This window comes from Achroia grisella, unplaced genomic scaffold, assembly GCF_030625045.1.
Source record: "Achroia grisella isolate CSIRO2021 unplaced genomic scaffold, CSIRO_AGI_Agris_v1 utg461, whole genome shotgun sequence".
Lineage (NCBI taxonomy): Eukaryota > Metazoa > Arthropoda > Insecta > Lepidoptera > Pyralidae > Achroia > Achroia grisella.
In genome coordinates this window covers 1,318,352-1,461,065 of record NW_026712871.1, presented here as the reverse complement: position 1 = coordinate 1,461,065, position 142,714 = coordinate 1,318,352, and the positions used below count along the sequence as shown (strand labels likewise).

Genomic DNA, 142,714 nt, shown 5'->3' with positions numbered 1-142,714 from the left:
CAATGGGCTCCCTGAAATATGGTCGAGCGCAGTGATGGCTGGAACTCATCCGTCATACTCGTGAACGAGTGCTGTTTGTATCCCTGTTTTATCATAGGACTGATTTAATCTTATTGATATTTATATTTGACAAAAAATCCTTGTTGGTAGTTTGTATTCACACGTGACCTTGTAAAGTCACAAGGATTATTTAAAAGAGCAACACACAAGTTTCTTGCTCGTTCTTCTTGTGATGAGACAAACGAGTGGTCATAAAAAACAAATTGTTATGACTATTCAAAAGTAAAATTGACAAATGATTTCATTCTATTCTATTTTTACAGCTTCACAGGACCGTAGAGGACGAGTGCAGATGGCAGTCCAAATCTAAAGGACTTATGGAGCGGCTGAAGACTAACTCCTGCTTGACGGATATGACTTGTATGACAAATTTCAGCCCGAACTCCGTCCAGTGTCGTTTGCGATATGTGTTGATAGGGGACTTGGAATGTTATCAAAATCCTTTCTTAGTTATATATATATATATAGAGTCTCAGATATATTAATACAAAGTAATAATAATAATAATAATATATTTTAACGGATGCCTTCATACAATGATTATTTGTCGAGGGTCTATTTTATTTATAAAACAATTATTCACCGACCCTCTACTATATATATATATATAGATAGATATATTAATACAATGATTATTTGTTGACTATTCCATCAATTCAAATATTTTGCACACCGTTTTACCTAATTATCGTCGGTTTGATTCCTCGTACGTGCAAACATTTGTATTCATGACTATGATTGTTTGTATCGGTCTGGGTGTGTTCTATGTATATTATGTATGTATTTCCAAAATAAAAGTATATTAGTTGTCTAGTACCCATAACAGAATTTCTGCTTACCGTAGATCTAGATGGCGCTGTGTTACTTGTCCATTAATTATTCTTGTTTATTAATTATTTATATTACTGTAAAGCTTTATTAAAATTGGTTCAGTAGTTATTGTTTGAAAGAATAACACATATCCATCCATACTCACAAACTTTCGCAAGTATAATTTGAATAAGGTATTGGTTGGACTTTTTACGCAGTTAACTGTATTTTCTTGGATGCACTTGTATATATATTATTGTTACTTACTTTGTTGATTTATTAAGTTATATTGTAAATGACATGCAATATTAATTGTATAGTATTTTGTTTGTATATTATGTATATATACTTATATATATAGGTAATATAATGTTTTTGAATTATTTTCACTCTTTCTCGACAACTACATACATGTTGTATTGTAGAAATATATATTTTTACTTATTTTTTTACAATAAACCTATAAATTTAGTTGACGATACTGTATTTCTAAGTATAACATTAGATTCCAAGTTGCAATGGGGTATATTACTATGATCGAGTCGACTTAGTTCTGCCGCTTATGCGGTAAGAAGAATTAGACAATTAACAGACGTGGCAACTCCTAAATTTGTCTAATTTAACTATTTCCATACCATTATGTTGTATGGTATTTTGTTATGGGGCAAAGCAGCTGATATGAATACAATATTTATTTTACAAAAGAAGTCCATTCGCTCCATTTAAGGTATGTGATCATTGTGATCATTACTTGATATAAAAGAATTACAAGTTTTTAAATCGTTTATTGTTCAGTAGTACAGAGAGCGCTCACAACAAATGCAGAAAAAAAGGCAACACTCGTACAGTGTTGCCAACCTTATCTCCATTTTAGGCGTGGACAGTATGGGTTCCAGGGAGTCTATACGAGAGTGCTTTAAAGAATCAAATATCTATATATATTCTACGCCCAAGGAGATAAAATAGGGGATGTAAGTTTGTATGAAACTTTGTCAATTTTAAACCGATCGGGCTGGGACTTTGCATTCATAAAGCTACTATGACATAAGCATCCCCTAAGAAAGGATTTTGATAAATTCCACCCCTAAGAGGATAAATTAACGCGAGCGAAGCCGCGGGCAAAAGCTAGTACATAGATATATTTTTTTTTTCGTAAATAAATACATATTATACATAGAAAACACCTAGACTGATACAAATAATCATACTCATGAATACAAATGTTTGTGAGATGCGAGGAATCGAACCCGCGACCGTCGAAAGTAAGCTGAACGCTAGACCACCGAAGCTAACATTATACGAATTAAAGATATGTTTTTTATAAGAGATAGCTACTTCTAGCAGTTCATTCTTCGGAGAAATTCTTGAAATGTGGTTTCGTTTATAAGATTAAGTCTTTTTGATGGTACTACATTTAGCTATCTTATATTTCTGTTATCTGCCAATTAAAAATGATTAAATTGTTTGTGATTGATTCTATAGTCTCTGGTTTAAAATGGGTATAAGGAATGCTGTTTTTTCGGACTAATCTAATGCTGTTGGCCGTTGGCCTACAGCTTCACCGGACGATAGGGGCCGAGTGCAGATGGTACTCCAAACCCACGGAAGGACTTATAGAGCGGCTGAAGGCCAACTCCCGCCTGACGGATACGACTTTAGTCTGAGGGCACCGCTAGGGGTTCGAACCTCGGCTCAGGCCGTCGTAATATCGATCCCCGTTTGAATTGGACGGGGGATCGATCGGAGGGGATATGTATATAAGGAATGCATGTATAAAAAAGATGAAAATGAAAAATCAATACAAAAACAAATAGTATATTTTATGAACGTAAATATTGTCAAATCAAATCAAATAAAAAAACATTTATTTTATGTAGGATATTTTAGCCGCTTATAAAAGTAAATTTTTTTTATTTATATTTTTTCCCTACCTATAAGAGGCGTGATATTCGTGAGTACTATCACGAGTATCACATGATAACGTGATGTTAATGTATATAGGCGACGGTTACCACTTAACATCAGGCGGGCCGTCAGCTTGTTTGTCATTCCAATAACGCACAAAGCTGTAACGTAGTTGGTAAACACAGATGTTCTGTGTTCGATATCGGTAAGAGAGAGGTAACTAGGTAAGTAACAGATAAACAGTGGTGTTTCTCCCATAACAATGCACTCCACTACACTGCACAACACTACACTGAGTTGCTACATTTTTCCATCACTGTGGTACATTTTTTTTCGGACTACTCTTATTGGTTAATATATAATATTTTGATTTGATTTGTTATGTATTTAATTGTTTTTTAATTTCCACTCTACTTCAATATTTATGTTTGTTAGGAGAATGTAAATATGGAATAGAAATGGAAATAGAAATAGAAATAATATTTATTCAAATAAACTTAATATAAGCACTTTTGAATAGTCAAGTTCTTTTATTCTACCGCTTATTCGGAATGCAGATTCATTACAAGAAGAATAAGCAAGAAACTCGTGTGTTGCTGTTGAATAAAATAATAATAATAATCTAAGGACAATTCACACAGCGCCATCTAGACCCAAGTTAAGCTAACTAAAGCTTGTATTATGGGCACTAGATAACCGATACAAATACATAGATATTTTTTTCGTAAATACATACATATAGAAAACACCCAGACCGATACAAACAATCATACTTATGAATACAAATGTTTGTACCGTGCGAGGAATCGAACCCGCGACCATCGGGCGCAAAGCGGTATGCTTAACCGCTAGACCACCGAGGTCGTCAAATATAATTTATAACTCTATATTCTTTAAAACTCGAATTTTGTATTAGATTTTTAAAGAAACTTAACCAAAATTCAAATTTCGCGTAAATATTATTAAGATAGTAAATCTTTAAGTAAATTAAGATGGCAACCCGAGTTGGGTCTTCAATGGCCACAATATTTGTTAACGTATTTAGTTATTATAATCTTATATATAAAATTCTCGTGTCACAGTTTTCGTTCCCATACTCCTCCGAAACGGCTTGACCGATTCTCATCAAATTTTATGAGCGTATTGAGTAGGTCTGAGAATCGGCCAACATCTATTTTTCATCCCCCTAAATGTTAGGGGTAGTCCACCCATATTTTTTTTTATTTTAAGGCAAAACAACCTTTGCCGGGACAGCTAGTATGTTTATAAAAACACCTACGATGTCATCCAGGAGACTGCGATTATATCGACTTGCATGGTACATTAATAGCAAGGGGCCGACAAGTCTTTACTAACCAATTCCCTTCATTCTATTCAGAAGCATTTTTATCAATGGATGACAATGGAATGGTGCACCCGCCTGCGCTAACAGTACGCTGGGAAGTGGTGTTAGTAATGACTAGTATCCTATTGCTAGCAATGTACCATATCAGGTCGACCACACGATTTCACCACCGTACCACCCGCCAGAAACTGAAATACCATCCTGATCATCTGGATGAATGGCGGTCTTCCACGGTACGGTTTTCTAGAAACTTTTTGCCTCGCACAACCACATTGTGGAATCATTCCAGCAATGGTATTTCCGAACCGATACGATATTGAAACCTTCAAGAAAAGTGTTTTTCCTTTTTAAAAGGCGACAGCGTATATTTTGAGCGCAGCTCGTTTGTCCCCTGTGTTATAAAAAAAAAGGTCGACCACACAATCCCCCTAGGGCTACCTGCCCTGACCTCATTCTCATCTTATCATCCTCTATTGTATAATTAACAACTGTATATGCTGGCGAGGCACCAGTGGAGGATGATAAGATGAAGACGAGGCAGGGCAGTTAGCACATCGTGACAAACACACAGGTTTTTATCACGATGGTTTCCTGGGGGAACTGCGTGGAAGTCTTCGCTGGCGAAGCGGGGCAGCAAGTTCCCAATACTAACAATCCTCTCTGCTCCCAGTCCTACAGGTATAAAGTACCAATATAATCTGTAATTCTATTCTAGTAAAGTCAAGACCTACTACTATTACGTCGGTTTCCGGTTTTGACATCGCGCAATTAACGAAAAAGTAACACGTGATATCTTATTACACCCCTCTACCCCCTTGTGATATTTCGTGAATTTTACCGAACCCGCGAGGGGTTCGGTAAATATCACGAATTTACTTGATTAATGGACGGCCCCTTACGACTGTAAACCGGGGTAGTACCCCCTCCCCCCTGTGATATTTCGTGATTTTTGCACGTCAAAAAAATCACGAGATCACGTGATTAATAGCCGCCCATTACGGCTGTAAAACCAGACGCGAATATACTCAGACGAATTATGTAGCCAAAATGCTTGTTAAATTCCTTACAACATGCTTATAAAGTCCCAAAAATTTGGCAAACAATTGCTTTGTCATCTTCCACGTCACTGAAAATTAAACTAAATTGTATGATAATGGACTTTTTTCATTAAAAAATAATGATCTAATTATTGAAATTAATAAAAAAACAATTTACAAGCTGTACAAATATCACGGTACGTTAATTTACCGACGTTTGCGACAGTAACCATATATTTGACGTCATGTGTGCTGAAATTGTGGGTCATAACAATTTTTAAACGCACTTATACACTGATCTGTTGATATTGTATACAATTAATCAACAGAACTGGCTTGTGTCAGTGATCGGCTTTATGGCCGTACCTCTCTTTGTTGATAATGGATGCCTTAACGTCGGAGATACCCCATCCGATCGATCCCTCGTCAAATTTAAATGGGGATCGAATTTATAACGGCCTGAGCCGAGGTTCGAACCGTTAGCGGTGCCCTCAGACTAAAGTTGTATCCGTCAGGCGGGTGTCCTTCAGCCACTCCATAAGTCCTTCCTTTGGTTTGGAGTGTCACGCACTCGCCCGTTTCGTCCGGTGAAGAATAGAAAATCATCATTTATTCAAATAAACTTAATTTAAGCACTTTTGAATAGTCAACATTTTTTTAAATCTACCGCTTATTCGGAAAGCTGTCTCATCACAAGAAGAATAAGCAAGAAACTTGTGTGTTGCTCTTTTAAACAATCCTTGTAAGTTCACATTTTACAAGTCGAAACGTGTGAATACAAACTACCAACCAGCACTAATTTATTTAGGCTCAAATATAAAAACACAATAAGATTAAATCAGTCGTAGTGATAAGAGCAGACCAGTCCGTACAAGCAGCACTCGTTCACGAGTATGACGGATAAGCCAACCATCACTGAGCTCGATATATTAGGGAGAAAGGGCCCACCACGCTGCCACATATCTGGACATTTTAGTTCACAGCTACAAAAATTACTATATGGTAGTTACAGACTGAGACGCTATCATATATAGAGAAGCTTGTACAAGAAGAGGCAGTGCATGCTATTTGCAGATGAGATTGAGCTTGTTAGTGAGGAGGGAGCTGGGATACAGAGTAGGTTGGTGATGAGACAGCAAGAGCTGCAAAGTGATGGCTTAAAGATTAGTAATTCCAAAATGGAATACATGTTTTGCGATTTTGGCGGTCTTTCGCGCTCTGTAGCATATCACTAAATGGAGCTCCTATACCGAATTTGCTCCGATTTAGATTCACTCCTCCAAAGCAAAGGCGAATTAGACCGAACCATAAAGCATAGAATTAAATTTGGATGTATGAAGTGGCGGCAAGTTGTGGCGACGAGGCCTGTTATCTTGTATGGATCAGAATGCTGGCCCATAAAGGCGACAAATCAAAGACGACTGCATGCAACTGAAATGCGAAGGTTGAGATGAATGTGTGTGTGACAAGAATGGGTAAGATAAGGAATAAATACATTTGAGGAAGTATGAAAGTGGAGCTGGTGGGCGAGAGGTTGAAGAATAATCGTCTGTCGTGGTATGGACATGTAATGCGTAGGAATGAAGATAATATTATAAGGAAAGTATATGAATGAGGATGTGGGCCGAAAAAGAGATGGATGGACTGTGTGAAAGATGATATGGCAAGAAAGGGAGTAAATAACGAGATGACTACGAACAGGGATGCGAGAAACAAATTACGCCGACCACAAATAAATGGGATAATAGAGAAGCAGATGATGATATAATTTAGCATTGAAAATTTCAAATATTCACCCTTCTAACACTAATCCCTATTTTTTATTGGATAATTTATATGTCAAAACAAAGTTTGCTGGATCTCTAGTTATAATATATTATTTCAACGGTTAATGTAAAATATTCTCAATAACATAACATTGTAATGCCGAATAAACCAATTGTACAAACACCTATATCATATAATTCATAACTTTTTTTATATGTAAATTAACCGTGTCCCTTAAAAATTTAAGGCGTGATGGTCAACTGAAGCTAGTACAGGAGACGGTGGTAAATAATCATCAGCAATAAAATGGTGGTGTTTGGTGGTGGTTCAGGCATCCATAGACTATGGCTGTATACTTGTTTGTTATCATCGTAGCATAAAAATATATATAAAATTTTACCAGAGGTAGATTTATAAACAAATTCCTTCGTTTAGATACCTCTGTGTCAACTATTATTAATAGATGATAATGGAATGGTACACCCGCATGCGCTAATGGTTTACGCTGGCGGGGCACCAGTGGAGGATGATAAGATGAGCATGAGGCCACATCTGTTAGCCCATGTGATAAATTCACCATAAATTTACGATGATTTCTGGGGAGAAACGCGTGTAGGTCAACTTGATCTGGTACATTGCTCAATGGAATTATCATTTCACATTACTAACGATCCCCTTAAGTTGTGTCAGTACATTTATATTCATGAATATGATTGTCTCTATGTATATTATGTATGTATTTACAAAAAAAAGTATCCATGCATTCAATTCAATTCAATTCAATTCAAAATATCTTTATTCATGTAGGTCTATTACAGATTCTTATGATATGTCAAATCTACCGTCAGTTCGGAATGATTTCGAGATGAGAAGAACTGACAAGAAACTCAGCTCGTATTTTTTTTTAATGATTTACAATAATACTATTTTATTTAAATTCAAATTTGAGAGAATAGAGTGACCACCAGCATATGCTATATAAAAAAAAATCGAAAAATCTAATCAGTGTTCGCAACCTGAACAGACCAGTCCTCACAAGCAGCACCCGTTCACGAGTATGACCATTATGAGCCAGCCATCATTGCACTCAACCATATTAGAGGGAGCACATCGATCCGGCCCACCACGCCGCCACAAGTTTGAACTTTATAGCGAGCATGACTGTTTCAAGTTACTCCACTACGTCATTTATATTATTTACAGCATAAACTGTACCAATCACCGTTTTCACCCATTACAATATTTAATTGTATCACATTATTTAATTATTGTCATTATCAATATTTAATTATTACAATATTTAATAATTATTTGTATCAGTTGTCTAGTACGAGACCATAAGCTCAGCTTAGCTTGGGACTAGGTGGCACTGTGTGAATGGTCTTAAATATCTATGTAATGCTATTAAATATGAACAGCTATTTTTATCGTTATCGTGACCGTCCAGTTCAGCTAGCTGTTTCAGGTGAGAAGAACTGACAAACTCAACTGGTACAGTAGTAAGTAACATTTTTTTCCAAACTATTCCAAATTAACACTGTATTTCTTTAGTAAATGTATTTTATGAATATTATCATTGCTATTCAACTTGGGAACTTTTACCGATGATCGTCAGCCATCACCGCCTTGGTCATGGTTCTTATGGATGATAATGGAATGGTGCACCCGTCTGCGCTAATGGTTTACGCTAGCGGGGCACCAGTGGAGGATGATTGAACAAATCAGGTCAGTTAGCAACATCGTGGTAAATTCACTAGGAATTTATCATGATGTTTTCTATGGGGAAATGCTAGAGGTCTACCTGATATGGTTCATTGTTAGCAATGGGGATTATTAATCCACATTATTAACAATCCCCTTCCCCCCTTGGTCATGGTCAGAGACCTGCGCCAGCCCTCTATCTTGAAGTGAAGCTGTAAAGCTTCTCTCACTAACTTTAGTATCGAGCCTCCCTCGGGGCAAGCGTGACTTCAAAAGTAGGGTCGAGTAGAATAGAGATAAAATGTTAAACTAACTAAAATCGTTTCAGTCTCTTTGTCTATAATGATTACATGAATTTTATGTGTTTGGCTTTAATATTTGTACAAGGTGCAAAATTTTGTCTGCTATTGTTCAAGTTTCGTATATATTCACTTGGATTTTTCATTGGATCATGGTACACAATTGGAACTGCAAAATGAAGCTTACGCTAGCTCTTCTGGTGATATCGGTAAGATTGTCATCAACTATCTCTTCTATTCTCTCTTCTTTATCTATCATCTTTATCTCTTCTCGCTCTTCTCTATCTTCTTGATACATAAGAAACTTAGTATTCTCACGTTACCATTTACTTTAACATTTGCACATTTGTGAAACAACATTCAAATGTGTTTACTACGCATTATCTGTTCTATCATCTTTATCTCTTCTTCTCTCTCTTCTCTATCTTCTTGATACATAAGAAACTTAGTATTCTTCCGTTACCATTTACATTAACATTTGCACATTTGTGAAACAACATTCAAATGTGTTTACTACGCATTATCTGTTCTATCATCTTTATCTCTTCTTCTCTCTCTTCTCTATCTTCTTGGTACATAAGAAACTTAATATTTTTCCGTTACATTCACGATATTTGCACATGTGTGAAATAACATCAAAATGATTCCTATGCGTTATCAGACGCATTTTAAAAGACTATCCCTGATCACAATGAAAGAATATAATATTGCTACCATAGAGCAATTCAATTATTTACCAAAAGAATGACTATGGCACTATTTTTTTTAATATAATGTATTCCTCTCCCTCTTATTTAAAATATAAACCTTTGAATAAACTGAAAATACACTATCTAACTGGTTCTTAGATAATAACAAGTTTTATAATATTGGAGAGTACTATGTTTGATGATAAATTTTGATATCATTATTTTATTGTAAATACTAATATTAATAACATTATTTTATTTATTTATTTTATTTTATTTATAAAAACTTCATGCACAAATATAAAACAAAATAAAGGTGCATATGGCGGACTTAACACCATTATTATTAATGATAATCATTTTCATTAGGATATGTAAATGATATTACAATTATTACTTAATATTTAATGAGTGTCTGGTGTAAGTTTTTCTATACCTACTATTTGAGGGAATTTGGGGCAAAATCAACAGTGAGAATTTGTCAAGGGTTGGGTGTACCACAATATCTACAGTTGATATCATCTTTCTGTATCCGTTGCTTTTTTTATTGGGGTTTTTAGGCTATTCTCAGGTGCTACGACCTGTAACACTGCGACCTACATAGATCTATTGTGCTCGCCCTTTTAGGACGTTCGCAATCTAAGACTAGTCAGATACAAGCTTTGCTTTATCCCATCATTTGTGGTCGGTAGTGTCCTTTTCTTCTGATCCCTATCCGCTATCAAATTCAAATTCAAATTCATGTAAGACATTTTAGCCGCTTATGAACGTCAAGTTTTTACATTATAATTTTTTTCCTACCATCCAGTTTATATCAGATCTTGCTCTCCTTTTATATAGATCATCTTTCACACGATCCATCCATCTTATTTCGGTTATCCTCTCCTTTTCCATCCATTCTATGTAACTATACCTCTGTTTATATTTTTTAAACCGTATTTACATTTTCTTATATATGCTTATATATGCATTGTTTTTTTACAGGCCTTCGTGGCTGTTCAGGCTGCTCCTAGGCCAGGTAAGGACATTTTTATTACTTAATTACTAGAGGATTTTTGACCTCCTTTTTAGAAGGCAAAATGTTTTAAGGTTTAATACTCAATCATTAGCATATAGTTGAAATTACGTCATCACGTCTCGAAATCGATATTAGAACAGCCTCAGCTGAGATTCGAACCCCTAAAGGTGCCGCCAGACTAAAGTCGTATCTGTCAAACGTGAGTTGGCCTTTAGCCGCTCCATAAGTCCTACCGCGGGTTTGGAGTGCCATTTGCACTCGCTCCCTATCATGAAGTGTAAAGGCCAGCTGCGGCCAAGAGCATTAGAATACAAAAATGCAGCGATGGAACTACAATACACTGTAATAATTATACAATTTAGTTAATTAATAGAACATTCTACAGTGTAGTTCAGAGTTTTAAGTTTATTTTGAGTTTTAAGTAATTAAGTTTTTATTGAGATTTTTTAAGAAAAAATAGCATTAAAAATATTCATTTATTCCATATTTACTGCGTATAATTAACAAACATAAATCTTGAAGATGAAAGATGAAAGAAGATATAAAAAAACAAATGAACACAACAAATCATACCAAATTATTATTTATTAACTGGTAACATCTTAATTTAAATAATGTCTTTTTATGAGTGTTGCGGGGTATTGATACAATGTTGTCTGTTGAGACTAAGTGTACTCGCGACTTCGTCCGCGTGGAATTTATGTTATTTTTTTAAAATAAAAGTAGACTTTTTTGGCAGGTAGCTGATATAATAAGGAGTAACTTCTCTTTATTACATCAGCTACCTGCCAAAAAAGTTCCGTCCAAAATCGTCCGGCCATTTCAAAGATTAGCCGGAACAAACAGATAGACAGACAGACAAAAATTGTAAAAAATGTTACCAAAACAAAAATTCACTTCTAGTCCCAATTCAATTCCGCATAATTTGGAATCGTTCAAATTAATTTTGAACTTTCATGAGAATAATAATAATAATAATAATACCCCTGACCAATTACAACGTCATCTAGTTCCAAGACAAGCATAGCGTATGTTATGGATACTAGACAACTATGAAAAGAACCATCATATTCATGAATACCAAAGTTTGTACGGTGCGAAGAATCCAACCCGTGACTATTGGAAGTAAACCGGTGTGTTAAACCGCTAGACTAGCGACACCGTCAATCTTTTGCTCACGAATTGAATCTGATAGATGCTGATCAACCTTTAAGCTATAAGTTAATGTTCTTTCTAGCAAATAAGTTCTTGTTCTTTTGCCGTACTAAACAAAATAATTTTTGTTCCTTCGTGAGAAACCGTCTTCAGAATTAATTAATTCTTTCCTAATACTGTGAATATTTATTTTATATCCAGAGCCCAACGTCATCTCTATTAGCAGTCAATCCAGCGAGCAATCCAGCAGTAGCAGTAGCTTCCAAAGTTCGAGCAGTAGCAGTAGTAACGGCAAAAGCAGTAGTTCATCGAAAAGCTCATCAAGCTCGTCTGAACAGGAAAAATCCAGCTCGAAAAGTATCAGCATCGGAGGTGGCAGCAGTTCTTCTCGAAGCAGCAGCAGCTCCTCTAGCTCATCAAAACAAGAAAGCGAATCCAGTTCTAAAAGCAGTAGCGGAGGAATAAGCGTCAGTAAGAGTAGCTCCTCAAGCGCTTCCAAAGAAGAAAGCGAATCTAGGTCTAGAAGCAGCAGTAATGGAAGCAGCTCCAGCAAGAGTAGTTCCGCTAGTGCATCCAGATCAGAAAGTGAATCCAGGTCTAGAAACAGCAGTAATGGAAGCAGCAGCAGCAAGAGTAGTTCCGCTAGTGCATCCAGATCAGAAAGTGAATCCAGGTCTAGAAACAGCAGTAATGGAAGCAGCAGCAGCAAGAGTAGTTCCGCTAGTGCATCCAGATCAGAAAGTGAATCCAGGTCTAGAAACAGCAGCAATGGAAGCAGCAGCAGCAAGAGTAGTTCCGCTAGTGCATCCAGATCAGAAAGTGAATCCAGGTCTAGAAACAGCAGTAATGGAAGCAACAGCAGCAAGAGTAGTTCCGCTAGCGCATCCAGATCAGAAAGTGAATCCAGGTCTAGAAACAGCAGCAATGGAAGCAGCAGTAGCAAGAGTAGTTCTGCTAGTGCATCCAGATCAGAAAGTGAATCCAGGTCTAGAAACAGCAGTAATGGAAGCAGCAGCAGCAAGAGTAGTTCTTCCAGTGCATCCAAAGAAGAAAGTGAATCTAGATCTAGAAGCAGCGGGTGTGGTAAGAGCAGCAGTAAAAGCAGTTCCTCTAGTGCATCCAGAGAAGAAAGTGAATCTAGGTCTAGAAGCAGTAGTCACGGAAGCAGCAGCAGTAAGAGCAGTTCTTCAAGTGCGTCCAGACAAGAAAGTGAATCAAAGTCTAGAAGCAGCAGTAAAGGAAGCAGTAGTAGTAAGAGTAGTTCTTCCAGCGCATCTAAAGAAGAAAGTGAATCCAGATCTAGAAATAGTAGTAATGGAAGCAGTAGCAGTAGCAGCAAGAGTAGTTCCTCCAGTGCATCCAGATCAGAAAGCGAATCCAGGTCCAGAGGTAGCAGTAGGGGAAGCAGCCACAGCAAGAGTAGTTCCTCAAGTGCATCCAGATCAGAAAGTGAATCCAGATCTAGAAGCAGCAGTAAGGGTAGCAGTAACAGCGAGAGGAGATCCTCTAGCGAATCCCGAGAAGAAAGTGAATCTAGGTCCAGAAGCAGCAGCAGAGGAAGAAGCAGCAGTAGAAGCAGATCTTCTTCTTGGAGAAAATCTGAAGAAGAAGAATCACGACGACGCTCCCACAGGGATTGGAACAAAAAATCCGGCTGCGGATCTCATAAGGGTAGCAGTTCAAACAGCAGTGGCTCAAGTAGTAGCAACTCGAACAGCAGCAGTTCCAACAACAGTAGCTCAAACAGTTCTGGATCAAGTAACAGCAGCTCAAATAGCAGCAGTTCTAATAACAACAGCTCAAACAACAGTAGCTCCAATAGCTCCGGATCAAGCAACAGCAGTTCAAACAGCAGCAGTTCCAACAACAGTAGCTCAAACAGCTCTGGATCAAGCAACAGCAGTTCAAACAGCAGCAGTTCGAACAACAGCAGCTCAAACAGCTCCGGCTCAAGCAGCAATAACTCAAGCAGCAGTAGCTCCAACAACAGCAGCTCAAATAGCTCTGGATCAAGCAACAGTAGCAGTTCCAACAACAGTAGCTCAAATAGCTCTGGATCAAGTAACAGTAGCTCAAACAGCTCTGGATCAAGTAACAGTAGCAGCTCCAACAACAGTAGCTCAAACAGCTCAGGCTCAAGTAGTAACAACTCCAGCAGCAGCAGCTCCAACAACAGTAGCTCAAACAGTTCTGGATCAAGTAACAGTAGCAGTTCCAACAACAGTAGCTCAAACAGCTCAGGCTCAAGTAGTAACAACTCCAGTAGCAGCAGCTCCAACAACAGTAGCTCAAACAGTTCTGGATCAAGTAACAGTAGCAGCTCCAACAACAGTAGCTCAAACAGCTCTGGATCAAGCAACAGTAGCTCAAACAGCAGCAGTTCCAACAACAGTAGCTCAAACAGCTCTGGATCAAGCAACAGCAGCTCAAATAGCAGCAGCTCCAACAACAGTAGCTCAAACAGCTCTGGATCAAGCAACAGCGGCAGTTCCAACAACAGTAGCTCAAATAGCTCTGGATCAAGTAACAGTAGCTCAAACAGCTCTGGATCAAGTAACAGCAGCAGCTCCAACAACAGTAGCTCAAACAGCTCTGGATCAAGTAACAGTAGCAGCTCCAACAACAGTAGCTCAAACAGCTCTGGATCAAGCAACAGTAGCTCAAACAGCAGCAGTTCTAACAACAGTAGCTCAAACAGCTCTGGGTCAAGCAACAGCAGCTCAAACAGCAGCAGCTCCAACAACAGTAGCTCAAACAGCTCTGGATCAAGTAACAGTAGCAGTTCCAACAACAGTAGCTCAAATAGCTCTGGATCAAGTAACAGTAGCTCAAACAGCTCTGGATCAAGTAACAGTAGCAGCTCCAACAACAGTAGCTCAAACAGCTCTGGATCAAGCAACAGCAGCTCAAACAGCAGCAGCTCCAACAACAGTAGCTCAAACAGCTCAGGCTCAAGTAGTAACAACTCCAGCAGCAGCAGCTCCAACAACAGTAGCTCGAACAGTTCTGGATCAAGTAACAGTAGCAGTTCCAACAACAGTAGCTCAAACAGCTCTGGATCAAGCAACAGTAGCAGTTCCAACAACAGTAGCTCAAATAGCTCTGGATCAAGTAACAGTAGCTCAAACAGCTCTGGATCAAGTAACAGTAGCAGCTCCAACAACAGTAGCTCAAACAGCTCTGGATCAAGCAACAGCAGCTCAAACAGCAGCAGCTCCAACAACAGTAGCTCAAACAGCTCAGGCTCAAGTAGTAACAACTCCAGCAGCAGCAGCTCCAACAACAGTAGCTCAAACAGTTCTGGATCAAGTAACAGTAGCAGTTCCAACAACAGTAGCTCAAACAGCTCTGGATCAAGCAACAGTAGCAGTTCCAACAACAGTAGCTCAAATAGCTCTGGATCAAGTAACAGTAGCTCAAACAGCTCTGGATCAAGTAACAGTAGCAGCTCCAACAACAGTAGCTCAAACAGCTCTGGATCAAGCAACAGCAGCTCAAACAGCAGCAGCTCCAACAACAGTAGCTCAAACAGCTCAGGCTCAAGTAGTAACAACTCCAGCAGCAGCAGCTCCAACAACAGTAGCTCAAACAGTTCTGGATCAAGTAACAGTAGCAGTTCCAACAACAGTAGCTCAAACAGCTCTGGATCAAGCAACAGTAGCAGTTCCAACAACAGTAGCTCAAATAGCTCTGGATCAAGTAACAGTAGCTCAAACAGCTCTGGATCAAGTAACAGTAGCAGCTCCAACAACAGTAGCTCAAACAGCTCTGGATCAAGCAACAGCAGCTCAAACAGCAGCAGCTCCAACAACAGTAGCTCAAACAGCTCAGGCTCAAGTAGTAACAACTCCAGTAGCTCCAACAACAGTAGCTCAAACAGTTCTGGATCAAGTAACAGTAGCAGTTCCAACAACAGTAGCTCAAACAGCTCTGGATCAAGCAACAGTAGCAGTTCCAACAACAGTAGCTCAAATAGCTCTGGATCAAGTAACAGTAGCTCAAACAGCTCTGGATCAAGTAACAGTAGCAGCTCCAACAACAGTAGCTCAAACAGCTCTGGATCAAGCAACAGCAGCTCAAACAGCAGCAGCTCCAACAACAGTAGCTCAAACAGCTCAGGCTCAAGTAGTAACAACTCCAGCAGCAGCAGCTCCAACAACAGTAGCTCAAACAGTTCTGGATCAAGTAACAGTAGCAGTTCCAACAACAGTAGCTCAAACAGCTCAGGCTCAAGTAGTAACAACTCCAGCAGCAGCAGCTCCAACAACAGTAGCTCAAACAGTTCTGGATCAAGTAACAGTAGCAGCTCCAACAACAGTAGCTCAAACAGCTCTGGATCAAGCAACAGTAGCTCAAACAGCAGCAGTTCCAACAACAGTAGCTCAAACAGCTCTGGATCAAGCAACAGCAGCTCAAATAGCAGCAGTTCCAACAACAGTAGCTCAAACAGTTCTGGATCAAGCAGCAACAACTCAAGCAGCAGCAGTTCCAACAACAGCAGCTCAAACAGTTCTGGATCAAGCAACAGTAGCTCAAACAGCTCTGGATCAAGTAACAGCAGCAGCTCCAACAACAGTAGCTCAAACAGCTCTGGATCAAGCAACAGCAGCAGTTCCAACAACAGTAGCTCAAATAGCTCTGGATCAAGTAACAGTAGCTCAAACAGCTCTGGATCAAGTAACAGTAGCTCAAACAGCTCTGGATCAAGTAACAGTAGCAGCTCCAACAACAGTAGCTCAAACAGCTCTGGATCAAGCAACAGTAGCTCAAACAGCTCTGGATCAAGCAACAGTAGCTCAAACAGCTCTGGATCAAGCAACAGTAGCTCAAACAGCTCTGGATCAAGCAACAGTAGCTCAAACAGCAGCAGTTCCAACAACAGCAGCTCAAACAGTTCAGGCTCAAGCAGCAACAACTCAAGCAGCAGCAGTTCCAACAACAGCAGCTCAAACAGTTCTGGATCAAGCAACAGTAGCTCAAATAGCAGCAGTTCTAATAATAGCAGTTCAAACAGTTCTGGATCAAGCAACAGCAGCAGTTCCAACAACAGCAGTTCTAACAGCTCTGGATCAAACAGCAGCGGCTCAAGCAGCAGTGGCTCAAACAGCAGTGGATCAAGCAGCAGTGGATCAAGCAGCAGTGGATCAAGTAGCAGTGGATCAAGCAGCAGTGGCAAGAGGTAAAAATATTATATTTCATTAATTACTGAATGAGAATATGGGGAGTCATTTGTCAAATGTTGATGATGTAATAGTGATCGTATTAGACGCTTTTATAGTATGTTATTTAAATTAACAGCAGAAAACTGATCAAGAGTATTACAAGTTTTAACATAAAAATGTTGTTGTTTACAGTGTTTCACGTGGTTCATCATCAAGTAGCGCTGGTTACCAATCTAGTAGCAGCAGTAGCCAATCGTCTAGCAAAGGTAGCTCAACTAGCTCGCAGTCAAGCCAAGAATCAGGATTCCAGTCCAGCTCAAGCAGCGTTGAGAGGCGTAATGCCGATGGTAGCCAAAGCAGCAGCAGCAGTTCCAGCAGCAACGCCGCTCAGAGTAGCAGCAGTAGTAGTCAGACCAAGAACGCCGACGGTAGCCAGAGCCGCTCAAGCGCAAGCAACAGTGCTGTTTCACAATCCAGCTCAAGTAGCAGTCAACAACGAAACGCTGATGGTAGCCAAAGTAGCAGCAGTAGCTCCAATAACAGCGCTGCCCAGAATAGCAGCAGTAGTAGCCAGACTAAGAACGCTGATGGTAGCAAGAGCAGCTCAACCTCCAGCAACAGCGCTGCATCTCAATCCAGCTCTAGCAGTAGTCAGCAACGTAGCGCTGACGGCAGCAGCAGCCAAAGCAGCAGCAGTTCTTCCAGCTACTCCAGCTCATCATCATCTTCATCAAGCTGGTCCAGCGATTAAACTACACGATCCAATTGTACTAGATATTGTGCCGATCCGTTCAAACGCTGTGTGAACTAACCAAATTGGTTTTGAGTCTTGGAAAATAATTATCATGTGGAATGAAACTACATATTTGACGAAGAAATCTGGCGATGAATTTGATCGGCGATTGACTTGGCTTTGTAAAATGGCTTTATCAACTGAGTTTAATTTTAATTTTTCATTGAAGAGTACGGAAAACGAAAATTGTTGTACATAGAAATCCATCAGAACTATGAAATGATAGGAAACATAAACAACAAGATGTGATATTGTATACTCTTTGATAAAATTTGAAGCATTATAAAAAAGTTATAAAAAAAGGTAAATGAAGTTTAAATAAAGAATAACATGCAATTAACTGGTCCTTTTTATTTGATTAAATTAATTATTACCTATGGAAGTATTGTTCATATCACATACATAGTATAATATCACTTTCGCAGTCTGTCCGCTTAGATTTTTTAAATTACAAACGAATTTTAATGCAGTTTTAGCAATAGATAGAGTGATTCAAGAGAATATTTTATATATAATACATGTATAAAGCTTGGTGTACTCAGTAGAGTGAGACGGTATTTCACGGCGGCCCATCGCTTGCAATTATACAAGGCGCAGATCCGGCCGCATATGGAATACTGTTCTCATCTCTGGGCGGGAGCACCATAATACCAGCTACTTCCATTTGACCGCATTCAGAACCGAGCAGCCAGAATCATTGGTAATCAACGTCTATGTGACAGACTCGACCCTTTGGCTTTGCGGCGAGATATTGCATCTCTGTGCATTTTCTACCGCATATATCACGGGGAGTGTTCTGAGGAATTGTTCGGATTAATACCAGCTGCTGAGTTTCATCACCGTATCACCCGCCAGAAACAAAAATACCATCCTGATCATCTGGATGAATGGCGGTCTTCCACAGTGCTGTTTTCTAGAAACTTTTTGCTCGCACAACCACATTGTGGAATCACCTTCCAGCAATGGTATTTCCGAACCTACATATACGATATTGAAACCTTCAAGAAAAGAGCTTATTCCTTTTTAAAAGGCCGACAACGTACTTGCAATTCCCCTGGTGTTGCGGGTGCTCATGGGCGGCGGTAATCACTTACCATCAGGTGAGCCACATGCTCGTTTGTCCCCTGTGTTATAAAAAAAAAACAAATGTACACCGATGCAAAGCCAGGACGGGCAGCAAGTCATCATCATCACCATCAGTACACAGTATAAACAAAGTCGCTGTCGCTATATATGACTATATATGCTTAAATCTTTAAAACTACGCAACGATTTTGAAACGGTTTTTCTTAATAGATAGAGTGATTGAAGAGGAAGGTTTATATATATAATACATGTACACTGATGCAAAGCCCGCCCTGGGTAGCAATTTATATATAAATCTTATTTATCTTTATACTACCTCTATTTGACAGCCTCGGTGGTCTAGTGGTTTAGCACACCTTTACTATCCGATGGTCGTGGGTTCGATTCCTTGCAGGGTACAAACATTTGTATTCATGAGTATGATTGTTTGTATCGGTCTGGGTGTTTTCTACGTATAATATGTATTCATTTACAAAACAAATGTATCCATGTATTTATATCAGTTGTCTAGTACCCATAACACAAGCTCTGCTTAGCTTGGGACTAGATGGCGCTTCCTTACTCTTTCTTATACAATTGCTTAGATGGCACTATAATTTTATGGAGTAGCTGAAGGCCAACCTCTCATATTACTTTGGTCAGATTAAAGTAACGCTAGGGGTTCGATCATCGGCTCAGGCCGTCGTAATTTAGATCCCCGTTTGTTGGATGGTTGGGGGGTCGATCGGAGGGGGTGTGAGATGTATTACGGGCATCACGTGGTTTATGTAGTGTATTTATATATTACTTTTATACTTTGTAGGTAATAAGATATTTGTATATATAAAGTGGCGTGTAGAATTTAAGACAACCAGAGTTTGTTGAAGGCATTCCCATATATAACAGCTAAGTGAACGGGTGCGATATTATCTATCTCCATATCTTACAGTTTGTAATCTCAATAGACAATAATTTTTACATCTTTACACCGACTAACTGAAAATAGTATGTTCCATGCTAAGTCCTAGCAGGTACTCGCAGGTACTACTGCATACATACTAGTAGTTCTTAATTTCGTCCGGGAGGCGGTAGGGAATGGTCATATAAAAATTTATTTCTTACCAGCGAACCAAATGATTGCAGATCTTTTAAGCCTCTTTGTCATGTTAATAATATTAATATTAATTTTAAAAAATAAAGCTGAGTTTCTTGTTAGTTCTTCTCATCTCGTAATCATTCCGAACTGACGGTAGATTTGACATATCATAAGAGTCTGTAATAGAGCTACACGAATAAAGATATTTTGATTTGATTTGTATATTTAAACAGAAATTTGTTAAGGACTTAGTGTTGTCCAAATAACTGTATTAAAAAAAAAATTCAAAACATCTTTATTCATGTAGGTCTATTATAGATACTCTTATGATATGTCAAATCTACCGTCAGTTCGGAATGACTTCGAGATGAGAAGAACTGACAAGAAACTCAGCTCGTACTTTTTTTTAATGTTGTACATATTTACAATAATACTATTTCATTTAAATTCAAATTTGGGAGAATAGAGTGACCACCAGCATATGCTATATAAAAAAAAATCAAAAAATCTAATCAGTGTTCGCAACCTGAACAGACCAGTCCCCACAATGGTATATGTTTTGTATATAAGATTAAAGGGTGGTATTGAGGTTTATTACTTCTATTAAATAATACCGATAATTTAAGTACAGCCGTCGTTTGTTTAAGCAACCACGTTTTAAACAAGGGTTTAAAACGTGGTTTAAAACTAAATGGCTGACCAAGGGGTCAGCCATTTAGTATTTACTGGTTTATTATAGTTTTTATTGTTATTTGAGGAAAACAAAGATTATAGCACAGGATGGTTAACTCATGGACTTTATTGAACGTGGTGTTTGTGTCATTTTCATCAAAAACTTCCGCGAAAGTCAGCGGCGACATAGAGTATTTGAATTTATTAATGTTTTCCTGACTTATAATTTTATTACAAAAAAATATCAGTTGTCTAGTACACATAACAGAAGATCTTGGGACTAGATGGCGCTGTGTTAATTGTCCAGGGTTATTATTATTATTACATGCCATGAATTTAATGGTGGTGAAACCGCAGGCACAACTAGATTTAAATATTTATCACGAACGGTGGGCCCGCATGTTCTGAGCTGTAAGCCTTCAGGAAATGACAAATCATTTCCTGAACTTTTCAAAGGGTAACTAATTCTTTACGGTACTTTTCGGTACTTTTCAAAGGGTAAACGTGGTCGTGTGGAATGAGTAGTCATGCTCACTAAAATGTCCAGACATGTGGCGGCGTGGTGGGCCTGGTCAATGGACTCCCTAAAATATGGTCGAGCGCAGTGATGGCTGGCTCATCCGTCATACTCGTGAACGAGTGCTGCTTGTAGGGACTGGTCTGCTCTTATCACTACGACTGATTTAATCTTATTGCATATTTATATTTGACCCAAAAAATTAGTGCTTGTTGGTAGTTTGTATTCACACGTTTCGACTTGTAAATGTAAACTTACAAGGAGTATTTAAAAGAGCAACACACAAGTTTCTTGCTCGTTCTTCTTGTGATGAGACAGCTTTCCAAACGAGTGGTAGATAAAAAACAAATTGTTATGACTATTCAAAAGTGCTTAAATTAAGTTTATTTGAATAAATGATTTTCTATTCTATTTCTATTCTATTCTAATTATTGTATATTTACATACTAATTTTGATCCCAATTGTATTAAAAAAAAAATGTTTTAAGGGAAATTAGTAGAACAAAAGTTGTTCGTTAAAATAGTAACGTCTTCCAGGACCTAATTAAGGCTTAGCAATATATATAAAATTGGAGTGTCTGTTTGTAATATTGAAATAACCGTTTTTTACTACATGCATATGAATATAAATACGGTACATACACCAAAATAACATTTTATACAATTTTTGTCTGTCTGTCTGTCGGTTAGTTTGTTCCGGCTAATCTCTGAAATGGCAGTACCGATTTTGACGGGACTTTTTTGGCAGGTAGCTGATGTAGTAAGGAGTAACTTAGGCTACTCATATTTTATAAAAATAAGTTAAGTTTCACGCGGACAAAGTCGCGGGATCAGTTAGTTTATGTCTAACATATGTTTTTCTTCATCAATAATAACCGTAATAATTCAACCACTTGTTAAAACGAGCGAAAGTTTATGAATTAACCATGGATGGATGTTTGTTACTTCTCTCACCCTAGCTTTTAAAATATGTTATCTTTCATTCATTCATAAACGGATTTCCATCATGCTAAAACTTGATACGACAATGACTCCCATTTTGTCCTCAGTTTGTTTGATGTAGCTAGATTTTCCCCTCAATATTAATTTTCATGAAATCATCGTGCCGTATCAAATGTCTTTATATAGTATAAAAAGAAGTCGCTCTCACTGTCTATTCGCTTAGATCTTTTAAACGTATTTTAAAACAGTTTTTAGCAATAGATAGAGTGATTCAAGAAGAAGGTTTATATCTTATTAATATTATAAACGCGAAAGTTTATGAGCATGGATGGATGTTTGATACTCTTTCACGCAAAAACTACTAAACGGAAGTCGCTTATACGTCAGAATAACATATAGCGCGGTAATTGCCAGTTTTACAATTAACATCCGTGCGAAGTCGGGGCGGGTAGTTAGCTTACGCCTAATTTCAATGAACATAACATTTTTAGGTAGCTAATGCTATACTTGATCGTCTACCAAGAAATCGTTTACAGCGCAGTTAATAAACTTTACTCAAGAAGTATTTGATAATAAAAATTTGGATTTTTTAAAAAGTAGATGCAATATATCTTTCAATGACAATTTCAACAAATGAACATAGCTATACATTAACAGTAAGATACCGAACCTCGTAGGTATAGTTCAAGTTAAACCAGTGTTTTTCAATCCTGATTTCGCGACCCCTTTATAGTTTGAAATATCCTGGCGACCCCCTTGTGTCATAGAAAGCCAAAGAAATAATTTAATTAAGTCTACATACGTTAGTTAGGTTTTTTTTTGTATTTTGGTACATTTATCTATTAATCACGCGGACTACACTGCGTCGGCGTCGATGACGTTGATATATGAACCTAGACTTTTTCTTTTAGCTGACGACACTTCAAGTAAGGCGACCCACAGATTAAAAAATACTGAGTTAAACCATTATAATAATAATATGAGAAGAGCTACGACATCAAACGAAACTATATCAATTCCAATCTTTGCAGTTATTTCTGTTGAAGGGAGATTTAATGACGATGTTGAATTTGTTAAAAAGAAAACATCTGTAATTGATGCTCACAAAATTTTTATTATATGCAACTTTTTTTTTACATTTTCAACTAAATGCTTCTTGAGTCAATATTTATACGATTACATTCCATCAAGTATTCAGAAATACTTGCTATAAGTCTATCCATAAGTTTATATCTCACTGCTATTCAATCAAATAATAAAATTAATGAAAGATATTTAGATTATCCTTCATATTCTAAATCAGATCCGTTTAAGAACGCCAAGTAGACCAAATGACATCGACAATCTTATACCAAAAGATCTAAAAATTTAAAACAATTATTAAGAAATTTCATAGAGTATTATAAATTGTCGAATCAGTTGGTTAGAAGAAGGCTTCATCGAACTTAATCGCTTGACCAACTTGATGATGAAGAGGACGAGCTTGATGAACTTGAAGAACTCGAGCTGCTTTCGCTGGAGCTTCCATCAGCGCTCACTGTTCTTGAGGAGCTTGAACTAGCCTGGCGCGATGCGTTGTTACTAGATGACGAACTGCTTTGGCTACCGTCAGCGTTGATGACTTGACTGCTTTGGCTGCTTTGTTGAGCGGCCCTCTGGCTGGATTGGCTGCTCTCACTTTCGCTACCGTCAGCGTTTTGAGACTGGCTGCTGCTCGAGGAGGATTGGGCGATGGCAGCATTGGACGAACTCGACCGGGAGCTGCTTCCGTTGGCGCCAGATGATTCGCTGCTACTGCTGTTAGCTATCGCACTGTTTGATGAGGAGCTGCTGGAACGACTAGAAACAAAAATAATATCATTATTACAACTACAATAGAAATGGGTATAGTATACCAGTGTATGTACACCCATTTGCTATAACGGTAGTCGCATGTGGAAAGTGATAATATGAGCAAAAAGTCAAGTCAGTTAGCCTATGATGATGAATTTTTGAGTAACCAAAATGGTTTCCATAGGATACCTGAGGAAATTAAGCTGACATACAGTTCTTGCAATAAAGGAGAAGTTCCGTCACACCGTGAAGATGTTAAGCTGAAAGGAAGTCCCTAGTTGTTAGGACATGTGGCATCATTGCTAGCTGACAGGGTGTTTCAAAGCCCGTGATTCGGTCATAGTAAAAACGCGGATATGAGCTTACTAACTGATCTTCAATCTCATCGTACTAATTTCCACTGATGCCACAGGACAAACGAGCATGCGGCTCACCTGATGGTAAGTGATTACCGCCGCCCATGAGCACCCGCACCACCCATGAACACCAGAGGAGTTGCAAATACGTTGTCGGCCTTTTAAAAAGGAATAAGCTCTTTTCTTGAAGGTTTCAATATCGTATCGGTTCGGAAATACCATCGCTGGAAGGTGATTCCACAATGTGGTTGTGCGAGGCAAAAAGTTTCTAGAAAACTGCACTGTGGAAGACCGCCATTCGTCCAGATGATCAGGATGGTATTTTAGTTTCTGGCGGGTGGTACGGAGTATACCGGTAACGGAAGCAGGGATCTTGTCATTATCATCTATTACAACGTAATTATAATAATTCTTCAATAAAATAACTGTTCTTAGATTGTATTTATCTTTCCTCATTAGTAAAATACTGTATCGTAATAACTAGTTATTGGTCAGGCAGTGGATATGTCAATTGCCAACGTTATGCTGAAAATAATATTTGACAAATGGTATTACGGTGGATACATTTAAATCCAACGATTGTAACTAGGGACGGGCCTAATGCAGTCACTCGGAATAATTTTTGGTGGTACTTCTTGACCAAATAGTGACGTGATCCACAAAGTTTATTAAGAATTTGTGACGCTCATGAACTCATAAAGTTGTCTATTCTGTGGACTAAGTTCTCAGGCCTACAGTGATATGTGAATATGTAGTGTAATTACTAAAATTACCTGCGGACGACATTGGATCCACTGGAGTTGCTGCTACTGCTACCAGAGCTATTACTAGAACTGCCACTGCTGGAATTGTTCGAACTACTTCCGCTATTGCTGGAGCCGCTTGAATTACTGCTACTACTGCCAGAGCTGTTACTAGAGCTCCCACTGCTATTGTTTGAGCTACTGCTAGAGTTATTTGAACTACTGTCGCTGCTGCTGGAATCGCTGGAGTTACTGCTGCTGTTACTAGCGCTGTTGCTAGCACTATTGCTGGCACTGTTACTAGCGCTGTTGCTGGCGCTGTTGCTAGCACTGTTGCTGGCGCTGTTGCTGGCACTGTTGCTGGCACTGTTACTGGCACTATTGCTAGCACTGTTACTAGCGCTATTGCTAGCACTGTTGCTAGCGCTGTTACTGGCGCTGTTACTGGCGCTGTTACTAGCGCTGTTACTAGCGCTATTACTGGCACTGTTACTGGCACTGTTACTGGCGCTGTTACTGGCGCTGTTGCTGGCGCTGTTACTGGCGCTGTTGCTGGCGCTGTTGCTGGCGCTGTTGCTGGCGCTGTTGCTGGCGCTGTTGCTGGCGCTGTTGCTGGCGCTGTTGCTGGCGCTGTTGCTGGCGCTGTTGCTGGCGCTGTTGCTGGCGCTGTTGCTGGCGCTGTTGCTGGCGCTGTTGCTAGCACTATTGCTGGCACTGTTGCTGGCACTGTTGCTGGCACTGTTGCTGGAACTGTTGCTGGCGCTGTTACTGCTGGAGTTGTTAGAGCTACTTCCGCTGCTGCTGGAGTTCTGTGAGCTACTTCCGCTGCTGCTGGAGTTCTGTGAGCTACTTCCACTGCTGCTGGAGTTCTGTGAGCTACTTCCGCTGCTGCTGGAGTTCTGTGAGCTACTTCCGCTGCTGCTGGAGTTCTGTGAGCTACTTCCGCTGCTGCTGGAGTTCTGTGAGCTACTTCCGCTGCTGCTGGAGTTCTGTGAGCTACTTCCGCTGCTGCTGGAGTTCTGTGAGCTACTTCCGCTGCTGCTGGAGTTCTGTGAGCTACTTCCGCTGCTGCTGGAGTTCTGTGAGCTACTTCCGCTGCTGCTGGAGTTCTGTGAGCTACTTCCGCTGCTGCTGGAGTTCTGTGAGCTATTTCCGCTGCTGCTGGAGTTCTGTGAGCTACTTCCGCTACTGCTGGAGTTCTGTGAGCTACTTCCGCTGCTGCTGGAGTTCTGTGAGCTACTTCCGCTGCTGCTAGAGTTCTGTGAGCTACTTCCGCTACTGCTGGAGTTTTGTGAGCTACTTCCGCTGCTGCTGGAGTTCTCTGAGCTACTTTCGCTACTGCTGGAATCACTCGAGTTACTGCTGCTATTGCTGGCGCTGTTACTTGAACTGTTGCTAGCACTGTTGCTGGAACTGTTACTGGCGTTGTTGCTGGAACTGTTACTGGCGCTGTTACTTGAACTGTTACTAGCGCTGTTACTGGCACTGTTGCTGGCACTGTTACTTGCGCTGTTGCTGGCACTGTTACTGGCACTGTTACTGGCGCTGTTGCTAGCGCTGTTGCTGGCGCTATTACTGGCACTGTTGCTGGCACTGTTACTGGCACTGTTGCTGGCACTGTTACTGGCGCTGTTGCTGGCACTGTTACTAGCGCTGTTGCTAGCACTGTTACTAGCGCTGTTGCTTGCGCTGTTGTTGGCGCTGTTGCTGGCGCTGTTGCTGGCGCTGTTGCTGGCACTGTTGCTGGCGCTGTTGCTAGCACTGTTACTGGCACTGTTGCTGGCGCTGTTGCTGGCACTGTTACTGGCACTGTTGCTGGCACTGTTGCTGGCGCTGTTGCTTGCACTGTTGCTGGCACTGTTGCTGGCACTGTTGCTGGCACTGTTGCTGGCACTGTTGCTGGCACTGTTGCTGGCGCTGTTGCTTGCACTGTTGCTGGCGCTGTTGCTTGCACTGTTGCTGGCGCTGTTGCTGGCACTGTTGCTGGCGCTGTTGCTGGCGCTGTTGCTGGCGCTATTGCTGGCACTGTTGCTGGCGCTGTTGCTTGCACTGTTGCTGGCGCTGTTACTGGCACTGTTGCTGGCGCTGTTACTACTTGAGTTGGATCCACTGCTGCTAGAACTCTGAGCTGACTGGCTGCTCTGAGATGAAGAGCTGGAGCCACTGTTGCTGGATGACTGTTGCTCTGGCATGAAGAGCTGGCCACTGTTGCCAGAACTCTGAGATGACTGGCTGCTGTTACCAGAACTCTGAGCTGACTGGCTGCTCTGAGATGAAGAGCTGGAGCCACTGTTACCAGAACTCTGAGATGACTGGCTGCTCTGAGATGAAGAGCTAGAGCCACTGTTACCAGAACTCTGAGATGACTGGCTGCTCTGAGATGAAGAGCTAGAGCCACTGTTACCAGAACTCTGAGATGATTGGATGATTTCAGAAGATGAACTGGACTGTTGAGACGAGCTCTGAGATGATTGACTACTCTGTGAACTGCTGGATTCACTGCTAGAAGACTCAGAACTGCTGCTACTGCTGCTACTGCTTCTCTGAGAACTGCTACTCGATACCTGGGAGATGACGACGTTTGGGTCTGGAAAAGAAATTTTATGTCATTACTTCTGGAGTGCATTTTGTCTACTTCACCTATTTCAGCTGCTAAGCAGTTTACTTTGTAAGCTATGTTTCGGGTGTAGGGTGAAGGCATTTATTAGGCAATTAATTTATATACGAAAAATATTAATTTAAAAGTTACAAAAATTTGTCTAGTATCTATTATCCAAGCTAAGCATAGTTTGGGGCTAGATGACGCTATGTGAATTGTCCTAGACAATTATTATTGTAGATATGATACAGTTTCCCGTTATTACGAGCACAAATATTATTAAATGTAACTTTAAACTTATGAAAGTAAAAGCTATGTTTGTATGTATGGATGAGTGTTTATTACTTTCACGCAAAAAAATCGAAATATTATATAAGCTGTAATTTAAAAATATATTGTCTAAATTGAACATAATATAATGATAGTTAAGTATCAAATTAATAATCTTCAACCAAAATTTTAAAAATAATGATCCATTTCAAATTTCCTAGATTATTTTCTCATTGACCACTTTCAAAATTTTGCTGAGAGAAAACTTATTTAAGCGTTGCGAAAAACGAATTAGTTTTCGTAAAAAGAAGAAAAACTTCGATTTAATGATATCACTCTATATGTGATAATTTATGTTCTATGGTCTGATAATAATATCTCAGGACAATTCACACACCGCCATCTAGTCCCAAGCTAAGCAGAGCTTATGTTATGGGTACTAGATTACTGATAGAAATACTTAGAAAACACCCAGATCGATACAAAAAATTATACTCATATATAAATACAAATTGTACCGTGCGAGGAATCGAATCCGCGACTACCGGAAATGAAGCGGTATGCCAAACCATAAGATAGAGAAGTACTTACTGGCTCTAGGAGCGGCCTGGGCAGCCACGAAGGCCTGAAAACAAAAACAAAAGTAATTATTTCAAAAATAAAATAAATATTCATGGCATGTTCCTTATAAGAGGACATCTTTTATAGATACGTCACACTACTCACAGTAATTTTTACTCCCACCCCCTCTGTCACATTTGGTGAAAGTATAATAGTGTCGTGTTTTATTTATTTATTTATTTATTTATATAACTTTAATGCACAAAATACCAAGGTAAAAGCACATATGGCGGCCAACGCCTTAAGGCATTTTCTACCAGTCAACCATAGGCTGTGCAGAGAAAAACTGTTTTAACAATAAAATGGAAATGTGACGTTTCCAAATTTAAGACCTCCTCCCTTCTTAACGTGTGAAAAAACTTTGATCATTTTTCCGCCGGAGAGAAAGCGATGTGGTGAGTGGGATTTTTGACAACTTAAACTGTACACGGTGGACCTGCAAGCGCATTGCTAAAGTTGAGGCTTCGGAGTCGGGGTAAAATGCATATGCGCATTCTACTTCGACTCCGACGACAAAACATGGTAAGATCCTAGAAATCTGCTATGTGTGATATTTTACTTAACCTATGGCTACGGCTCCCCGTCCAATTTCACGATTTTTTACACTAAGTTTGTTACTTAAACCCTTTTTTCATTATATCATACTTAAGTTCCTAATATCCTTCAATTCTTGTCCCTCACGGGTCAAGTAGCGAACTTTGAATATTGGCGAGTATAATAGATCTATACAGGTCGCAGTGTTACAGTTCTTAGCACCTGACAATAGCCCAAACCCCCAATTAAAAAGGGTCACATTTTATGAAACACTTCCCTCTTCCCCTTTCCACATTTATAGTTTGTAACTTGACACCCCTGGTGGTTCAGGCGTCTGAGCGGCGTATACTTGTTTACCATTGTAGTATAAAAATGTATACAGGAGATGATTACCACTTACCACCAGATGGGTCGTTAGCTTATACGGATATCACGTTATCATGTGACATCCGCTACTAGGGCATTCCCATTCTAGAGGACTAATATATCACGCCTCTTATGCTGTATACCGAAGTGGACAGTAGGGAAGAAAATATATAATGTAAAAACTTGACGTTCATAAGCGGCTGTATAAATATCCTATCCTATCCATAAATGTCCTATATGAATAAATGATTTTTAAATTTGAATTTGTAATTCTGCACCCTACAACCGAAACAGCTTACAAAGCAAACTGCTTGGCTGAAATAGGTGAGACTAAATACACGCAGACAAGTTTTTACAGTTTATATTGAACTGTAGTATCGTTAACAACCCCTCTGTTTACCCCATCAGGTGTAAGGGTATTAATTAAATATACAATATAATATTAGTGTGGCAGATGTATTATTTAAATTTTCTTACCGCTATGACCAGAAGAACTATGCTGAACTTCATTTTCCTTTAGATTTCCAGAAGTAACCTGCCCCGTACAGACTTTCGTGGGCAATTTATACTAAAATTATACAATAACGTCGAAATTTTGCACACTCTGCAAACAATAAAATTAAATACAACTTCAATATGTATTTTGCAGTTTACAGAAATTCGGATTTGTACAATTCTCTTTTGTTCGCTGTGCATTTTTCAGTTTATGAAATGATAAGTCGGTAAGTGAGAATTTTATGTAATACTAACCATATGTCTTGACTTTACTTACTTGGTTGAAGGTACCTGTTGAGTTTTGGGTCTCAAATAAGTCGTTGAATATCAACTAATATTAAATTCTAAATTAATTCAAATAAAAATATCTTTATTCACGTACATCTATTAAAGACTCTTATGATATGTTAAATCTACCGTCAGTTCGGAATGATTTCGAGGTGAGAAGAACTGATAAGAAATTCAGCTCGTATTCTTTTCAAATAAGCTTATACATGATTACAAAAATACAAATTCATTTTCGGCGGGTTATGATTGTAAATTTTTTATCTTTCATTTGATATATTATATACATATATTGTAATTTATGTATTATGTATTGGTTATTGTATTTTGGACATTAATTCTTCAAATATTTATATTTTTACTTATGTCATTATTATTAAATTTATTATTTGCACAATTTGACCCACTCAACACTTCCTATACCACACTGCCTTGGTTTGACTGGAAGAGATAAGTCCTGCTTTAACATCATCATCATTGCCTTGCCTTTATCCCATTATTTGTGGTCGGCGCAGTATGTCATTCTCTTCCACTGCTCTCTATCGGTTAATGTAGTCGTCATATAAACTAAATTTCAAAAGAACTGCATACTTTTTTTATATATTATAATTTTTTAAATCTTTTCAAAATCTTATCAACATTTATTCCTATCATCTTTCACACAGTCCATCCATCTCTTTTTCTTACCATATCATCTTTCACACAGTCCATCCATCTCTTTTTCGGCCTTCCTCTGCCCTTATAACCATCCACATTCATATGTAACACCAGTCTTAAAAAAGTAGAGGAGAAAAGTATTGGAGGAAAATGCCATTAATTTGTTTGCTATATGTATACTATTGAAGGAGATTCAGAAACTCTCAAGTATTGGTTTGTATTTATTAGTTGTAATTTTGTTTTATTTATTATCATTAATATTTTAAATAGTGCCCTCTCTCTCTCCCCCTTTTATATATATATATATATTAACCTCGTTATGGTGCGACTGAAAACCAGCTGTATGTTCACATAGGACATTAAAGCTGAGTAGAGCCATTTCAGTGCATATATGAATGTAAAAAGTGATTATTTTATATTTATCTTTAATTATCTACATGGTAAATTAAGTTTAATTATATGTACATTATATTTGATCTTCTTTTTATATTGTTTAATATGAATATCAAAAACAATATATGCTATATACTATAATCTCAAACGGGGTAATAAGAGTCATTGTCACCTGTGTCCGTGGTGGTGACAACACTTGGCATGTTCACATTTCGCTCCGTATACTTGAATACAACGCGGCAGGGGGCGAGCCTGGGGGCTAGACTGTTTTATGTCCTAGGCCCCAATGTTGGACATTCAGAGAAAGAAAGAAATAAAGAAAGAAAAATATTTTATTCAGTGCAATGTAAAAAATACAATATACATACAATAAAAATACAGAGCGGCGGATGTAGGGGCATCCAAAGCTCTCAGGAGGTGAGTGATCCGTGGAGGGTGGGCGCGGAGTCCCCGTGCCCCATTTGGAGGCCTCCTTCAGTGGAGAACGCAGTAGAGTAATGTACCATGTGCGGAAACCATCGTAATAAATTCTTAGTGAATTTGTCACGACGGGCTGACTTTACTAGCGCTTTGAGGTTAGAATTTATGACATGGTCAGCCATGTCATAAATTCTAACCTCAAATAATTTTGTAATTCTAACCTCAAAATATAAAAATATAAAAATACAATGTTACGACTTTCTTAAATTATAACTAAATAATAATATTATATAAATTAGCTATAATTTGACGGTGGCAATGATGAAATGTTTGTACAACTGATATAATATGCGTCAATACGAATTTAACTTATTTGATTTATTTTTAAATGAAGGTTAGTTAGTTATGTTCCGCTGACTTTAGGGGACGACAGCGGCAGAGAAATACTTGAGAAAAGAAAGAAAAAAAAACGTCTTCTTATTTCTTTTCTCAAGTATTTTATGTTGTTTATTTTACACACAATAAACAACATAAAAAAGGGTTATTAAATACAATTGTGTGTATAAATGTGTATAAAATAAACAACATAAAAAAAGGGTTATTAAATACAATTGGTTAATTAATGTATGGTATCAAGCTCAGGCGTACATAAGCTACGGTAACTATTTACCGTACAGATGGGCCATATGCTTGTTTGCCAGCATCGTAGTATAAAAAAAACGTCTCTGGTGGGGCACCAGTGGAGGATGAACATAAGGTCTGATCAGTTAGCTCATCTTGACAAATTCACCAGGAATTTAGCACGATGGTTTCCAGGGGAAACCTCGTGAAGGTCAACCTGATATGATACGTTACTAGAAATAAGGTCATCAGTCCACATTACGACAATCCTTCTTCCCCCGTTTGGGGTCAGTTCTCCTAGTCCTTCTTCGTCAGGGATTTGTTTTCGGACTACTGTAATACTGTTGGCCGCAGCTGGCCTTTACAGCTTCACCGGACGATAGGGCGCGAGTGCCTTTGGTTCCCAAAGAAAGGAGTCACGGAGCGGCTGAAGGCCAACTTCCGCCAGAAGGATACGACTTTAGTCTAGAGCACCGCTAGGGGTTCGAACTTTGGTTCAGGTCGTCGTAACTTTGATCCCCGTTTGAATTGGACGGTGCGATCGATCGGAAGAGTTTGTCAGACACGTCTGTCCTGGGTCGTCGAGTGGTTTATTTCGATTTCGTATATTTCCGACATGTTTAGCCTGGATAGCATACAAATACTACAAAAAATAAAAAATTTAAATGTTGAATAATCATAAAAAAAGGATGTCGTAATTATATAAAAGTTACAACATCGGTACATCTGTACATATAAATAAAATTGGAGTGTCTGTTTGTAACATTGAAATAACCGTTTTTTACTACATGCATATGAATATAAATACAATTTTTGTCTGTCTGTCTGTTTGCGGCTAATCTCTAAAATCGTTGGACCGATTTTTACGGGACTTTTATTAGCAGGTAGCTGATGTAATATGAAGTAACATAGGCTACTTTTATTTTAGAAAAATAAAGTTAAATTATATATATAAATATATAGAAAACACCCAGACAAACAATCATACTCATGAATACAAATGTTGGTACCGTGCGAGGAATCGAACCCGCGGACATCGGAAGTAAAGCGGTGTCCTAAACCGCTAGACAACCGAGGCCGTAAAAACCAATTATATCGAATAAGGAGGGTTATTAAGAGCTGCACCATTGTGGTTACTTCAACCCCTCCGATCGATCCCCCGTCCAATTCAAACGGGGATCGATGTTACGATGGCCTGAGCCGAGGTTCGAACCCCTAGCGGTGCCCTCAGACTAAAGTCGTATTCGTCAGGCGGGAGTTGGCCTTCAGCCGCTCCATAAGTCCTTCCTTTGGTTTGGAGTGCCATCTGCACTCGCCCACTAACGTCCGGTGAAGCTGTAAAGGCCAGCTGCGGCCAACAGCATTAGAGTAGTACGAAAAAAAAGTGGCTACTTCATCAGTCAATGTTTGCTAGAGTAGTTGAATGTTTTGTGAATAAAATTGGAGTGTCTGTTTGTAATATTGAAATAACCGTTTTTTACTACATGCATACCCATGAATATAAAACGGTATATATACACCAAAATAATATTTTTACAATTTTTGTCTGTCTGTCTGTCTGTCTGTTCCGATCTGATCCGGGTAATCTCTGAAATAGCTGGACCGATTTTAACGGGACTTTTATTGGCAGGCAGCTGATGTAATGAGAAGTAACTTAGGCTACATTTAGTTTAGAAAAATAAAATAAAATTACACGCGGACGAAGTCGCGGGTACAGCTAACCTTACTATATAAACACAAACTAAAAATTATTTATTGATATAGTTTTTCTTTCTTTCTTTCTTCATCCATTATATTTTGGATATCATATTCTAAAATCTGTAAATTAAGTACAAAATAAAAACTAAACTGAAATAAAATCATAGTTTTCAATCAGATTTGAACCCGCGACGTTCAATAACCACTACGCTACAACTCTATTATTTCAATATCATAATTCTTTGTTGTTATTGCATCATTACTATGTAAAATTATGTTATCTGTGGTATTACCATAAATAAGAGAATATTATATAAAAAAAACAATGTCAATTGTTAAATACAAGAAAACCTAACCAGGTTTTCTTAAAATAGTATATGTTGGTATGTCTATTTGATACTAATTTAAAAAACATATAAAAAAAGAATAAGCTATGTTCAAAATGAATACTATTGTGGGGTAAGGCCAGCTGCAGACGTATATTATATAGTATTTTAATCTTAATAATAACATTATTAAGAAGAAAATATAATAAAATAAACGCGATATAAAAAATATCTATATATATATATATATATATAACTCAAAGATGACTGACATAGTGATCTATCAACGCACAGCCCAAACCACTGGACGGATCGGGCTGAAACTTGGCATGCAGGTAGATGTTATGACGTAGGCATCCGCTAAGAAAGGATTTTAATTAATTCTACCCCCAAGGGGATAAAATAGGGGATGAAATTTTGTATGAAACTTTGTCAATTTTAAACTGATCGGGCTGAGACTTTGCATGCATAAAGCTACTATGACGTAGGCATCCCCTAAGAAAGGATTTTGATAAATTGTACACCTAAGGGGTTAAATTAACGCGAGCGAAGCCGCGGGCAAAAGCTAGTACATAGATATATTTTTTTATTTTCGTAAATAAATACATATTATACATAGACAGTACCTAGACCGATACAAATTATCATACTCATGAATACAAATGTTTGTGAGATGCGAGGAATCGAACCCGCGACCGTCGAAAGTAAGCTGAACGCTAGACCACCGAAGCTAACATTATACGAATTAAAGATATGTTTTTTATAAGAGATAGCTACTTCTAGCAGTTCATTCTTCGGAGAAATTCTTGAAATATGGTTTCGTTTATAAGATTAAGTCTTTTTGATGGTACTACATAAATATATTTCTGTTATCTGCCAATTAAAAATGATTAAATTGTTTGTGATTGATTTTATAGTCTCTGGTTTTAATTTTGTGAATATGGATGGATATTTGTTACTCTTTCACGCAAAAACTACCGAACAGATTTTGATGAAACTTTACATTACTGTAATGTTTCAACATAATTTAACTCATAAATAATTTAACATTAAAAAAAAAACGATTACCGAGTCAGACGTCAAATAAAATACATTTAGATTTTTTCAAATTTATTTTTTCTCTGTCTGTTTGTAATATTGAAATAACCTTTTTTACTATATATACACATACACCAACAGGTACATACACAAAAAATAATTTCTTTACAATTTTTGTCAGTTTGTCTGTTTGTTCCGGCTAATCTCTGAAATGGCTGGACTGATTTTGACGGGACTTTTATTGACAGGTAGCTGATATAATAAGGAATAACTTAGGCTACCTTTATTTTAGAAAAACTCTTTTCATTTAGAAAAATAAAGTTAAATTCCACGCATAAAGCTAGTTCATAATAAGATTATATCACTCGTTTGAAGATGCCCTAAAAATTAATTTGATAACAATACTTATTATCAATTATATTTATAATACAACTACATAAATCAACATTCGGCGTGATGTATTGTATTCTCAGAATATTATACTATACACTTAATTATATGTACAAATGTAATTGTAGACTGCTATTGTAAACATATACCATATGTGATGACGTGGATCCAATGTTACAGTTATTTAATTAGCTGTCGATACCAAAATGTAAATAAGTCGTTAATATTCATAAATTACATATAATGAATGGAAAATAGGTATAAAAGATTCTGCTATTAAAATTCTTTTGATATTATTAATAATTCATGAATGATATTCTTGTATTGACGGCCTCGGTGGTGTAGGGGTTAAGATGCCGCTTTACTTCCGATTGTCGCGAGTTTGATTCCTCTCTCTGCGCAAATATTTCTATGAGTATGATTGTTTGTATCGGTCTGGGTGTTTTTTATGTATAATATGTATGTATTAAAAAAATCTATGTATAAACTCATCATCATCTGCTTCTTCCTTATCCCATTTATTTGTGGTCGGCGTAATATGTTTTTCTCTTCCATTCATCCCTGTTCGCAGTCATCTCGTTATTTACTTCCTTTCTTACTATATCATCTTTCACACAGTCCATCCATCTCTTTTTCGGCCCTTATAATCATCCACATTCATATGTAACTCCTCCTTAGGATCAGTTGTCTAGTACCCATAACACAAGCTTTAGCTAGCTTAACTTGGGTCTAGATGGCGCTGTGTGAATTGTCCTGAGATTATTACTGAGGGTCTTGGTAGTCTAGTATTTTAAAATACCGCTTAATGGTGGCGGGTTCGATTCGATTCATGAGTTTGGATGTTTGTATCGATCTGGGTGTTATATTTCATGAGTTTGGATGTTTGTATCGGTCTGGGTGTTATATTTCATGAGTTTGGATGTTTCTATCGGTCTGGGTGTTATATTACATGAGTTTGGATGTTTGTATAGGTCTGGGTGTTATATTTCATGAGTTTGGATGTTTGTATCAGTCTGGGTGTTATATTTCATGAGTTTGGATGTTTGTATCGGTCTGGGTGTTATATTTCATGAGTTTGGATGTTTGTATCGGTCTGGGTGTTATATTTCATGAGTTTGGATGTTTGTATCGGTCTGGGTGTTATATATGTATTTTTTATGGATGATAATGTAATGGCGCACCCGCCTAACGGTATACGCTGGAGGGACACCAGTGGAGGATGATAGGATGAGCATGATGTCAGGTCAGTTAGCACGTGGTAAATTCAACAGAAATTTAACTTGCAACTTTATGTTTAATATACATTATTTATATTATTAACCGGGTCTTAACACGAATAACTTTATGGCAAATAAATGTATAACCTATCGACGTTACGACTAAGTTACACTAGCAGTGGTCACGAGCTGATTGTCTGGAGTTAAGACCCGGTTAATAATATAAATAATGAGGTTATTAATCCACATTACTAACAATCCCATTCCGCCTAGGCGTCACGTTAAACATATCGAGCCAAGAACCAAAAATATCTTCATACTTTATGTTTCCACAGGATCAAGTCTTTGTAACTTCATAACCTGTAATTTCACTGCTAAACCTCCCCTTTCAACCTTTTCGACTTTGACTTAGTACATTCCGGTTTTCTAGAAACTTCTTACCACGCACAACCACATTGTGGAATCACCTTCCAGCAATGGTATTTCCGAACTGATACGATATTGTTCCCTTCAAAGAGCTTATTCCTTTTTAAAAGGCCGTCAATTTGAAATTCCGCTGGAGTTGCGGGTGCTCATGGACGGCGATAATAATCAACCATCAGGTGAGCCGCAAGCACTTTGTCTCCTGTGATATATTAAAAAAGTCCACCAAATGCACTTTACTATATTTTGTATATTGTGTGCATTGAAGTTAAATCTTATATATAAAATTCTCGTGTCACAATATTAGTTACCATACTCCTCTGAAACAGTTTGACCGATTTTTATGAAGTTCTTATATGCATATATAGTAGGTCTGAATCGGCTACTATCTATTTCATACCCCTAAGTGATAAGGGTTGTCCACCCCTAACATTATTTTTTTTATTTCTGACCAAAATTTTTTTATGTGTCTTTAAAAAATACATACAACCCTAAATTTTCACCCTTCTATCACAATCCCCTATTTTTTTATGTATGGCAAATAAATGTTTGCCGGAACAGCTAGTAAATAAATAAATATATTAAAAAAAGCTTAAGTTGACCTTACTTAACCCTTAAGCTACATAGTAGACTTTTTTTATTATCTAATTTCAACTAAATACATAGTACATAAACTACATATTTATCTCCATAAATAAATACTACGAATCAATCGATTAAAGATGAACATCAAAGCTGAGTGTTCCTTTACGTCTGGGCTATAAAACAAATTAGTCTATGGTATTTTTGTGATGTAGGGTGACTATGGTTTTGAAGTGATAGGGACACTCGTATTATTGTAATATTAATTAATTAATTTAGGTTAGATATATAGTTACGACACAGCTAGTATAATGTACAAAGATTTTATGTATGTACCACAGATAATATTACATATATGTTATGTACTATGTATATTATATATGTATCTATAAAAACAAGTACGTAACTATTTATATCAGTTGTCTAGTACCCATAACATAAACTCTAATCACTTTAGGACTAGATGACGCTGTGTGTATTGTGCAGCATTGTTATTATACTGATCAGCTTTCACGTCCCAAAACTTGGAAAGCGTAATCGTAAATACAATTTATTTGCCCTGCCCCTGTGTAGAACCTTAAATGCTGATCATGCACCACTCTCAAGAGCACTCCGTCTGCTTAATGAGTTATATATTTTTTTTCCACTTGACATATTTAATTGTACTGCCACAGAGTTTCACAGAGCTGTAACAAATTTTGTGGAGTCTCAGTATTAGTATATTTCTAGATGATTGATATTATTGTAATTTGTATAGTTGCTGTTTTTATTTTTTATTATTTTTAATTTTTTTCTTTTTTTTTTATGACCTTATTGTTATCACTAGTATTAATATTAATGTATGTATTGCATACGTTTTATTCCTTGGTGAGTGCATTGGTATTGTACTGTAATACTCACTGAGAGCATGTAATTTTATAAATAAATAAATTATTATTATTACTATTGTTGCAAGGGATGATAATGGCATGAGGATGAAGTCGATTCAGTTAGCCCATCGTAGTGAATTCACCAGAAATTACAAAAGATTAATAATAATATTCCTTAATAATTTACATAACTCCATCTAATCCTAAGCCAAGTTGAGCTTGTATCTAAATATATATAACTCAAAGGTGACTGACATAGTGATCTATCAACGCACAGCCCAAACCACTGGACGGATCGGGCTGAAATTTGGCATGCAGGTAGATGTTATGACATAGGCATCCGTTAAAAAAAGATTTTGATTAATTCTACCCCCAAGGCTTATCCTCTAGGGGATGAAAGTTTGTATGAAACTTTGTCAATTTTAAACCGATCGGGCTGAGACTTTGCATACATAAAGCTACTATAACGTAGGCATCCTCTAAGAAAGGATTTTGATAAATTCCACTCCTAAGGGGATAAATTAACGCGAGCGAAGCCGCAGGCAAAAGCTAGTTATGGATAAGGCTACTGATAAAAAGATATAAATATTTTTTTTTAAACACATGACATACATAAGAAACTCCTATGCCAATACGAACAATCATACTCATGAATATAAATGTTGATTGTTGTATGATATATTAGTAAGATAACAATATTTTTTTATTAGACGTGAACATTAACTCAAAAAAAAGGCAGATATTGAATACTCACTCATCATTTTATATATTTAAAATCAATAACATCATCATCAATAGTGCTATTTTTTTTCTAGTGGCTCCACTGAAAATCAGCGCTGCAGTGACACACTGCGGCACCAGCTAAGTGGAGGCCCTTTCAGCTCATAGCGAAATATTATTTTTTAAGTTTTTCATATTTTTACTTTGTACTATGTACTTTGAATATTGTTTTTATTTGTATTGTGTTTAAGGTGCAATAAAGAGTTATAAATAAATAAAAAAAAAGAAAATATGATTCTGAGTAAATGATTATTATTTAAACTTAAGAGAAATTCTCATCTCTCCTCTTATGGAGAGGAGATGACAACTTACCCCCGGCAGAAGCACAGTCGGCCGGGGTTCAGGGCCCCAGGGAGAGAAAACGGCGTACAACGCCGGAAGAATCTTATTATTATTATTATTACAATACAATAGAAAATAGATGAGGGAAAATGTTAGGACACAGAAGAGGGGAAGGGAAAGACCAAAGCACATGCAACAACAAGCACAGCTACATCAAACAAATTAAAGACAAAATTGGTGTCGTGTCGTATCAACATTTACAGAGCATGATGGAAGATCATGGAGAGTGGTAAGAGCTCCATCGAGAAGAACTTTTAAACAATGAATGAATGAATAAGTTAATGAATGATTGAATATATAAATGAATGAAGAAATCCGTAATATTGCCAACTTATGCAGGCCATAGTCAGCGCGCGCTAAACCACATGGCCCCTGGGGGAAGCGCGCAGTAAACTGTAACGAAATTATATATACAACCTGCACGGACGGACAGAAATAACTCTGTTTATATTATATAGGTGTTACAACGGAAATTAAAAGGAAACTCTGTTAATTTCATACAGCAGATGTGTAAAAAATTAACAATAAAACCGACTATATAAACTACCAAAAAAATAAAGAAATTAAAATATACTTTGTAGATAGCTAGCGACCCGATCCTAGAGAATAAACAAAACGCCATCTAGTCCCAAGCTAAGCAGAGCTTGTGTTATGGATATTTAATAACTTCTGGATATAATATTTTTGTCATTATATATGGAAAACCCAGTATGATACAAACAAACATACTCATGAGTACAAATGTTTGTATCATACGAGAATCGAAACCGAATATTACAAGTAAGTTTTCCTACCGCATACCGGTATGAAAACAGAAAATTGACAATGTACGATATTTTTTTTCATCATCTACTTCTTCAAAAAAAATTGCTTGGACTTTAGGTATATTAGCTCTACCAGTTGTTGTGTTGGGGTTCTTTTTTATTGAGATGATATGTTAACTAATAAATAATATGTATGTACGTTTGCAGAATTGTACGGCCTTTTAATATTTTCTTACAGTAGTGCCAATCAATATTTGACAACTAAACTATTATAAAACCGTAATCGGTGAGGAGGCCGTATGTACACCTAACAACCAGTATTACACGTTTAGCTTTTCTCCTACATGTAACATTTATATTCACTACATTTATGTATTTCAAGCTATATAATGATGATGATGATGATGAATCTACTTTAGGATAAAGACCATTTTATTGAAGAAATCCTCCACTGGTACCCCGCCAGCATACTGTTAGCGCAGGTGGATGGATTATTGTAGATATATACAAGAGAACATTCGACTTTTTTATCATTTGTATATGCTATCTCTACCAACTCATTAATAACTTCATACGTCTAAATGAGACAAATGTATAGGGTACTTGCTATTTTAAACAGTACTCTGTTTTAGAAATAAATTAAAAAACAGAGGGTTCGAAATTCAAAATGTATATTTTTTTTAATTCTAATAGTTTTTAATATGAACATCTGTGATAAATTTGCAAATTTTTAATATCATTGTCATCTCTTCTGACTTATTAATAATTTCATGCATCAGACTGAGACAAATGTATAAGTTTAGTTCCTATTTTAATTTGAAACACAGGTCTCCGTTGAAAATAGATACTGTCAATCTATACTTATAATAAATCTGTGGAGAGGTCAATTCTGTACATGAAATATATTTCCAAAATAACTATCAGGAGGTGATTAGTGATCGATACTGATGCCAAAAATGCAATCAGTAAAATTTTTGTCTGTCTGTATGTTCGTTATAGAAACAAAAACTACTCGACGGATTTTAACGAAACTTGGTACAATTATTCTTCATACTCCTGAGCAGGTTATAGTATACTTTTCATCACGCTACGATCAATAGGAGCCGAGCAGTGAAGGGAAATGTTAGGAAAACATCAAAACCACTGAACCGTGAGGAAGGACATGGGCTACTTATTTCACGAAAAACGACGGAAATGCAGACGAAGTCGCAGGCAACGGCTAGTATTTAATAATCTAATAAAAAAACATGTAAAAAGTTTCATCGATCTATTTTCAAAAATGACGAATTTCCATACAAAATTTCAACCCTTATATTATTTAACTCCTTTAAAGGTAATATTTTTAAAAACCTTGAATGTCATATATGTATATGTATATTTAATCAATAATAAAAAAATGGTCGCGGGTCGATTTTTTTTTTTATGAATTTTTTTTCTATGAATGTCATATATGTATATGTATATTTAATCAACATCCTAAAAATTATAAGTTTCAAGCTTCAACCTTTAAAAATGACGACTCAAACAACCTTTCACCTCCCCTTTCAACCCCTTACAAGCCTTTACCCGTAATAAAAAGTTAAAAAGCCTGCGTCCTTTCTCAGGGTCTAGACTATTTGTGTATCAAATTTCATTGAAATCGGCGACGACACGCAGACGACGTCGCAGGCGACAGTTAGTCAAACAATAAACCTTTTGTCGTCATAATAAGTCTTTTGTTCGTCATACTCGTGAACGGGTGCTGCTTGTGGGGACTGGTCTGTTCAGGTTGCGAACACTGATTAGATTTTTTGATTTTTTTATATAGCATATGCTGGTGGTCACTCTATTCTCCCAAATTTGAATTTAAATGAAATAGTATTATTGTAAATATGTACATTAAAAAAAATACGAGCTGAGTTTCTTGTCAGTTGTTCTCATCTCGAAATCATTCCGAACTGACGGTAGATTTGACATATCATAAGAGTCTGTAATAGACCTACATGAATAAAGATATTTTGAATTTGAATTTTGTACATTTTTATAGAAACTGATATAAGCCACAGCTACAAATTACACTGTCTTTCAAACCATATATTGGTAAAATCACCGATCGAAATTGGTGGCGGCCATTAAAAATAAAGGAGAAGATAGAATGTCAGCTTTATATCTCAGTAGTTTCTAGTGTTAATGTATAAACCATAATCATTTTAATATATGGCAGCTACTTCGGACAAAGAGTTAGTACAGCTATTCAAAGGGGCAACGCTGCTAGTATCTTCGGAACCTTGTCTAAAGGGACTTCTTTTAATAATATATTTTAGTTATTATATTTTGTAAGATTTTTAGATGTTGTTTTTAACATAAATATAGATAAGGAGTATAGGAGAATAATGTTTATGATACTACAATTAGTGTTCAAGATTCTTTTTTTTAATATTATATCATTGTATTTATTTGATATAATATTTAAAAAAGGCTCCATAATTCAGAACTATTTTTTCATTCTACTAATAAATCATAGTCTCTGATCAAGTAAAATATTTAATATTATCTAACACATTTCGAGTTCATACGCTATTTTAATCTGCGCTCCATAATGTTAATTATGATTTATGTTATCTCTTCTAACTCATTAATAATTTCATATGTCAGAATGAGACAAATATATAACTTTAGTTGCTATTTTAAACAGGACACTTTAGAAACAGATTAAAAAAACACAGGGTTCGTAATTCAAAATGTATATTTTTTTATTCTAATAGTCTTTGGTATGGATCTTTATAATAAATTCACAAATATTTATTAAATACAACATATATCCGCTTTATTCTTAAATAATATGAGAGAAAAATTTAAATGAATTTTATATTAAACTTAAATTTATATTATACATTATTAAATGCTATTTATACATGAAATTCATTATTTTACAATTAATAAAATAACTAATTTTACAGTAATACTTGAGAAATAATATTATGAAATAGAATTGGCGCCAATTTGATTATTTTTTTCTATAAAATGGCTTCCATTTGGTTGCCAGTATTAAATTTAGAGATTAAAATTCAGAATTTTTTTAATACTTCATTTACTTACTTTATTTATATTCTAAATGTAACAATTACATTGTTACCAGTTTTAATCGTATTCCAATTATTTATTTTTTAAATGTTGCCAGTTTGGTCTGTGCTAATGAATTTTCTCCTATTATTTTTTATTAAATACTGATTGCCTTTAACCTCGAATCTATATATAAAATCTGTAGTATCAATTCCCATACAAAATGTTTCAGGCGTCCATAGGCAACGGTAACCGTTTACCATCAGATGGACCGTATGCTCGTTTGCCACATACGTCCCTACGTGATATAAAAAAATACATTTTTTGTTTCTGCTAACTTTTTTTGGACAAACAAAAAAATACAGAACATTTTTTATATATACAAAATAATAAGTAGATACCTAAAATCTGTAGTATTGGATCGCATACAGAATTAACAATTTTACGCCATTTTGTTTCTTCCTTTTTTGGACAATCAAAAAAATTTGGACAATATTTATATACACAAGATATTTAAATTAAGTCTGTATGTTTTGTTCTGTCTTCAATTCTAGAGCCCAAACGTGTTGCGGCCATCCGGTTCGGCCTTTACTCTTCTTCTCTGCCGCTGCATTCTGTGCCTGTAAAAACCACATCATTATTAGCTCAGCATCTATTTAAAATGTCAACTCTTATAAAACTTTCAATAGTAGAAGTGTAAATTTTACATTTCCTAAACTAACCACAGACATTTTTTTTTACTCTTTTTAGGTGCTCGACCCATTTCAGCGTGCACAGCACGACACGTGCTAATGATCAATGAATCTTTTCGTTGAAAAAAAAAACTATTCCCTCGGTATCTTGTTTATGGTGTAGTTTACATGTTTTTTTTGTTAAACGCCAATTTTATGGTGCGTGTAATTGATACCAAATATTTTAGTTTTTATGTCTATATCTATAAATAGTATAAAGCAAAATCGTATTATTTCGTTTTTGAAACCTCGCAATGGATTTTGATACGGTTTCCATCTTTATTTAGATTTTTCATTTACTTTCGAAAGGTTCATATGTATAATACATAAATATATTTTCTGTATTATAAATATATATATACATATCATCATTGCCTTGCCATTATCCCATTATTTGTAGTCGGCGCAGTATGTCATTCTCTTCCACTGCTCTCTATCGGTCGTCATATCTGAGCATACTCTTCTTTTATTCATATCATCTTTCACACAATAATATATGTATATATATTAGAACCTTCTACCTATTTATATAAAACATACAATCACGACTATAATCCCAGACGGGGTAGTCAGAGTCATTGTCACCTGTGTCCGAGACAACACTTAGCACACATGTCCACATTTCACTCCGTATATACAACGCGGCAGGAGGCTAGCCTTCTCGAAGATTATTTTTTATTTTGATTGTGTTACTATTTCTAACATTAATAATAAATGATAGACCGTGTTGGCAGAAAGAAAAGAAGTTTTTATTTATTTTTAATTACAATTATTTTACGGCTTTTATACAAAAAGAGGTTTCATGTGCTAACATATTGTATAATTGTTCTAAAAGTCACATATTACATATATGATATACATATTTATAAATAACCAGCTATCCCAGCAAACGTTGTTTTGCCATAAAATTTTAAGTACTAAAAAAATATTACGCTATTAAAAATAGAGTTTGGTTATAGAAGGGTAAAAGTTTAGGGTATATATTAAAAATATATACACTATTTTTAATTCAAAAAATAAAAAAAAATGTCCAAAAATTAAATAAAAATGTTAGGGGAGACAACCCTTATCACTTAGGGGTATGAAAAATAGATAGTAGCCGATTCTCAGACCTACTGAATATGCAAATAAAAGTTCAGAAAAATTGGTGAAGCCGTTTTAGAGGAAATTAACTAACATTGTGACTTTATATATAAGATAATAATATATATTACACTAGCTTTCATTTAGTCAAGAAGAACGAGATAGGAACTTGCTTTCTTATACCACAGATAACATAATATACATACTTATACTTTTAAATAAATGCTGTACAACTTTACAATTTTAAGTTAAGATATATGTGAATACAAACTACCAATAGCCGTATATATATAGGTCCTTTGCATTGCAGAAGACGTAGCAAAAAAAATAAACACATTTTTACAAATGCTGTACAACTTTACATTTTTAAGTTAAGATATATGTGAATACAAACTACCAATAACCGTATATATATAGGTCCTTTGCATTGCAGAAGACGTTGCACCGAAAAAAAATAAACACATTTTTAAGTTAAGATATATGTGAATACAAACTACCAATAGCCGTATATATATAGGTCCTTTGCATTGCAGAAGACGTTGCACCGAAAAAAAATAAACACATTTTTACAAATGCTGTACAACTTTACATTTTTAAGTTAAGATATATGTGAATACAAACTACCAATAACCGTATATATATAGGTCCTTTGTATATATATAAGATATATGTGAATACAAACTACCAATAACCGTATATATATAGGTCCTTTGCATTGCAGAAGACGTTGCACCGAAAAAAAATAAACACATTTTTACAAGTATAAACTTCCGTTGCGCAAAAAACTTAACGATATTAAAATCTTGTGTAAACAATTGAAAACAGACACGGGGAAGTTGTAAAACAGATTATAAACAGGAACGCGTGTCTGGCGGGGCTATTTATAGTGAAGGTACGCGGTCAGGTGCTAAACTTTGCTGTGCTGCCATGTATAGCTGTTTCTTTAACAGACAATTCTTTTTATAATAAAAAAAAAGTACAAATAAGATGACTAAGCGAGTAAACAATTTTTTAAAATTCGAATTCAAATTGAAATGTAAAAAAAGTAAAAAAAGTCCATTACGCGCGTAATTTTTTTAAAATATCGAAATCATTCTAAATTCTAAAAAAATACTTAAAAATCGTCTGAGAGGATTCACAGGCAAAACCAAAGTGGACTCAAACAATTTTTTTTAATCTCAGTCCAGTCATATCCGTCAATCGCTCGCCCTGGATAGTCAGATCGTCGTCCATTCCCCATGCATGTAAAAGTTTGTAATGAGTTTATTTGAATAAAGATTATTTTTTTCTATTTTATATATACCTAGATTGTTGTTCAAATTCAAATTCAGAATATCTTTATTCATATAGGTCTATTACAGACTTTTATGATATGTCAAATCTACCGTCAGTTCGGAATGATTTCGAGATGAGAAGAACTGACAAGAAACTCAGCTCGTATTCTTTTCAAATAAATGTTGTACATGTTACAATAATACAGATTCATTTTTAAATTCAAATCTGGGAGAATACAGTGACGAGAGTTACCATGGCGTAACGCCTGGTAAATTGCTGTGTGTGGCACAATAAGCTGACACCGCTACCAGGAACAGCAAATTACCAAGAATATTGCCACCTAACATCAATTATTATTGTGAAGGATGGAGATCAAGATGACGAGCAAAAAGTAAAAAACGGATGTCATATAGAAAAAATATAATATTATAAAAAAACATAGATAATAAAAAAGGTATAAAAATAGTTTCCAACAATTATGTTACATTTTACAGTAGTCTTGATCATTAGACATAATTATACATTTTGTACTTTAATAATTTCATTGTTTTAATTAAATAAAATATATTTTTAAAAGGCAAATATCGCCCGCCGTAACATAAGTCGAGTTATGAAAGGTTTCTTTTCATGTGTTTATAATATTACTAGCTGTGCCCGCGGTTTCACTTGTGTTAAATTTAAATATAAAATATAGCCTATGATTCTGATGCAAAAGCTATATTACTGTAAACTTTCATCAAAATCCGTTCAGTAGTTTTTGCGTGAAAGATTAACATACACTTTTACGTTTATAATATTATTAAGATGTATGCATTTGGAAAAAAAATTAACTTGTATTTATATCAGTTGTCTAGTACCCATAACTTAATTTTGTACTAGATGGCGCTGTGTGAATTGTCCAGAGATATTATCTTTATATTTCCGCTATCGATTTTCACTTGGACCGCGCTGTGTGAATTGTTCAGATACATTATCTTAATGTTTTCGCTATCGCTTTTAACTTGGACCATACTCAAATGTAACGAGATAAAACCACATGGCCCCGTTCATTACTAAATTACTTTCGGTAAAATTCCAGATAGTGAATGATTCGCCGACTTTCATGACGCAGTGGTTAACCTTGCGTTTATTGAATTAGGTCCCAGAGTCTAAGCTTGGTTGGGCCAATTTTATTTTATTTATTAAAATTTCAATGCACCAATCTATACATATAAATAAAATTGGAGTGTCTGTTTGTAATATTGAAATAACCTTTTTTACTACATGCATATGAATAAATAAATACGGTACATACACCAAAATAACATTTTTTATAATTTTTGTCTATCTGTCTGTTTGTTCCGGTTAATCTCTGAAATGGCTGGACCAATTTTGATGGGACTTTTTTTGGCAGGTAGTTGGTTTAATAAGGAGTAACTTAGGCTACTTTCATTTTAGAAAAAATCTTTTATTTTAGAAACAAAGTTAAATTCCACGCGGACGAAGTCGCGGAAACAGCTAGTCCATAAATAAATGTGCACATGGTAGAATTTGAACCTTGAGGCTATCATTTATAATTACAATTTACTATTTATGGATATAACAATTATATATAAATTAATATATACACGATTGTTTTATGATAATACTAACTGTACTCGCGGTTTAACCACTTGAAATTATAGCATATGTGTTATTCTGATGTATAAGCTATATTACTGTAAAGTTTCATTAAAAACAATTCAGTAGTTTTATAGTGAGTTTCTCGTGATATAAATAATAAGTCTACCAAATTACAGCGTGTTTGCCATTCCATATAATACAGAATAAAACTAATTAAAAAAAAAAGCTGCAAATCGCTTGCTCTTCTAAATTGTGCCACAACCTAATCTAATATAATAAAACCACATGGCCCCTCCTAACCTGATATATATTCGCATTTGTAATACTTTCTAGTTGTATATACTTTTGACGGCCTCGGTGGTCTAGCGGTTGAGCACACCGCTTTCGTTCCGATGGTCGCGGGTTCGACTCCTCGCCGGTGCAAGCATTTGTATTCATAAGTATGATAATAATAATAATAATCTCAGGACAATTCACACAGCGTCATCTAGACCCAAGTTAAGCTAGCTAAAGCTTGTGTTATGGGTACTACATAACTGATACAAATACATAGATATTTTTTTTTGTAAATACATATATATTATACATAGAAAACACCCAGACCGATACAAACAATCATACTATAAATACAAATGTTTGTGCCGTGCGAGGACTCGGTTTGTGCTACACCGCTAGACCACCGAGGTCGTCAAAAGTATATACAACTAGAAAGTATGGTATGATTATTTCAGTTTGAGTGTATTCTATGTATATTATTCAAAATTCAAAAATAATTTATTCGTGTAGGACTTTTTAGCCGCTCATTGACGTCAATTTTGTTGTATTATATGGTTTTCTCTACCATCCAGTACAGTATATAGATCCAATTGAGGGAGTCCAGGGGGAACCGCGTGGAGGACAACCTGAGATGGCACATTGCTAGCTTCATTAGTCTACATTACTAACAAACTCATTTCAAAGTTCAAAAATAAATTTCTAAATATCTTTATTCGTGTAGGTCTATTACAGACTCTTACGATTCTACTATATAGGTGCATTGGTCCTTTTAAAAGATGTTTTAAAACAAATTGCTGCAACTATTTTTACTGTTACAAAACACTTGAGTCGATCGATTCTCAAGGGAAAGCGAATTTATCTCATTTAACCGCGCATCTCATCTTATCTCACAACCATATGTGGACTTAACTCTCAACTACCGTGCACTCGTTGGCGCCACACTGCACTCGAGCTTACTGTCTACACTATTACTTGGAGATAGCGTTATAGCCTAGTGGTTGTAAGGCCGTAAGGCTAGGTTCGAATCCGGCTGATACCAAAAAAATGGGTTTTAATGTATAATACAGTTATTTTTTATTACAACCTCGGTTATTTAGCGGTTTAGCACTGCGTTAGTTCTGACGGTCGCGAGTTCAATAATACTATATAAGTACATAATATATTTCATTCATTCATTCATAATTTAAGAGCTACGCTCTTGTCGGTGGAGCTCTTGCCACTTTCCGCGATCTTCCATCATGCTCTTTAATTCTTGATACGACACGACTCCCATTTTGTCCTCAATTATATTATTATAATATATTTAGAAAACTTAAAAGATTACATCTCAATTTATAGTCGTAGTATTATTTCATTCAAGAACCTTAGCCACAGTATGTAATATTATATTATCTTCTATAGTCTTATACATAAAATTCTCGTGTCACAATGTTAGTTACCATATTCCTCCAAAACAGCTTGACCGATAGTTATGACATTTTATATGCATATTCAGTAGGTCTGAGAATTATTTATTTTTATATACATGTACCTGATTGTTGGAGTCTGCAGTCCGTCTTCTGGGTGGAGTGTGATGCAGCTCAGCTCTGAATCCTCCTGCTGGTTCTCCATCAGTCTCTAACACCTTCAGGAGGTATGATATATACGAGGTTGCCAGCCGAAGTGTTTTGATCTGTACACAAAAATATACTTTAAATTTACTAGCTGTGCCCACTGTTCAGCCACGTGAAATTTATAGCCTTTACGTTATTCTGATGTGTAAGCTATATCACTGTAAAGTTTCATCAAAATCCGTTTAGTACTTTTTGCGTGAAAGGGCAACAAACATCCATCCATGCTAACAAACTTTCGCGTTTATAATATTATAATATTAAGATTATATCATTGGTCAAGACATTTTATGACCAAAAAAAAGTCTTTAACCGGCCTAAAAAGACGAGAAAAACTGTAAGTCAGCTATCAATAACTATGTACATATATTATGTATGTATTTACGAAAAAAAAAATATCTATATACTTGTATCAGTTATCTAGTACCCGTAACACAAGCTTTAGCTAGCTTAACTCGGGTCTAGATGGCGCTGTGTGAATTGTCCTGAGATTATTATTATTATTATTATTAATAACAACAAAGTCCCTTGCAATATGAACTCAGTTCCTCTTAGCTCTAAAGAACATGGCAATAGTTTTCATGTTCGGGATTTTCATTTAATGTTAGACATAGACACCTATATAAATACCTATGCATTGTAAAAAACTGGATTTAAAAAAAAAAGTAATTCAATTGAGTTTCTTGCCAGTTCTTCTCAATTGGATCTATATACCGAACTGGACGGTAGGGAAAAAAATTCTAATGTAAAAACTTGACGTTCATAAGCGGCTAAAATGTCCTACATGAATAAATGATTTTTGAATTTGAATTTGAAATTTGAACTCCGAACGGAAGGTAGATTTGATATATCATTAGAGTCTATAATAGAGTCTTCTACATGAATAAAGAGATATTATTATTATTACTATTAATGATAGTGTAAGGCGTGTTGTGCTGGTTAGATGTGGCGGTATTTTAGCGTTTAACATAAATAATTAGTTGTAAACCAGTGAAAGAAACACCGCAAAGCACTATTTACCTCGTCATAATTATTAGTAATTCTATAAACCTTAGAAATCAATGAAGTATCTTCTGCAAACAACACTATGCATCTACATGCATGGCATAAGGGAGATCATTAATGTAAACTACGAATAAAAATGGACCAAGAATTGGACCTTGAGGTACACCCATTTTCGTAAGTGATCCGTTAGACGTAGCGCTGCTAACCTTTACTTTCTGTATTCTATCAGATAAATAAGATTTGTTTAAATTTAATCTTGTAAATTATTTGTGTGTACTCTTACTGAATGTTAAATTAATTATGATCGAGTATAGACCAGTGGGCGATCACTAGCTCTAAAAATAGTTATTCTATATCTGTGCCCTAAACTATAAACTAGAGATACTAGATACTATAATATGTGAAAAAAAAGTTATTTGTATAATTCTATCTATGTCCTAAACCAAAAACTATATAGAGATAGTCCTAAACTAACCTTTGTCATCTTAGTATCTGGCAGGACATTCGGTATTCGCTGCCTGAGGCTGGAGAACGCAGTATTGATGCTCTGCGATCTCTTTCTCGCCATCTACCAATAGACAAATTACTTTACTTCTATCACAGACACTACCATAGACAATTAGATTACATCTAACTCATTTCTGATACAATCTCTAATCTGACTCTAATGATTTAGTGTTAGTTGGTAGTTTGGTAGTCTTTAATTTGACTAATGATTTAGTAAATAGACTACATTTGACTAACACATTTCGGATACAGTCTTTAATTTGACTAATGATTTAGTGAATAGACAAATAGACTACATTTGACTAACTCATTTCTAATATAGTCTCTAATCTAATTAATGATTTAGTGTTAGTTGGTAGCTTGTCTTAGACAAATTACTTCACTTCATCATAAACACTACCATAGACAAATAGAGGTACATATAACTAACTAATTTGTGAAACAGTCTTGTGATAATTTGACTAATTATTTAGTGTTAGTAATTTATATTCACACATTTCAACTTAAGAATGTAAAGTTACAACTACATTATTTAAAAGAGCAACACGCAAGTTTCTTGCTCGTTCTTCTTGTGATGAGACAGCTTTCCGAATGAGCGGTAGATTAAAAAAATGTAATGACTATTAAAAAGTGCTTCAATAAAGTTTACATTTCAACTTAAGAATGTAAAATTACAACAAAATTATTTAAAAGAGCAACACGCAAGTTTCTTGCTCGTTCTTCTTGTGATGAGACAGCTTTCCGAATGAGCGGTAGATTAAAAAAAAGGTGATGACTATTCAAAAGTACTTCAATGTGGAAGTTTATTTGAATAAATGAAATAAATTAATAAGGAGAAACATCACTAGGCTCGCCCCCTGCCGCGTTGTATTCAAATGTACGGAGCAAAATGTGGACATGTCAAGTGTTGCCACCACCACCACGACCACAGTTGACAATGACTCTGACTGGAGGGAAAGAGGAATTTTAGTATTGGGGACTTGCCTCTTTGCTAGCAATGATTTCCACGCGGTTCCCCCTGGAGACCATCGAGAGAAATTCCTGGTGAATTTGTCACAATGTGCTAACTGACCTGACCTTATGTTCATCTTATCATCCTCCACCGGTAATCTCCATCGTAAACCGGTAGCGAAGGCAAGTGCACCATTCCATTATCATCCATTAAAAAAATAAGTCGAAGGAAAGGAATTGGGCTCTTTTTTGAACCATTCTAATACCGCAGTTGACCTTTAGAGCTTCATCGTTAGGTGGCGAGTGCAGATGGCACTCCAAACCAAAGGAAGGACTTATGGTGCGGCTGAAGGACAACTTCCGCCTGACGGATACGAGTTTAGTCTGAGGGCACCGCTAGAGGTTACAACCTCGGCTCAGGCCGTCGTAATTTCGATCCCCGTTTGAATTATGAACCATTTACCATCGGATGGGCCGTATGCCTGTTTGCCACTATAGTAGTATAAAAAAAATTGGACGAGGGATGTCGTGTCCGTAGTGCTGCTCATGTATATCTTTATATATAAAAATTACGTGTCACGTTGTTTGTCCGCGATGGACTCCTAAACTACTGAACCGATTGCAAATTTGATATGCACATTTTGTGCAATTTGATCCAACTTGAAAGATAGGATAGCTTACATCTCAATTTATAGTCGCAATATTATTTTATTCAAGAACCTTAGCCACAGCAACGTGTGGCCGGGTCTGATAGTATTAAATAAAAAGTAATTCAATTGAGTTTCTTGCCAGTTCTTCTCAATTGGATCTATATACTGAACTGAACGGTAGGGAAAAAATTAAATGTAAAAAATTTGTATTTCGTAAGCGGCTAAAATGTCCTATATGTATAAATGATTTTTGAATTTTGATTTTTTTAATAGTTACCACTTACCATTATACTATACCGTCAGCTCGTTTACGCATGAGTGGGCTACAAGTACATAGGATGTGTTTCCTCTTCGCAAAATTGCTAGAAAATTTGACTAACTCTTCCAGTTACATTGTTTTTTAAAATTAAACTTCTATATAGACTAAAGTTGCTGACTAAGTTGTTTAATAGTGTTGCTAATTACATAAAATCTTATTTTTCTGTACCTTGGATAACTTGGTATCTGGCGGCACGTTGGGTATGCAATCTCTCAGGTCAGAGAAGGCCGTGTTGATGCTCTGGGTACGTCTTCTCTCCTTCTTGTTGGCGGTGGTCCTCCGCTTCACGACCCTCACGAAGGAGGGCGGCGCTGGTCGGTCATAGCGGAGGGGGAGTGGTTGCATATCGCAATCTAGACCTTAACAACATGGAATAAAGACTAGGTTAGGTTACGAACGAGTCACACGCGAGTTTCAAGACGTTTGTGGCCCGAGTCACTAATATGCTGCCCACCTTCATGAAGGAGGACTACTGGCCGAAGGTGGTGTATCGGAGCTACCGTGACAGATTGCCGTCGACAGTGCCGTGACCACACAGACAATTTACAGACAATTTATAATTTATATTTACAGGTTTGATTTGAGCAGACATTTGAAGACAAAATTTGAAATTGGCGTTCATTTTTTATTTTCAAGATTAGGCAATATTTTTTTTTAAGATTTAAGAAATAGGTCCCTCATATCTCCACCATTTTTGTTTTTTTTTCTATATTGCAATGAGAGCTTAATTTTTTTAGTGTTTGGAAAATATATATTATATGTAGGTAACAAACAAAATAATCTATACGCATAAATTAGAATAGGATTTTTTTGTATTGTATTCTGATCATCTATATATATAAATAAAATTGGAGTGGCTGTTTGAAATATTGAAATAACCGTTTTATAATACCTGCATATGAATATAAATACGGTACATACACCAAAATAACATTTTGTACAATTTTTGTCTGTCTGTCTGTCGGTCTGTTTATTCCGGCTAATCTCTGAAATGGCTGGACCGATTTTGACGGGACTTTTATTGGCAGGTGACTGATGTAGCAAGGAGTATCTTAGGCTACTTTTATTTTAGAAAAATAAAGTTAAATTCCACGCGGACGACGTCGCGGGAACAGCTAATTTGCAATATAAATTCAGAAGCAAGAAACTTGCATGTTTCCCTACAAACTACCAATTATGTATTTGGTAGTTTATTTACGATTAAAAAAAAAACGAAAAAAGGAGTACATAAAAAAATGTATTAAACAATACATAAACCTTTTTACATCTAACTGTTTTTTTTATGTATGATAATGGAATGGTGCACCCGCCTGCGCTAACGGTTTACGCTGGCGGGGCACCAGTGGAGGATTATAAGATGAGCATGAGGTCAGGTCAGTTAGCCCACCGTGATATATTCACCAAGAATTTATCACGAGTTTCCAGGGGGAACCGCATGGAGGTCATCCTGACATGGTACATTATTAGCAATGAGATCATTAATTCACACTACTAACAACTACAACCCCCGTACCCCCATCTAACTGTTCAGATAGTCATACTACATCTTCTCAATCGCAGTGAAAAAAATTACTTTTTAAAATTTTTTTTAATATCTTTTTTTTTAATACCTGCATTATTTTGTGGATAACTATGATGCATGGGGTGATGATACGCATCATACGGCTCGTTCATCATCTGCATGTCTTCATATCCTGAAATAATACCCACATTATAGGGAAGTTTCAGAAACGATACACAACGGTACTTGGTCTTTATTACGCTTTCAAATCACACTCCATAGATTAGAATAGAATAGAAAATTTACTTATTTTTATTATACACACAACGCACAGATAATATTACTCTTTTTATTTTAATTAGAATAGAATAGAAAATCATTTATTCAAATAAACTTAATTTAAGCACTTTTGAATAGTCATAACAATTTTTTTTATCTACCGCTCGTTCGGAAAGCTCATCACGAGAAGATAGTAATTGCGTAATTGATATTCAAATTCAAATTTAAAAAACATTTATTCATGTAGGACATTTTAGCCGCTTATGAACGTAATTTTTTATATTATATTTTTTCCTCACAAGTATTAATGATAATAATTTGGATTTCACATCTGGTTGTGTTGGTTGCTTTGCACCGAATATCAATATTCTCGTGTTTATACTCTTCCGAAACGGCTTGACCGATTTTGATGAAATTTTATATGTACCTACATTCAGTAGGTCTGAGAATAGGTTTATAACTAACTTTTATACCTCTAAGTGTTAAATAGTACTATCTTAGTTAGTTAGCATACTCCTCTGAAACGTATTGACCGATGTTTATTCAATTTTATATGCATATTTTTTTTAAAGGATGATAATGTAATGATGCACCCGCCTGCGCTAACGGTTTACGCTGGCGGGGCTCCAGTGGAGGATGATAAGATGAACATGAAGTCAGATCAGTTAGCACGTGACAAATTCACCGGAATTTTATCACGATGGTTTCCAGGGGGAACCGCGTGGAGGTCGACCTGACATGGTACATTGCTAGCAATGTGATCATTAGTCCACATTACAACAATCCTCTTCCCCTCTAAATGCATATTCAGTACGTCTGAAGAATCGGCTATTATCTATTTTTCATACCCCTAATAGGGTTGTCCACCTCTAACAGTTTTTTGGGACTATATAATATATAATGGCCTATGCGTCTATAGACGATTTATGGTATAATGGTACGTGAACAGCTGTTTTCGTGGCTGTATAAACCGATACGAGAACGGCATGGCCTACCACCTACAAATGACATATAGTTGGCCTATGGCCTATGCGTCTTTTAGAGACGATTTATGGCGTAATGGTACGTGAACAGCTGTTTTCGTGGCTGTATAAAACGATACGAGAACGGCATGGCCTACCACCTACAAATGACATATAGTTGGCCTATGGCCTATGCGTCTTTTAGAGACGATTTATGGCGTAATGGTACGTGAACAGCTCTTTTAGTAGCTGTATAAACCGATACGAGAACGGCATGGCCTACCACCTACAAATGACATATAGTTGGCCTATGGCCTATGCGTCTTTTAGAGACGATTTATGGTGTAATGGTACGTGAACAGCTCTTTTAGTAGCTGTATAAACCGATACGAGAACGGCATGGCCTACCACCTACAAATGACATATAGTTGGCCTATGGCCTATGCGTCTTTTAGAGACGATTTATGGTGTAATGGTACGTGAACAGCTCTTTTAGTAGCTGTATAAAACGATACGAGAACGGCATGGCCTACCACCTACAAATGACATATAGTTGGCCTATGGCCTATGCGTCTTTTAGAGACGATTTATAGCGTAATGGTCCGTGAACAGCTCTTTTCGTGGCTGTATAAACCGATACGAGAACGGCATGGCCTACCACCTACAAATGACATATAGTTGGCCTATGGCCTATGCGTCTTTTAGAGACGATTTATGGTGTAATGGTACGTGAACAGCTGTTTTCGTGGCTGTATAAACCGATACGAGAACGGCATGGCCTACCACCTACAAATGACATATAGTTGGCCTATGGCCTATGCGTCTTTTAGAGACGATTTATGGTGTAATGGTACGTGAACAGCTCTTTTAGTAGCTGTATAAACCGATACGAGAACGGCATGGCCTACCACCTACAAATGACATATAGTTGGCCTATGGCCTATGCGTCTTTAGACGATTTATAGCGTAATGGTCCGTGAACAGCTCTTTTGTGGCTGTATAAACCGATACGAGAACGGCATGGCCTACCACCTACAAATGACATATAGTTGGCCTATGGCCTATGCGTCTTTTAGAGACGATTTATGGCGTAATGGTACGTGAACAGCTGTTTTCGTGGCTGTATAAACCGATACGAGAACGGCATGGCCTACCACCTACAAATGACATATAGTTGGCCTATGGCCTATGCGTCTTTTAGAGACGATTTATGGTGTAATGGTACGTGAACAGCTCTTTTCGTGGCTGTATAAACCGATACGAGAACGGCATGGCCTACCACCTACAAATGACATATAGTTGGCCTATGGCCTATGCGTCTTTTAGAGACGATTTATGGTGTAATGGTACGTGAACAGCTGTTTTCGTGGCTGTATAAAACGATACGAGAACGGCATGGCCTACCACCTACAAATGACATATAGTTGGCCTATGGCCTATGCGTCTTTTAGAGACGATTTATGGTGTAATGGTACGTGAACAGCTCTTTTGTGGCTGTATAAACCGATACGAGAACGGCATGGCCTACCACAGGGTCGACAAGGGAAACTATTGGCAGTAGTCTGTCCTGAGGCGCCTAGGAGGCGCTTCCGTCTCTTGTCAGCAGACCTTGAAGCCAGGCATCATCGCAAATCCTTCGACCCTCCATTATGCATTTGCGCCAATCTGATCTATTGGTTGCGAGCTTTTTCCAGCCACGGTGGTTGGGACTATATTCTTTTTATAATGCATTAAAAAATACATGCTACCCTAAATATTAGGCCTTCTATATCCAACCCCTATTTTTCAAAACCGACATTACTTTTTTTTTTATACCACAGGGGACAAACGAGCATGTGGCTCACCTGATGGTAAGTGATTACCGCCGCCCATGAGCACCCGCAACACCAGGGGAATTGCAAGTACGTTGTCGGCCTTTTAAAAAGGAATAAGCTCTTTTCTTGAAGGTTTCAATATCGTATCGGTTCGGAAATACCATTGCTGGAAGGTGATTCCACAATGTGGTTGTGCGTGGTAAGAAGTTTCTAGAAAACCGTACTGTGGAAGGCCGCCATTCATCCAGATGATCAGGATGGTATATATGGTATATTTCAAAACAACGTTTGCGGGACTATCTAGTATACATGTAATAATCCCTTTCTACGATCTAAAGGCGCTTCTAGAAACAAATAAACTAAATCGCGTTTCTAGAAACATGAGCCATGACTCTGTGTATAAAAAAAAACAGAACATAAAACAATGTCTCACCATAACTTCTTCCAATGTAATGTGTCTCCTGGTACATCTCCGGGGAATCAAACTCGTGGGTCTCCCCGTTCGAAGCCGGCCAGTATACCGCGCCATCCATGGGACTACCTATATGAACAATGTTACCACTATTAAAAAAATGTTATTCTATATTAAATAAAAGACTATATTCTGCAACATATTGTTCACGTTTTTCAACATTATTAACTGCTCCAATATTCGTAGCATGATGTATAGGCTACAGCCTCTCTGAATAAATGGGCTATTCAACATTAAGAGTATTTTCACAATCGGATCAGTAGTTTCGGAGATTACCCTGGACCAAACTTATAAACTTTACGTCTTTTTAATTAATAAATATATTTACTCCAAATAATATCTCAATATCGCTCTTAATTTTAATCATTACAAAGTATAAAATAAAGTCGCTGTCGCTGTCTGTCGGTCCCTATGTATGCTTAAATCTTTAAAACTACGCAACTGATTTTGAAGCGGCTTTTTTAAATATAATATATTTTAAAATACATGTACACCCGGGTGAAGCCGGGACGACTAGCTAGCAATATTACAAACGCGTTTGTGAGTATGGATGTTTGTGACTCTTTCACGCAAAAACTACTCAACGGATTATGATGAAACTTTACAGTAATATAGCTTAAGCATCAGAATAACATATAGGCTATATCCAGACCGACAAACAATACTTATGAATACAAATGTAGTTATTTATAGTGGAGTTAATGAAATGACTACCTTGTTGATTAGGCTGACAGTAGAACGGAGGCTCGTATCGATCGAAACCTTCATCAGATGGAGACATGCTTCCGTAGCTCGACATCAGAAGACCTGAAGGTATACCAAAGATTAGTAGACTGGTTCCATCTTACTTACTCACTAGTATAGAACGGTCTGGTCTGCTGTTGGTAGTTTATATTCACACGTTTCGACTTGTAAATGTAAACTTACAAGGATTATTTAAAAGAGCAACACACAAGTTTCTTGCTCGTTCTTCTTGTGATGAGACAGCTTTCCGAACGAGTGGTAGATAAAAAACAAATTGTTATGACTATTCAAAAGTGCTTCAATTAAGTGTATTTGAATAAATGATTTTCTATTCTATTCTGCGTGTGTACCTCAGTCTCACCTATTTCGGCCAAGCAGCTTGCTTTGTAATCTGTTTCGGTTATAATGCAGATTAGGAAGTGAAATTACAGGATAGAGGCGTGACATGTTAGTACTCTATATATCATACTCAAATACAAATGTTTGCACGGTAAATGGAATCGAACCAGCGATCTCGGGACTAAACTAATGTGCTATATCGCTAAACCGATACGTTGAAATCTCATTTGTTAGAATCCTCGTATTAGCTCTGTAATACTTGAAACAGGGGTTCGTTCATCTTATTTCTCAAGTGGTTACACTTCACTTACTAAATATAGCATTGTGTGGCGCCGGACAGGTTTTTGTATGAGTCCATACATATTACATACATACATACATACAATCATATTTTAATGAATTATCTTCTCAATGAACAATGTCTGTATAGGAGGTATTACATCATCAAACGCATCTCATTAGGTGTCTTGATAAGCATAGAATAAACTTTCTAAAAATAGAAAAAACTTTCTTTCTTTCTCTTTCTCTTTTTTAAAATTTCGTCTTTGTATAGAAATAGAAATAGAAATAATCTTTATTCAAATAAACTTAATATAAGCACTTTTGAATAGTCAAGTTTTTTTATTCTACCGCTTATTCGGAATGCAGATTCATCACAAGAAGAATAAGCAAGAAACTTGTGTGTATTAGGTAAGTGTCTTGATAAGCATAGAAAGTTTATGTTTTCTAAAATTCCGTCTTTGTTAGTAATAGAAATAGAAATAAACTTAATATAAGCACTTTTGAATAGTCAAGGAAAGCTTATTCGGAATGCAGATTCATCACAAGAAGAATAAGCAAGAAACTTGTGTGTTGCTCTTAAAATATAAATAAATAAATATTGATTTATTTAACCTAATGAAAAAATATCATTCAGAAATAGGATTTTTATAGATGAATGGCTGTGACTTTGACAGCTTCGTAGGGTACGATTCCGCATACAGTACAAACATTTGTTTGTGAACATAAAAAATTAACGAGATATATAATATCTGAATAATATATCTATACATATAAACAAAATTGGAGTGTCTGTTTGTAATATTAAAAAAAAACATTTTTTACTACATGCATATGAATATAAATACGCCAAAATAACATTTTTTAAAATTTTTGTCTTTGTTTGTATCGGTCTGGACGTTTTCTATTTATATTATATATGTATTGTCAATAAAAATATAGCCATATATTTGTATCAGTTATCTAGTACCCATTACACGCTTTAGCATGGCTTCTACACGGCGCTGTGTGAATCGTTCTGAGATTATGTATTTATTTGTATTCATAAGTATGATTGTTTATATCGGTTTGGGTGTTTTCTATTGTAATTACACAAAAAAAATGAAAATATATATTTATATCAGTTGTCTAGTAACCATAACACAAGCTCTGCTTAGCTTAGGATGAGATGGCGCCGTGTTAATAGTCCAGAAATATTATTACTTCTTATTATTGATGCAAAAATACATTTCTTAGGATAAATCTATTTTAATAAGAAACTACTGGACTGATTTGAATTAAATATGGTACACAGATAGACCATATCCTACAAGTAAATTAACACAACGCATTTCTTTTATACTAATATTATAAATATAAAATTTTACATTTGTCTGTTTTATTATATTTTAATAGTAAACGGATGCACAGATCCTAATAAAATTTAATATAAAGACAGTTATGATTCATGAGGATGAAAAAAAACTAGACGTAGTCGCGAGTAAAGATACTGCATATTATAAAACAAAGTCCCCGTTTCATCTGTCTATATGTTCGCTCCAATCTTAAAAACTAATGAACGGATTTTCATGCGGTTTTCATTCATCCATAAACCGACTTCTTAGGAAAGTTTTGGTGTAGTTTTTGTGGATATTAATTAAAATGCCCGTACAAACTCGTGGGTCTTTAGTCATATATAAAAACTGGTCGCCAAATGGTCGAAAACTATGTAATTTAAAATAAAACTGTATGAACAAAGTGTAAACTTTTAATTGTATAATTAATTAAAAGTAAGGAAAATGAAAGTTAGAAAGTAAAATAAGAATAAAGTTATTTTGAGTAAAATTGTAAGTTAAAATAGAAAACTTTATGTTAAGAATTTAAAAATTAAGCAAACGGAGAATATTACATTTAAATAAATAACCTATTGAAGGAAAGAGGTGGAGAGAAAGACCATGACACAGCAATACAACACATCCAGCAAATTAAAGACAGAATTGGAGTCGTGTAGTAGATGTTACAAATGAATGTGGATGGTTATAAGGGCAGAGGAAGGCCAAAAAAGAGATGGATGGACTGTGTGAAAGATGATATGGTAAGAAAGGAAGTAAATAACGAGATGACTGCGAACAGGGATGAATGGAAGCGAAAAACATATTACGCCGACCACAAATAAATGGGATAAGGAAGAAGCAGATAATGATGATGGAGTCGTGTAGTATCAACATTTATAGACCATGATTCAAGATCGTGGAAAGTTGCAAGAGCTCCAACAAGAGTGCCGCTCTTAAATTAAGAATCAACTAGCTTTTGCCCGCGGCTTCGCTCGCGTTAATTTATCCCCTTAGGGGTGGAATTTATCAAAATCCTTTCTTAGGGGATGCCTACGTCATAGTAGCTTTATGCATGCAAAGTCTCAGCCCGATCGGTTTAAAATTGACAAAGTTTCATACAAACTTTCATCACCTATTTTATTCCTTTGGGGGTAGAATTAATCAAAATCCTTTCTTAACGGATGAATACGTCATAACATCTACCTGCATGCCAAATTTCAGCCCGATCCGTCCAGTGAGGGGGAAGGAGATTACTAATAATGAGAACTAGTAATACCTATTGCTAGCAATGTACCATGTTCGGTCGACCTCCACGCGGTTCCCTCTGGAAACTATCGTGATAAATTCTTGGTAAATTTGTCACGATGGGCTAACTGACCTGACCTCACGCTCATCCTATCATCCTCCACTGGTGCCCCGCCAGCGTAAACCATTAGCTCAGGAGGGTGCACCATTCCATTATTATCCAAAAAAAATTATATTACTTATTAGGGGAGGGGGGGGGGGGGGTTGTTTATAATGGGGAACAGTAGGCCTCTTGCTAATAATTTGCCATGGTAACCTTCACCTTTCACCTTCACGCGGTTCCCCCTGGAAACCACCGTAATAAATTCTTGGCAAATTTACCACGTGCTAACTGACCTGACCTCATGCTCATCTTATCCTCCACTGGTGCCCCGCCAGCGTAAACCGTTAGCGCAGGCGGGTGCACCATTCCATTATCATACATAAAAGAACCCCAAAAAAAAATTGAGAACTATCGCGGGTGAAAGCGCGGGCACAGCTTAAATACCACCATCATTATCATCCAGTAAAAAAATCCGTCCAGTGGTTTGCGCTGTGCGTTGATAGATCACAATGTCAGTCACCTTTGATTTATATATATATATATATATATATATATATAGATATAGATAAGAGTGATTCAAAAGGAAGGTTTATATGTATACACTAGCTGTGCCCGCGACTTTGCTCGTGCAGCGCACGCAGCAGAAGCCCTCATATATGAATCATTTTCTTCGTTTTTGCAACATTTCTGTAATGCTTCGCTTCTATTGGTCGTAGCGTAATGTTATATAGCTTAAAGGGATGTTATGGATATGAAATTTCGGATACGAATAGGTTTCGGATGTAGGAATGATTATTATACCGGATACGGATATGAAATAATTTCGGATTATCCGTTAGTTTCGGATAATTTCGGTTACGAATATTAATTTTTTAAAGTATTTCATAAGTAAAATACAAATAGCTAATAAAATTGTTACATAACGTGTCTCAATTAGGCTCCGCCCCTATCCGATATTATCCGAAATTTTATTTCGGATTCGGTTACGGTTACGGATATTTTTTTATATCGGATATCCGATAGTTTCTGTTACGGTTACGGAGCTTCTTAACATCCCTGCTTAAAGCCATCCTCGACAAATAGACTATCCAACACAAAAAAAATTAAATTCGAACCAGTAGTTCCCAAGATTAGCGCGTTCAAACAAACATACACTTCAGCTTTATAATATCAGTATAGATTTATTGATGTATGTATAGATACCCGTGCGAAGCCGCGCCGGGTCGTTAGTCATCTATAAAAATATTTATAACGGACAGACAGCGGTCCACATTTTTATTATATGTAGATAAATATGATGCAACACGTGGGGCCCACGTTTAGTATTATAATCATAGTGTTTACGTTACTATGGGACAATATGTTACACTGTTTGTTGAGCCAACCAGAATCACGTCCGGGATTCAATTCTGGAATAATAATCTTCACGACTACTATACCAGATGGGGTAGACAGGACTTATATTTCATTGAATTATATAGTTAAACAGGTTTTATAAACACGAACAATTTGAGGCAAATAGAATATCTTAATCTTAATAATCGCGAAAGTTTGTAAGTTAATTATTCTTTCACGCAAAAACTACTGAACAGATTTTGATGAATAATATAGCTTGGATACCAGGATTAACACATTCAAAAGACCTAATATCGGGCTTCTCGACCAAATACTCCAATAGATTACTGCTATTGAGTAAAAACAACATATGCATGATGACTAGGGCCCTCACAGGACACTGCAAATTAAACAAGCATATGGCTAAACTAGGCCTATGCACGACAAGTATCTGCAGATTCTGCCAAACTGAAGAGGAAACGCCGCTTCACATCCTATGTGGTTGTAGCCCACTCATGCATAAACGAAATATCTCCTTTGGAAAGTTTACACTCTTTCCCGAGGAGATAAAAACGATCGCTCCTAAGAATATCCTTCAATTCTTGTCCCTGACGGTTCTAGGTAGCGAACTCTGAAAAAGGGCGAGCACAATAGATCTATGCAGGTCGCAGTGCTACAGGTGCTACACATCTGACAATAGCCCAAACACCCCAATAAAAAAAAAATAGCTTAGATACGCATCAGAATAACACATACTCAGGCTATTTTATTATTGAAATTTAAGGCGAGTGAACCCGCGGGCACAGCTTGTTATAAAAATGAGAATAGAAAAATCTTTATTCAAATATATCAACTTATATTGAAGCACTTTTGAATAGTCGTTACTTTTTTTTAATTGTAAGTATATGGATGGTTGTGAGTCTTCTACGTAAAAACTACGAAACAGATTTTGATGAAACTTTACAGTAATATAGCTTATGCATTAGAATAACACAAGATATATTCTATATCAAAATTTAATGCCGGTGAAGGCAGGCAGGGCACAGCTTGTAATAAGAATAAGTATAGAAAATTCAAAAGTCCTTATATTTTTAATAGTCATCTATTTTTTTTAAACTGCTGCTCATTCGGAAATATTGATGGCACCATATATATAGGTACCTATATAAACAGCACTACGGACATCACGTTATCACGTGACGCCCGTGATACCACTCACGCGTTGTCATTCCAGAGTACTAACATGTCACGCCTCTATCCTGTAATTTCACTTCCTAATCTGCACTACAACCGAAACAGCTTACAAAGAAAGATGCTTGGCTGAAATAGGTGAGACTGTAGGTACACACGCAGACGAGTTTTTACAATCAGAACTGTTCTTTAACACTACGATGGGGTCGAGAGACTACAGCATGAGGTTTTTCAAGAAGGGTATATTAAGGTTTCTTAAGGGTCGGCAACGCGCACGTGACACCCCTGGTGTTTCAGGCGTCCATAGGCTACGGTAACCATTTACCATCAGATGGGCCGTATGCTTGTTTGCCACCATCGTAATATATTATATAATCAAATAGTTTAAAAACTACATACCAATATATTAATATTAAATCTATACATAGTATAAAACAAAGTCGCTGTTGCTGTCTGTCCGTCCCTATGTATGTTTAAATCTTTACAACTACGCAATGGATTTTGAAGCGTTTTTTAACAGATAGTGATTCAAGAGGAAGGTTTATATGTATAATACATGTACACCCGGGTGAAGCTGGGGCGAGTAGCTTATAAAGCACGAAGATAAAACTCGTTTGATGTTGTTCTGTTGTTCCATGCAGAACAACAGAGCTGGCCAAACAGGCTCCTATTTCTCTGACATTGCGTCTACTCAACGGTGTAGTTAGTCGCTTTCCAGATCTAGACATATTTACTTGTAATAAATTATTTAAAAGAACAACACACAAGTTTCTTGCTTGTTCTTCTTGTGATGAATTCCGAATAAGCGATAGATTAAAAAAAAAAATGTTATGACTATTCAAAAGGTAAGTTTATTTGAATAAATGATTTTCTATTCTATTCTATTCTATTCTATTACTTGTAATTTGCTGGAGTTTCGTATAATGGTAGTTTTTATTTATGTAGTATGTTAAATGGAGATTAGCCATTATTATTCTTTTGTTTCCTTGTGTAATTATTATTATTGCTTTATTCACAAATGTAATAAATCTCGTTACACAACAGCATGTCAATAGTAATTACATTTTTAAGATAATTATGTCACAATTACAATTTTAAATATTCAAAATGATAAATTAAATAATATATAACATAGTATATATAAGTCACTCAATGGAAAATGTTATAATTGTACATTGGAATTCAGATATTCCTGTAAAAAGGATGTAGCTCAAAATATGATTTTATTTTGTTCTTAAATTCTGTTGATGTTAATTGCATTGTTTTATTTTTTAAATTAGTGTGTATGTTTAATTAGTATTTATAATTGTGTGTATTTGTATACAATCTTCCTAAGCGAGCATATTGGGAGACTGTATCTAATGCTCACTTAGTATGACGTAAATAAATAAATAAATAAAATATTTATAAATAGAAACGTATACATCTAACTTTTCTGTTTAGCGTCTGAAATACGTGAAGCTAAGGAACATACGCAGACGAGTTTTTACACAAAATCCACCTGGCGAAGGTAGATTTGCACCAGTTAAACTTAAAAAATCTCCAAAACTTAATTCTATTGCAAAAACGTAGATGCTTACCTAATAGAAATATAATGAAATAATTTTTATTCGAATAAACTTAATATAAGTAAGTCTTTTTAAATATGTAGTCTTATTTTTTCGTTCTGCCACTTACGTATAAATACACATTAACAAGTAACAGGCACGCGATCAAAATAGAAACTAGCGGTTTCTTACAAATAAACTCAATACAACTTGTGATAGTTAATTTTTTTATTCTACGACTCATACGGAACGCAGACTCGTCGCAAGAAGAATGAGCTAGAAACTCTTTTTTTATTAGATGTTATTAAAATCAATAAATACACATTAACAAGTAAGAGGCATGCGATAATCAACATAGAAACCGCTACGCACTCATTCTTTGTGCAATCAAATAATATTTTCAGCTCTGTTAATTTTAAGTTTCTTTCTACAAAAACATTATTATGTGCTATATACCTATAATTATTTATCTATGTATACTTAGTTACTGATTCGAAGACAGTTTAAAAGTAATTTTAAACCACTTTCAACCTTATGTATGTATGTATAAGATATTAACTCACCTTTAAACTAAATATTGCAACCAATTAAAAATAACACTATAACAATCACAAATCAATAATTATTTCATTTCGTCACATCACTACAACATTTAAATCCTTTTTTACGACCAGAACACGCCATAAAAACCCAACAAACTGTTTTATTTAATACATTATTTTAAATAAGTTTTTTTTATTTTGTTTATTATTATTGTCACAGCAATAAAACATATATTACACTGTTATAAAAGAATAACTCGCCAAACTTTTTAAAATTTAAAGAAAGAACAGTAAAAAATGTAATATTTTGGAGCCAAAAGACGAAAAAAAAATGTAATTACACTATGTAATATAACTACAAACTTCGTTTTTGAAAAAAGAACACAAATTACAAATAAATCAAATATTAACTTTTTTTTATTCGAAAAAAGATTACACTATATAAAACTACAAACATCCTTTTTATTTGAAAAAAGAAGTCGAAATTATTTTTTTAATTATAAACATTGTTTCGTGTTGCCAACTAACAAAATCGAGAGGCGTTTAGAAAACGCGTGAATGACGCGATGACCTTTTGACACTAACGAGTACGTTCGGAGATGAGATGTTCCCTATTCCCTGATCAATGTGGGTGGAGCTTAGATTGGAGGAGGGACTCTGGACCAGAACCGAAAGCAGCATAAGAGCAGTTTTAAACTATATTCAACCTTATTTTATAATGGAGAGAGAGCAATTTTGTTGATTAAAATAAATTGCAGTGCATTGTTTTGGGAAATTCAGCCTGTTATACTATATAAAGAAAGGTAATTGAACGGCCTCGGTAGTCTACGGTCTAGCACACCTCTTTACTTCCCATGGTCACGGGTTCGATTCCTCGCACGTCACAAATATTTGTATTCATGAATATGATTGCTTGTATCAGTCTGAGTGTATTCTATGTATAATATGTATTTATTTACAAAAAACTATTTTTTTTAAATAAATGTAGCTTAAGTTATTCCTTGTTACATTAGCTATTTGCCAATAAAAGTCCCGTCAAAATCGGATTTCAGAGATTAGCCGGAACAAACAGACAGACAGACAAAAATTGTAAATAATGTTATTTTGGTGTACATGTACCGCATTTATATTCATATGTATGTAATAAAAAACGGTTATTTCAGTATTACAAAAAGACACTCAGACAGATTAAATTGGAGAGAAAAACAACTGTCTGTCTCGATTTCACGTCAAGACTACTGAACCGATTTAAATGAAATTTGGTACACAGATACCTAGTCTAGACCCTAAGAAAGACATTATTGTATATTTTTTCTTTATTTGGTCAAGGTTACTATAACACGCGGACGGAGTTGCGGCCTCCACTAGTATTAACGTATTAACAATATAAGGAAAGACAATACTTAATTACTAAATTTCTAACGTCCAATTAAATTAATTTAAGCTGGCATTTTAACTCTATAGAAGTACACCATTGTCATGAATAAAGATTATTAAAAAAAAAAACGTACACCGCCTCCCGCCAAATGTGTAAAGTACAACGTGATTGGTTGGATTTCAGCCAATGACAGCACGCCATTTGCCGCGTAGTAAAGTGTTTCTACTATATTGTACAAATGCATTTTTTTATCATTTGTTACGTGTTGTGGTATTAAGTTTCTGTATGCAGTATGTGCAGCGGTGGTCCAGCGGTTTGCGCACTGGTGGTCGCAGGTTCAATTCCTCGTACGATGCACAGATTTGTATTAATGAGTATGGTTATTTGTATTGGTTTGGGTGTTCTCTTTTTATGTAAATAGACCGGATTTCCTTCAATACAACTATATCAGAGGATAGATAGATAAAAACCTCGAAAGACAGGTTCAAAATTCAAAATTCATTTTAGTTTATACAAAAAATTGAATTATCAGTTTATTCAAAAATGAAAAACTGAAATTTTAAAATTAAAATTTTTTTGAATACACTAAAATGAAAAGAGCTTCCATTTACATCTAGATGCACACTTAATGAGCCGATATATTGACGTAATAGAAAATATAACAGAATTTAGTACTATTTATAAAGTTACACAACGGCAAATACTAACCTTTTTTACGGTTTTTGTGGTTTTTGCGTGTTTCGGAAGTTCGCGGCGAAAATGATTACATGCACAAGTGATATACATCTTCATTGAACAATAAGATGCGGGATGACTTCGGCTCCGACATATCCTATTAATTCTTAGTTACGAATTTCGGAAGCATGTTTTTTCTTAAAATGAGGCACCTATCCCTATGCGGCATCTACCCGGTTATACCCTAAGTATAAGCAATCCCTTCCAGAACCTATCCGGCATCTACCCGGTTTTTTTAAGTATAAGCAATCCCTTCCAGAACCTATCTGGCATCTACCCGGTTTTACCCTAAGTATTAGCAATCCCTTACAGAACCTATCCGGCATCTACCCGGTTTTACCAAAGTATAAGCAATCCCTTCCAGAACCTATCCGGCATCTACCCGGTTTTACCCTAAGTATAAGCAATCCCTTCCAGAACCTATCCGGCATCTACCCGGTTTTACCCTAAGTATAAGCAATCCCTTCCAGAACCTATCCGGCATCTATTCCGGTTTTACCCTAAGTATAAGCAATCCCTTACAGAACCTATCCGGCATCTACCTGGTTTTACCCTAAGTATAAGCAATCCCTTCCAGAACCTATCCGGCATCTACCCGGTTTTACCCTAAGTATAAGCAATCCCTTCCAGATAACTTTTACAGATTTGGGTACCTATATTATATATGCCTACCTACATACGTTTTTGAGTGTAGGCACTTAATTCTATCAGTTGTCTAGTACCTACCCATAACGCAAGATCTGCTTACTTTGGTACTAGATGACGATGTGTTAATTGTACAGAATAGAATAGAATAGAAAATCATTTATTCAAATAAACTTAATTTAAGCACTTTTGAATAGTCATAACAATTTGTTTTTTATCTACCACTCGTTCGGAAAGCTGTCTCATCACAAGAAGAACGAGCAAGAAACTTGTGTGTTGCTCTTTTAAATAATCCTTGTAAGTTTACATTTACAAGTCGAAACGTGTGAATACAAACCACCACCAAGCACTAATTTTTTGGGTCAAATACATATAATCATGCAATAAGATTAAATCAGTCGTAGTGATAAGAGCAGACCAGTCCCTACAAGCAGCACTCGTTCACGAGTATGATGGATGAGCCAGCCATCACTGCGCTCGACCATATTTTAGGGAGCCCATTGACCCGGCCCACCACGCCGCCACATGTCTGGACATTTTAGTGAGCATGACTACTCATTCCACACGACCACGTCACAGCTACAAAAATTACTATATGGTAGTTACAGTATTCGCACTTTACATAAGGATGCATGCGGCAATCAATACAAAATAGAATAGAATACGCTATCATATATCAAGAAAGCAGTATGAAAATTAGAATAGAATAGAATAGAATAGAATAGAAAATCATGTATTCAAATAAACTTAATTTAAGCACTTTTGAATAGTCATAACAATTTGTTTTTTATCTACCAGAGATATTATTATAGGTATCGCATGAGTTTTTTTTTTGGGGATAATAATGAAATGTTGAACCTGCCAGCACTAACGGTTTACGCTGGCGGGGTACCAGTGGAGGATAATAAGATGAGTATGAAGGTCAGGTCAGCACATCGTGACAAATTCACTAGGAATTTATCACGATGGTTTCCAGGGGGAACCGCGTGGAGGTCGACCTAACATGCTACATTGCTAGCAATGGGAATTACTAGTTCCCATTACTAGTAATCTATGTATGAGTTTGCTTCTAGGACTCTAACGGTGCTCTACCATACCGCCTTAGGTAGATACTTCCGATAGTCGCGGGTTCGGGTCCTCGCACGGTACATACAATTGTTTTCATGAATATGATTCTTTGTGTCGATCTGAGTGTTTCCTATGTGTATTAGTTGTCTAATACCTATAACACAAACTATGTTTAGCTTGGGACTAGATGGCGCTGTGTTAATTATCTTGAGATATATATTGATGGGATCTTAACCAGACCTACAAGGGAGAAGGTATCGTTGGTCCCGACCAACCTGTTGACCTGCACGATCTTCCTGGAAACCATCGTGATAAATTCCTAATGCATTTAATATGATAGGCCAACTGACCTGACCTCATGCTCATCTTATCATCCTCCACTGGTGCCCCGCCAGCGTAAACCGTTAGCGCAGACGGGTGCACCATTATATTATCATCCAATAAAAAACAGACAGACAAGAGATATTACTTACCGTCATTTTGTCTGCACAAGCTTTCATTCCTTCCGGATTATTTTTCGACATGATTGGCCGTCCTTGTGATATAATCTAAATTCATAGTTTCATTAAGATCTGTTCAGCAGTTTTAGTTGTGAAATCCTACAAACAACCAGACAGATAGACTTTCATATTTATAACTAGCTGAACCCGCTACTTCGTCCGCGTGGAATTTGACTTTATTTTTCTAAAATAAAAGTATCCTAAGTGACTCCTTATTACATCTACCTGCCAAAAAAAGTTCCGACAAAATCGGTCCAGCCATTTCAAATATTAGCTGGAACAAACAGACAGACAAAAATTGTTAAAAATGTTATTTTGGTGTATGTACCGTATTTATTTCATATGCATGTAGTAAAATACGATTATTTCAGTATTACAAACAGACATTTCATTTATATTTATAAATTATATTAGTCGGTACAGAGAGTCATTCCACAATCTTATAATCCCTGACTTCGCGGCAATAGATACCCATAAAATAACGGTACCCACTGACCTGCAACCCAATCCAGTGCACTGTTAAAGTACACACACACCGGGTCCAGACAGAAGACGACCGGATGACAGGAAAACGGAGACAGCCTCTTATGGAACACAACGAACGACACTCGCGAAATAGTTTGTATTATCAGTGAACACACGCGGTATCTTCGTGTAGGAGTCTACAGAACTGTTCCATAACGCGTCTATGTATAAATAATTAGTTAATGTAGAAAAAGAGGAGCACAATGTCCGATTCTCCTCCTCCATTTTTGGCTTTGCCTTCGCATTTAGCCAATATCAAAGTTAGGGAAATATACACAGAAATATATAGAACGGAATTTTGATTCTTATGACATTTATTTTATCGATAACAAAAAACGAGCGTTTCTTTTTTTTATATTTAAAATTATATTGGCTCTTTTAGCGACCAGTTGCACATTTAGTAGTCATTACATAGTATAAAACAAAGTCGCTGTCGCTGTCTGTCCGTGCCTATGTATGCTTAAATCTTTACAACTACGCAACGGATTTTGAAGCGGGTTTTTTAATAATAATAATAATAATCTCAGGACAATTCACACAGCGCCATCTAGACCCAAGTTAAGCTAGCTAAAGCTTGTGTTATGGGTCCTAGACAACTGATACAAATACATAGATAATTTTTTTTTTCCTAAATACATACATATTATACATAGAAAATACCCAGACCGATACAAACAATCATACTCATGAATACAAATGTTTGTGCCGTGCGAGGAATCGAACCCGCGACCATCGGTCGTAAAGCGGTATGCTAGACCGCTAGACCACCGAGGTCGTCAATAATAGATAGTGTTTCTAGAGGAAGGTTTATATATATAAAACATGTACACCCGGGCGAGTTTGAGAATAGGCTACTATTTTTCATACATCTAAGTGATAAGGGATGTTTACACCTAATATTTTTTTATTTTTTTATAATGTGTCCTTAAATTACGCCACTAAGGGGCAGGACATTGTCGATTATATTCGTACCAAGAGTAACCTGACATTGAGGGTAACGCAGCTAAAGTCGAGTCACAACGCGAGTTTCAAATCGTTTGTGGCCCTGGTCCCCATCGACTTGCTGCTCACCTTCATGAAAGAGGACTACTGGCCGAAAGGTGTGGTGTATCGGCGCTACCGTGGCAGATTGCCGTCTTCAGTGCCGTGATCACACAGACAATATCATTGTATTAGTTTTTAAATATTATATTATATGTATGTTAGTCTATAAGGTATTTATAATATGGGCCTAGTTGCCTGAAATAAATGAATAAATAAAAAATAAAAATACATACAACTTACATTTTCACTCATCTACAATCAACCCCTATTTTTAAAAGCTTATTTAATTTATATGTAAAAAGGTTTACAGGGTGAGCTAGTAGAATAATAAAATCAGGTAGTTTAAGGACAGGTTTACAATAAAACTAATATTAATTATAATAATTAATATTTTATTATCAAATACGGAATTTTATTATATAAAATACCATAATTATATTAAAAGATGAATACATTATTGATTAAAATACACCTTAACACTATTCCCTTGTTGAAAACAGATTGGCTTCACTATCACAAGCTGTGGGTAGTGAGTACAATCCTGGTTGACACATAAATGGCATGCAAATTATTTATTTACTCACTAGTTGACCCGCGCGACTTTGTCTGCTTATTTATTTATCTTCTTATATCTAGACTTCGTCTGCGCCATATTTTCCCCGTTTTTGTGCAACATTTTTTATTGCTGCTCCGCTCCTATTGTTTGTAGCTTGATGTTATATAGCCTATAGGGTTCTACGATAATAGGCTATAGAATGATAAAAGAATTATCAAAATTGGTTCAGTAGGTCCAGAGATTACCCTCTACAAAACTCATAAAATACCTCTTAATAATCTTAGTATAGAGAAGGTGAATTGTTAGTAATGTAGACTAATAACTCCATTGGTAGCAAATGTACCATGTCAGGTTGACCTCCGTGGGGTTCCTCTGGACATCATCGTCATAAATGCCTGTTGAATTTACCACGATGTGCTAACTGACCTAACCTCATGCTCATCTGATCATCCTCCTACTGGTGCCCCGCCAGCGTATACCGTTAGCGCAGGCGGGTGTACCGTTCCATTATTATGTAATAAAAAACACATTATTATAGATTTCATTCAATTTTTACTCTTTCATAACTCTAGCTATTACCGCGATTTTGATTGCACAAACTTTCATCCCCAATTTCATCCCTGATTTCATCCCTTGCTGATTATTTTTCAAGATAAATGATTATGTCTGTCCTTGTCATACCATCTATATTCATAAAAACTTTCATTTAAGATCTGTTCAGCAGTTTTAGTTGTGACAAGCAACAAACAGTCAGACAGATAGACAAACAGACTTTCATATTTATAATAATATTAGTATAGATATTTTTTATGTTTGTAATGACAAACAAGCTGACGGCCCGCCTGATGGTAAGTGGTAACTGTCGCCTATATACATGAACAGTACTATGATCACCACGTTATCATGCCAGTTCATTATCACGTGATATATTTATGCGTTTAGGTAATTCATATCACTATCAGTTAGTACATATTAAACATTAATTATCTTTTTCTTTCTTTTCTGTTCTTTTCTTTTCAATCTTATTTTCATTACTTGTCATTCTGCTTGTCCACTTTCTTCTTTGTTCTTTTCTTTTCAATTGGCTCATTACTTGTCACACTAGACAGACTTTAACAGACAGATTTTAAAATTCTGTTCTTATTCTTCCAACTTCTTTTCTTTCCTTTTGAATGTAGCCCATCCAAGAACCTAGTTAACTGGCTTTAAATCATTTTGGGTCTTCCTTTTCAACTTTTGCCCCACCTTCTCTATCTTCTTGATATATCTTTCTTTTCTACCGTTTCTAAATAATTTTGAATTCCCTTTTTCAACTTTTGTCACATCTTCTCTATACTCCTTTTTTTCTACCGTGTATAAATCATTGTCAATTATCTTTTCAACTCTCGCCTCACCTTTTCTATCTTCTTTACGTATCTTTTTCTACCGTTTTCGCTACTAACACTGCGGTTTACCAGCGGCTGACGAGGCGCGCAGATGTCGCAGAGCACAGCGGGCGGCTGTACCTTTTGCGATGCGGTAGTTGCGACCGACACCTTTGAACACGCCGCGTCCAAACACTTCGACGCAGACGCGAACACGACGACCATCGGCCAGACGCTCCGGTTTGCTGAAAAAAAAAATAGTATGATATAGAATGATAACCCTTCATACAGCGCCATCTAGTCCCAAGCTAAGTAGAGTTTATGTTATGGGTACTAGACAACTGATATAATTATATTTTTTATAATAATAATCTCTGGACAATTCACACAGCGCCATCTAGTCCCAATCTAAGCAGAGCTTGTGTTATGGGTACTAGACAATTGATATAAATATGTTTTTTATAATAATAATCTCAGGACAATTCACACAGCGCCATCTAGTCCCAAGCTAAGCAGAGCTTGTGTTATGGGTACTAGACAACTGATAGAAATATATTTTTTATAATAATAATCTCAGTACAATTCACACAGCGCCATCTAGTCCCAATCTAAGCAGAGCTTGTGTTATGGGTACTAGACACCTGATATAAATATATTTTTTATAATAATAATCTCAGGACAATTCACACAGCGCCATCTAGTCCCAATCTAAGCAGAGCTTATGTTATGGGTACTAGGCAACGTTATATCTCTGCTCTACACGCGCAATGGCCCAAATGAGAGCCTATATGCGGAGAATAGGGTCCATATGATAGATAAATAGATAGACATATCGTTTATTTGTTTGTTACTTATCACACACAATTACATGTTCATAGATATAAACAATACATAGTACGACATAAGATTTACAAGTTTGTGTATTATGTGTGATCTGTAGCAATACAAAAACGCGTATGTGACACCCCTGGTGTTTCAGGCGTCCATAGGCTACGGTAACCGTTTACCATCAGATGGGCCGTATGCTTGTTTGCAATAAAAAGGTCGAAGCTCAGCGCGGAACATTGTTCAGGGAATAAAACACTGATTTTCAGCTTCAACCCATTTGAGAGTACGTGAAAATAATATTTGACCCAAAAATTTCTGCTGGTTGGTAGTTTGTATTCACACGTTTCGACTTGTAAATTAAAAGAGCAACACACAAGTTTCTTGCTCGTTCTTCTTGTGATGAGACAGCTTTCCGAACGAGTGGTAGATAAAAAATAAATTGTTATGACTATTCAAAAGTGCTTAAATTAAGTTTATTTGAATAAATGATTTTCTATTCTATTATATTCTATTTTAATTAAAATAAAAAGAGCAATATTATTGGTGACTGTCTGTGCGCTGTGTGTATAATAAAAATAATGTAAATAGTTCAGAAATAATATTGGTTCGCGTAGAAATTGTAAAGTAAAATATATTTAGTTGTTTTTGTTATAGCGTAGGCCAATAAAATATACTATGTAAATCAGATTGTAACGCTGTTGTTTTCTAATATATAAAATTCTCATGTTTATACTCCTCCGAAACGGCTTGACCAAATTTGATGAAATTTTATATGTATATTCAGTAATTCTGAGAATAGGTTTACAACTAATTTTTATACCCCTAAGTGTTAATGTGTGCTGACCCAAAAAATTTATTTTTATTTTTTCTACACAATATATTATTTTTTTTATTAAGTGGCATTAAAAAATACATCCAACCCTAAGTTTTCACCCTTCTATCACTAACCCTTATTTTTATTTATGGAGTTATTAATTTATTTATATGGCAAAACAACGTTTGCTGGGACGGCTAGTAATTAAAAAAAAATTGAATACATACCCAAACTTGGCAGTATCAGGTTCTGCCTCTAACAATTCTCTGACGGGAGACTTGGGGGCGGCAGCGCTGAAAGCTTCCAATTCTGCGCCCATGAGGTTTACGTAGGACTTCCATACAGCATCCAGAGACATCCCTGTGGAGGGAATTTGTTGAGAAACTCTTTTAATATATTTTTTTTTATACTACTATGGTAGCAATCAAGCATACGGCCCATCTGATGGTAAATGGTTACCGTAGCCTATGAACGCCTGAAATACCAGAGGTATCACGTGCGCGTTGCCGACCCTTAATATATGCTTTTTGAAAAACCCCATGCTGAAGTCTCGTCGGAAAACCTCTGCAGGAAGTTCATTCCACAATCTAAGTGTACGCGGGAGGAAACTCCTCTGAAACCGCACTGTTAATTTTATATTAATATATTTAAAGTTTTCTTGTATTCTTTAATCAAAATTATATATTATGTCACTTCACTCTTTACCATCTTACCATTAAATACATTTTTCCAGTCATAAATAGTTTTACTACATATTTCTACAACAGAATTCCTAGGTTAGTACATCTCTGTGTGGGGAATTTCTGGGTTGGTAACTTATACTCATGAACTGGTGCTGCTGTTGGGGCTCTCTCTTTCTGATAACTATTACTGAATTATTTTGTTTATTGAAGTTATGATTTACTTACTTTTATCAATTTAAAATCTTTCAATCTATCACTTACTTAATCAATCAATCAAGTTCTTTATATGCTACTATCACTCAATCAAGAATATATATATATATATATGATTAGACTTTTTGCTTTTGCAATAGCATATGCTGGTGGTCACTCTATTCTCCCAAATTTGAATTTAAATGAATCTGTATGATTGTAAACATGTACAACAATTATTTGAAAAGAATACGAGCTGAGTTTCTTGTCAGTTCTTCTCATCTCGAAATCATTCCGAACTGACGGTAGGTTTGACATATCATAAGAATCTGTAATATACCTCCATGAATAAAGATATTCTGAATTTTGAATATGGCAATCAATCGATCAAGTTATTTATTTTGCTATTTGGCAGTTTGTATTCTTACAAAATCTTAAAAATGTAACAGTGAACAACTTTTATATAAAAGAGCATCACGCAAGTGTCTTGCCGTATATATGCAGATGGCCCATGAATGTGATGAAAAAAACGTAAATAATTATAATAATATATAAAAAAAATAGACATATATTATCTTATGTGTAATTTTAGATTCATATAAAGATTTTTATGAAATTTTATTTGCATATTCAGCAGGTACAAGAATCGGCTACTATTTTTCATAGCCCTAAGTGATAAGGGTTGTCTATCTCTAAACATTTATTTTTTTAATTAATGTACAATTTTTTTTACAACCCTAAAATTGCACCCTTCTCTATTTTTTAACTGCTATTTTAATTTATACGGCAAAACAGCGTTTGCGGGGTCAGCTAGTAAATATATACATTATACATAATATAAAAAAAAAAATATATGAAGAAATTATTATATACAAAAAATATTTACCAGAGTCGAGGAATATAGCGCCAGCGACGGATTCGAACAGGTCACCCAATGCCTTCGGTACCTCCACATCCTCTGCCTGCTCCATCTCGTCCTCTTGTATCAAGTAATGCTGGAAAACACACCAATTTTAGATCATTCTACTAACATATTTGCAGGTCTAGCACCGCCTTACTTCCGATGATCGCGGGTTCAATTCTTGCATGATACAAAACATTTCTGAGTATGATTGTTTATATCGGTTTGGGTGTTTTCTATCTATAATATGTATGTATTTAAAAAAATATATATGTATTTGTATCAGTTGTCACGTAATCATAACACAAGCTTTATGTAGGCGAAAGTATAGAGAGAAAACCAAAAATTCAAACTTTCATAAAAAACAACAAAAGCTTCAGCTAACTTAACTTGGGACTAGATGGCGCTGTGTGAAGTGTCCTGAGATGATTATTATTATTTCTGTTTACCTCTTCACTAATAGAATGTCCATTCTCCTCTTGTATTTTCACATACTTTGTGAGCACCTCGTTCAAGCCCGGAGACATATGCCGGAAGTATCTGTAAAAATAAATTTATTTACTGTAATATAGGATATATTTAAAATCCTTGTGTTACAATATTAGTTATTGGGGGAATGGGATTGTTAGTAATGTGGACTCATGACCCCATTACTAGCAATGTACCATGTCAGGTTGACCTCCACGCGGTTCCCTCTGGAAACCATCGTGATAAATTCCTGGTGAATTTGTCACGATGGGCTAACTGACCATTCATCTTATCATCCTCCTCTGGTGCCCCGTCAGCGAAAACCGTTAGCGCAGTCGGGTGCAACATTCCATTATCATCCAAAAAAAAATTATATTAGTTATTAGGGGAGGGGGAGGGGGTTGTAGATAATGGGGATCAGTAGGCCTCTTGCTAACAATTTACCATGTTAAGTTCACCTTCACGCGGTTTCCCCTGGAAACCACCGTAATAAATTCTTGGCAAATTTACCACGATGTGCTAACTGACCTGACCTCATGCTCATCTTATCATCTTCCACTGGTGCCCCGCCATCGTAAACCGTTAGCGCAGGCGGGTGCACCATTCCATTATCATACATAAAAGAACCCCAATAAAAAAAATTGAGAACTATCGCGGGTGAAAGCGCGGGCACAGCTTAAATAAAGTGAGCTTACTTGTGGAAGGAGTGCCTGGCTGCTAGAGCTGCAAAGATGGTATTGTTGACCAGAGCTGACCGCAGGTCTGTGAGCGCGCCGGGCGAGTGACGCCGGGAGTCCTCGTATAGGTGCCGCGTGATCAGGTAGTCTATAGGACGGTTAATAATAAACAAATGACCATGGACAAATAACACAGCGCCATCTAGTCTCACTCACAGTGGTATTTATATCAGTTGTGTACCAGTACCCATAACACAAGCTTTAGCTAGCTTAACTTGGGTCTAGATGGCGCTTTGTGCATTGTCCTGAGATTATTATTTCAAGTCGTATGTGGCCCGAGTACCCACCAACATGCTGCCCACCTTTATGAAGGAGGACTACTGACCGAAGGGTGTGGTGTATCGGCGCTACCGTGGCAGATTGCCGTCGTCAGTGTAGTGACCATATAGACAATTTGAATTTATATTTTATTATTATTTCATATGTAGCTTAGTCTATAAGGTATTTATAATATGGGTCATGTAGCCTGAATTAAATATTTATATATATATAAATAGAAATAATCTTTATTCAAATAAACTCATTACAAGCACTTTTGAATAGTCATATTTTGATTCTACCACTCATTCGGAATGCAGATTCATCACAAGAAGAATGAGCAAGAAACTTGTGTGTTGCTCTTTTTAATAGATGTTTTTTTTATATAAATAATTACAGTGTAACAAGTAAGAGGCATGCGACAATCAACATAGAAATCGCTACGCACTCATTATTAGTGTAATCAGATAATATTGTATATATATATATATATATTTTATAGAAAAACTTTATTATCGTTAACGAATTCTTCAATTTTATAGTAAGCTTTTTTGCAAAGGAACTGTTTTATTTGACATTTAAATCTTTTTTCTGGCAGATTTATAACAGACTCTGGTATTTTATTAATGTTTAATTAAAATTTATAAAACGAATTACTAACTTTAGCCAAACGACATTTAGGTAAAATCAGTTTGTTATTGTTACGTAAGCTATATATATTAGTGCAATCACTAACTCTTTTGAAACTGTCTATATTCTTCCTGGCATACATGATATTTTCATAAATATATTGAGAAGCAATGGTGAGGATATTTGATTCCTTAAAGCACTCTCGCAAAGACTTATGGAACCCATGCTATAAATGGAGCGAATGGCCCTTTTTGAAAAATAAATATTGTATTATATATACACATATGAATGTGGATGTTTATAAGGGCAGAGAGACAGATGAAAGTGGCGCCGGTATCAGAGAGGTTGAAGAGTAATCGTCTATCATGGTATGGACATGTAATGCGTAGGAACGAGGATAATATTTTAAGGAAGGTGTTACATACGATATGATAAGAAAGAGAGTGAATAGCGAGATGACTACGAACAGGGATGAATGGAAGAGAGATACATATAATGCCGACCACAAATAAATGGGATAAGGAAGAAGCAGATGATGATGATATATATATATATATATATATTATACTCACCTAGTATGGCGTCGCCGAGGAACTCAAGTCGTTGATAGCAGTCGGTCAGTCTGTTTGTGTTATGAGAAGCGTGTGTCAACGCCTGCAGAAGGAGAGAGCGATCCTTGAACCTGTACTGCAGTGTCCTCTCGAGAGCATCATATCCTGGAGAAGAGAAATCGGTATTATAGTACATATATATTAGCTGTCTCGGCAAACGTTGTTTTGCCAAATAAATTAAAACCGCTAGTAAAAAATAGGGTTCATGATAGAAGAGTGAATAGAAGGGATCGAAATTACGACGGCCTGAGCCGAGGTTCGAACCCCTAGTGGTGTCCTCAGACTGGCGTTGTATCCGTCAGGCAGGAGTTGGCCATCAGCCGCTCCATAAGTCCTTCCGCGGGTTTGAAGTGCCATCTGCACTCGCCCCATATCGTCCGGTGAAGCTGTAAAGGCCAGCTACGGCCAACAGCATTAGAGTAGTACGAAAAAAAAAAATTGTGCAGCCTCTTTTGGTCGACAGACGTGCTCTCGAACGAATCTCCGTATCATACCGTATTTGCTTTATATAATTTTAGTTCTACCTTCTATTAATTTTGTTAAAATTAATTATACGATTTGTTATAACTTTCTTTTATTTAATTAACATTTAGAGGTCATTCCTAACAATGTATTATATTAAGATAGAAAGAAAGAAAATAGTTTATTTGGTACGTAACATTTTTTTTTTTTTCAGACCACTCTAATGCTGTTATCCGCAGCTGGCCTTTACAGCTTCACCGGACGATAGGGGGCGAGTGCAGATGGCACTCCAAACCAAAGGAAGGACTTATGGAGCGGCTGAAGGCTACTCACGCCTGATGGATACGACGCCAGTCTGAGGGCACCACTAGGGGTTCGAACCTCGTCTCAGGCCGTCGTAATTTCGATCCCCGTTTGAATTGGACGGGGGATCGATCGGAGGGGAGTACGTAACAATAATAAAAATAATTATTACATTTTAAATTACATACTAGTTTATACATCAGTTGTCTATTGTTAGGGTTCACATCGATATTGTCGAAAAATCTGATATTTTGTATTAAAAGAAGGTAGTTTCATTATTACTCGGTATCGTTAAACTAGTTGCATATAACCCCCACTCATATCTTCTCTGTATAAAAGGGAGGGTTTTTGTAGGCCGCGGCACCGACCCGACATACTGGACATGGCACTGCTGAGGAACGTAACCCTACGGGTGAGCTCCCCAGAAGTCCATGCCGAGCTTAACTCGGACCATCGACCGGTAACCCTCCTTCTGGGCCCTCCGCCCGACACGCCACTACCAACCAAAACGATAACAGACTGGCAACGACTCGAGAAATCTCTCGAATCGACCGACACACCGATTCTAAACCGTATTCCCGACGTCATAGAGTCCACCGAGGACACTCTCATTGCGATCGACTCGCTTACTAACCACCTGCAGTCGGCAGTCAAGGACTGCTCCAGGGAGGTACCGGCGACGGACGACCGTCGCTGGCAGCTCCCCGATGACGTAAGGAGGTTAATAAGCGATAAGAACGCAGCCACTAGAGCGTACGATCGCTACCCCTCCGAACCGAACCGGGTGCGCCTGCGAGCCTTATAGCGTAGCGTTAAGGAGCGCATCGCGCAGATCCGGGACGGCCGGTGGGGCAAGCTCCTAGAAGAGATAACGCCATGCCACACCGCGTACTGGCGCATAGCGAAATCTCTCAAAACCGACCAACAGACAAACGACATGCCCCCGCTAGTCCGACCCGACAACACTATAGCCTTCTTCGACGAAGACAAGGCTGAGTGTCTAGCGTCCAACTTAGAAGCCCAATGCTCCCCCAGCACGCTCCCAGTCGAGGCAGGTCATCTCGAGAAGATAGACACCGAAGTCGAACGCATCGCGTCCACCCCGCCCACCGAATCCCTCTCACCAGTCACGCTTGATGAGGTCAAAACGCTAGTTAAACAACTACCTATCAAAAAATCACCCGGCTCAGACGGCATATCGAATAGATTAGTCAAAAGTCTGCCATCCCAACTTTTGTTATTACTCGTCGCTATTTTTAACGCGGCGCTGTCCAACGCTATATTTCCAGACAGCTGGAAAGAAGCCGTGGTCATTGGCATCCCCAAGCCCGGTAAAAATAAATCCGACCCGTCCAGTTATCGTCCTATCAGCCTCCTCAAGGCTATAGGCAAGCTGTACGAGCGAATCCTCCTCGCCCGCCTAAAGGAGTTTATATACTCCAAAGGCCTGCTCATCAATGAGCAGTTTGGCTTCCGAGCCAAACACTCATGCGTCCATCAAGTGCACCGCATCACGGAGCACATTCACAAAAACACTCTGTACTTCGCCACCAAGTCCCCCAAAGGCGGTACAGGCGTCCTATTTTTCGATGTGGCTAAGGCTTTCGATAAAGTCTGGCACAACGGCTTGATTTACAAGCTTCATCAGTTAGGTGTCCCCGACAGGCTAGTACTCATTGTACGAGATTTCCTGTCGAATCGCTCTTATCGCTACCGTATAAACGGAGCGTTATCCGACCCGCACCCCATACGAGCCGGCGTCCCTCAGGGCGCCGTCCTCTCTCCGATGCTCTACTCGTTGTACACCAACGACATCCCCAAATTCTCCGACTTAAAAGTCGAAATATCGCTGTTTGCCGATGACACGGCTCTCTTTACATCCGCCAAGTCCCGTGCGACAATAGCCAGACGGCTTCAGAAAGCCGTAACGATACTGGGCGAATGGTTCCGTCGGTGGCGCATAGAAGTCAATCCCGAAAAAAGTGCAGCAGTGTACTTTAGCAGGGAATTCGACTCTATGAATCACCCGATCGAACTATTCGGCCAAAACATCCCGTGGGTTTCGAAAACGAAATATCTCGGCGTCACCCTAGATAGGAAACTAACGTTTCGTCCTCACATCAAGCGTGTCCGCGACCGAGCCGCCTTTATACTAGGGCGACTCTATCCTTTTATTAACAAGCACAGTAAAATGTCGCTTCGCAACAAGCTGACATTATACAAGGCTTGCATCCGTCCCATCATGACCTACGCTAGTCCCGTATTCGCCCACATACCCTACTGCTTAATCAACAGACTGCAGGTCATTCAGAATAGGTTTCTGCGTCGAGCCACCGGTGCGCCGTGGTTCGTTCGCAGCGTAGATCTCCACCGCGATCTTAATCTGCCCTCCATCAAGCAGTTTATGAAGGAAGCGTCTCGACGCTACTTCGACTCTGCCCAATCCCACCCTAATCCGCTTATAGTCAGTGCGGTCGACTACGCACCGAGGAGTAATATCCGACATACGCGACAACGTCGCCCGAGGCACGTTCTCATTGACCCCGACGACCCCATAACGGCAGGTAACCTCCCCACGGGCCCACCCGTTCCACCCCGACCACACTTTTACACACACACACGACACCGTCCTCGCCGGCGAAGACGACGACCTCGAACACACAATATCGCGCATTCAACCGGGCGCCTGCGCGCGCCCGGGCGCTCCACACCGGCGCCCCCGGGCGCCTCTCCGATCGATCCCCCGTCCAATTCAAACGGGGATCGAAATTACGACGGCCTGAGCCGAGGTTCGAACCCCTAGTGGTGCCCTCAGACTAAAGTCGTATCCGTCGGGCAGGAGTTGGCCTTCAGCCGCTCCATAAGTCCTTCCGCGGGTTTGGAGTGCCATCTGCACTCGCCCCATAACGTCCGGTGAAGCTGTAAAGGCCAGCTACGGCCAACAGCATTAGAGTAGTCCGAAAAAAAAAAAAAAAAAAGGCCGCGGCATTCGGTCTTTGTGCACAGGATGTGCTGGTTGTATTTTAATTGCTAAAGTGAATTGTGTTAGAGACATAGTTAAATTAATGTTATATAGTTGGTATTTTATTATAATACATACTTTTACTAGTACATAGAGTTGATATATCTTACACTAGTATCCATAACACAAGCTCTGCTTACCTTGGGACTAGATGACGCTGTGTTAATTACTATTATTATTATTACTGACTAACTGTACCCACGACTTCGTCTAAGCCTAAGTTATTCCTTATTCAGCTACCTGTCAATAAAAGTCCCGTCAAAATAGGTCCAGCCATTTCAGAGATTAGCCGGAAAAACAGACAGACAGACAAAAATTGTAAAACATGTTATTTCCGTTCATGTATCTTATTTATATTGATATGCATGTACTAAAAACCGGTTTTTAAATATTACAAACAGACACTCCAATTTTATTTATATGTATAGATTATTTATTTAATTTATTAGCAAAGAATTCACCTGATAACATTTGTTCCAATTCCCCCTCAGGGTCTTCTATGTACCGTAGCAGAGGAGACGGGGGTGCTTTTAACTCGCCGAATATAGGCTGCAAGAAATAATAGTCTAACTGTAAAAGAAAAAAAGTGAGGGGGTGATGTTAGGTCATTATTTATTTATTTATTTATTTATTTAAGCTTTGCATTCCATAATTTTACAGTAAATAGATAGACAGGTACATTTCAAGGTAGGTTAATTATGGACCCTGTTGGGCACAGCAAGCGGAAGAGAGGAGAGGAGGACGAATATTTTTTTTTTTTTTTATAATATATAATAATAATAAAAAAATAGTAATAATAATTAATAATTTGAGATTGTATATATTTAATTACTAAAATTGTATAATATTTAATTCAATATGTCATTTTTATATTCTAAAATTGTATAATAACATTTTTTAATCAATAATGTCTTGAGATTTCTTATAAATATTTTATCATTTTTTATCTCTTTTAAAGAAAGTGGTAGGTGGTTATATATGTTTATGGATGACACCAGAGGACCACTTGAATGTAGTGCTAACGTGGAGGATGGAAGAAGGAGCCTGTTTCTGTGTCGTAAATTATATTTTTCACACCTTTCTTCGCGTGTTTTATAGAAATTGGGGTATTTTCGGACGAATTTACTGGTTTCTAAAATATAAATGCAAGTCAAAGTAAGAATATTATGTTTTTGGAAATATGGTTTACAGCTTTTACGATTGTCAATATTTACCAGTATTCTAATTAGTTTCTTTTGTAAGGTAAAGAGAGTAGGTGCATCGGTACTGTTTCCCCACATTATTATCCCATAACTCAACCATGCGTACGCATATGCATAGTAAGTGGTGAGAGCGGTTTGCAAGTTAGTGGTTCTTTTAACTTCCCGAAATGCATATACAAACCTAGACACTTTACTTTTTATTTTCTTGATATGCGATTTCCAATTTATTTGTGAGTCAATGGATATACCGAGGAGCGTGAATTCATTGACCACTTCCAATTGCATTCCGTTATACACGAAGTCAACGTCAAGTGGTCTTCTTTGACATGGGTGGAAGGTCATTAATTTAGTTTTAATATCTCCCCCTCACTTTTTTATAACAATGTGGTACTATATCAGGTCACCTTCTACACGATTCGTTAGTGACCTAACATCTCCCCTCTTCTCCTTCATTTTTGTAACAATGTGGTACTATATCAGGTCACCTTATACACGATTCGTTAGTGACCTAACATCTCCCCCTCTTCCCCTTCATTTTTATAACAATGTGGTACTATATCAGGTCACCTTCTACACGATTTCTCCTGAAATTCAAAATGGCTAGTTCCTGGTGACCTTACCACGACGTGCTAACTGACCTGACCTTATCCTCCACTGGTGCCCCGCCAGCGTATATCACTAGAGCTGGCGGGTGCACCATTTCATTATCATTAAAAAGAAAAATATTCGGTAATATTCGGCCAGCTCCAGCCGTGAGGAGCCAGCTTCTAATCCGAGTCCTCGTCTGGTGCTACATGTTCCATCCTATATTGTTAGCTCTAACTCCCCCACACCGGGGGAAAAAGGGATTGTTAGTAATGTGGACTCATGACCCCATTCCTAGCAGTGTACCATGTCAGGTTCCCCCTGGAAACCATCATGATAAATTTCTAGTGAATTTCTCACAATGGGCTAACTGATCTGACCTCATTCTCATCTTATCATCCTCCACTGGTGCCCCGCCAGCGTAAACCGTTAGCGCAGGCGGGTGAACCACTCCATTATCATCCCTAAAAAAAACAGACCTGCATCCACCGGCCCTGGTCGTCCCTGTAGGGCCGCAGGGATCCGACGGGCCTGCCGGGCCAGCTCCAGTCGTGTGGCGCCAGCTCCTGATGCTGCTGCTGCTCCTCACATTCCTCGTCGGATGACAGCTCCGTGCCAGAGTCTGAGGTGTCGTACGAGTGCTCCGTCGACGGCTGCGGAGCTGGTTTCTGTAACAATATTACATTTACATAACGGCCTCGGTAGTCTAGCGGTTTAGCCTCACTTCCGATGGTCGCGGGTTCGATTCCTCGCACGGTGAAAACACTCATGACTATGATTACTTGTATCGGTTTGGATGTTTTCTATGTATATTATAGACAAATTTACAAAAAATATATCTTTGTATTTATATCAGTTGTCTAGTACCTATAACACAAGCTATGCTTACCATGGGACTAGATGGCGCTGTGTTAATTGTCCAGTAATATTAATTACAAAAATACCTGCACAGTGGCGCCCTCTGGTCTCGGCCTGCAGTACGGGTGGTCGGGGGGCAGCGGCAGGTCGTGTTGGGGCAGCACCCGGAGCCCCAGCCACGACATGAACAGCAGGGCTCCACGAGGCCCACACTCCAGTAAGTACGCCCCGATCAATGCCTCCACGCAGTCCGCTATCGATTTATCTGTAATTATCAGTGATGAGTAGTATTTTGACGGCCTCAGTGCTCTAATTTTATTTCATACTAGCTGAATATAAAGTTATTTTTCTAAAATAAAAATAGCCTAAGTTACTCCTTATTACATCAGCTACCTGTCAATAAAAGCCCCGTCAAAATCGGTCCAGCCATTTCAGAGATTAGCCGGAACAAACTGACAGATATATACATAAAAATTGTAAAAAATGTTATCATGGTGTATGTACTGTATTTATATTCATATGTATATCAGTAAAATACGGTTATTTCAATATTACAAACAGACACTCCAATTTTATATATATGTATAGATGTATTTCGAAAAAGAAAATCATAATATAACATTTGTCTAGTACCCGAAACGATTATTTGTATCTGTCTGACTCTTTTCTATGTATATTATGTATGTATTTTCAAAAAATATATGTATTTATAACAGTTGTCCAGTACCCATAACACAAGCTCTGCCTGGCTTGGAACTAGATGGCGGTGTGTGAATTGTCCTGAGATTACTATTATTGTATACTATATATTTGCATATATTATATATAAACCTTCCTCTTGAATCACTCTATCTATTGAAAAAACCGCTTCAAAATCCGTTGCGTAGTTTTAAAGATTTAAGCATACATAGGGTCAGACAGACAGCGACAGCGACTTTGTTTTATACTATGTAGTGATGATATTTTTCTTACCTGGTATGCTGTGCTGGGTGATGAGGTTGTAAGGTATGAAACAGCCAGAGGAGTCCAATGAAGATTCAGGTATGACGCGCTCTTGTGTATCACTCTGCAAAAAAAAAATCTTGTCAAAAAAAAATGGCCTCATTGCTCTAGCGGTTTACCACGCCGCTTTAGTTCTGATGGTCGTCAATTCGATTCCTTGCACAATACTAACATTTTGTACCTGGTGCTAGTGCGCCTGGTGCTGGGGTACCTGTTGCTGCTGGTGATCCTGATGTTGCTATTTCTGGTGATGCTGGTGTACCTGATGTCGTTGTTCCAGGTGCTGCTGGTGTACCTGGTGTTGCTGTTGGTCATTGTGGTGATGGTGGTGTATTTAGAGCTGCTGGTGATCCGGATGCTGCTGTTCCTGGTGATGGTGTAGCTGGTGCTGCTTGTGATCCGGATGCTGCTGTTCCTGGTGCTGGTGTAGATGGTGCTGGTGTTCCTGGAGCTGCTGGTGATCCGGATGCTGCTGTTCCTGGTGATGGTGTAGCTGGTGCTGCTTGTGATCCGGATGCTGCTGTTCCTGGTGCTGGTGTAGATGGTGCTGGTGTTCCTGGTGCTGGTGTAGCTGGTGCTATTGTACCTGGTGGTGGTGTTGCGGCAGCAGCGTGGGCGGCGGGCGGTGGCAGGGCGGCAGCCAGTTGTCGTGTGGCTCGAACTTGCTCGCGATCATGCGCGCGCCCAGTCGCCGGCACCGACCCAGCCGGTACAGGTTCAGGTTCGACACCTATGCACACAATATTACATTTAGGCCACAATTGTTTACTAACTAAACCCTAAACCAGTAGATTTAGTCTATTTAGTAGAGAAGAAAATAACTGACAAGAAACTCAGCTCGTATTCTTTTCAAATAAATGTTGTACTTGTTTACAATAATACAGATTCATTTTTAAATTCAAATTTGGAATTCAAACATGAACACGGATACGACGTCATCACGTGCCGCGTTGTACATGTTTACATCAATGCAGATCATTTTTAAATTCAAATTTGGAATGTAAACATGAACACGGATACGACGTCATCACGTGCCGCGTTGTACATGTTTACATCAATGCAGATCATTTTTAAATTCAAATTTGGAATGTTCATTCATGAATGAATGAACAAATAAATTCATGTTTGAACGAATGAACATGAACACGGATATGACGTCATAATGAGACGCTGACTGTTACGTTTCATTCCGGAGAACTAAGGTGGACCTACCTGCTTACTCCTCATGTGGCTGAGTTTCCCCTCGTGGACGGTGGGGTGGGCGCAGTACAGGTAGGCTGTGATGGCGAACTTCAGGAAGCTGTCTCCGATGGTCTCCAGACGTTCCAGGTTGATACCGTCATTGGCATTGGACATCGTCAGGGCCTGTGGACCAGAACAGCCAGTTTACATCTTCAAATCAATTACAATAGAATAGAAATAATAAATATCCCTGGACAATTAACACAGCGCCATCTAGTCCCAAGTTAAGCTAACTAAAGCTTGTGTTATGGTTACTAGATAACTGATATAAATACATAGATTTTTTTTCCTAAATACATACATAATATACATAGGAAACCGATAGAAACAATCATAGTCATAAATACAAATGTGTGCAGCGTGAGAGGAATCAAACCCGCGACCATCGAAAGTACAGCGGTGTACTAAACCGCTAGACCTCCGAGGCCGTCAGATTATTATTATTAGATATAGAGAAACTAACCTGCAAAATAACACTAGGGCTCGGCCCCGGATGACCTTCTAACTTCGGCTGATAATCAAAATCAAACTCCTTCTCATTCTGCACCTTCACGTCTTCATAATAAGGTACAAAATCCTTTGTAGTCTCCCATTTACTAACTTTATCTATATAATTTTCTTTAGCATTAAAACCAATATTCAAAACCTTCTCGTTGACGTAACCCTCTGCGTCTATATCCACATCGACCATAGAGAAACATTTCAACTTTTTAATCTCATCCATAGACGAACTTTTTTTTAATTCCGACAGCAGCAACCGTTTGTTCCTTTCTATCGTTTCAATATCAATTTTTCCGTTGGAAAACTCGATATTATTATAAGGGAACATTTCTAGAAGTTTCGAGGCATCCTTTTGTTCGGGACTGATGGATTTTTGTGTATTATTTGGCAGTATACTGTCTATACGCTTGTCATCTTTGATGAGGTAACCTCTTGCGACTATGTTATTCTCGTGTGATACGACCGATTTATAGAACTTCTCTATATACTGTGAAGAGGAAAATATTAAATTACATATTTAAGCAGAGTAATAATATTAATTAGAGACATAGTTAATTTTAAACTTTCGTGTTTAATATACAACATTATATAAATTATTAACCAGGTCTTAACAAACTGAAACGTCGAGAGAGGTAAATACCTTTATTTGCCATAAAATTATTCGTGTTAAGACCCGGTTAATAATTTAAATAATGTTTAATTAGAGACATGTGAGCAAGGTGGACTTATATCTAAAAGACCCTCAGATCCTCCGCCCAATTCAAACGGGAATCCAAAATTACGACGGCTTGAGCCGAGGTTCGAACCCCGGTGCCTTCAGACCAAACTCGTATTCGTCAGGCGGGAGATGTCTTGAGAAGTTCCATAAGTCCATAAGTGAAAATCTCGTGCATGAACTATTGCATTATGATAGTTGTTCGTGCGAACACTGCTAGCGAAAGCGAAGTGACCTTGAACGACCGGGCACGGCTAAGATTCCGATCAATCTCCGTCCAATTCAGATGGGGATCGATATTACGACAGCCTGAGCCGAGGATCGAACCCCTAGCGGTGTCCTCGGCCTAAAGTCGTCAGGCGGAAGTTGTTCTTCAGCCGCTCCATAAGTTATTCCTAAGCTTTGGAGTACCATCTGCACTCGCCCCCTATCGTCCGGTGATGCTGTAAAGGTCAGTTGCGGCCAACAGCATTAGAATTGTTTGAAAAAAAAAGAGATCTCTTCCAGCCACTCCATCACTGTGTGGCATATCCACTTTTGAGTAGATAGGACTAGAGCTACTACAGTTGAAAGACCTAAATCTAACAATAATTATTTTAAATACATGAACAGCTTCACGTAGAATACAGAATACAAACATACAAATCGCTACCAGTGCTACCAGCCACACCTACAAATAACTCGAAATTTATTTTAGAAACCAGTTACTAACATAAATTCACAAAAATCCACAAATTACACACATCACACAATTCGTCACAAGTCACACAACTCGCCACAAGTCACACAACTCGCCACCAATGTCATAACTCGCTCACTACTAAACTCGCAACTATCTCCACAACCTCAACGCAACTCGCCACGAATCTCGCAACCCTTCATTATTCATATAAATCGAAACCAATGACATAACTCGGTTTAAGTCTGTCGGTCAGGACGGGTTGTCCTCAATCACACAACTCTTCACTAATGTCATAACTAGCTAACAAAGTCACAACTCACCACGAATCTCACAATTAACCAACAACGCAACTTCAAACGCATCTCGCCTCGAGTCTCAACCCGTCACACAAATCATCACCAATCACACAACTCGCCACTAATATCACAACTCCTCAACAAAGTCACAATTAACCACCAAATGCAATCGCAACCCGCCGTTATTCACACCACTCGCCATTATCGTCACGACTCGCCACCATCGTCACAACTCGTCAGCATTATCACAACTCGCCACTACCGTCACAACTCGCCACCATCGTCACAATACGTCACATCATCACAACTGGCCACTAACCTCCTTGGGCGCGTTCCCTGTGCGTACTAGTGCGTCATGCACGGCGCGGTCGGCCGCGTCATCCTCGGCGTCGGGTAGCGGCGCGGGATTCACTTTCTTTCGTTCCACATCAAACGCTTCGGCCTCGTGGGGCGTTTTGTACTCTATCCGGAAGCTCATAGGGCCTAAAATTGTATAACATTAATATCAATCTATATGAATGTTATAAAGTAAAAGTTACTTAATGGATTTATATAATTTTATTTAATTCCGCTAGCATTAGCATGTGTGAGATCACAAATATTCAGTGCGGGAACCTGACCACCGCTACTGAAAGCGTTACGACTTTCTCTAATGGCGATCAAATTCCGACCGGTGAGTCTACACCCATACTGCGACAACCGTTATTGAGTCTACACCCATACTGCGACAACCGTTATTGAGTCTACACCCATACTGCGACAACCGTTATTGAGTCTACACCCATACTGCGACAACCGTTATTGAGTCTACACCCACACTGCGACAACCGTTATTGAGTCTACACCCATCCTGCGACAACCGTTATTGAGTCTACACCCATACTGCGACAACCGTTATTGAGTCTACACCCATACTGCGACAATCGTTATTGAGTCTACACCCATACTGCGACAACCGTTATTGAGTCTACACCCATACTGCGACAACCGTTATTGAGTCTACACCCATACTGCGACAACCGTTATTGAGTCTACACCCATACTGCGACAACCTACACCCATACTGCGACAACCGTTATTGAGTCTACACCCATACTGCGACAACCGTTATTGAGTCTACACCCATACTGCGACAACCGTTATTGAGTCTACACCCATACTGCGACAACCGTTATTGAGTCTACACCCATACTGCGACAACCGTTATTGAGTCTACACCCATATTGCGACACGTATTTCGCCTCAGAACGAGGTATCATCATGCATTGAACAGAGCTCGTATATACTTTGGAAGCTTAGTATTGTCTGTTCGTTGACCAGGCTACGAATGTAAAAATAGTTAGAGAAATTGCTGTTTGGAAAGTGCTTGAAAAGTCATACACTTTTCATTCCAGAAAATATTTAGGTAAGTCAGGACTACTGTATATTTCAAACTATGACTCATGACTTGCACCCGCAACCATCGCAAGTAAAGCCGTGTGCTAAACCACTAGACCATCGAGGCCGTCAAAAGTGAGTGTCATTCTAAAACATCACGTGATTAATAGACGGCCAATAACTATATAATTCTATACAAACCGTTCTCGAGTATGACGAATACTTACTAAGATTCGACATAAAGCCATCGTTGTCATCGCTCATATCAGAATCCGTATCGTCCGTGTCGAATTCACTGTAAAAAATTGGTTTCAATTAATATTAGTAAGACTATAGGAATTAATGCAGTATGCTTATTTATACATAGTATAAAATAAAGTCGCTGTCGCTGTCTGTCCGTCCTTATGTATGCTTAAATCTTTAAAACTACGCAACGGATTTTGAAGTGGGTTTTTTTAATAGATAGAGTGATTCTAGAGGACGGTTTATATATATACTTGCTTTTGCCCGCGGCTTCGCTCGCGTTAATTTATCCTCTTAGCGATGGAATTCATAAAAATCCTTTCTTAGGGGATGCCTACGTCATAGTAGCTTTATGCATGCAAAGTCTCAGCCCGATCGGTTTGAAATTGACAAAGTTTCATACAAACTTTCATCCTATCATTTATTTTATCCCCTTGAGGGTAGAATTAATCAAAATCCTTTCTTAGCGGATACCTACGTCATAACATCTACCTGCATGCCAAATTTCAGCCCGATCCGTCCAGTGGTTTGGGCTGTGCGTTGATAGATCACTATGTCAGTCACTTTTGAGTTATATATATTTAGATAATACATGTACACTCGTGCGAATCCGGGGCGAGTAGCAAGTAATATATAAATATGTTAGACAAAAAGGCAGCCTTATCGCTTATTACATGTTATCAAGCGTTACCTGGACATATAGGAGCAGTCGCTGTCCGCTAGAGTGTGGGGGTGAGTAGGATTGAACTGCCTCTTGGTTCTCTCAGACCAGTCCACGCCACCTACAATATAAATCTAATTAAGAAAAACAATCTCTCGACATAACAAGTTGGTTATATTACTTGGTGAATTAGAAAATTAGTTAATAATAGAAGAGAAATAGAATCATATTCAAATAAACTTAATTTTAGTTCTTTTGAACAATCATAACGTTTTTTTAATCTACCGACTGATGATGGACGACTTAGGCTTTAAAGCCGGCTACCGCAAGGGAAACCCCAAGTAGCGCCCGTGACTGTGTTTAAAGAGCTCTTTTAGAATGCATTAACACTCGCCTTCACTACTTGCAGCTTCCCCCCAGGCCCAACTAAGACCGGGATGAACCTATTCCTAATACAATTCACTTTAGTATCTAAAACACTATCTGTGCTCGTCGACTGAATGCCGCGGCTCATCCAACCAAAGAGGATTATTCAACTACCGACCTCCGTATTTATAGACCAAAGTCAGTGTAGTAGGTTGGTCTATAAATACTAGATGGCGCTATTTACAATATTCGTAATAATCCTTACATTGGGTACTTCATTAGTACTAAAAACAAACTACCTTCTTTTAATATATTTTTAAATATCGGAATTTTTCTACAACAGTGATGTGAATTTAACATTTGTAAGTTCACATTTTACAAGTCGAAACGTGTGAATACAAACTACCAACCAGCACTAATTTATTTGGGTCAAATATAAAAACACAATAAGATTAAATCAGTCGTAGTGATAGGAGCAGACCAGTCCCTACAAGCAGCACTCGTTCACGAGTATGACGGAGGAGCCAGCCAACACTGATAAGAATACTATAAGAAGAGAAATAAGAATAATATATATATATATATATGTGTCTATGTATTTACATCAGTTGTCTAGTACCCATAACACAAGCTGTGCTTAGCTTGGGACTAGATGGCGCTGTGTTAATTGTTCTAAGCTATAATTATATAGACGACGGTTAGCACTTATCATCAAGCTGGCCGGGAGCCTGATAGCCATTAGTTACATATAAAGAACTTACCAGAAGCGGATGTGCACAGCGTCAGGTTGGAAGGTAACGGTTCAAGGAATTCGTTGTACTCGGTTGTTTGTATGTTGGATGCCATCTCGTTACTCCAAGTGCCAATCTCGAACGTCTAAAACAAACATACAAATATATATATATGTACATATATATGTACAAAACTAATAAACGCTGCAGATTGGTGTTCCTAAGTATCGTTTAGGGGCTGTTCAAGTATTACGTAAGCAGATTTATCACAATTATTTACCCCCCATCCCCCGTTGTCAGCAAAAGTAAGCAAAGCTCTTACCCCTCCACCCATGCTTACGTAACACCAATTAACACTACTGATATGTTATATAATTCATTTTTAAAAAGAATGACATCTCTCAATTAATGTATTATATATTTTTTTAGCAAAGACAATGTGAGGGTTGCCATTCGTGTAAAAAAGTAAATTACGACCGATGACGTAATCATCATACAGACTCCCCCACCCACATGTCATCCAAAATAAGCAAAGAAAAGACCCCCCCCCCCCCAATAGTGCTTACGTAATACTTGAACGGCCCCTTAGAAAAAGAATAGAATAGAATAGAAAATCATTTATTCAAATAAACTTACATTGAAGCACTTTTGAATAGTCATTACATTTTTTAATCTACCGCTCATTCGGAAAGCTGTCTCATCACAAGAAGAACGAGCAAGAAACTTGCGTGTTGCTCTTTTAAATAATTTTATTATTACTTTACATTTTTAAGTTTAAGTGTGTGAATACAAACCACCAATTAACACTAATTCAAACTAATGGTTCTTATATGGGAATGGGCATAAAAATGTAAAACCATTTTTAAAAAGAATTTTTTTAACACCTACTGAGTTGTCAGAATGAACTATAACTGTTGAGTCTTGAATAAAGTGTATTTATATTTACATATATATATATATATATATATGTAAATGAAAGTCATTGACATTCATTATTTGAATTTGGCGCGCATATGTAGGTGAATTAAATTTAAACGTCAGAATGACGTACGTCATTTGTCGAGGAAGTTTCTAGATGTTTCTAACAGTTTTTTTGCTGAATAATACGTGTATAATTGTTTATAATTTGAGTTGATAATTTTGTGAAGTAATAGCGTTAAATGTTGTTTCTCTTTTCAGAGCAACACAATTAAGTATATTATTTCACATAAAAAAGGTGTTTGAAAAATACATAACACATTATATATATACATTACAAACAGACACGCCAATTATATATATATGTATATGTTAGTCTATAAGGTATTTATAATATGGACCTAGTCGCCTGAAATAGATCTATACATATAAATAAACTTGGAGTATCTGTTTGTAATATTGAAATAACCGTTTTTTACCATATGCATACGATTATAAATACAGTACATTTTTATCTGTCTGTTTGTTCCGGCTAATCTCTGAAAAGGTTGGACCGATTTTGACGGGACTTTTTTTGATAGGTAGCTGATATAATAAGGAGTAACTTAGGCTACTTTTATTTTAGAAAAATAAATTCCATGCGGACGAAGTCGCGGGAGCAGCTAGTAAATAACAATAATAATAATTGTGAGGTGATAACCATCGAGCTACGGGTTTATTACTCACATTCTCAGCATCCTCCTTCTCTTGTAAAATATCATTTATTGTCTTCTCTTCTGCGCTGGATTCTTCTTTACTATCTTCTATTGCGCTGAAATTATATAATAGAAGAATTAATACAGCGCCATTTAGTCCCACGATAAGTAGACCTTGTGTTATGGGTACTAGACAACTGACATAAATATTTATATATATATAGGTATATACTAGCTGACAAGGCAAACGTTGTTTTGCCTTAAAATAAAAAAAAAAAAACAATTAAAATCTGAATTGTCAGAACTTCATAATAAATAGGTGTAGTGCCCCTAACATTTAGGGGAATGAAAAATAGATGTTGGCCGATTCTCAGACCTACTCAATACGCTCACAAAATTTCATGAGAATCGGTCAAGCCGTTTCGGGGGAGTATGGGAACGAAAACTGTGACACGAGAATTTTATATAAGATATATTTGTAAATATATACCTATATAGAAAACACCCAGCCTAATACAAACAAACATACTCATGAATATACTATAAATGTTTGTACAGTGCGAGGAATCGAATCGCTGATATAAGCGGTGTGATAAAACACTACACCACCGAGGCTGTCAATTGAAATTATAATGATTGGAATATAATTCCATGAATATAATAACGAAAAAATACATATATATTTACTATAACGAATGAAGTAAGCCGAGTAGAACGGAATATAAATATTTATGGCAAAAAAGCATATAACATATACAATTGTAAAACAATGAAATTAGTTTGCGATTTTAATATTGCAAATTACAATGAAATTAGTTTAAGATTTTAATGTTGCAAATAACAATGAAATTAGTTGAAGATTTTAATATTGCAAATAACAATGAAATTAGGTAATGATTTTAATATTGCAAATAACAATGAAATTAGTTTAAGATTTTAATATTGCAAATAACAATGAAATTAGTTTAAGATTTTAATATTGCAAATAACAATGAAATTAGTTTAAGATTTTAATATTGCAAATTACAATGAAATTAGGTAATGATTTTAATATTGCAAATTACAATGAAATTAGTTTAAGATTTTAATATTGCAAATAACAATGAAATTAGTTTAAGATTTTAATATTGCAAATTACAATGAAATTAGTTTATGATTTTAATATTGCAAATAACAATGAAATTAGTTTAAGATTTTAATATTGCAAATAACAATGAAATTAGTTTAAGATTTTAATATTGCAAATAACAATGAAATTAGTTTAAGATTTTAATATTGCAAATAACAATGAAATTAGTTTGAAAACTTTAATATTGCAAATTACAATGAAATTAGTTTAAGATTTTAATATTGCAAATAACAATGAAATTAGGTAATGATTTTAATATTGCAAATAACAATGAAATTAGTTTAAGATTTTAATATTGTAAATAACAATGAAATTAGTTTAAGATTTTAATATTGCAAATAACAATGAAATTAGTTTAAGATTTTAATATTGCAAATAACAATGAAATTAGGTAATGATTTTAATATTGCAAATAACAATGAAATTAGTTTAAGATTTTAATATTGTAAATAACAATGAAATTAGTTTAAGATTTTAATATTGCAAATAACAATGAAATTAGTTTGAAAACTTTAATATTGCAAATTACAATGAAATTAGTTTAAGATTTTAATATTGCAAATAACAATGAAATTAGTTTAAGATTTTAATATTGCAAATAACAATGAAATTAGTTTAAGATTTTAATATTGCAAATTACAATGAAATTAGTTTATGATTTTAATATTGCAAATAACAATGAAATTAGTTTACGATTTTAATATTGCAAATAACAATGAAATTAGTTAAAATCAGATAACAATGAAATAAAAGTACTTACTTGGAATCCTCTGTGTTCGATTCCTTCCCATCTGTATCTTCTTCGTCCCTCTTCTTTTCACTTCTTTCCGAGTCTGCATTGAGAACCTGTTATAAAATATATATAAAATTTAGCTCTCAACCTTACCATAAGAAGAACTTACGTATTGATCTTTTAAATAAGCGTTTTTCGGAATTACTTTGTTAAGAATTTTATGTAAATACATAATGCCAAATAGCAAAACTTGACATAAATAAATACAAAGTTACTTATGAATGTGGATCACATCATCACCATCTGCTTCTTCCTTATCCCATTTATTTGTGGTCGTCATAATGTTTTCTCTTCTATTCATCCCTGTTCGCAGTCATCTCGTTATTTACTTCCTTTCTTACCATATCATCTTTCACACAGTCCATCCATCTCTTTTTCGGCCTATTTCTGTTCTTATAACCATTCATATTCATATGTAACATCTTCCTTAAAATATTATCCTCATTCTTACGCATTACATACCAATCCCTATAAGCACGATTCGGAGTCCCCCCCGCCCCCGGTTTTTTTTTCTTTTTTTTTTTATAACACAGAGGACAAACGAGCATGCGGCTCACCTGATGGTAAGTGATTATAATTAATGAATGCCCCCTTTGACGATTAACTATGCAGAAAATGTTATACCTCAGCAAGACTCCAGCCAAAATCCAACGGCGGCCACTGGAAGCCTGGGTAGTCGGTGTCGTCAATCTTGGGTATACCGAGACCGACATCGATGGCCACAGCGCGTCTGATCTCGTCTGCTATTAGCAGAGCATTGATCCTGGAAGCCGGATTAGAAATAGAAATAGAAATAATCTTTATTTAAATTTCAACTTCTTGCTGCGTGATCCTACACTGACTACGGCAATATATCTGTCTAACCCTAGATAACACTAGGCTATAAACTAGGCTCTAGAATACCACAGCGCCATCTGGTTTTAAATAAATACAACAACCGTTGATGACGGGGGAAATGAGATTGTTAGTAATGTGGACTAATGAACACATTACTAGAAATGTACCATGTAAGGTTGACCTCCACGCAGTTCCCCCTGGAAACCATCGTGATAAATTCTTGGTGAATTTGCCGCAATGGTCTAACTGACCTGACCTCATGTTCATCTTATCATCCTCCACTGTTGCCCCTCTATCGTAAACCGTTAGCGCAGGCGGGTGCACCATTCCATTATCATCCATAAAAAAAACACTAACAAGGAGTCGTCGCATCCACACAATTCCTTACAATAAAAAGAAATAATCTGAAGAATGATTCAATCTTGTGTATTTAAGAGTTTCTCCCTTCGGTCAGATCAGTTAGCCCACTAACTGATCTGACCTCATACTCATCTTATCATCCTCCACTTGTGCCGCGCCAGCGTAAACCGTTAGCGCAGGCTGGCGGACCATTCCATTATCATCCACAAAAAAAAACAACCGTTGATGTTGGATAGTTGAACTTATTTTTTTTCGAATTATTCTAATGCTGTCGGCCGGAGCTGGCCTTCGCAGTTACACTGGACGATAGGGGCGAGTGCAGATGGCACTCCAAACCAAGGGAAGGACTTATCGAGAGCTTGAAGGACAACTCTTGCTCGGCAGATACGAGTTTAGTCTGAGGGCACCGCTAGGAATTCGAACCTCGGTTCGGGCCGTCACAATTCTGGTCCCCGATTGAGTTGTATGGGGGATCTATTAGAAGGGAATTATACTGTACATGAAGGACGTTGTATGACAGTATGAAATAAATTACCACATCCACTTTTTTTATTGAGGTTTTTAGGCTATTGTCAGGTGTTAAGACCTGTAGCACTGCGTCCTACATAGATCTATTGTGCTCGCTCTTTTTCAGAGCTTGCCTCCTAGACCCGTCAGGGACAAGAATTGAAGGATATTCTTAGGAGCGATGGTTTTTATCTCCTTAGGATAGAGTGTGTACTTCCTAAAGGAGATATTGCGTTTATGCTTGAGTTGCCTACAATCGATATAAGATGTGTAGTGGCGTTTTCTCTTCTGTGTCATCCACTTTTTTTTTTTTTTCACGTCAGGAAAATCCATCATGGATAACCATCCGCTTAGGGACGAATGGATACTGCCGGACTCCTACCTGCTGTCATCCACTTACCTGTACAGAATGCAAGGTAATGCAACAGTGGCGAACCACAGTGGCGCAGCGAAGGGGTGAACCCGACACAACTCGGGTACTAGGATCTGTTTCTGGTCCAACCTGTCTCGCTTGGCTCGCCTCGTGCGTTCAGACGACACGGGCAGCGCAACTCCTTTCCTATTCACGTATCTGTTGAAAAAAAGTACAAACTTTGTACAAAATGGTCAACTGCTGTCGAAACAGAGGTATCTTTCCTCTAAATAGAACGAAAATCGTAATTATTAGAGAAAGTGTATATGTGTAGATTATTTTATATACTGTTTTCAATTTAACACGGTCACTGTTTATACGTATAATTAGGAAAAATCACAGGATCTTAACACTTACGTAAAATACTTACGGATGGTGATCAGGCGATCAGAAGTGTATTAACTGTAGTGTGAAGATACTGTGAGTATTGTTTGCCGAGATGAATATCGAGCGAGTTTCAATAGTAGCAACAAACGAAGACTTTTGAAAGTACTACTAATATAAGAATTTATTTACCATCTGCTCTGGAGTCTTCACGGGTAGACTCATGGCTGTTGAAACACTGTTGTAATATCTGGAGCTTATCTGTTTGTCGCAATCACAGGGCTGAATTTATCGGAGTCATGGACTCGTAATCGTCGGAGTCACAGAGCTATATTAATCGGAGTCATAGGATCGAGGTTCAGGCTGATGTTACACCAGCGTCGGATGGTTACCACGACAAAATAATTAGAAATGTCTCCTGACCTGGGCGTGAGGAGGTTGAGCCTGGCGCTGGTGTGGTCGACGTCCAGCAGTGGCTGGTCGCTCTGCGTGAGCGTGACGCCGTACTTGCTGCTGTAGTACTCGCGGAAGCTGGCGTGCGTGGCCGACGGGAACGCGGAGTCGGGGTTCAAGTTCCAGCATATTTCGGCCACTAGAAAAAACTGTTTCAAATAATATATATATGAATAACAATGTTGTGATGAAAGATTTGATGTACTTGTATGTTTACTAGTAAACGATACCTTCTTTTTACTTGGAGAAAATCCCTCAAGATGCTCTGCCTGCCCCGGGGGAGGCAAGAGGGTATAAAGCTATTTAATATTTTCTAAAAACTCCCTGGTCAAACGCCATAAGCCGGAATGGCGGGATCGAAGTGACAGTCTACTGCGACTCTGTCGGCGTTAGCTTACTCTAGAATGGGGCTACATAGAGGCTAAGGTAGAGTGGGGCCACCTAGAGTCTCCCTGGTCAAACGCCATAAACCGGAATGGCGGGATCAAAGTGACAGTCTACTGCGACTCCGACGGCGTTAGCTTACTCAAGAGTGGGGCTACATAGAGGCTAAGGTAGAGTGGAGCCACCTAGAGTCAAGGCTAGAGTGGGATCACCTAGAGGCTAGGCTAGAATGGGGTACATAGAGGTTAGGCTAGACTGAGGCTACATAGAAGTTAGCCTAGAGTGGGGTCACCAGAGTCTAGGCTAGAGTGGGGCCAACTAGATGATAGGATAGAGTAATTTTTTGCCTTCATCAGATTTGTCCCCAGAAAATCTGAAAACTAGAATTTTCAAGCTTCAGGAGCTTTATTTTTATTTTCTGTACGACCATTTTTCAATGAATTAGAGCTTGTGGAAAATAACCCATAAATTTGTTATTTTTTACTGTTCCCTTAATTTTTGCGAGAAGTGTATCTATAGATTAGTTACAAAATTACAATTACTTTAAAAAAAAAGAGAAACAGAAATACCTGAGGCTGGTCCTGATTCCTGTACCACGGCGTCACAACAGCTTCCTTATACTTCTCCGGATCGAACCGAAACACTTCACCGGCCTTCAGCAGCGGGTTCTCCATCTTCTTCGCTCTGTCACTCTCCTTCTCTTTCTCGGTGTTCTTCTCTCTCTCTCTTTCCGCGAAGAATAGATGTTTGTCTATATCGGAGTGGTCCTTTTGCTCTGTGTGTTGGTATATCAGCTCCAGGAAGGACCAGTCGATGTCTATGTGTGCGGTGCCATCTTCTTTTAATGCTGAAATGATTGTTTTCTTTTCTTAATGGTAGTGTGCACAAGTTGATTGCCCATCTGATGGTAAGTGGTAACGGTCATAGCCTATATGACTTATAGCAACAGTTTCTACACGTGTCACCATCCACTTCCTAGAATCCTTATCACACGGCACGTGTAACATTAGAAACGCAGCCGCAGGTAACGACGGCTTAAAGGTGATAAGGGTTCTAGTAAGTGGATGGTGGCACGTGTAGAAACTGTTGCTACAGACTAATACGTGTGTATTAAAAAACTGTGCATAACGCATTTTTTATATGATATATATATAATATACATATGTACATTTTAAATGATTTTTTCCTTTGTTTTAAACACTTTATTTATACAGAAATAAAATAAAATATTATATATACTAGAATAATGAACCTAATACTAAAAACATAACACGGACCAAGGGTCTAGACACCGAAGAGGACAAAATCATATTCGGAGCTGAGACCCCTGCATTTGCATGCTTTAGCTTTTTCACCCGCTGCGAATTATTATTACATACTAGCTCGGAACTCCGTTCCGCCTTAGAATTAGAGGAATTTTGAAGTTTAGATACGCAATACATTTCTGAACGCACCCTGTTTGACAATTTGTATGGGAAAATAAAATTGTTGTTATATATATACTATACTCCATGCAATTTCTTCATATTTTATCACCGTTTAAACCTTCCCTGGACTACCATGCATATTTCAAGACTAAAATTAGCCAAATCGGTTCAGCCGTTCTCGAATTTTAGTGAGTAATTCATTTATATATATATATATATATCATACAGTCCTGGAACCCAGTCCTTAAAACCAACTCACATTTGACTGTGGGCACTATGTAGTAGTTGTTGTGTGTAGCGCCATCGGCTTGTAGCCGCATACCTCGCCGCTGCACACGCAGCACCTCCGCGAACACGAACCTCATGAATCTGCAACGGAAGTTAACACTATTTATTCATTCATTCATTCATAATTTAAGAGCTACGCTCTTGTCGGTGGAGCTCTTGCCACTTTCCGCGATCTTCCATCATGCTCTTTAATTCTTGATATGACACGACTCCCATTTTGTCCTCAGTTTGTTTGATGTAGCTATTCCTTGGTCTTCCCCTCCCCCTCTTTCCTTCTATTTTCCCCTCAATAATAATTTTCATGAAATCATCGCGCCGTATCAAGTGTCCTAACATTTTTCCTTGTCTATTTTGAAAACGTCCGCAATCAGGCCTAATGTAATCGTTTACCATCAGATAGGCCGCATGTTTGCCAGCGTCGAAGTTTAAAAATAAATTAACTTTATATATTAAATTAACAAATAACCGCTGGACCACCAAGAGCCTCGGTGGTCTTGGTTAGCACACTTACTTCCAATGGTCGCGGGTTCGATTCCTCGCACGGTGCAAACATTTGTATTCATGAGTATGATTGTTTATGTCGGTCTGGGTGTTTTCTATGTATAATATGTATGTATTTACGAAAAAATAATATATAAGTTGTCTAGTACCCATAACACAAGCTCTGCTTACCATTGGACCAGATGGACCACCCGCGTTAAATTTCATAATATAAATTTTAATATAAAATATACCCTATGTGTTATTCTAATGTATAAGCTATATTACTGTAAAATTTCATCAAAATCCGTTCAGTAGTTTATGCGTGAAAAAGTAACAAACATACATACTCAGAAACTTTCACGTTTATAATATTAGTAACATATAAAATATAATATATGTGAAAATAATATATAAATAAATAAATATATATGACATAAACTGTGACCTGCGTATGAGTTTAGCTCTTCTTGGGGAGAGCCTAACATCAGCATCTGCAACATGGTCCACCCAAACACGCACTTCTCCAGATCTCGTGTACACCGGGAACGGGGGTATCTGCAGCCTGAAGGGGTGGAGGGGTGTTAAAAATAACTAGTGAACGCCATTTACCCTCAAAACTGAAAAAGGCGACAACGCGAGTAAAAAAAATATGCAAACGATCAATCACGATTGCATGCATTTCTTTTAAACTTTCGTATTTAATATACATTATTTAAATTATTAACCGGGTCTTAACACGAATCATTTTATGGCAAATAAAGGTATTTACCTCTCTCGACGTTTCGACTAGGTTAAAAAAAAAACTGCTGTCAATAAACAAAAAAAAATCGCATGCCTCTTAATTGTTATACTATAATTATTTATATAAAAAAACATCTATTAAAAAGAGCAACACACAAGTTTCTTGCTCATTCTTCTTGTGATGAATCTGCATTCCGAATGAGTGGTAGAATCAAAATATGACTATTCAAAAGTGCTTGTAATGTGTTTATTTGAATAAAGATTATTTCTATTTCTATTTCTATTTCCTTATCCCATTCATTTGTGATGGACGTAATTTGTTTTTCTCTTCCATTCATCTCTGTTCGCAGTCATCTCGTTATTTACTCCCTTTCTTATATCATCTTTCACACTGTCCATCCACCTCTTTTTCGGCCTTCCTCTGCCCTTATAACCATCCACATTCATAAGTAACACCTTTCTTATAATATTATCTTCATTCCTATACATTACATGTCCATACCACGACAGACGATTACTCTTCAACCTCTCCGATACCTGCGCCACTTTCATACTTCCTCTAATGTATTTTTTTAGGGTATATTAAGATTTCTTAAGGGTCGGCAACGCGCATGTGACGCCCCTGGTGTTTCAGGCGTCCATAGACTACGGTAACCGTTTACCATCAGATGGGCCGTATGCTTGTTTGCCACCTATGTGTTATAAAAAAAATGCTTCTTTATCCTATCCATTCTTGGATTCTTTCCACACCACAACTATAAAGTATGCAGCTACAAACTACTGTTATATACCTGTCAGGCCTGTCCCTGGCCATCAGTATGCCTAACGCCTGTGTAGCGTGCTGGGGAGCGTGCAGACGGCGACCACGTGTGTTGTACCTCTCTGGCAGCCCGCACCATAGACGAGACACTATGGCGTATAACATGTTCCTTTTGCCAGCTGAAAGTAAGCAGTAAATTCAAATTCAAAAATCATTTATTCGTTTATGATATTTTAGTCGCTTATATACCTTTAATTTTTTTTGTATTATAATTTCAATTTTCTACCAGTTCAGTATGTGTGAATCTCAACGAGGTGCGTGGATGTATTCGTTGTAAATGATTATAAAACACCAAATTCTAAATCAAATCGTAATTATATATATTTATTAAAATGTCGATATAATTACCGGTGTAACAAAATATTGAAGCACATTAAAAAAAAATGACAATCGTAAATATTAGAACACAGCGTTATATATTTAAATATTATGAAGTAAATAATTAAGAAGGTTTTAATACCTATTTTTGTTGGAGTTTCCAACACAGTATACAGATCCAATTGAGAAGAACTGGCAAGAAACTCAATTGAATTACTTTTTTTTTAAAGCCAGTTTATCTACAATGTATATTTATATAGGTGTCTATGTCTAACATTAAATGAAAATCCCGTGCATGAACAACTATTGCCATGCACGCATGTATATTACGATATAAGTGCATTATGATAGTTGTTCGTGCGAACACTGCTAGCGAAGGCGAAGTGACCTGGAACGACCGGGCACGGCCGAGAATAGCACAAGTACCGATTTACTTTAACTTGCCACTGGTTCCATTCCGATCAATCCCCGTCCAATTCAAACGGGGATCGATATTACGACGGCCTGAGCCGAGGTTCGAACCCCTAGCGGTGTCCGGTGTCAGGCGGGAATTGGCCGTCAGCCGCTCTATAAGTCCGTACTGTGGTTTGGAGTGCAATCTGCACTCTATTGTGAGGGTGACGCAGCTGGAGTCGAGTCACAACTCTTGTTTCAAAGCGTTTGTGGCCCTGGTCCCCACCAACTTGCTGCCCACCTTCATGAATGAGGACTACTGGCCGAAAGGTGTGGTATATCGACGCTACCGTGGCAGATTGCCGTCTTCAGTGCCGTGATCACACATATAATAAATGATTTTCTATTCTATTCTATTCTATTCTATAGGCAATGATTTTTAATTGACATAAGACAATTTCATATGACAAATTACATGTAAAATTACACCGTTAAGCTTCCTAAAATAAATAAATAATAATTATAATTTAAATATTGTTACAGTCATATATAATAATAATAATAATAATCACACATATACCATCTAGTCCCAATTTTTAAATATTATAAAGCTTGTGTTATGTTGGTACTAGATAACTGATACAAATACATAGATATTTTTTTTCGTAAATACATACATATTATACATAGAAAACACCCAGACCGATACAAACAGTCATACACGTGAATACAAATGTTTGTGCCGTGCGAGGAATCGAACCTGCGACCATTGGACGTAAAGCGGTGTGCTGGACCGCTATACCACCGAGGTCGTCTAAATATATGCCAGTTAATACAGTCCACATAAGTTAAATTTATCTCCGAGGAGTAGGATCCTCAACATAGTTTGACGGCCTGGGTGGTCCAGTGGTGTAGAACACCATCTTACTTCCGATGACCGCGGGTTCGTTCTCGCACGGTACAAACATTTGTATTCATGAGTATGATTGTTTACATCGGCCTGTGTGTTTTCTATGTATAATAATGTATGTATTTAGGAAAAAATATATATCTATGTGTTAGGGCACCTATTGTTTGTAATATTCCGCAACTATCGCCTCTCAAGGGCACATCGTTCTTGAGATCGCAGCAAGAACGAGCGCCATCTGTGATGCGCTATCAGAACACTCGGTTGGGTGGCTCTCTTGCGCCCGGTCGGTTCGGTGGGAAGGACGTTTCTTTTTGGTTCGGCCACTTAGAAATTAATTATCAACAAAAGGCCAAAAATTACCATCAATCGACGTGTTCTCGGACCAGTGTGCAGTCCAGGAGGTGCAGACCAGGGACGGTTCTTAAAGGTTAGTGGATATTGCATACTTTTAAGTTTATTTGAACATTATAGATTAATCTCCATTCTTTGCTATTCTATTCTATAGGCAATGATTTGTAATTGATCTAGTACATAATACAAGCTAGTAAATACATACATATTATACATAGAAAACACCCAGACCGAATAACAAATATATTATAATTTAAATATGTTTGTGCATATATAATAATAATAATAATAATATGTTTTTTTTATTGCCGTGCGAGGAATCGAACCTGCGACCATTGGAAGTCAGACGGTATTCTACACCACTGGACCACCGCAACCATCTTATATTAAACACTATAGATTAAATTTAATTAATATAGAATACAAAGACAATACATACATTTCGTTTCACCTGCATCATTTGTGATTTTCGGTTGATATCCGGTTATGTTTGTTGCGTCGATCTCTGAGTCATTGGACAATAAAGCGGTGGCAATCGGAACGCCCACGCTGTCTGTAAATATATGCCAGTTAAGAAAGTCCACATAAGAAAAAATTAATAAAGAGAGTAGGATCCTCAACATAGTTTGACGGCCTGGGTGGTCCAGTGGTGTAGAACACCATCTTACTTCCGATGACCGCGTGTTCGTTCTCGCACGGTACAAACATTTGTATTCATGAGTATGATTGTTTACATCGGCCTGTGTGTTTTCTAAGATAATAATGTATGTATTTAAGAAAAAAATATATCTATGTGTTACTGCACATTGCTTACTGTGTTATCCACTATTGCAGACACATACAATTTCACATCATAATACATTTTGCCCTCATTACATTTCTTTTGGCTGTCTTGCGCGCGGTTCACCGTAATCTAAATATATATAACTTTTTGGTGACTGACGTAGTTAATTATCAACAACAGCCCAAACCACTGGACGGATCTCGGGCTGAAATTTGGCATGCAGGTAGTTGCATGATTTAGGCATCCGTTAAGAAAGGATTTTTTTGTTTAATTCTACCCGCAAGAATAAAATAGCCATGAAACTTTCAATTTTAAACCGAATCGTATACACTTTGTATTTGTATCAGTTATCTAGACATCCCTATAAGAAAGCTTTTATAAATACATACATATTATACATAAATTACATCCGAGCGAGCAAAAGCTAGTACCAAATAAATAAAAATGTTTGTGATGCGGTGATGCACATGAATATGTTTTTATGTTATGTGCATTTTGCGATCTCTGTTAATTGCATCCATCATTCATTACATTCACACATTTCTACAAAGCGCTGGATTTATTTTCGCAACCATATTATATTAAACACTAACATAGCAATGAATATCAGTGTACATACATTTCGTTTCACCTGCATCATTTGTGGTTTTATTGACCATCCGGTCATCAATCAATCATCTATAGATCAACATATCATATCAATAACTGTGGGTTTAAACACAATCGTATAACGCCCACGCTGTTTGTAAAAAAATGTGTATAACACACACACATACACACACACACACACACACACACACACACACACACACACACACACATACAATTTCCGAATTATCCCTCCGAATTACGTGAGAAGTGTCACCCGTCGTCGTGTCCGACTGTTTGCAACCGCGTCGGTACGCACAAGCCACGCTAGCAATTCTCCCACTATGAGAGCATTGCAATTATTAAATTTATTTTTATGTAAGGTCCAAGATGCTGACGTTTATACAGAAGCCTTGTCTTCCATAATTAATAAAATAAGAATATATTTATCATTGTATAGTTTAAGTAGTATAAATAGTTTTAAAATATAAACATGTTGGCAATTAGCTGTAAGTTTATATTGTGTTAATTAAATAAATAAATAAAATAAATAAATAAATAAAATACACACACACACACACACAAGCTAAATTACGAGTAAATATCACGACACAGTGAAACCTGGTGTTCAAAATCTACCCTGTAACATCGTAAGCACAGATTATTATATTAGAGTCCGTTAGTTTGTGTTCCCGCGGTTTCTGTTCCCCTCCCTTACCTACAGTACTGAACCGACTGTACAGCGGCCTTGACGCGCGCGCGCATTGTGTTGTGAATTAAAATAAATTAGAACTGTGAAACCTACTGTGTTAAACCTATTGTGAAAGTGTGTGAAAGCTAGCGAAGATTACATAACACAGAACACAGAACCATACAGGTACGTGACTGATGCTTCCACTTTTAAAATAAAAGTAAATTCCCTATCATTTTGGTAGCAGAGCGTAGTTTCCCAAACACCTGGTTAATTGGGATCTCAAGGGACCAAGAATTATGTACCAACTAGGTAACCCGCGCGACCTCTCCTGCATCACACTTATCATTATATATCGCCCAATTTACACAATATCTTTTAAATTACAGGCATGTATTATTCTAATGTATGAGCTATGTTACTGTAAAGTTTCATCAAAATCCGTTCAGTAGTTTTTGCGTGAAAGAGTAACAAACATCCATACATACTAACAAACTTTCGCATTTATAAATTTTATAATATTAGTAAGATGTTAGTCCGTAAGATATATTCAAATTCAAAATATCTATATTCATGTAGGTCTATTACAGACTCTTATGATATGTCAAATCTACCGTCAGTTCGTATTTTTTTTATTTTAGAAAAATAAAGTTAAATTCCACGCGGACGAAGTCGCGTGTACAGCTAGTATAATACATAATGAAAGTGATAACACAAATTCATAAAAAAAATATGTTATTACATTAATTCTTACCTTTTTATAATAATACTGCCTGCGTTTTGTTGTTCCCGGTCGGGCCAAGTCGTTAGGGTCCCCCAGGTCCCCATTAAGACACCCAACAGTGGACTCCAGTTCGGCCGCTCTGAAATTTTCCTTGCCTGAAAAAAAAATAGCCAAGGAATCAAAAAAACTGTGTGACATATAAATGGCGTGTAACCAATTTTTATGAAGACTATTTCCAAATGTTTACTTTGATGAGCACAAAAACTAAAGTATTTGGTATAAAACAATACAGTGTGACAGAGAACAGATACAAAGAAATCTATTGTTTAGCTCGCCCACTATCCATTAAGAGAGTACGGATATTTAATGAAAAAGGAGAATTCAAAAAGTCGACGACCTGTGATAGAATCGAGGGAACTATTTAAGATTTAAAAATCAACAAATTTGATGTGACCAGAACATAAATGACGTGGATATTGTCTGCGGTTGTGTGCATAAAAGCAATAAATAATAATAATAATAATAATTTATTGTCCTACATGGTAATTTTGATCTTACAATATAATATAAGTACTGCATACAGCACCCCGTTAATATGAAAATGATATCATTTCAATATGTCATTAAATTTCATTAAAACATTATAATTACATAATATATTCACAGTTTAAACGTCAATCAATATTATTAAAACTATAATAGATGTTGGCAATTATTTGATATATAAGAATATTCCGATTAGTTTGCAATAATAGGGTTCATGTCACAAAAAAACCAAAAATTCAGATAAAAAAAAAACTTTGTCTGAATCACACTTAATTGACATTTCGCCCAATTTACATAATATATTTTTAAATTATAGCCTATGTGTTATTCTGATATATAAGCTATATTACTGCTCACAAACTTTCGCGTTTATAATTTTAGTCAGGTTAGTTATACTAGAACGCGTATCTAAAGCTGCACTAGCAGGCTCCTACCGCATGTGTGGGCAGGGAGATAAATACGAGAGACGAAGGTGAGTTTTTTTTTATAACACAGGGGATTTGCAAGTACGTTGTCGGCCTTTTAAATGAAATGAAATGAAATGAAATGAATTGAAATGAAATGAAACGAAACGAAACGAAACGAAACGAAATTAAATGAAATGAAATGAAATAAAATGAAATAAAATGAAATGAAATGAAATGAAATGAAATGAAATGAAATGAAATGAAATGAAATGAAATGAAATGAAATGAAATGAAATGAAATGAAATGAAATGAAATGAAATGAAATGAAATTAAATTAAATGAAATGAAATGAAATGAAATGAAATTAAATTAAATAATTTATTTGCGAAATATTGGTACAGTACTATAATTAATACGATGCCACATGAAATCCATTGATCAGCAATATTTACCATACAGGCATGCAAATTACGTGAAGGCGCTTGTGCCACTCAAATATTCTTGGACACTGTAAAAATTACCAATTATTTAAAAGGAATAAGCTATTTTCTTGAAGGTTTCAATATCGTATCGGTTCGGAAATACTACTGCTGGAAGGTGATTCCACAATGTGGTTGTTGTGCGTGGCAAAAAGGAGTATTGACGTACATTAGCCAGGAGCTCCTTAAACCTACACAAGTCCCGGGAACTGGGAGGAGTTTGTCTCTGGCACACCATAGACCCGACACCCATGCCGTGAAACCATAAAATGCTAAGTTTATCTCATAATGTCCTTACACATAAGATTGAAAAAGATTCTCAAACACACTTATTGTTTAAATTTATAATATTAGCTAGATTCTTTATTTATTTGTTCATAAGAATAATTATTGTGTCGATTGATTTTAGAAATATGAAAGCGTAGCGGTTTTTGTATTAATTGCCGCATGCATTCTTATGTAAAATGTGAATACTATAACTATCAGATGGCAATTGTGAGTAGCTTTGACGTGGTCTAGTGTTTTGAGTAGTCATGCTCACTAAAATGTCCAGACTTGTGGCGGCGTGGTGGGCCGGGTCATTGGGCACCCTAAAATATGGTCGAGCGCAGTGGTGGCTGGCTCATCCGACATACTCGTGAACGGGTGCTGCTTGTAGGGACTGGTCTGCTCTAATCACTATGACTGATTTCCTCTTATTAATTGTTTAACCAGTTGGTTATGTATTCAATATTTTTTCTTTTTGAGTATTTAATTGAATTAGTGCTAATTGGTGGTTTGTATTCACACACTTAAACTTAAAAATGTAAAGTAATAATAAAATTATTTAAAAGAGCAACACGCAAGTTTCTGCTCGTTCTTCTTGTGATGAGACAGCATTCCGAACGAGCGGTAGATTAAAAAAAATGTAATGACTATTCAAAAGTGCTTCAATGTAAGTTTATTTGAATAAATGATTTTCTATTCTATTGTGTCGAATTTCAAAATACAAAATTAAATCTAAATCTAAAATAACAATATCAAAATAATAATACCAATAACAATAAAATCAATAATAGTAATACCAATAATAATTTCCAAATTGAGCTACAGAAACGGTCATTCATCAAAAAATTCGTCTACGGAGTAAAATCATTTTTTTAATAAACATTTGTTAAGCTTAATTTTGAAATTGTTTTATAAATTGCATCTTTTAAATCACTAGGCAATCTATTAAATAGTTTTACAGACTGATAACGTGCACTGTTTAACAACCTCTAGTCTAGGTACTATTTTGGTTATATCTTTTCTTCTTGTGCATTCTCTCTGCTTTTTCTCTTCTGCGATTCTCTTACCAATGAGCTTGTTATCCAGATTACCGGACTTGTGTAATATCGGGCTTATCTAATATCCGCTCGGAATGCGGTGCTAGACGTTGTATACAATTTAATCTTTCGAAAAACCTCGGTGGTCTAGCGGTCTAGCACACCGCTTTACGTCCGATGGTCGCGGGTTCGATTCCTCGCACGGCACAAACATTTGTATTCATGAGTATGATTGTTTGTATCGGTCTGAGTGTTTTCTATATATAATAAGTATGTATTTACGAAAAAAAAATATCTATGTACTTGTATCAGTTATCTAGTACCCCTAACACAAGCTTTAGCTAGCTGAACTTGGGTCTAGATGGCGCTGTGTGAATTGTCCTGAGATTATTATTATTGTTTTAATTTAGTGTCTCAATACTGGGAGAAATAGTTTTAAATGTGACACAATAGCATTCACGACTCCTCCCAATCCTTGTCACAAAATGTCACACTTCGTCCAACACAAACTTATTGTTACATATCAATATTAGCTAGATTTCCTCACCTATGGGCATAAGTTGGTTATCCAGTTCACCGGACTTGTGTAATATCCGGCACGCTTGGAGTGCAACCATACGGCGAGCCAGCACCCTAGTCGGCATCGGGTGACCCTGGAAAGTGTTTTAAAGTTTTTCACTAATTCATTTCAATTTAAAAATGTAAAATTACAACTAATTATTTAAAAGAGCAACACGCTTTCTCATTCCTCTTACAAAGAGAAAGCTTTTCAAATGAGCGGTAGATTAAAAAAAAAAGTGATGACTATACAAGAGTCTAGATAGGCGCTCATACACATGAATACAAATGTTTGTACTGTATGAGGAATCAAATGAGGATCGACCATCGGAAATCACTTTGTTCCCTTAACTATACTCTTAAAGTAAGTCTGGCCCATACAAATAAACTGTATTATATTAAAAGTAATAGTCAGCCTGATTCTTGGCCTTCAGCCGCTCCATAAGTCCTTTGGTTTGGAGTGCCATCTGCACTCGCCCCCTATCGTCCGGTGAAGCTGTAAAGGCCAGCTGCGGCCAACAGCATTAGAGTTCGATAAAAAGATCTTAATCCGCACGGAACATAACTTTTTTTAAATTAAAATAAATATTTTTCTAAAATATAAGTAGTCTAAATTATTCCTTATTACAGTATCAATGAGTGAAGGTCATGTGATTACGAGTGCGAAGTTTCATCCCCTATCCAATTCAAACGAGGATTGGAATTACGACGGCCTGCGCCGCGGTTCCAAACCCTAGCGCTGCCCTCAGACTAAACACGTATCTACCGAGCAAGAGTTCTCCTTTAGCCGCTCCATAAGTCCTTCCTTTGGTTTGGAGTGCCATCTGCACTCGTCCCCTATCGTCCAGTAAAGCTGTAAAGGCCAGCTGCGGCCAACAGTATTAGAATATTTCGTTATAAAACAAAATAAAGTACTTACAACAATATTATATTTAACAGGGCAGTTGAGCGGCAAACGAAGTGTGCATATATATGCTGGACTGGTCTCCCCAGTACCCTGGACTGGAAGGTGCACCTGTTCTATCCACCACTGGGGCGCTAGTCTTGTAAATGTATCTGACGGTAGTTTCGCGCAATACCTAAAACACAACAGTTCAACCTTAATATATACTTGAACCCAGATTCGTTAGCGTACCTTTGACGGTTACCACATACCATCAGGTAGGTCAGTTTGTTTACCATTTACATGTGTATATAAAAAAAGAATGTAAACTTACCTATTAATAAGAGGTATTGCTGTGCTAAGATCAACACTGGCAACATCAATTTTAGCTTCATTCTCTTTCTTACTCTCACACACATTTTCAACTCTATTACCCGTATTTATAGAATTGCTATTAGAACACTCATTTCCAGTATTAATATCAACTTCTGAAGGCCTATCTAAATTTATTACATCACTATTAGCTACCATTTCTACTTTAATATCACTTTGGTTGTCAGCTGATACATTATCTCCTATCATTAGTGTTTTAATTAATTTCGTTTCTATATTATCATTATTAACTAAAATATTGCAATTATTCTGTATATTTTCTAAATTATTGCACATTTGCTCTTCAAGATCATTAGTTTTGATATAAATTTGATCTACTGCATTAGATTTATTCGTTTCTTCGTTATTACGTGTAACAATAACATCTTTATTATTATCATTATATATATCACATATTTCATTACTAATATAGCCATTTGGTGTTACATTAATTTTATTCATAGCATTTTTCGTTTCAATTACTCCATTCATCGTTAATAATTCTTGTATTTTCGTTTTTTGCTGTTTCATTTCTTCTATATTTGTGGGAATGTATTTAGTTTTATTTATATCACCAATTGTATCGTCTAACTTTGTAATATTGTCACAGAGAGCATTTTTACTAAGTTGTAGATGATTTGTTTCACTATCTAAGTCTGTTTTACTTGTGTCTTTTTCTATATTTACATTTTGTTCCACATCATTGGCATTTATGTTAGATGTAGCTTCGTTAGTTACAGTTTTGTCGTTGTCTTTGTCTTTATTTACTTGTAATGTAATTTGTAATGTCTTTTCTAGATTGTCATGTGGAGTGTAAGGTTTAACGAGGAATGTGAAGGTATCGGCGTGGTCTTCTTCTGTTTGTGGTGGTTCGTCTTGTATACCGCATCCACATTTGCGACTTATCATCTGTGGAATTAAACAATTATTAGTAACTTCTAGAATCTATTTTTATGTAACTGGCCAAGCTGACGATCCAACTGATGGCCTTACCATCAGGTGGGCCATCGACTGTCTTTTCAATAGCTTCCTTTACATGTACGCTCTTTCATACGCGAATCATCGGATTGGCTGTCAACTTAGCCATTTCTATTGAAGGCTATTGCTTCTACACGAACGCTTTATCGCGCGCGAATCGCGTTTCACGCGACAAAGAGTGTGCATGTAAATGTATACAAAGAGAACGAGAGAGACTGCGCAAATAGTGAGTGAGTGAACATCCCCGCATACAACAGTACGTTTTTTTTATTAATTGTTCATCTTTGCAAAATTTCGGACATCTGACATTGGAGCAAAAAGATAATTATAGAATTACTGATAATCCATAAATATTAAAAGTGTCTTTGGAAAATAAAATCTGTGATTTAAAAGTTAAATTTCAAAAGAAAGTAAATCGACTCGAAACATACGCGCTGAGTAGAGTGATTACAAAAAATAGTCAAATGCGATCCCTCGCGATTTTCAGTTTTTCCAGCGCTTATTATTATTTCTTATATATGTTAGTCTATAAGGTATTCATAATATGGGCAATCTAGCCGGAATTAAAGAAATAAATTATGATCAACAAAAACACAAGTACACACCTGATCGAGCTCTGCGTAGACGGCGACGTGTCGCAGGACTCGTGGCGAGTCAGCCCGCGCGCAAACTATAGTCGCGGCGGCCCGCGGCGCCCGCGCCCGCCCGCGGACAGTCGCGTGCGACCGATACCTGCCACCACACACCCACGGACTCACACCACACACTCAAACTATAGTCGCGGCGGCCCGCGGCGCCCGCGCCCGCCCGCGGACAGTCGCGTGCGACCGATACCTGCCACCACACACCCACGGACTCACACCACACACTCAAACTATAGTCGCGGCGGCCCGCGGCGCCCGCGCCCGCCCGCGGACAGTCGCGTGCGAAACACACAACGGACTCACACCACACACTCAAACTATAGTCGCGGCGGCCCGCGGCGCCCGCGCCCGCCCGCGGACAGTCGCGTGCGACCGATACCTGCCACCACACACCCACGGACTCACACCACACACTCAAACTATAGTCGCGGCGGCCCGCGGCGCCCGCGCCCGCCCGCGGACCACACACCACACACCCACGGACTCACACCACACACTCAAACTATAGTCGCGGCGGCCCGCGGCGCCCGCGCCCGCCCGCGGACAGTCGCGTGCGACCGATACCTGCCACCACACACCCACGGACTCACACCACACACTCAAACTATAGTCGCGGCGGCCCGCGGCGCCCGCGCCCGCCCGCGGACAGTCGCGTGCGACCGATACCTGCCACCACACACCCACGGACTCACACCACACACTCAAACTATAGTCGCGGCGGCCCGCGGCGCCCGCGCCCGCCCGCGGACAGTCGCGTGCGACCGATACCTGCCACCACACACCCACGGACTCACACCACACACTCAAACTATAGTCGCGGCGGCCCGCGGCGCCCGCGCCCGCCCGCGGACAGTCGCGTGCGACCGATACCTGCCACCACACACCCACGGACTCACACCACACACTCAAACTATAGTCGCGGCGGCCCGCGGCGCCCGCGCCCGCCCGCGGACAGTCGCGTGCGACCGATACCTGCCACCACACACCCACGGACTCACACCACACACTCAAACTATAGTCGCGGCGGCCCGCGGCGCCCGCGCCCGCCCGCGGACAGTCGCGTGCGACCGATACCTGCCACCACACACCCACGGACTCACACCACACACTCAAACTATAGTCGCGGCGGCCCGCGGCGCCCGCGCCCGCCCGCGGACAGTCGCGTGCGACCGATACCTGCCACCACACACCCACGGACTCACACCACACACTCAAACTATAGTCGCGGCGGCCCGCGGCGCCCGCGCCCGCCCGCGGACAGTCGCGTGCGACCGATACCTGCCACCACACACCCACGGACTCACACCACACACTCAAACTATAGTCGCGGCGGCCCGCGGCGCCCGCGCCCGCCCGCGGACAGTCGCGTGCGACCGATACCTGCCACCACACACCCACGGACTCACACCACACACTCAAACTATAGTCACAGTCGCGTGCGACCGATACCTGCCACCACACACCCACGGACTCACACCACACACTCAAACTATAGTCGCGGCGGCCCGCGGCGCCCGCGCCCGCCCGCGGACAGTCGCGTGCGACCGATACCTGCCACCACACACCCACGGACTCACACCACACACACTCAAACTATAGTCGCGGCGGCCCGCGGCGCCCGCGCCCGCCCGCGGACAGTCGCGTGCGACCGATACCTGCCACCACACACCCACGGACTCACACCACACACTCAAACTATAGTCGCGGCGGCCCGCGGCGCCCGCGCCCGCCCGCGGACAGTCGCGTGCGACCGATACCTGCCACCACACACCCACGGACTCACACCACACACTCAAACTATAGTCGCGGCGGCCCGCGGCGCCCGCGCCCGCCCGCGGACAGTCGCGTGCGACCGATACCTGCCACCACACACCCACGGACTCACACCACACACTCAAACTATAGTCGCGGCGGCCCGCGGCGCCCGCGCCCGCCCGCGGACAGTCGCGTGCGACCGATACCTGCCACCACACACCCACGGACTCACACCACACACTCAAACTATAGTCGCGGCGGCCCGCGGCGCCCGCGCCCGCCCGCGGACAGTCGCGGGCGACCGCTACCTGCCACCCACGGACTCACACCACACACTCAAACTATAGTCGCGGCGGCCCGCGGCGCCCGCGCCCGCCCGCGGACCGTCGCGTGCGACCGATACCTGCCACCACACACCCACGGACTCACACCACACACTAAACTATAGTCTAGTCGCGTGCGACCGATACCTGCCACCACACACCCACGGACTCACACCACACACTCAAACTATAGTCGCGGCGGCCCGCGGCGCCCGCGCCCGCCCGCGGACAGTCGCGTGCGACCGATACACCACACACCCACGGACTCACACCACACACTCAAACTATAGCCACAGTCGCGTGCGACCGATACCTGCCACCACACACCCACGGACTCACACCACACACTCAAACTATAGTCGCGGCGGCCCGCGGCGCCCGCGCCCGCCCGCGGACAGTCGCGTGCGACCGATACCTGCCACCACACACCCACGGACTCACACCACACACTCAAACTATAGTCGCGGCGGCCCGCGGCGCCCGCGCCCGCCCGCGGACAGTCGCGTGCGACCGATACCTGCCACCACACACCCACGGACTCACACCACACACTCAAACTATAGTCGCGGCGGCCCGCGGCGCCACCACACACCCACGGACTCACACTATACACTATACACAGCGCCATCCACTCCCGAGCTAAGCAGAACTTGTCATGGGTTCTACACGACTCAAACAAATACATACAGACAATTTTTTGTATAATAATATCTCAGGACAACTCATACAGCGCCATCTAGTCCCACGGTAAGCAGAGCTTATGTTAGAGATACTAGACAACTGATAGAAATAAGTAAGTACATTTTTTTTATAATAATATCTCAGGACAATACACAGCGCCATCTGGTACCACGATAAGAGCTTGTGTTATGGATACTAGACAACTGATTCAAATACATAAATATTTTTTTGTATAATAATATCTCAGGACAACTCACACAGCGCCATCTAGTCCCGAGCCAAGCAGAGCTTGTATTATGTGTACTAAATAACTGCTATAAATTAAATATTTTTTTTTAAATACATACATAATATACATAGAAAACACTCAGACCGATACAAACAATCATACTCATGAATACAAATGTTTGTACCATGCGAGGAATCGAACCCGCGACCATCGGAAGTAAGACAATGTGCTAAACCGCTAGACCACCGAGGCCGTCAAATACATAAGCGATATAAAAAAGGCAGTTATACTCACGACGAAGGTATATCCCATCGTAGTACCAGGTTACACCTGGGCAAATCTATTCCCTCTTCCAGCGCCGAGGTGGCCAGCAGTAGGTTGCATTCATGCATTCGAAATCTGCAATTGTATTATTAACAATTAGAAGAGAATGGATTTGTTATTGTTTGTAATGTTATTAATTTTTAAAAAAATTATAAACACAAAAACTACTGAACGGATTTTGTAAGTTTACAGTGATATAGTTTAAGCATCAAAATAACACATATTATATATTTAAATTGAATAATAATTATAATAAACTCTGTATTGTGCACATAGAAAAAATACAATAAGAAAAAAAACAAGATAACGCGAGTGAAACCGCGAGCATAGCTAGTAGTTTATAATTTTAGCTCACAATTAATACGTTTATTGTAAGTTGGAACAATTATTAAATCTTTAATGTTATCTCTAGTTAATAGGGCAAGTAAAAGATATTGTCGTAAATTGTACGTCAGTTCAAAGTTACATCGCCCATTCGATCCCGACCTGTCCGAAATGCGAACTCTGACCGGAATTTAGTGTAGGACTAGCTGTTCCAGCGAATTCGTCCGCGTGGAATATGACTTTATTTTTCTAAAATAAAAGTAGCCTAAATTACTCATTAAATCAGCTACCTGTCAAAAAAATTCCTGTCAAAATCGGTCCAGCCATTTCAGAGATTAGCCGGAACAAACAAACCGATAGACAGACAGGCAAAAATTATAAAAAAAAAATATTATTTGGTATATGTACCGTATATAGATTCATATGCATGTAGTAAAAAACGGTTATTTCAATATTACAAACAGACACTCCAATTTTATTTATATGCGTTAATTTGTTTTTTGATAGGGAAGAGTGTTTTTAAATGAAACTGTGACCTTCTCATGAAGCGTTTATTGCAACAACTTAACGTTTTTTAAATTACATAGGGGTGGAGTATCCACCCGGTGCTCATATGTGTCGCGTGATGAGCGATGCTTCTCACTGGTCGATTTTGTGATGCCGTCATCGTCGCTAGGTTTGACGTCGACCAGTGGTGGTGGAGGATGGCGCCTGTGACTTTGAGTTTTTTAAGTTTGTGAACTAATAAATTGTTTGTTATATTATATTCTTGTTATTACTAATAATAATCAAGTTACAGTATGAAATGGTTAAACCATTTTTTTTTATATTATATAATTGAACTGGCAATTATTATTGCAACAACTTAACGTTTTTTAAATTACATAAGGGTGGAGTATCCACCCTTTTTATTGGTGCTCATATGTGTCGCGTGATGAGCGGTGCTTCTCACTGGTCGATTGACTGATGCCGTCATCGACGCTAGGTTTGACGTCGACCAGTGGTGGTTGAGGATGGCGCCTGTGACTTTGAGTTTTTTAAGTTTGTGAACTAATAAATTGTTTGTTATATTATATTCTTGTTATTACTGATAATAATCAAGTTACAGTATGAAATGGTTAAACCATTTTTTTTTATATTATATAATTGAACTGGCAATTATTATTGCAACAACTTAACGTTTTTTAAATTACATAAGGGTGGAGTATCCACCCTTTTTATTGGCGCTCATGTGTCGCGTGATGAGCGGTTTCTCACTGGTCGATTGAGTGATGCCGTCATCGTCGCTAGGTTTGACGTCGACCAGTGGTGGTGGAGGATGGCGCCTATGGTATTGAGCATTATACTGCTCACAGCAGATTTGCTACTACTGTTTTAACAATATATATAGAAGATAAAGTCGCTTTCGCTATCCGTTCGCTTACATCTTTTAAACTGTGTAATGAATTTTAATACATTTTTCAGAATTAATAGATTGATTCAACAGGAAGGTTTATATGTATAATACATGTACGCCCATCCGAAGCCAGGGCTAGTTAGTAAAAATAAATAAAGAAATCGAGGAACTCACTTCTTCAGCACGTCCTCCTGCTTCTTCCCTTGCCGCTGGTAGTCGCGAGGCTCTGTGGATTCACTGTCAGCGGCGCAGTACTGCGCGCGGAGGAACGCCAGGGCAGGATTAGAACGAGTCATGTCCTGAACACACACAAATAGAAATAATCTTTATCTACGATCACAAACAGCCATATAATACAGTAGCTTTTGCCTGCGGCTTCGCTCGCGTTAATTTATCTCTTTAGGGGAGGAATATCAAAATCCTTTCTTAGGGGATGCCTCCGTCATCGTAGCTTTATGCATGCAAAGTCTCAGCCTGATCGGTTTAAAATTGACAAAGTTTCATACAAACTTTCATCCCATATTTTATCCCCTTAGGGGTGGAATTTATCAAAATCCTTTCTTAGGGGATGCCTCCGTCATAGTAGCTTAATGCATGCAAAGTCTCAGCCTGATTGTTGAAAGTTTCATACAAACTTTCATCCCCTATTTTATCCCCTTGGGGGGTATAATTAACCAGCCCGATCGGTTTAAAATTGACAAAGTTTCATCCAATATTTTATCCCCTTAGGAATGAAATTTAGCAAAATCCTTTCTTAGCGGATGCCTAAGGGATGGATGCATAACATCTACCCGTATGCCAAATTTCAGCCCGATCCGTCAAGTGATTTGTGCTGTGCGTTGATAGATCCCTATGTCAGTCTGTAATAGACCTGAGATAATAAATAGAATAGAATAAACAGAAATTATTCAAATAAACTTAATTTAAGCACTTTTGAATAGTCTTAGTTATCATTCTTTAAATCTACCGCTCATTAGGAAAGCTGTCTCATCACAAGAAGAACGAGCAAGAAACTTGTGTGTTGCTCTTTCAAATAATCATTGTAACTTTACATTTCTAATTAGAAACGTGCGTATACAAACCACTAACTAGCACTAATTTCTTAGGATCAGATATATATACACAATAGGATTAAAACAGTCATTAGTTAAAGATAAAAGATAATAAAGATGTTACAAATTTTGAAATAAGTTGTAAAAATTTGAAATTATTTTTTGAAATATCAACTCACCACAATCAAATAGAACATAATCTTGGCCATCAACGGTTCATTCATGAACATAACACCACACAACGCATCAGGATTCTGCTGTTGTTGCTGAGCTCTGCCTGCATTATTTCTCACTGGCCTTCCTCTACCCCTTAACCGGGGACCTGTGCGTTTTGTAGGCCATAAACCACCACTTTTCTCCTGATCAACTTTATTTACAACTGTATCAACTTTGTTTCCAGCTGTATCAGCTTTGTTTCCAGCTGTATCGACTTTGTTTCCAGCTGTATCAACTTTATTTCCAGCTTTATCAACTTCATTTCTAGCTGAATCAAATTTAGATGCAGAAGTATTCAGCTTTTCAGCGGAATCAAGCTTATCTCTAGGAGTATTGATTTGATCTGTGGTACTGTTAAGTGTATTTTTGTTATTATTAGAGCTATTTCCGGCACTATCACAAGTATTTACGGTATCATGACCTTTATTGCAATGCACTTGATCATCAGTAACTATTTCTTTTAAATTACATTTGATTGTGTTAACTTTATCCTCGATTTTGTCGCCTAAAGAGACAAAATCGCACTTTTCAATATCACTCAACATTCTAACTTTGTCACAGTTTGCATTATCCCTGTCTTCGGGTTGAAACTTCTCCAGTATCTCGACTAGACGCAACACTTTTGGGGTACTGAAGTGTTTTATTTTATCCCAATCTGTGGCGTAAGTTGAAAACAGCTGGTCAGTGTAGCAACGCATCTTTATGAAGACAGTTGTACATACTCGGAGTAATAGGAAATGACGTTCGTATGGAGTTTTTATACGGAGTGTTTCCAGCTTACTTAGTAGAGAGAACGCTGCTTTGTCGGCTGCATAAGGACCTGGAATAACAAATCGAACAAATCTTGTTGCGGAGCATAGTCATTCGTCTATTGTTGTTTTTCTTTATCTATATGTAGATGGCGCTGTCTGGCTAGAGGAGGTCTTTGTGTCTAAAGGACACGGTGACTCAGAGTCTGATGTGCAGAATTAAAAGTAACATAAAATGTATATATAACTAATATTTCTTTTATCTTTTAAACTTTTAGTTAAATATTATATTCGATTGTATAATTTGGTGTCGATTAATAAAGGCTTTGAATTTGCATTTGAGATGGCGCTGTGTGAATTGTCCTGAAATATTAATAATAATATCTCAAGACAACATATCGCCATCTCGTCCCTATCTAAGCAAGTTATGGGTACCAGACAACTGGTATTAATACATAGAGAATTTTTTGTAAATACAACAATTTCCTTCCCCCTTTTGATGTATTATAACACGAAAAGGGGAAAGGGAATTGTTAGTAGTTAGTAATGTGGTTTAATAACCTTATAGCAATGTACCATGTGAGGTTGATCTCCAAGCAGTTTACCCTGGAAACCATCATAACAAACTCTTAGTGAATTTGCAGTGAATACCATCATGATAAATTTCTGGTGAATTTCTCACGATGTGCTAACCTGACCTTATGTTCATCTTATCATCCTCCACTGGTGCCCCGCCAGCGTATACCGTTATTGCAGATTGATATTCCATTATCATACAGTAAACTAGCAGTCATGAAGGTATAGTTTGTTTAATGAACTCACCTAATTGATCCAGAATGTAGAGGAATTGTGTAAACAAATGTTTAGGGACTATTCTTGGGTCTGGAATATCCTTGAACTCATCAATCATATCTTCTCCGTATATCTCTGTCAGGTCATATCTAAAACAATTCATTAAATTGGAGATTTCATGTTGTACAGAAAAAGCTATATTTTTTTATTATATTCAGCCTATATTATAAAGACTAATATATATAACATACATAAGAAATAATAATCTATACATATAAATAAAATTGGAGTGTCTGTTTGTAATATTGAATAATCGTTTTTTACTACATGCATATGAATATAAATACGGTACATACAACAAAATATTTTTTTTTACAATTTTTCTGCCTGTCTGTCTGTCGTTCTGTTTGTACCAGCTAATCTCTGAAATGGCTAGACCGATTTAGACGGGACTTTTATTGGCAGGTAGCTGATGTAATAAGGAGTAATATAGGCTACTTTTATTTTAGAAAAATTCTCCATATCTTTTTCGTTAAGTGAAATATAAATTCATATTGTCTATATGGTCACTACACTGACGACGGCAATCTGCCTCGGTAAAGCCGATATACCACACCCTTCGGCCAGTAGTCCTCCTTATTATATCCATATTAATAAAACAGTCATATAGTACATCTGCAGACTTATTAACAACATACACAAAAGGAGCAAACCCCTAAGTGCGAGACCACTTCAGTTTCAGAGGAGACAGTGCGGTATCAGAGGAGCTTCCTCCCGCGTACACTTACATTGTAGAATGAACTACATGCCGAGGTTTTCTCTCGAGACTAAAAGCATGGGGTTTTTCAAGAAGGGTATATTAAGGGTCCCCAACTCAAAGGGTTCTGGCGTCCATAGGCTATGGTAACTATTTACTTTATAATGTTTGTGATATATTCAAACACGCGGGCCTTAGCCAAGCATGGATGAGTTATGTGATGAAGAAAGAAATTTTCTTACTATTCGGCATGTGTTTAGTATGACGGCTTTTTGTAATACGTCTATTATTATTATTATTTTTTTCCAAATATTCTCATCTCCCCTCTTAAGGAGAGGAGATGGCAACATACCCCCGGTAGAAGTCGGCCGGGGTTCGGGGCCCCAGGGAGAGAAACCGGCGTACAATGCGGGCAGAATCTAACAGCACCGCTTTCTGCATCTTTCCCGGGAGTGAGCCGCCCCGGAATCCCAACCGTCTGAGATGTTGTTCCAGACTGGTTGGGATAAGACCGTTCACCGACATAACGATTGGAATGATTTCGGTGGACATCACCCCCCACATTTCGGTCACCTCGAGAGCCAGGTCGAGATATTATTATTATTATTGTGCATTTAAATAAAACATAATACATACCTGTGGTCATCTAGAAATGCCATGGCATCACCTACAGTCTGTCTCATGAACCTCTCCAACTCCATGCACGGTTGGGGCAGTTCTTCCAATGTGGGACGAGGTCTGTGTTCTATGATCAGTTCCATTAACTTCGTTAAAGGTAATGTCAACCTGAAAGGTTTTAATTTAGCATCTTACCTGGGTGGACCTTAAATAATCTATATATATATATATATATAAATAAAATTGGAGTGTCTGTTTGTAATATTGAAAGAACCGTTTTTTTCTACACGCATATGAATATAAATACGGTATGTACACCAAAATAATATTTTTTACAATTTTCGTCGGTCAATCTGACCGATTTTGACGGGACTTTTTTTGGCAGGTAGCTGATGTAATAAGGAGTAACTTAGGCTACTTTCATTTTTTTTTAAAATCTCTTTCTTTAGAAAAATAAAGTTAAATTCCACGCGGACGAAGTCGTGGGAACAGCTGGTATAATGTATATAGAAAACACTCAGACCGATACAAACAATCATGATTGTACCGTACGAGGAATCGAACCCGCGGCTATCAGTAGTAAAGCGGTGTCCTAAACAACTGGACCATCGAGGCTGATCTTTTCTGTACAGCATACTAACCTCTTTCCATTGTCAATATCCTCAGCCAGATCCATTTGACAGCACAACTCTTTCTCCAATTCATCGATTTTCCACTCTAACTGCTCATACATAGCGAAATCATCAAAATTCCTATATACACCAATTTCATTCACAACATTACTGGTTTCTTGCGATTGCCCAGTCTCTTCTTTCTTCTTATTATCTATGATTCCATTCTCTGATTTGTTCGTATTATCTGTGTCTATATTTATCTGTTCTAATTTTGAATTTATATCATCAAATTTGTCTGTTACATTAGATTTACTATCATTGTCTATGATTTTATCTATTGTACATTTTGTTTCGTTAAGTTTCAAATTATCACTAATTGTCTCTGCTATTCTATCTATATCTGTCTCTGGATCGTCTTTAACTATGGTATTATCTAGTTCAACATTAGCTATGGGTTGAGCTGATTCATTAACTTTACTTTCATTACTGCTATCAATTTTTATGGAATTAAATAGTGGATAGGTTAGTGCCAGTATTCTAGGTCTATTGTCTTGCTCACACTTCTTGTATTGTTTTAAGATCTGAAAGAGACAGAATATATAAATAAATATGTCGTGTTAAAAATTCATGGCATTCAACAAGCCAAGTTAGTTACAAGGGAATATTATGAACATAACAAATGTACTGAGGTAGATTTTTGATTTTAGGCTCTGTGTTCTAAGCATATGTAAGTACTAGCTGAGACGTGCAACTTCGACTGTATCTTGATATTTTTCGTTATATTTCGCCCAATTTACATAATATCTTATTAAATTACAGCCTATGTAATTATTTATGTAATTGTTCTAAGTGTGTATGTATGTGTATATGTATATGAGTGTGTGTGTGCATATATATAGATATATATATGTAAAATGTACCTTTGTCAAATGTGTAAATGTAATAATGGTTGTCAATAAATGTTTTTCTTCTTCTTCTTATGTGTTTTTCTGATGTATAAGCTGTATTACTGTGAAGTTTAATCAAAATCCGTTCAGTTGTTTTTGCGTGAAAGAGTAACAAACATCCATCCATACTCACAAATAGAATAGAATAGAATAGTAAATCATTTATTCAAATAAACTTAATTAAAATACCGCTCATTCGGAAGACTGTCTCATCACAAGATGAAATAATCCTCTTTTAAATAATCCTTGTAAGTTCACATTTACAAGTCGAAACGTGTGAATACAAACTACAAACCAGCACTAATTTTTTGGGTCAAATATAAATATGCAATAAGATTAAATCAGTCGTAGTGATAAGAGCAGACCAGACCCTATTTCACAGCAGCACTCGTTCACGAGAATGACGGATGAGCCAGCCATCACTGCGCTCGACCATATTTTAGGGTTTAAACTTTGGCGTTTATAATATTAGTAAGATACATCAGAATAACGCATAGGCATAATTTAAAAAGATATTGTGTTTATTGGGCGATATATAATGATAAATGTTAAGTAAGTGGGATGCAGACGAAGTTACTAACTGAGCCGTTTACTATAAAATTATTCGCCAAAACCCGTTTATATCAGGGATGTTATGGATATGAAATTTCGGATACGAATAGGTTTCGGATGTAGGAATGATCATTATACCGGATACGGATACGAATGCGGATATGAAATAATTTCGTATGATCCGTTAGTTTCGGTTAATTTCGGTTACGAATATGAATTTTTTAAAAAATTTCAAAAGTAAAATACAAATAGGTAATAAAATGGTTACATAACGTGTCTCAATTAGACTCCGCCCCTATCCGATATTATCCGGAATTTTTATTTCGGATTCGGTTACGGTTACGGATATTTTTTTATTTCGGATATCCGATAGTTTCGGTTACGGTTACGGATATTTTTTATTTCGGATAATCGATAGTTTCGGTTACGGTTACGGATATTTTTTTATTTCGGATATCCGATCGTTTCGGTTACGGTTACGGATATGTTTTTATTTCGCATATCCGATAGTTTCGGTTATTTTTTATTTTTTTATTTAAATAACTTTAATGCACGTCATACACAGGTAAAAAGTACATATGGCGGACTTAACACCTAATGGCATTTTCTACCAGTCAACCATGAGTTGTGTAGAGATAAGTTGTTGGCGGTGCAAACAATATTATAATATTTTATAGAACATACATGAATAAATATATATATATATATATATACACATGTAAATACATAAATATTCCTACAAATATACACAAAAATATACCATACACATAAATATATGACAAATAATCTAATAATAATACGGTTTCGGTTATGGAGCTCCTTAACATCCTTGGTTTATATATATTAGAAGCTGAAGTTGCGAGGGTCTATATATAGCATGTGTTCATTGTTATATGTACATAATGTGTACATAATGAAGTAAGATTTGTACTTCAGAGTGCATATACATACATACAGAGAACATAGAATCTTATCACTGGATCTGTAAATTGTCCGATTACAAGGTACTCTTTTGTAAAAAATTCCGGACTTAGGGGTCCTCTTAGGTCCCCTCTATAATCCTATAAATTCGATCGTGCAACACTGTCCTGCAAAACGAATGGCGAATAACCGGGGGCTACTGTAAATTAAAAAAAAAACCATACTCACATATTTGAGATTCTCATCTCTATATATTAAATGACAGCTGTCTATTATTAATACATTCAAGTCCTTCATCCCGAGAATATTGTCTTCAAATAACCGCTTTAGTACCTCCGATGTACACACCAACACCTGCAAAACGTAAAAAAATATTTATTTAACACGTTGAAGATCGCATTGAAAAATCTTATTACTCACGTAGGGACCAGCGTTTTTTTATTGTTAACTAGCTGTACCCGCGACTTCGTCCGCGTGGTGTTATACTTTATTTTTCTAAAATAAAATATTTTTTCTAAATTACCTGCCAAAAATATCCCGTCGAAATCGGCCCAGCCATTTCAGAGATTAGCCGGAACAAACAGACGGACAGACAACAATAAAAAAATGTTATTTTGGTGTATGTATCATATTTATATTCATATGCATGTAGTAAAAAACGGTTATTTCAATATTACAAACAGACACTCCAATTTTATTTATATGTATAGATTTCGAATATTATTTTTTAAATATGTTTTTAGTCTACAATAAGAGGTAGACATTATTTGACCCCTAGATTTATTTCAATTAAAGTGCCCACGGGTGATCACACGGTTCAACGTAGATAGAGTGATTCTAGAGGAAGGTTTATATATATAATACATGTACACCCGTACGAAACCGGGGTGAGTAGCTAGTAAATAATAAATAACTGTGGACAATTAACACAGCGCCATCTAATCCCACGGTAAGCAGAGCTCGTGTTATGGGTACTACACAACTGATATAAATACTTAGATTTTTTTGTAAATAATAATAATCCTAGGACAATTCACACAGCGCCATCCGAGCCAAGCTACGCTAGCTGAAGCTTGTGTTATCGAATAGAATAGAATAGAAAATCATTTATTCCAATAAACTTACATTGAAGCACTTTTGAATAGTCATTACATTTTTTTAATCTACCGCTCGTTCGGAAAGCTGTCTCATCACAAGAAGAACCAACAAGAAACTTGCGTGTTGCTCTTTTAAATAATTTTATTATTACTTTACATTTTTAAGTTTAAGTGTGTGAATACAAACCACCAATTAGCACTAATTCAATTAAATACTCAAATAGAAAAAATATTGAATATATAACCAGCTGGTTAAACAATTAATAAGAGGAAACCAGTCATAGTGATTAGAACAGACCAGTCCCTACAAGCAGCATCCGTTCACGAGTATGACGGATGAGCCAGCCATCACTGCGCTCGACCATATTTTAGGGAGCTCAATGACCCGGCCCACCACGCCGCCACAAGTCTGGACATTTTAGTGAGCATGATTACTCAAAACACTAGACTACGTCAAAGCTACTTACAATTGCCATCTGATAGTTATAGTATTCACATTTTACATAAGAATGCATGCGGCAATCAATACAAAAACCGCTACGCTTTCATATTTCTAAAATCAATCAATTAAATCAAGAAAGCAATGAGAAAATTAAATTATAACGTTACATGTATGGGTACTAGATAACTGATACAAATACATAGATATTTTTTTCGAAAATACAGTCGGGACAGATTCAACAGACCTCGTTCTCCTCAACTTCGTGCCGCCAGTCCTGTACATCATCATACTTGTGGGCGGAGACCAGGCTGAGGTCTGTCAGCGCGCGATAGTCATAAACAATACTTTCTATTTTAGATGCGCGAGTTACTTGCACAGACCTCTGACGACCCGTCGAGAACTTTCTGAAATGAGAAGGAAATAGGTGTTTTTAGAATACGAAATTAAACGTTTATTGAAATAAAATTAATGAAAGAAAAAATTAAGAATACGAAATTCTTTATTCAAAAAAAATTAAATAAGCAATATTAAATATATCTAAATATATATAACTCAAAGGTGACTGACGTAGTGATCTATCAACGTACAGCCTAAACCACTGGACGGATCGGGCTGAAATTTGGCATGCAGGTAGATGTTATGACGTAGGCATCCGCTAAGAAAGGATTTTGATTAATTCTACCCCCAAGGGGATAAAATAGGGGATGAAAGTTTGTATGAAACTGTCAATTTTAAACTGATCGGGCTGAGACTTTGCATGCACAAAGCTACTATGACGTAGGCATCCCCTAAGGATTTTGATAAATTCCACCCCTAAGGGGATAAATTAACTTACTCGAGCGAAGCGACGGGCAAAAGCTAGTATTAAATATATCCCTGGATAATTTCCAAGCTGTAGCGCTTGAGTTTGGATATTTCATTTATAATAAAGAATTTATTTGAACAAATAATGTTTTATTCAAATAAAGTTAAATAAGCAATATTAAATATATACCTGGATAATTCACACGCCATTAAGCCCAGAGCTTGTGTTATGGGTACTAGACAACTGACATAAATACATATATTTTTTTGTAAATACATACATAATATACATATAAAACACCCAGACCTATACAAACAATCATACTTATGAATACAAATGTGCCGTGCGAGGAATCGAACCCGCGAGCATCGTTCGTAAAGCGGTGTGCTAGACCGCTAGACCACTCAGGTCGACATTTATAGCTTTATAAATAATTTTATTACATTTTACAACAACATACCCTCGTATTTTATGCGCTTCCTCATACAGCAGCCGTGTGGAAATGAAGGTGGTATGTTCTACGACCAGAATATTCTTCTCCGCGGCAGCAGCAACCAACCGGGCACCACCCTCGGCTGCTGTGAATCTGGAACAGCTGGCCTCCATCATCTGTGAATTAGAGAATTTCTTTTTATCTAATTGATAAAACATTTTTTCGTTTCGTTAACTTTCGTTAACGAAAGCTATAAAATCTGATAAAATCTAATTGGGTGATCACAGATAGATAAGAAAAATAAATAAATAAATAAAAAAAAAAAAAAACTAACTTATACGGTAAATAAGCTATTCAGCCATAACCATAGCCTATAGGGGGAGAATGGAACTGATGTTTTATTTTTATACTAGCTGTGCCCCCGTATCACATGTAATTTATTCTATACTACATGTTATTCTGTTGTATAAGCTATATTACTGTAGTTTCATCAATATCGGTTCACTTGTTTTTGCGTGAAAGAGTAACAAACTACCTCAAAAACTGGAAACCATCATGATAAATTCCTAGTCAATTTGTCAAGATGGGTTAACTGACCTGACCTCATATTCATCTTATCATCCTGCCACTGGTGCACCACCAGCATATACCGTTAGAGCAAGCTTGGGCATCATTCCATTAACATCCATAAAAAAAATTGTGTAACCCTAAATGACAATCAATACTTGTATTTGAATATAGTATTTATTTGATTTAATTATAATATATTTTTATACACTGTCTCATGCAGTATTATAATAATAATAATAATAACCCTGGACAATTCACACAGCGCCATCTAGTCCCAAGTTAAGCTGAACTTATATTATAAGTATTAGAGAACTGATATAAGTACATAGATACTTTTTTTTGTAAATACATACATACAAACAATAATCATACTCCTGAATACAAGGAATCGAACCCACAATCATCAGAAGTAAAGTGGTGTGGTAAACCACTAAACCATCAACACAGTTGATATATATATATTACAATTGCTGATAATAATAAAATTTAGAAGTAATAATCGATATAAAACGGTCTATAACTCAGTGTACTGCCTGAATTAATGTAAAAGACATCCTATGTATTTATTTTGATTATGTATCTATGTACCATATAGAATAGAATAGAAATAGAATAGAAAATCATTTATTTAAATAAACTTAATTTAAGCACTTTTGAATAGTCAACATTTTTTTCAAATCTACCGCTTATTCGGAAAGCTGTCTCATCACAAGAAGATTAAGCAAGAAACTAGTGTGTTTTAAATAATCCTTGTAAGTTCACATTTTACAAGTAGAAATGTGTGAATACAAACTACCAACCAGCACTAATTTATTTAGGCTCAAATATAAAAACACAATAAGATTAAATCAGTTGTAGTGATAAGAGCCGAACAGTCCCTACAAGCAGAAGTATAACTAACTAATAAACTAACTATATAACTGAAATCCATCTATAATAGGAGTATTTATGTAAAAGAATCATAAACACTAATCATTACATTATTTTGTAATAATATTAACAGGACATACAAATATTTTATATGAAAATAATTTTCTCATATGATTTATTCATCATTTTTTTTGTGGCTTGACACATTGGTGGATTTGCCAAAGACAAAATTAGGGAAACTTGTTTACGAATTAAATAAATTTAGGATACGGAATTTGGTATAGGACCAAAAGGGTTCATTGGTAGTAAAAGGTGAGGAATAGGATAAATTACAAATATAATAATCTACATAAATAAGCCAACATAATCTGATATGACTTAGGTGACAATATATAAATATAAATTATTGTTATATCAACCGACAACAATATTCACTTAATAAAATACATTGAGCGAATACTACAATCGTACGCTATTTTCTATTAAATAAGTTGAAATTATACAATAAATATCAATAAAATTATAGGACAATAATAACGGAACCGATCTAGGAAGAGGGATTTGGGAAACAAAGATTATTCATCATTTATCATTTTCTCTACTTTTTCTTTTCAATTTTTTTTATTGGGTTAATACCCAATAAAAAAAAATTGCCTGTGAATGGCTCGATTTTGGAAAAAGAAAAATTAATATAATACCTGAACAGAAAAAAAAACCAGAAATTTTTCTAAATATGACAAATAAAAATACGAAATTCTATATTTAAAAAAATGACATCGAAAACGAATTTAACATAAAACCTCAACAAGCCAGTGAAGTGCATCCGTTTCTCAGTTGCAGTCATGCGCCTAAATGCATTTCGGAATCGATTTTTATTCATACATATCATAAAGGAATCATTTTAAAACTATGACGAAAAAATACAGTATACAGTACCTTCAACGCTCTCCCCGATGATAATTTACAACCATAATTAAACTAAGTTAAGAATAATATATTGAGTTACATTTATACTCTCGTATGCTGTAAATGTTTGTTTTAAAAAATCTATAACTTTCTTAAATCAAATATGTATAAATATCAATATAAAATACGTTGGTGTTTAATGTTTACACTTATTAACTACGACAAAAAAACAGCGCCGAAAATATAAAAGAATCGAATGGAAATACGATTGGTAAAAGGGAATAATAATATGTGGGTTTTCGGAATATGCCGAAAATGCAATGAGAATTGCAAGAAATTGACAGTGACAATAAATGACATTTCTTTGACATTGACTTTTCTGTATTAATATATGCAGTGACAAATACAAAGCGAAGAGATAAAATCATACAGTCTAAACTGCTGTGAAACAAAATTATTATAATGAATTCTGCCTTCATTTTAAAAATCATCCTTTTTAAAATTTATTTTCAAGAAAACTCATAGTATAAAAATCTCTAATTAAAAAGTGATTATTTGCCATATAGTGAGTGTTGCTAATTATTTTGTTTAGATTGCCATTTTAGAATCGTCACCACCGCAAGTATATCACTATTCCATTTTTTTACCGTACTATTGGATTGTGTATTTAGTACATTAACAATGTATTGTATGTTGTCGTTTTGTTAATTTATCCTCTAATTTGTATTCTTGTTTTTTACAAGTCAAAAAACTTAATTGTACATCAACGTGAATTTTCTTGTCAAACATTTTTAACCTAAATTTTTCTGCATCGTAAGAAAATACTCCAGAAATGCAGGGACATTTCGGGAATATCCTTCAATTTGGCAACGGTCCAATTTAACAACAGACACAACAATTGGTCATCTGAAAAAAACATATGAGTGTATGTACCCAATGCCATGAATAGTTTAACAAAAAGGATCCCTTGAACTGTTAAAGAAGTTTAAATGTAGACTAGGCTGTACGGTCTAAGGATCTTTGCCTGTTCCATCATTGAAAAGGAGATGGACGAATATGGAAAAAAAAATATGTCTGCGAATGAGTATAGCGTAATAGTGAACAGCAATTTAAATATTTTAGTTTTAAGCATAAGACAACATTTATACAGCGACAGACCATTGTCGTTGAAGTATTTTATTGTATCACTGTGAGTATTAATTATATACCTCGTACTACAAGTAGGGGAGGGGGTTGTTAGTGATGGAGACTTTTTGAGTATGATGTATGTTTGTATGAAGCCATGAATGGTTAACGCTGGCGCGGCACTAGTGGAGGATGATAACATGAACATGAGGTCAGGTCAGTTAACCCATCGTGATAACCAAGAATTTATCACGATGGTTTCCAGTGGGAACCGCGTGAAGGTCAACCTGACATGGCATATTGCTAGCAATAAGATCATCAGTCCACCAGTCAGAGCAGACGGATGCGCTGGTGTACCATTACAATTCATTAAAAGGGGGGGGGGGACAGAGGATTGTTAGTTATGTGTAAATAACCCCATTGCTAGCTATGTACCATGTCACGTAGCCCTCCACGAGGGTCCCCCTAGAAACCATCGTGGTAAATTCCTGGTGAATTGTGAAGAGATCTGACATCACATCATTCTTCACTAGTACGCTGGTAGGCGTAAACCGTTAGCGCAGGAAAAACCACCATTCCATTTTTCCAAAAAACAGCAATATTCATAATATTAATACTAGATTTAAAAACAAACTTGCTGTCCCCAAGTATCGTTTAGAAAAAGTTAATAGGTCTTTTATGGGAATAGGTATAAAAATTTACAATAAGATACCAAAGGATATGTTGGAATTACCCTTAAATAAATTCAAAACATCTGTTAAATCATGTTTACTGAGCAGAGCCTATTACTCACTAAACGATTACTTGAATGACGAGTGTGCATGGCAATAGTTGTTCATGCACTGAATTTTCATTTAATGTTAGACATAGACACCTATATAAATATACATTGTAAATAAATTGGCTTTAAAAAAAAAGTAATTCAATTGAGTTTCTTGCCAGTTTTTCTTAATTGGATCTATATACCGAACTGGACGGTAGGGAAAAAAAAAATGAGTATGTAAAAATTTGACGCTCATAAGCGGCTAAAATGTCCTACATGAATACATGATTTTTGAATTTGAATTTGAATTATCATCCCTTAAAAAAAGATCTACAAAAAAGTCCGCGTCAGAAAGTCGATTTAGTATATAGTCGTCGATAAGATATAATATATATCTATAGAGCGATTTGATGGTAAACGGTTACTGTTACCATTCCTATTACATTAAACCCCCACCCCTTCCTACCCCTATATCGTGTGACGTAATTTATGTATGGCCCTTAATGGCTTCAACTAAAATATAGATTCTGACGCAAACATTTTCGTAGATTTTTTTTTATGGATTATAATCCAAGTATGAAACAAAGTTGCTGTCGCTGTCTGTCCGTCCCTATGTATGCTTAAATCTTTAAAACTACGCAACGGATTTTTAAGCGGTTTCTTTTAATAGATAAAGTGATTCCAGAGGGAGGTTTTATATATATAAAACATGTACACCCGTTCTAAGTCGGGGCGAGTAGCTAGTCTTAAATATAAAATTCTCGTGTCACAGTTTTCGTTCCCATTGAAACGGCTTGACCGATTCTCATGAAATTTTGTGTGCGTATTGAGTAGGTCTGAGAATCGGCAACATCTATTTTTCATCCTCCTAAATGTTAGGGGTAGTCCACCCCTAATTTTTATTTTATTTTAAGACAAAACAACGTTTTGCCGGTACAGCTAGTAATATATAAAATTCTCGTATCACAGGTTTCATATTTATACTCCTCCGAAAAGGCTTGACCGATTTTGATGAAATTTTATATCTATATTCAGTAGGTCTGAGAATAGATTTATAACTAATTTTTATACCCTAAGGGTAGCTCACCCCAAAACTATAATTCATTTTTGCAACAATTTTTTTTATAATGTAGCATTTAAAATACATGCAACCCTAAATTTTCAGCCTTCTCATCCATAAGACCAATTTTTTAATAGCGATTTTTATTTATATGGCAAAACAACGTTTGCAGATAGTAGCCAATTATATATATAATAACCCTCGACAATTGGGATTCGTTAGTAATGTAGATTGATAACCCATTGCTAATGTACCATGTCAGGTCGACCTCCACGCGGTTCCCCCTGGAAACCAACGTGTTAAATTCCTGGTGAATCTGTCACGATGTGCTAACTGACCAGATCTCATGCTCATCTTATCATCCTCCACTGGTGCTCCGCCAGCGTAAACCGTTAGCGCAGGCGGGTGCACCATTCCATTATCATTCACAAAAAAAAACCCTCGACAATTCAAACAAACCAAGTCCCAAATTAAGCAGAGCTTGTCTTATGCGTACTAGACAACTGATATATTTATGTCAGTTATCTATATCCAATATCTAATATTATCTAATATCTATACGACAAGCTTAGATACATATTTATTTGAATATATACATAATATACATAGAAAACACCCAGACCGATACAAACAATCATACTAATGAATACAAATGTTTGTATCGTGCGAGGAATTCTAATCTAGAACTCCAATATGTTTCCGCGACTTTGTCCGCGTGGAATTTAACTTTATTTTTCTAAAATAAAAGTAGACTAAGTTACTCCCGAGAAAAAAAGTCCTGTCAAAATCGGTCCAGCCATTTCAGAGATTAATCGAAACAAACAGACCGACAGACAGACAGCCAAAAATTATAAAAAATGTTATTTGGTATATATACCGTATATACGCATTCATATGCATGTAGTAAAAAACGGTTATTTCAATGTTACAAACAGACACTCCAATGTTATTTATATGTATAGATATATAGATGATAATGGAATGGTGCACCCACCTGCGCTAACGGTATGCGCTGGCGAGGCACCAGTGGAGGATGATAAGATGAACATGAGGTCAGGTCAGACAAAGTCACCAAGAATTTATCATGATAGTTTCCAGAGGGATCGCGTGGTCCTTGACTTGGTACATTGCTAGCAATGGGTTCGTTAGTCCACATTACTAACTGTCCCATTCTTTATTCTTATTATTTATATATATTTTATCAAGCGACTATATTATTGATAATACTTGTATATCATATTAATCTACATACTTTCACGCACAAATAACGTAATGCAGGGCATAGATAAAAGAGTAATTTATTTTTCTTTTACCAAACATTATTAATTGCCAATTCTCTTTTGTGTAGTGTGCTTATAAAGTAATCAATATTTCTTGAAAATTAAGCAGCATTTCAGGTGATTTGTTAAATTGTTAGTATATATATTTTTATATATATACATTTTTATACATATAAATGTTGTTATAAGTATATAGCTACAGGATTTAATGAATTTACAATGTTTTCGTTTATCGCGACAAAAATTTCGTCTCGAAAAAAGAATATCTCTGGATTACCAGAGGTCTTCTTCAGGGTGAGTAAGGTTTTTGTTACATGGTTGCGCCACGTGTCGAAAGACGAAAAGATAGTATGTTAATTAAAAATAAATGTAGTATTATAGCGAAGGATTCAGTTATTGGCATGTTTTCAATAAACGTTACTAGAAAACTATCTGTCTGTTACGCACTGCTTTATTAGATTAAGTCAGGCGGACGCAGCCACCTTTAACTACTTATGTAATATGCTTATGGTATACGCAGATAACAAAAATGATACAATAATCTTATGAAATAAATTTATGCAACGCCTGACTTATTATTTTATTCCGTAATTAATTTCCAATAATTTTGTTATGAGGTTGGTACATTTACTTACTATGTTTTTGTCTACCGAGACAATTGTTTCCACTGTATCCAGAAGACTTCTTCAGGGTGACAGGTTTGTTTGTTTCTTTTTTTATCATATTTCATACAAGTTACTGTGTCACGAATCGACAGACCTCAACATAGTGAGTTCATTAAAAATATCTATAATATTGTATTTACTTCGGATATTAACGTGCTTTCCAATTTAAATAATTTAAACCAAATGATTTTTAATTTAAATTTATAATAAAATATTACATTCTTTGTAACTAAAAGTCTAACTAAAATATGTATATCACCGTTCAATGTTTGAACGAATATCTCTCAGAACTCGTTACGCAAGCCACAATTACAATAAGAATATAATAAGCGTTTACTGATTTAATATAAAATAATATTACAATAAAAACTGTCCAATTACTATAATGAAATTGGGAGATTGCAGCTTCGTTAATTCTATGACGCATCATCATAAAGTTCATCTACAAGACATGCTCTTCAGCATTTTTTATAGGGCTGTGCACTGCATATGTTATAATCTCATAAGCAATAACATCTTTGTTTACAACAATCATGTAGTCTGTATGAGGTATCTGTTATCGGCTGATAACTAAATAATCGCAATATCTACTCAACTTTCCTTGTCTGGCTCTTCTCCACTTTTATCATTGCTCATAAATTCAAATTCAAATTCAAAATATCTTTATTCATGTAGGCCTATTACAGACTCCTATGATATGTCAAATCTACCGTCAGTTCGGAATGATATCGAGATGAGAACAACTGACGAGAAACTCAGCTCGTATTTTTTTCAAATAATAGTGGAACATGTTTATAATAAATATAGTTTTTAAAATTCAAATTTGGGAGAATAGAGTGACCACCAGCATAACTTTGTTAATTGTGTATATATTAACGTAGCGGTTTTATATTGATTGCTGTCAAATATTATGATCGCCGAATGCATTCTTATATGAAGTACGAGTACTATAACTACCATATGGTAATTTTTAGTACACTCTCCAAGATAAAATTTTGACCCTAAAGCTGGCGGCATTTTATCTACACTACACTCGCCATTGTATTAAAATATACCGAGCGAAATGAGGGCATTTCAAGCTTTACGTTCACCACGACGCCAACAGTTGACAATAATTCTTACTACCCCATCCTGGGTAATACTCGTGACTGTAAGTTTGTTTTTTGTTTGATAACACAATAACACTGGTTAATGTATTATTTACAGGTAAATCTACATACAATGAATCACCATCCTTATGAAAACTATATACCATTGAGCATAAGTTCTTCTGCATCCACAAACACCATGGAAACAAATCTTGAACGAATAATATCACCTTCCGTGTTGGATAATTTTGATCTCTATGTAGTTTTGAAACCAAAAATTCTAGCGACACCGCCAATTGAGATTAATGATCCACCTCTTATAGACTTCAGTGTTGATGATAACATACTGAACGTTAGTGGAGAGAAACAGTTGATTACTGAGCCAAAAGAATCAATTATCAGGAAAGAATCATGCAAACTAGCTGATTTAGTCGATAATGTACTTGTAACTGCCTTGGATGTGGAAGAGAATAAATCAAGAATAGATTTCACTGACTTCTTCAATCAATGTGAAAATAATAAAAAATATATTGCCTCAAATAATGATTGCCCACGTAAATCGAACAATGAAGTATTAGGTAATGATTATAATAATCAAGCTAAAAATTATAATGAAACTGCACGTATTGTTGATGATTTGTTCGACAATTATGTTATGTCGGAATATCCAACCCGAGAGTGGATTGGAGACGTATCAGATACCCATAATAGAAATAATAGTAATTTAATAGATACTGTACTATACAACAAAATGATCGAAACAGAGCGCACTATAAAATTAAAGAATAATGTTCAGAAGTCAAAAGACACTGAGAAAGGTAATACAGATGAGACAAATAAATTAAATCGAAAGACAACTACGGTAGCTGATATGAGACCTACCAAAACTAATATCCAATTGCACAGCGTTTTTTCTGACATAAAATCGCAAAGAGGAATATGTATAAACAATCCTTTGAAATACTACGATCCAGTTAAATTTTTATATGCCATTAAAGATGTAGACGTTGACAATTATGAACTAAGAATACTTCCAATGACCTTAAATCGAAAGCTGTACGCTAAAAAGCGTATTACGATAAGTGATGATGATAAAATTAAATTTACGAAAGGCCCGAGTTTAAAGGAAAAGAGGATCGTGCTACCTCAAATAATGCGGCGTTTGATTGTGAAGAAATCTGAAATGGATAAAGAACAAAATTGTAATAAAAGATATGTTTTAGATGCTGGCAATGGAAAACTTGAAGGGGATGATAAGAAAAGCGTAGGTGAATTGAATCTGCAGGTTCTGACATTAGATTGCAATAAAGATAGACTAAAAGCTCTGAAACGCAATCAGAATTTTGAAGCATTTGTCCTTGGTGGTTGGTAATAATTTACTGAAGTAGACTTTGTAAGGTATTTTTATCTCACCTATTTCTGTTACTAAGCAGTTTGCTTCCTAAGCTGTTTGAGGGGTTATACGCGGTTGCGAGGGTTAAAAAGTCCGTTTTTTCATATTTTTTTTATTGAAACATTTTTATTTATCAATTACACGTGGTGGTAATTTTAATAGAGCATACTATTAATTGTTTTTAATGGATATTGATGGAATGGTACACCAATGCTGCACCAATGGTCTACAGCGGGGCGCTATTGAAGGATGATAGAATGGACATAAAGTCAGGTTTGTTAGCCCATCGCGGCAAATTCACTAGGATTTATCACGATGTGTCAAGGGTGAATCAGCCTCACACGGTACATAGCTAGCAATGGGGTTATCAGTCTACATTACTAACAGGGATTGTTCGCCCCATGTACAAATATTGATGTGCACCACTTCTGCATTCATTCATTCATAATTTAAGAGCTACGCTCTTGTCGGTGGATCTCTTGCCACTTTCCGCGATCTTCCATCATGCTCTTTAATTCTTGATACGACACGACTCCCATTTTGTCCTCAATTTGTTTGATGTAGCTATTCTTTGGTCTTCCCCTCCCCCTCTTTCCTTCTATTTTCCCCTCAATAATAATTTTCAAATCATCGTGCCGTATCAAGTGCCCTAACATTTTTCCTCGTCTATTTTCTATTGTGTTCAATATTTGTCTTTTTTCTTTTACCCTGTGTAATACTTCTTCGTTTCTTACTTTATCCTTCCAGCTAATTCTTTCCATCCTCCTCCAACACCACATTTCAAAAGCCTCCAGTTTGTCTCTTTCCTTTTGATTTAATGTCCACGTCTCACACGCATACAAGGCTATACTCCAGATATAGGTTTTAATAAATCGTTCTGCATATGTTATCCAAAACAACCTCAAGAA

General features: G+C 37.1%; 5 protein-coding genes across 6 annotated transcripts; 2 read left to right on the top strand and 3 right to left on the bottom strand.

The window, feature by feature from the left end:
* Positions 1-9,076: 9,076 nt before the first annotated feature.
* LOC131845257 (pneumococcal serine-rich repeat protein-like) lies at positions 9,077-17,699 on the top strand. Its single transcript, XM_059194297.1, has 4 exons — positions 9,077-9,133; positions 10,598-10,631; positions 11,988-16,965; positions 17,141-17,699. The coding sequence occupies exons 1-4, from the start codon at positions 9,077-9,079 to the stop codon at positions 17,697-17,699; spliced, it is 5,628 nt and encodes a 1,875-aa protein (XP_059050280.1).
* Positions 17,700-23,160: 5,461 nt separating this feature from the next.
* On the bottom strand, positions 23,161-29,865 carry LOC131845256 (serine-rich adhesin for platelets-like). The gene is made up of 4 exons (XM_059194296.1): positions 29,833-29,865; positions 28,426-28,459; positions 24,996-27,552; positions 23,161-23,872 (listed from the first exon to the last, which is right to left on the bottom strand). The coding sequence occupies exons 1-4, from the start codon at positions 29,863-29,865 to the stop codon at positions 23,479-23,481; spliced, it is 3,018 nt and encodes a 1,005-aa protein (XP_059050279.1). The 3' UTR covers positions 23,161-23,478.
* Positions 29,866-44,187: 14,322 nt separating this feature from the next.
* On the bottom strand, positions 44,188-67,552 carry LOC131845313 (neurogenin-1). Of its 2 annotated transcripts, XM_059194360.1 has the most exons (8): positions 67,394-67,552; positions 59,449-59,541; positions 58,696-58,803; positions 55,317-55,400; positions 53,875-54,065; positions 51,755-51,847; positions 50,196-50,336; positions 44,188-44,317 (listed from the first exon to the last, which is right to left on the bottom strand). In XM_059194360.1, exons 2-8 carry the CDS (start codon positions 59,531-59,533, stop codon positions 44,216-44,218), a joined length of 804 nt encoding a protein of 267 aa, XP_059050343.1. In that variant the 5' UTR covers positions 59,534-59,541; positions 67,394-67,552; the 3' UTR covers positions 44,188-44,215. The 2 variants fall into 2 exon arrangements, with proteins under 2 accessions (XP_059050343.1, XP_059050344.1); XM_059194361.1 differs by lacking the exon at positions 51,755-51,847.
* A 7,398-nt stretch (positions 67,553-74,950) lies between these two features.
* LOC131845367 (endoribonuclease Dcr-1) lies at positions 74,951-134,554 on the bottom strand. The gene is given in 43 exon segments (XM_059194422.1): positions 74,951-75,432; positions 77,057-77,189; positions 78,591-78,699; positions 79,055-79,145; positions 79,769-79,898; positions 81,271-81,414; positions 85,558-85,645; positions 87,363-87,551; positions 87,828-88,006; positions 88,714-88,807; positions 89,330-89,473; positions 89,956-90,108; positions 90,449-90,973; positions 92,499-92,662; positions 93,784-93,851; positions 94,491-94,581; positions 95,588-95,702; positions 97,202-97,286; positions 99,060-99,145; positions 99,717-99,855; positions 101,197-101,367; positions 101,956-102,134; positions 102,939-103,216; positions 104,056-104,165; positions 105,013-105,129; positions 106,100-106,247; positions 108,540-108,619; positions 108,622-108,653; positions 110,918-111,042; positions 114,172-114,277; positions 115,102-115,261; positions 115,400-116,346; positions 117,021-117,147; positions 120,342-120,446; positions 122,266-122,390; positions 123,323-124,179; positions 124,931-125,049; positions 126,294-126,443; positions 126,917-127,470; positions 129,538-129,663; positions 131,093-131,252; positions 132,114-132,262; positions 134,463-134,554. Coding segments are annotated over 42 exon segments (7,821 nt in total). The 5' UTR covers positions 132,260-132,262; positions 134,463-134,554; the 3' UTR covers positions 74,951-75,260.
* Positions 134,555-139,269: 4,715 nt separating this feature from the next.
* LOC131845323 (uncharacterized) lies at positions 139,270-142,006 on the top strand. Its single transcript, XM_059194371.1, has 2 exons — positions 139,270-139,358; positions 140,532-142,006. The coding sequence occupies exon 2, from the start codon at positions 140,547-140,549 to the stop codon at positions 141,783-141,785; it is 1,239 nt and encodes a 412-aa protein (XP_059050354.1). The 5' UTR covers positions 139,270-139,358; positions 140,532-140,546; the 3' UTR covers positions 141,786-142,006.
* Positions 142,007-142,714: the final 708 nt, after the last annotated feature.

Excerpts from the sequence above, each read along its gene's own strand:
- LOC131845257 (XM_059194297.1), top strand. The coding sequence starts at position 9,077 with ATGGTACACAATTGGAACTGCAAAATGAAGCTTACGCTAGCTCTTCTG. Across the intron at positions 9,134-10,597 it reads TAGCTCTTCTGGTGATATCG|GCCTTCGTGGCTGTTCAGGC; the intron begins GTAAGATTGTCA and ends GTTTTTTTACAG. Across the intron at positions 10,632-11,987 it reads TCAGGCTGCTCCTAGGCCAG|AGCCCAACGTCATCTCTATT; the intron begins GTAAGGACATTT and ends TTTTATATCCAG.
- LOC131845256 (XM_059194296.1), bottom strand. The coding sequence starts at position 29,865 with ATGAAGTTCAGCATAGTTCTTCTGGTCATAGCG. Across the intron at positions 27,553-28,425 it reads CCAGGCCGCTCCTAGAGCCA|ACCCAAACGTCGTCATCTCC; the intron begins GTAAGTACTTCT and ends TTTCTTTTCCAG. Across the intron at positions 23,873-24,995 it reads GGATCCAATGTCGTCCGCAG|TCGTTCCAGCAGCTCCTCAT; the intron begins GTAATTTTAGTA and ends TTTTGTTTCTAG.
- LOC131845313 (XM_059194360.1), bottom strand. The coding sequence starts at position 59,533 with ATGTCGAGCTACGGAAGCATGTCTCCATCTGATGAAGGTTTCGATCGA. Across the intron at positions 51,848-53,874 it reads CAGATACCAAGTTATCCAAG|ATGGCGAGAAAGAGATCGCA; the intron begins GTACAGAAAAAT and ends GTCTATTGGTAG. Across the intron at positions 50,337-51,754 it reads CAGATACTAAGATGACAAAG|ATCAAAACACTTCGGCTGGC; the intron begins GTTAGTTTAGGA and ends TTTTGTGTACAG.
- LOC131845323 (XM_059194371.1), top strand. The coding sequence starts at position 140,547 with ATGAATCACCATCCTTATGAAAACTATATACCATTGAGCATAAGTTCT.